The 136049-nt window shown below is 39.1% G+C and overlaps 4 protein-coding genes across 6 annotated transcripts; 3 read left to right on the plus strand and 1 right to left on the minus strand.

The window, feature by feature from the left end:
* The first annotated feature begins 237 nt into the window (after positions 1-237).
* On the plus strand, positions 238-49577 carry MAP3K2 (mitogen-activated protein kinase kinase kinase 2). Its single transcript, XM_071435210.1, has 17 exons — positions 238-608; positions 15829-15898; positions 18297-18415; positions 20035-20075; positions 22442-22541; positions 24298-24411; positions 25021-25120; positions 26010-26140; positions 28195-28274; positions 30218-30285; positions 33620-33716; positions 36249-36451; positions 37178-37326; positions 38358-38489; positions 39659-39788; positions 40869-41046; positions 42740-49577. The coding sequence occupies exons 2-17, from the start codon at positions 15895-15897 to the stop codon at positions 42963-42965; spliced, it is 1872 nt and encodes a 623-aa protein (XP_071291311.1). The 5' UTR covers positions 238-608; positions 15829-15894; the 3' UTR covers positions 42966-49577.
* A 246-nt stretch (positions 49578-49823) lies between these two features.
* Positions 49824-68454, plus strand: ERCC3 (ERCC excision repair 3, TFIIH core complex helicase subunit). Its single transcript, XM_071435203.1, has 15 exons — positions 49824-49938; positions 50028-50233; positions 51292-51528; positions 52153-52202; positions 53111-53246; positions 53460-53624; positions 54561-54765; positions 55760-56074; positions 57202-57386; positions 59884-60086; positions 63466-63562; positions 63749-63866; positions 65049-65167; positions 66994-67146; positions 67502-68454. Exons 1-15 carry the CDS (start codon positions 49845-49847, stop codon positions 67634-67636), a joined length of 2418 nt encoding a protein of 805 aa, XP_071291304.1. The 5' UTR covers positions 49824-49844; the 3' UTR covers positions 67637-68454.
* A 6432-nt stretch (positions 68455-74886) lies between these two features.
* Positions 74887-94537, plus strand: CYP27C1 (cytochrome P450 family 27 subfamily C member 1). 3 transcript variants are annotated; one of them, XM_071435205.1, is made up of 10 exons: positions 74887-75347; positions 79915-80105; positions 81743-81942; positions 83683-83892; positions 85181-85344; positions 87844-88010; positions 88786-88864; positions 89545-89748; positions 92173-92334; positions 93145-94537. In XM_071435205.1, exons 1-9 carry the CDS (start codon positions 75018-75020, stop codon positions 92287-92289), a joined length of 1662 nt encoding a protein of 553 aa, XP_071291306.1. In that variant the 5' UTR covers positions 74887-75017; the 3' UTR covers positions 92290-92334; positions 93145-94537. The 3 variants fall into 3 exon arrangements, with proteins under 3 accessions (XP_071291306.1, XP_071291305.1, XP_071291307.1); XM_071435204.1 differs by having other exon boundaries at positions 92173-94537; XM_071435206.1 differs by having other exon boundaries at positions 75210-75347; positions 79988-80105; positions 92173-94537.
* On the minus strand, positions 75345-76591 carry LOC139593821 (phostensin-like). Its single transcript, XM_071435209.1, has 2 exons — positions 76468-76591; positions 75345-76367 (listed from the first exon to the last, which is right to left on the minus strand). Exons 1-2 carry the CDS (start codon positions 76518-76520, stop codon positions 75920-75922), a joined length of 501 nt encoding a protein of 166 aa, XP_071291310.1. The 5' UTR covers positions 76521-76591; the 3' UTR covers positions 75345-75919.
* Positions 94538-136049: the final 41512 nt, after the last annotated feature.

A 136049-nucleotide genomic window follows, 5' to 3' on the forward strand; every position in this document is an offset into this window, starting at 1 on the left:
CCTGCCCTCGCACGGCGGAACGGCTCTAGGCCGGGCTTCTCTGGGGCTCGCCAGTCCGGCAGCGGCAGGAGCCGCGCGGCCCCGCTGCCCTCAGCCCGCGGAGGGTCCCGGGCGGGACTCGAACCCCGGGCACGTCCCGGCGCGCACGCGCCCCCGGAGCCCCCGGGCGCGCGCCGCCCCCTCGTCGTGACGCCGCCGCGCGGTGACGCCTCGCGCTCCCTCCCCGTCACGGGGCCCGGCGCGCGCGGGGCGGAGCTCGCGGGCGGCAGCAGCGGCAGCCGCGGCGCTTCACGCCCGACGGGACCCCCGGCCCGGCCCGGCCCGGCCGCGCCGCGGCCGCAGCGCCCCGAGGCACCTGCCCCGCTCCTCGCCGCCTGCCGAGTCGCATCGCTCCTTCCGCGCCGGCCTCGGCGCCGCCTGTCACCGTCCCCGCCGTGCTCCGGCGCGGGCAGGCCCCGGGCCCCTTCCCCCCCTCCCCCGGGGGGGTGGGCTCCGCTCCGGAATCCTGGCCGCTCCCTCCGCGCCGCCCGCCCAGCCGGGGCTGCTCCCGCCGCCGCCGGGAAGCGCGGGGGGTCCCCGGCGGCCGCCCGGCCTCCGCCGTGACATAGGTCGGTGCGCGGGGAGGGGGCGGGCGGGGGGCGGCCCCAGTGCGGGGGAACCCCGGGGCGGGTTTGCCCGGGCGCCTTGCGGGGCCCCGGGGCGGGCCCGGCGTCCCGGAGGTGCCCGGGCCGGGGGCAGCACGGAGCCGGCCCGGGGGCAGCACGGAGCCGGCCCGGTGCAGGTGGAGCTTCGCGGCGGTGTAGTTGTTTGCGGTGCCGGGAGACACACGCTAGTGTTGCTTGCTTACATTACCGCTGCAGTGTTTTAAGTGTTTTATGTGTCTGCCGAGTATTTCTGTGTCACCCTGAACCTTGCCGTGATTGCTCGCTGATGCTGCTGTGGTTTCTCGTCTTTGAATTGCTCTGCAGTGGTAGTGCTGTGAATTGGGTATGTAGGTCAAATTCTGCGAGATGTTTTTGTCAGGGGAAAAAGTGAATGTTGGATTATTTATTCCCGTGTTGCTTTTGAAGTGCATTGCAGCACCCACGAGGTTGGGAGGGGTTTTTTGCCTTTTTTTTTTCCCCCTTGGTTGCTCTTACTTCATAAATCTCCTTTTAGTTTTTGGCCGTGGCATTACTGAAGATCAAAGCGCTAAATTAGCTGAGAGCTTCTAAGCTGCATTGTATCATGCAGTGTTCTCTAAGAGGGTGGTAAAAGATAATAGAAGCCTGCCTTGAAATAAGGGGGATTTCTAGTCCGCGCAGAAAATGTCTCTCAACTACAACGTTTCTTTTCTTAAACAATGCAGCACGTTGCAGAGCGTTGGAGGCCTTCGGAATTGTACTGCTGTGTATATGGCAGAGATGTGTTAGCAGGGTGAATGGCTACAGGCCTGTCATGCACAGCATCTTGGGTTCTCTCGTGGCAGAGCACTCACTAACAAAATAGCCTAGAAAGTATTGTTTCCTGTGGAATTCCTTGTGGATATTTTTAAGGGAAGGGACATTGATGCGCTTTTTTTGATATTTTTTTCCTGCTTTCACCTGTACCTTTCCTTACAGTGACTCTGTAAATAAGTGATTTTCTCTGAAATCTATTTTAAAATCAGAACTTGCTATAATTCCTGTTTCCTTTACACTACGTGTTCTATCATGACTGCCACCAATACATATTGAACTCAGATTTGATTCAGGTAGAAAGCTGTATATAATTAATTTGATTTTTTTTCCCCCAAGGTTTTAGCGTATGTTGATAAAGCAGAACAGGAAGATAACATTTGTCGGATTGACTCATTGCTTGAGAAGAAAAATTTGTGTAGAGTTTGCCTTGATGAATTCTGTGTTGGTGTTTGAACAGGTGGTTTACCTGGCACTAATAGAAGAGTAAGGTGAAGAAAACAGAAGTTTTTGCATTGCTTGCCTTGGCTTGCTGAGATTTCTGAACTGTCAGAGAATCTTTTTTTTCCAAGATAGCTTGGTAATCTTAGGAGTTTTGTAGTAAATGTTATTAGGTAGAGAGCTGTGACAGAATTTAGTCATGTGGTGAAATGAGCATTATGTTTTTGTTTAATATCAGTAGGCAAGCTTTTTTGTGTTGTTTCTGCTTTATGTTGATAAAACTAATTTATGGTAAAAATGAATAAACGTTCAATTTTTTTTCAGTGGTTCTTTGCTATGAATGCTGGGAAAGCCAGTCAGTGCACAGGCTTGTGGAATTTAAAGCCTAGTGATTCTAAATGCTGGAGAGATTGTTTTATTATAGTTTGCTCTGGAGAAAGCAAGCAAGTTGGTCAAGCTGTAACTTTAGTCCACAGTTACAGTTTTTACGTCACATTTTTTCCTGATCATTTCCTAGAAGTTGTTCATATTTGGGTACAAATCAGAATGACGAGGTTTGTCATTAATAATAAGTATTTCCGAGGAACTATGGAGAAAAAAGCTTTGAAATCTCGGCAGTCTAAAGTTCTATATTTTTTTCTTTCATATTAAAGGTAGGCTGACTTTTTACCTCAGCAAACTTAAGTGAGAAGTAATGAGTAATCTGGTTTTGTGAGAAGTTGTTCAGTGGCTCTCTAACTGGGCATCCTCTGAACTTAAAAGTAATGTTTTCTTATAAAATGCAGCCTGAGAATGATAATAGATTGATTTCCTTCATTTGTTCCCCCTCTTCCACAACACACAGGCAATGGTGTTCTGATCTGTGGAGAGGCACCCATTTAGTTTGGAGTAATGAACATACTTTCTAGTAATATCTTCTTAGATGCTAACAATATCCTTTGTTTAGACTTTTTGGAGAAAAAGAAATGAGTGATGAAAATTTGACTGATTGATGTATTTAAGTAGATCTTAAATACATTTGCAGAAAATGTCATGTGTTTTCATATACATGACAAGCTAATGTAAATATGTATATTGCCTAGTGATTCTAGGTTTATCTAATTAGGCAAACTATTAGATTTGCTGTCCTGAAAGTTCAATTTCTAAATGCAAGCTTTTAGAATTCTCAAGTAGAATTGACACAGTATTAAACTAAAAAAAGAAAAAAATCCATAAATTCTGTTAAACACACTGATTTTTCTGTGAGAAGAAAGAAAAATCTCTTTAGGAAGAATGCTTCTTTTGCTATTTTAATATTTTGTGTTTTGTAGTGCTAAGGTCAAAATAGATCATGCGTGCTATAATTGCACACAGCTTGTAGAATAACATTGGAAACATGGGAACGTGTTCAGAATACAGCATGTTATGCGTGATTCACTTCTCACTTCTGGATCTTGGCATGACATCTTGATTTAATAATATGACAAATGAAGTTTATGGCTCTATGTAAACCCATTTTCTTAGACTAACCATACTTATTTGCAGGGTTTTCTGGGATGTTTTAATATATTCATCTTAAATGTAATCTTCTAGAAGCAGCAGGAATATTGGTGACAATGAGAAAAGGAAAGATGGAGTTCTGTGTTGTGATATTACAGGGATTCTCCTGGGAAATGGGAACCACTGCTATATATACTTGACCCACAAATGCACATGTGGCACAGTTTAGGGTCCATCTTGATGAGGTTATTTGAAGTTGGACTTACTTGAGCAGGACCAAAGCAGAAGTGTCTACATGTTCCTTTAAAAACTGGCAGTTGGGAATTGGTAATGCAGGGAGTCCTGTAGAGACGTGTCTTTGTCCCATCTGTTTGTGAAGTCTTACTTATGTGTACTTCTCTATCTCAAATTATTGCATCTTTTTTAAGATATACCAGCATACTTTCACTCAATTTTCATGTGAGAGGGAAATAATTTTCTTTAAGCTGAAGTATTTTTTCTTTGCTGTAACTTTGTTTTCAGCCATTTTTTTCTTTGAATCCTTCACAATATCTTTCTCACTTGCTTCTCTTCCTGTATTTTCAGTCATCATTTGTGGATTATCTGCAGCAGTAAAAGATGCTGCTTTTTTTTTTCCTGAGATGATTTGTGCCAAGCACATGAACAATCTGACAACAGCAATGCAATAAAATTCACATGCTTCTGATGTTTATATTGGAAAGACTGTACTTTTGAAGCTCAGGTTTGATAGCACTGATGAACATTTCTGATTTGGATGATGGATGTGTAAGAAAGGAAGGGATTTCATTTCTCAGCCCCCACCAGAGACAGAAGGAAATATGCTGAAATCATGTGTGACAGACATTTGTCTGATCTTCTCTTAAAAAACTCAGAAGAGGGGAATACCACACCTCTTCACTGGTCTATTTATAGCTGGTACATATGACTATCACTGTTGTTAGGAGGCTTTTCTTAACATTTAACTCTGTCTTGGTGCTAGTTAAGCCATTTAATTCTCATCCAAATATTAATACTCATGCAGGATAATGGTTTCTGTGCTCTTTTCACCAAGTCTTCATACCTGAAGACTCTTCTTCTGTCTCCTTTTATTTTAGACTTTTCTTTACTAAACTGTCCAAACAGGATTTTTGTTCTTCAGTCTCCCTGTGCACTGATTTGTCTGTATCTTTTTCAAAGTTCTACAGACAGTTTTTGAGCAACAGAATAATTAAGTTACTCTGCAAGTAGCAGAAGTAACCTAGTGGCCTTATTAAAATGTCATTCTAGGGTGTGTGCATGCAGGTTTGGCTGGGTTTTGTTTTTGTTTTGTTGTTGGGGCATTTTTCTTTTCTTGCCAACAGCATCAGGTTCCTGGCTCCTGCATTTGCTAACACAGGAGCTCATACTAGTGTTTGTTCTATCAGCTATCTCTTTCTTCAGTATAACTCCAATATATGAATTGGAGTTATCTTTTCAAGGAATAGAACTGTATTGAATTCAGTCTTTATTTTGGGTTCGTTTTCTTCTGTTTAGCATTTTTAGACTTAGCGGAGTATGCACTTGCTGCTCTTGCATCTCTCTTTCCCAGCACGTGCAATCCCTGTGGCTTTTGAACATAAGCCTGCTCTACAACAGGAAATTTGGATTGAGGACAAGTTCTCCTAGGGCTAGATGCAGTTTCTGTTGGCACAAGTGTGTCTTCACTGGTCTGTTTTGTACATGTGCTGTCTTTTGGAGTGAATTATATTGCTGAGGTAACGTCTCTTAATGCAACTGTACCTGAACAAGCCTTTTGCCATTCTTGAGATGTCATATGGTCCAGTGATGTAGCAGAAGAAATTTTAATCCTATAGGCATGCTTTATTGGAAGAATTGCAGAGTCAGCTATGGAACAGATGTGTTCAGCATGTTCCCTGGTTTTACTCCATTTTATCAGACTTATGTAAATGCTTTTATCCATAATTTTTGAGGCTAGATCACAGATGGGACAAATTTTGTAATTCTTTCAACAGTGTGTTCTTCACAAAAGTTTAAATGGACACCAATAACGATTACTAGTAAAGACCCTTTTTAGTTTCTTGCAGGAAGAAGTATTCAAGCAGTCAATGTTGAGTGCATCTCACCTGTCCTTAAAATTATTTTAAAATAATTTAGACAAGAAGTCTGTAAATGTTAACAGTTTAAATGCCATGTTACTGGAAGTAACTATAGTCTCATCTTTGAACAAACATTTGAAAACTGGAAAAATCTGGATCAAGCTGTTTGAATTTATAATAATTTTTTAAAAAGAGAATAGAGAGCTAAGACACTGACACAAGCAGAAGTTAAACTTCTAAAGAAAAACTAAAAGAAATATAACATTCTATTGAAGAGCGTGAGATTTGTCATCCTAAATATCTTATTAATGCAGCAGTTGAAAACTGGTAAAGTTCAACCTGTATTTAATTGTTGTTTTGTCACACTGACTATGTGTGTTTTTAGCAGTGCCACAATTTTTGTAACTCCAGCATAAGACTTTGTTGTAAAAATAAAATTCAATTTGAATAGCAAATCCCCATGGGAATTGTGGGGTTTTTTTTCCATAATGGCTTGATGATAACTGTCTTGATGTAAAGTTGGGTTTAAAAAAGCGTTTTTTGTCCTGCTGGTAGCAGTAAGCACAGTAACTTCAGGCAGGGATGACGTGGATAATGTAATGACTTCTTAATGGCTGGCCTAATGAATGCCTTGCTGCAGCAAGTTCCTTCATGGAATATCTGTTATGCTTCTGTGTTTGTGATACTGGCACTATTATGAATACTGAATGAGACTTTTAAAAACAAATTTATATGTTATTGGTGAACTGTCTGGCAAGTTTTAGGTAAAATCTTAATCTGTCATAGAATCAAACAAAAGAAAATCCAGTATTCATATCTCAATGATGAGTATGAATGAATGCTTATGGAAGAGTGTGAACAGTGTTATATTCTTAGTGTTACATTCAAGCATTCTTAGCTTGAATATTCTTTCAATCCCTAAGTATTTTTAGTAAAGGTTGATTCTAAATCTGGAATAGTTTTTGCGTAGTAGCTAGTAATGTTTGGATTTTTTTCTCAGCCTTTTTTTGCATGTAGCTAAATAAATGTCTGGCATCCAAATATCCTTTTGCAAGAAATTCTATAGGAATGTTCGTGGTTCTAGTAAAAACTACTCTTTTTTTAAACTTTCAAAACATTTTTACTGAATTCCTTTGGTGCCACCTTTCTTTTGGAGGAGAGTGGACATTGTCTGTGTGTTATCACAATACAGCTCTCTGTTCATTGTACAATATTGTAGCCCTTTATCACTTTCTCTCCGCACCTAAATGTTATTGAAACAGTTCTAATTTGCCTGTTTCTTTTCCCCTGTAGAACAAAAGCATTCTATGCTTTTGATTGTACCTTCTCCTACTTTGCTACATCCTCTTCTGGAGCTGAAGGTCCCAGGAATGCTAATGGTGTTCAAAATGTAAAGTCAGTGATATGTTTCACACTTTTTGTTCACAATTCCTTACACTAGCTTTTTTTCTGAGTGCTGGCAGTATTCAGTGCAAAGCCCATTGGTTTCTCATGTACAAAGTTGGAACCATTGCTCTCCTTCCTACCTTCCACTCAACTTGGACTTTCATTCGCCAGTGCTGGTAATTACCTGCTTTATTGCTCAGTCCTCTCTCTGATAAAGACCACCACCTCTACTGTTGTCAGTCCTCTCCTTGCTCTCCCAAATAATAGGAGTTTCAGAAAGCTCCTGTTTCTTGGGTAATCTAGAATATATTGAACACACACAGTTGTGGAGGCCCACTGGTATCCTCCTTCCTTGTGAAAACAACTGTCTGTCCTATGTCTTCTATATTGTAACCATTTATTCATGCAAGGGTAGATCTTCTTTCTTATGCTGTGACTGCAAGAAGGCCTTTGGCAAGACTTCTCCAGCACCATAAATCCAAGTAGACCATGATACTGAGTGAGATCAGTTCTTTATACACATACACAGAGAGCACCAAGATTTGAAAGTGAGGATCTCTTTTTGGAGAGCCATATCTGCTCCTCCCTGATCTATCACAATTATGCATATGTCCATTATTTGTAGTTTGTTATATGTCCCACTTAATATTGTGTAATTTCTTGAAATCCCTGCATTATGCATGTCATCTTTTTAAAAAGATCCAGATCTGTGCAGTGGCCAAGAGGGTTGATTCCAGCACGAGTTCTTGCTCTATTCTTTGTGCTGGCATTGATACTGTAGAAATGTGAAACCAGTTAGATAGGCCGATTATTAATTAAAATGTAAAATCTTTTCAGCTGGATCATCTGTTGGCTCCAGATCTCCTGCTTGTCATTAAGGTTCAGCTGGACAGCAGCAGTTAGTGCAGACAAGCAGCACTACTCTCTTGACACAAATGCAACCTTAGCAGTGGAACAGTTTTCTTAAAGTTGATAGATAGAAATGGGCACAGGCATAGTAATCCTTTCTCTAGAACTGTAGTTAGTTTTCCTTATTAGCTCTATTTATGAAGGTTTTTACATTTTTATCACTTGAGGGAAAAGTACAATAATGAAGCATCATAGCCCTCATCATTTGGTACCCACTGCTAAGGGCTGTGCTAGTGCAGGTGTGAGAAGGAAACCTGATGATAATATGTTGTCTTCGTGTCTTTGCATTTCATGCTGGGGTGTTTTGGCAAACCTAGGTTTCTATTTTTACATTTTGGTTTAAATGTTATTAGGAGGGTTTGGGTTGAATTATGATTTTTTTTTTTTTGATTCACAGGGAGCTAAAGATCAAAGTGTAAAGTGATGAAGAGTTTGTGCACTTGACTGCTTAGCACTCTTAGTGTTTTAGCCTCTGTGATTCATCCAGTTTAAATCACAGTGCCTACTGCATATGGGTAAAAACGTATAAATTTGTCCATTTCGACCTGCGCAGCAAGACCTGCTTGCTACAAAAATGCTGCACAGTCACGTAAAAGAATATTTGGATTTTGCATATGATGTGTTAGCTGTGCATGTGCACATGGTTTTTACTGTTTCCATTAGTGTATAATCATTACACACCTTTCTTCTTGGTGGTGTTACTGAGCTCTCTGTACAGTTCCAAGTGTGAGAGGTCTGAGTCTGTCTGTACCTGGGACACCCTGGTTCAATTCATTGCTATTTGTTATTGCATGTTTTATTCTTGAATTAGAGATGGATTCAGGGGTGTTTTTTCTATGCTGTGTTGGAAATCTGTATGGCTCATCAATGTCTCATCTACTTAAATATTCCATGCTAGCATATTATGAGGGGTTTTTTGCATTTTATACTTGTTTTGAGGATAGAAAAAAATGAAGGAACAGTCTGATTGAATGTAAAAAGCTAATTTGAATTACGATGAGAAGAGCACGTGGGGTACTTAATGAGGAAGAATTGAGTATGAGCCAGGAAATGCATTTTAGGCAGAAGCTTCAGGTGCTGGTGCGTCACTGGAGTGGGAAAACATTTCAGCAAGGCAGCAGAAGATGAGAAAAATCATAGTTGTACTACTGTACTCTGTATTTCCTCAATGTATCACTGCCTTGAGTAGTGAGCAGGAAGAACTGTGCTTTGAGGAACAACTGTGCTTTGAGGAATGAGTAAGATAGTGTATAACAAAGGCTGTTCACTGAAGACAATTTCTCCTTTATGTCTTGAAAAATTTGAAGATGGAGAGTAATTGAGACTGAGCTGTCTTCATGCTGGAGACGCAGAAATGTTCTTGGAGACTTAGATTCTGTTCTTCCTGGCGTCACAGCAAAATGCCAGGTGGATCATATTGATCAAAAAGGCTCATATGTATCCTTGTGTTAATTTTTTTTGGTACTTGATTTGAAATGGTGATGTGATTTGCAGCCATGATTTAAACTCTCAACTGCTGCAAATTTGAAATAGTTGAGTTTTGCTCTGAATGGAGGATTCTGTCCTCCATTCTGTCCTCCAAATATGACTGTTAGACTGAAGAAAAACAAAGCTTTGCAGTTTCAGTACCTGAAGGTAGGTATTAAAACTAGGTGTAGAAAAGGAGAGTGGGGTTATTTGTCTGGCTTATTTCCCAAAATGCTTGTATTTCAACCCATCACAGTCACAAAACTGGAAGGTTAAGTGAAAAGGATAGAACTAGTTACTGGAGTTTGAGTAGGTGCTTTCTTCTGTATGTCCTCAAAAGCCATATCTGACTGAAGATTTGTGTGTAATCACTCTTGTACATTAATTGAAATGCTGCAGTTGTTTGCAATACTCAGTAACTGCTGCAAGACTGCATTTTTTCTAATGTACTTTATTTTTGCTCATAGAATATTGCTGATACAAGTGGTTTGTGATAGGTTTACTCTTTTAGTGAGTGGTTACTCTTAAAATCCATTTATTTGTCACTGGTTGTAGCATGGTCTTCCATTCTTAGAGTAGTGAAGGTTGCAGGAATCATCAGTACTGGTAGTGCTGGTAGGATTGAGTTTGTACTGTGTACATTTAGTTCTTTGGCTGAACTGGTGATCTTGAGTGCTGTCACGAGGATGAGAGCTAAACTGTATTCTTTTAGGGTGTGTGCTGTTAATTCTCTGTTGGAAAAAAACCCCTCCAAACAGTTGTCTTCCTGTGGGACCTTGGATAGAGCACAAGCAGTTACATTTGTAGTGAGGGATGGTTTTCATTGTAACACCTTTAGCCCTTCTTCACAAGTATTTTGACGTGTTAGTCTAAAGTTTGGAGAAAAATAAATATTGGTGCCCTTCGTGACAGCTTCAGCCTAAGGGCTCCAAGTGGCAGTGCTAAGTGCTGAGCCAAGAGCACCACTTGAGATTTTTGGAAGGAGACACAAGCACCTAAGTCTACCTAATATTCACTCACTGTAGTGCATGTTTCATGGGATTCTAGAATCTAAAAATTTCATACTTATTTTGTTTGAGACACCTTCTATGCAGCTGCTACTCAGTTAATGTAAGATAGTAAATTAGGATAAAGTTACAAACATCAGAGAAGTGTTTTATTGTGTGTGTGTTTGTCAACACTCCAATGTTATCTTATTATATTGAGTTAGCCTTAATACAGTAATGCAACTATGATTTTATGATGTGAATAGCCCACTAATGGTAAGGAACGTTTGTGTTGTGGTGCTGGGGCTTTCCACCATGATGGTTGTGATAAATTTCCAAGATGTCAGAGTGCTCTGGAGGCAGTGATGCAGTTATGTGTAGCCCAGTGAGCTGTGTCTTTTTGACACATCTTTGTGAGAAAATCTGGTCCTGGATAAGAGAGGAGATTGAGCAGTCAATTTGCAGCCAGTATGTTCTGTTGTGAAATTGGTAGCACTAACATACTTTGCAAGGTGTCGCTGTGGTGCCTGTCTGTAAGTTTCAGCTGCTGTGACCCTTCCTCAATTTGACATTTTTAAGTTTAAAAATCATGAACAGATCTTAAGAAAGCATCATGACTTTCAAGGAAGATTTGCTTGATGTATCAGCAAAGTAATTGTTCAGTTAGGTTGAGGAATGAGCTGTCAAGTGCTTTGGCTGCTGCCGAGGCAATGACAGATACAGGAAATAGAGATGTTCTGTAAAACTCGAATTAGGTGAGGAAAGAGATCTTGTTGAGGAAAGTAGATGTTTTTCTGTTTGAGGCCAATTACAGTCTTATCTTTTTGGTGTACTTGAAATGGAGTAGGCCTACGAAGGGTAGCTAATAGAGGCTCTTGATACTACTTGGAAAGAAGAGGTTCATTCAAAGCAGGAAACTTGCATTTGAGTGTTTTGAAACTCTCTAAATATGCTTATCTCTCCCTGTCAACTGTAAAGGAAGTGTAGAGAGATTAGCTTTCGTAGACTCTGGTTATTCTTTGTGAATATTGCTGTAAGTGTTAAGATATTTATCTCAAATGCCTAATTTCGGTATAAACTCATCTTGAACTGCTGCTTTCCATTTTTTATGAGAACAGTTTTTAAAAACTCTGTCCTTACATTCTCAAACCTTCTAGCACATTGTAAGTTTTTCAAGTCAACATCATAGTTCATCAAGCTGATAAATGTTACATGACTCTGTCAAATTACAGTTTATTGAACAGCAGGAACTAAAGATTTAATCTGAATGAAATTGTGCTATTGTCACTGGGCACATTGGATCCTTCAGTTAATTCTGAAATCTGGCTCCCTAGGTAATTTGAGTGAGAGCTGCATTTAAGGTGCCTGAACTGACAGCACTGATTTTTGAGGTTTTATTCTTCCTGAAACTGGGAGGGCACCATCCATAGATCTTGATTTTTATGCAAGTCTTCTGGTCAGTTTTATTGGTTTGGAGATTTTTGTTACTTTTTTTGTTTGTCTGTGTATTAAATTGAACTTGAAAGGCGTACAGCTAGTAACCATTCTTTTCATAAAATAAATACCAAATCATGTCTGTATCTGTATAGATGAGGTAAGTCTGCATGCTCCTGTAGGCTCAGTGAGACATTAACTCACTTTTCTTTTGCTTGCCAGGAAGATTTTAAAAGTCTTCAGTGTAAGAAATCACAAGTCTGCTCATTGTAGAGACACCTGATACCTCTTGTGCCAGCCACAAAGATTCTGATGCTTCAGCCATCCCACACGTGCAGTCTGCACAGAGCACTGTGCCTGCAGGTTGTGTACAGAAGCAAGATGGCTTCTGCATTCACCGCATTTTTATACACACAAGGATTTCACTATGCCACTTTATTGTGTACTGCACCTATGTTAGATAATTACATTGTGATTTAATAATTCTTCTCAATTGTTTCTTGCTAAGACTGTCAAATCTTGTGGCTGCAACCTTTTTTCCAATTGCCTAAATGATTGTCTTTATGTCCAAATGCATTCAATGCAAAAACATTACTGAGTAAATGTAATAAACCACAGTATTTAGACCTGCATGAAACACAGCTTCTAATTGTGGGTGGTGCCCTCCTGGTTGCAGGGAGTATAGAAGTTCAGAAAGCAGTCCTGTGAATTTTAATATAATAAACACAGTTCATCTCAGTTTTAAAGTGTTTATTATTTTTAATTAATAATAAATGGGGAGTAACCACAGTAAATTATTATATGCATTTAAAACACTTAATGGTATTTAAATACATTTTGCTGGACTGCAACTGTTTTCAGACATGATTCAGATAATTTCCTTAAGCCTTAACTTGTCTATTTCATTGTGCCTGCCTGATCATTGTTGGTCTCCAGGGGCCTGCAGTGAGAATCATGTTCATTGGAGTTTTCTGCTAAGTAGGAATATAGATTTCTTTTATTTTAGTCCATCAGCTGGGTTTCCTGTTAATTAATTGAGGTTTTAAAGCAAATAAGTATGTGATATTTAGCCAGATATGTTGAAAAAACCTAAGTAGGGTGATTGCTGCAGTTAGTCCTGTTAACTAATCTGTAATTATTTCAAGAAGACATATTTTGCTTGGCAGTAAACCTTGAAATCAAGGCATTTGCTATGTTTTGCATCATTTATTACTATAGTTTTGTTTTCCAAATGTTACCTTAATTTAGCAATGTATCATTGGCTTTTGATTTGGATTATTTTAGTCTTTTTCTCCCTTATCTGCTTTCCCTGAAAATGTGTTTTTAATGTATTATTACAATATGTTAAAGATCCAAGTTTTTCTAAGGCTGATGTCACATCTGATGTGTTACTGTTCACCTTTTTCTCATTACTGTTCTTCAATTCTCTTTTTTTCTGTCATTTGCGATTTTGTGCTACTGCTGCTGCTTTCATATTCTTTGAAAAGGCTGGCTTTTTGTCCAGTGTTCATTTGTGTCTATGTCCATATGCAATCCTCTTCTTTATGTTCATTTCTATGGAGTTACCCTCTAATGTCTTGTAACAATACTGACTTCTATGCTCACCACACTATGTAGTGTCGTTACTGTTATTTATGCCAGCAGTTGCTTTGAGTTATGAAAAATGCTACAGAAGTACAGATTTAGGTATTACTCTTTGTCTTGTTCACAGACACTGTGCTTACTTTTTTAAAATATAAACCTTAACAAGCAGTGCTGTGCATTATTTTGATGAAAGGTTAAGTAGGTGTATTTGACTAGGTGATCACTTGAGGTTTTGTCAGCCTTGCTTGCTGTGATTTATAGGATGTTGGTTGTGTGAGACCAAGCATTTGATTGTTTAAGAATAACATTTTTAGAGTAAAACCATTTTATCTGGCTCATTCTTCTTGCTATGAAATAAAATTTTACAGTCTTTCGTGATATTCTGATTGTCCATTCTACAGTCTGAAAAATCACCTGTGAATGCTCACTCTTCATTTTTACTTGGCTCTTTTTGCTTCATGTGTTATAGACAGGTGTCTCTCTGAATAGCAGTGCAAGCAGATACTGGTCTTGTATTGCCTTGATTTAACTTGCTTGTGTCTAATACAGTGTAAGTCTGATTTAATCTTTACCTGTGATTGAAGTAATCACAGTGCATCTTTTGTATTTTGAGTTCACATTATGTCATTTTGCTTTGCTGTAAGGGTTGGAAAACATTTATCTTTGCACTCATTTATTTTAATGGAGGGAATTGATATCCTTGAGATTCTTGCCCCACTATTGCAACAGGTTTGGACTCTGAAAGTGTAAAGCACCTTTCTATGTAGGTAAAGTCTTCCTGTGTAAGTCTGAATTCCTTACTAAATCAGGCTAAACTTGATTGCTTGCTTCACTGGGTTTTTTTCTTCTTGATTTAGTAACTGAGAGGCACCGTGTCTGGTTATTATAGAAGTGTGTGAGAATGGGCAATTAGCTCCGGGTGTCTGAAACAGCTGCATCATCAGCACGGCTTACTTGTCCTCAGGCTTTGTTTCATTTGCATTGACAAAGCCACCGAAGAAAGAAAATAGCCATTTTCTTGGATATTTGCAAATTGTGATTCTTGGAAATTGTTTTTAGCTTTCTCAGATTTTGAAAGACTTCCAGACTCTGGAAGGTGGCTGGTGGGAAATGAATCATGAATATGAATCAGCATCTCTCCACCCTTATATACAAAATGCTGTTGCTAGGATATTCTCCTTTGATGATGTGATAAGAGTGTAGCAAACACCTTTTTGAAATTCACTCTGTCATCCCTTCTTTAATTACATTCAAATTCAGGCTGCTTGTGTCTCTCTGCAAGACCTTGACATAATTTTATTCTACCTTTGCATCTGCTCTTTGTGTTTGCAGCCTTTGCTTCTCCTGAGTCTTTCTCTGAGTTGCAATTTTTTGGTTTTCCTTCCTTTTTTTTTGTCTTGGATTGTAATCTACTCTTGTGTGTGTGCTATACTTATGCTGCTTTGCAGCTAGGGATTAGGGTATGCTTTTTCCATTTTACTGAATTTATATAGACTTGTTTGAAAAATGTTGATTTTTGTTATCTTATTTTTAGTCACTCTCCACAACCACCCTGTTGTTATAACCATTGTGAAAATGATTAGTTAAAAAAAGAAGTCTTTCCATTTCACAAGGCAAATTCATAAAGGTCTTAATAAAATTGGGTCTGAGTCATGTTTCTAATTGAAATTTTAATGTTGTTAGCTTATTTTTAAGGTAACATTAAATGCTAACACAAAGGTTGTTAAGGTGACTGATTATACTTCATATTTGAACTGATAATTTTGGTTAAAAGGTTGGTTAAAAGGGGCAATAAAATAAGAAACATAAGTTATTCAGAGAAATTTAATTTTCTTAAGTTGGGTTTTTTTTTTTTTAAGGAAGTGGAGGGGAAAATAAATGGATGCTTACTTATTAGCTTATGTTTTAGTGAGACATATCACAAATTAAGGCTAAAGAATGAGTTGCTGTAGCTGGGGGAACTTGGAGGAGCTGTTTTTTTCTTCAGCCCTATGTGAGCCCTTAAGCTCAAATATCTTCAGCTTTCAAGTTTGGTTTTTTTCAGCTAGGTTGAGGAAGAACATCTGGGATGTTTTTGTTTGGAGATATAAGTTGGTTTTGTTGTCTTCAGGTGTGGTAGAAGATTTAAAATTCCTCACAGAACTACTGTATTTCTTTGGAATGCTTACAAAGAAATATTACAGAAGTGCTTAATCTAAAATCATGAAATACATTGTTATGTTTAATGTATTGACAGCTAATTAAAACAGACATTTTATTGAAAATTACATTAGCTCTCATTTTAAGACAGTTGGATCAAATACAGAGTTAAAAAGATGTTTAATAAGCACTTTAAGTGAATAATTTTTTGGAAGATTCTCCAAGGCAACTGCTGATAAAAAAAAACACGGCATAGGAAATCATTATTAATATGTGTTCTGCTTTTTTGACTCTTGGGGATGCAAAAGCTGTTTTCTCCACATATATGTCTTATGCAAGCTTATTTGTAGTTTATATGTGAGTTTGCTATGTAGAATCTTAGAAAAACTACCTATAAACAATGAAAAGTTAACTGTTTTACATGGCTTTGACAACTTTAGTAATTGTGGGGTTTTTGGGTTTGCTTTTTAGGAAATAAAATAATGCTAATGAAGCAACCATTTCCCTGAAGTTTGACTTTTCAGACTCATTGCCATAATGGGTAAGTCTTCTGTGTAACTTACATAAAAATTTACAATTCCTGGGAAACATGCTTTGGCTGTTTAACATAATGTAACATCTATATATGAAAGGCAGTGTTCAGCAGCTTCACTAGTGTTGAAAATATTCCTTTTGTGGTTTTTTGGGTTTTTTTTGGTTGGTTGGTTGGTTTGTCCCCTTCCTTATAATATAGTACTTTTCCCTCTTTTTTTTTTTTTTTATTATAAAATCACAGTGCTGAGGGCAAACAAAACAGAAGATCATAAACACAACATCAGATTCAGCTCCATGTTCACAGTTCTGGTATGTGAAACAAAAGGTGTTTGTCTTCAGCTGTACTTACAGATTCAAGTTAAGGAAGTTGAGGTTCATGGTATTAAGGTACTGAGCAATACTTACTGTGCTCTAAGTGCTGATGGGTGCTAGAATCAAACTCAAAACACAAAATCTACATATAAGAGCTTTATCTTACTGCCTTGTGTCATGACAGTGCCAAGCCACTTCTGTGCAGATGGTTTGACTTGTTCTACTTACGTGGCACATTTGTATTACTTTAAATTGTATGTCAATTTTTCAAGCTGTATGTTTTTAGTGAGTTCACCATGTTGTTATTGTAATCATTTCTTGGGGCTCCCTCTCCAAAAAATCCCAACAAACCAACCAACCAACCACACCACACACATTTTTGTATTGGTTTTGTTTATTTTTTAATATTTTGCCAATTTTTCTAACCTTATGCTTAATAATAAAGTTGCTCAATCTAGGAATACAGCACTCTTCAGATTTCTGATATTCTCTGACATTTTGTGTGAGAGAAATGACTGTTGAGTCATACTGGATATTTAGTAACTTTAGATGCTTTGCCACAGTACTTTGGTTTCTTTTGTATAAAATATCCGATCCAGTAACCACTGGAAACTCCAACAAACTGCTAAAGCATTATTTTATTTTTTGCATTGCTGAGCACTGCAATAGGCCATAACACAATAAAATAGTTCAACTGTTTTAATTGTGGCAAATTTTGAAGTGTGTTTTAGTGTGAGAAATCAATAACTGAGCTGCAAGAACACCTTTAGTTCTGCTATTAAATATTGCTGGTAAAACTTGCTTTTATAGATTTGCATATCTTAGTAGAGTTATGAATTATGACAGCATGAGTGATGATCAGAGTTACTCATTTTCAGACCAGCTTTCTGTTCTATAAGGAATCTATTAAATTAGAACACTTAAATTTCCTTATATGATAAATATATTTTAGAATAGGAAGGAAGGAATTCTCGTTGCTGAATGCTTGAGATGCTTGCTTGCTGCTTTTAATGCTGAGCTTTTCTCAGGTCCATGTTGAGAAATCCAGTTCTTTGTAAATCACAGCATTTAGCAATGAATTCTTCAACAAGCATATCCCTTGTGAAGGAGCATGAAGGCACACAGTCAACACCTCTGGAGATAAATTTTATTGTCTGGTGTTCTAGATACATGCTGAGTGCACTACTATTGCTGTAGCAAGGAATTAATATGAAATATTTGAAATAAATTACTCTTAGTGATGGATGTACAGGCTTTTGAGTTCCTAAGTGCTTTCCTGTCTAAAGGAACATCCCAGTTCTGGGGCAGATTTTGTCTATCATGACATCAGGACATCACAGCTGCAGCAGATTGTCAGGATTTAGGATTTTTTGTCACCTTGAACCTAATTTATGTAGCATTCCTGCCCCTAAATTATCCCCTGGGTTCAAAGCTTCTGGTTCTCCATGTGAATTCGTCCTTTAAGCCCTAAAATCCTCTGTATTTTCAGTCCTGGAAAAGTTCTGCGGTGTTTTATTTTTGGTTTGTTTTTTTTGTTGTGGTGATGTTTTTGTTTTGGATTTTTATAATGCTCCATGGGATATCAGCAGAAGCTCAGGCAGTTGAGGTGTTCATGTGGGAGTTTGTGTATGCCTCTCATGGGCATGATCATACCTGTTCAAGACAGAGGAGAAATAGTTCAAAAGAACTTGCTTTTTATTCTTTATTTTATGTAAAGGAGTGGGAAGTAAATGTCTCATCTATGGATATTGTTTGAATCGAAATAGGCAAGGCTTTCTCCTGCATCCCCTTTCTCTTATTAATACAGCCTGGAGTTGTTTAAAGTTTAATCTATGTTATGACTTCAGTTTTTTTAAACCTGTTATTGAATTGGGGTTACTGATTAAGCTATTTCCTTAAGCACTGTTAATGATAAATTAAATAAAAATGTTTACAATGTGGCAACAATTTTTCTTTAAATTGGTAATTATGTATTGAAGTGTAATGCAGACTCTTAGATTTTAGACTAATGCCTGCCTAATTGTGAAATGAGACAGTAATGCCCTTCAAAAGTAACAGCCTTTTATACTTGTCTGGTCTTTTTCTCTGAGCAGATGAGCAGCAAGCTTTGAATTCAATCATGCAGGATTTGGCTGTGCTTCATAAGGCCAGTCGTCCTGTATTGCCCCAGCAAGAAACAGGAAAACCAAAGTCATCTTCCCCTAAAAAACAGGTAATCTTCAATATCCTCACTAATGTACTGAACATGGAGTGTCCTGCTGTGACTTCTGTAATTATTTTTCTTGCCAGACCAGTGAGCATACCAGAATAAGCTATTAGTCTCCCACGTGTGCTGCCATTTTCTTTGTTCATATTCTTATATTAACAGCAAAATGAAATGGCATTTCAGAACAGATCATAGTGTGTGGTTAAATAAATAAATTGAAGATTATAGAGGTATTTACACCATATGTAAAGTGATTTTATATTTGTTGTTATTATTATATTGGAACTATACTATTTTAAAATACCAAGGAATAATTTTATAGGTTTAGTAGATAATCCAAATGTCACCTATATCATACCACGAAGAAATGTCAGTACAGCAGCAGAAATATGCTTAAACTCTTTCACTGCATCTTTTGCCTCAATTTCTTGTTCATGCAGCTGGAAATAAGAGTTCTTTTCAGCTGCATTTTTTTCTGTAGATACAGAACACAAATAGAAAAGTAGTAAATACTTAATTGATAGGTTTGAACTACTATCAAAGATAGTATGGAGAGATTAGGAGAGGATGTAGACTTCTACCTTAATTGAGTTAACTGTATGTTTATTTGATTTGATCCTTAATTTACAGTTCAATAAACTTCAGTTTGTGTTAATTTAACCGTTTAAAAATGAAAATTTTAGGATATATTTGGCTCTTAAACTGTCAAAGCCACATGTCTACATAATTTTAATTCTGTGCTTTAAAAGTTGTTAGAGTTCAGTCTGTAACACAGTGGTGCTTTGCTACTGTCTTGAAACTCACATCTGAGCTGTGACTTTAGATGTTGTGGTAACATGCATATATGATCCAAAATAATTTGAGTATAATCTGTGTTTAGAAAGTTAGAAGAAATGTTTATCATGGTTTCAATTTGTGGATTTTGAAAGTAATCATTTGAAAATCAGTTCTTTTGGAAGATGAAACACCATTACTTAGATAAACTTTGTGGTTGAATGCATTATTGTTTTTCCTGCAGTAGTTGCTAATACAATTTGATTCCTAAAGTTATGATTTTGCAAAGCAGTGTTATTTTTTTGTTTACTGCAAGTATATACAGAGGTGGTTATTGGGAGATGTATTGCATGACTGCTGGCTTAATTGTAGGCCTGGGTTTCTATGGTTATGCTTATGAAACAAGATATGTTTCTTAGGCCTGGAACCCTCAGCTGCAAAGTGTACTCACAAACATATTATTGGTAGCTAAATCCATCTGCCTATTCAGGATACAGAATTCTTTGGTAACCACGTCCACATTAAATTTGAAGTCATAAATATGTTATAATATTAACATGTATTGATAGAAAATAATATGTTTATTTACAGAAGCATTCATTGCACTTCAGAATAAGTTTTTGTATTTTAACACTATAAGTTATTTTTAACATTTTTTGGTTTTGAACTCTTTAAGCCTCTATCGTGTACCTCAGCAAATGGAGCTTATTAAAATACTTGATATATTGGAAAGGACAGAAAATTAATATGGAATTTAGTTCTAGTGTAGGACTATTGAATAGGAGTTCATTGACTTCATCAAAAGAGGTAATAACAAACTCATAGTGGTTCCTTTATCTCTTTTCTTACAGAATGATGTTAGAGTCAAATTTGAACATCGAGGTGAAAAAAGGTAAAGAAACAGTCTTGTCTCTTTGTTTATGGTTTTGTTATGCTCCTGTCATAAAGTATCAGATTAACAGTTTGAAGTGTTTCAGATCTCTAAGTTTTTTTTTTTTTTGAGCTTAAATTTAGTTTTTTTAACACAATTTAGAGAGAATTAACTCTTTAAAATGTTTAAAATATGGGTTCTAAGTGTGCAAACACCTAAATATCATACTGTGACTATGTCCAATGTAGTATCCTTCATTTGGTTACACTTCAGATAGATGTTTGTAGCCTTGTATAATTACTTAAGTCTTTAAAATAGATCTCAAGTTTGAGTAGACCAGAAAATACATTTTTGTCCTTCATTGAGTGTGAAATAAATGTGTGATAATGTATTGTTACTGTAATACCCAGAGGAGGAGGTTGGATTTTACTTCAGGGGTGCCAGTCTGACAACTATAAGAGGAAAATTTATTAGACTCAGATTGTTTTAATTTAATCAGTTAAAATTTATTTACATGTTGTTTATGAGAGGTGGATGATGCACATGGTAAAGTATAAAAACATCTGTCTCTATATAATCTCTTCTCTGGTGTCTGCTCAAAAGCTTTTAGAGAATTGGATGTATAATTCCAATTTGTTGGTTTGTTGACAATTCATTTTGTCTGTCTCTGAAAGTACCAAATTTCATTCTACTTAGAGATAAATTATTATAGAATAAGATCTTTGACAATACTTACACAAAAAAGGAAGTAATGTCCTGGGCATGCTATTTCTCAAGAGAAATATTAAATTATTTTTAAAAAATTAGCTTCAATAAACCCTATACTAGTTCTGGGCAGCCCTTAGTGTGACTCTCTGAACATCACATGTAGAAGTGCATCAGTAATGGTTGAGTTCTCTATATAATTTGGAGGGAATATGTTTTTTTGAAAGTTTTGAGAATTGAAGTCTCATCTACCTAACAATTTCTAGTGAAGTAAGAGGAAGCATGAATTTAAAAACAGAGGAATGTTTGCATGCTGCCAGTCTGTACAGATGGTGCATTTTGCAGTTCATCATATTTCAGTTTCACAATGGACTGTTAACCAGTTCAATATTAATACAAGCATAAAGTAAGTGCATGGAAAGAGACCTTTCCCAGGTTTTTATGCTCATTAACCCAGGGCTGTGATGAACTGTCCCAAGTGACTTCAGCCTGCTTGCCCAGGGGTTCTAGGCAGCCTAGGATCATTGCTCAGCATGAGTTATAATATGTTGGTTTGCTCGAGCATGTAGCTCTAGTGATCAAGGGAAGAAATCATGCAGGGAAAAAAAATTATGCAATGGCTTTCTCACTAGTTTTTAAGAAGGGAAGTGAAAAAGAGAAGTGATTCCAGACTTGCTTTCAGTGGTGAATGTGGCACTTTGTTCCAAGGAGCATGTAGTGTGATGGGTAGAGTTGCAGGCTTGCTGCCCAAATTGTTAACTACAGTGAGAAACTGGTGTTTGTTGGGTTTTGGGGGGGTTGATTTGTTTGGTTTTTTAGGGTATTTTTTAAAAATAATTTTTAATTGAAATTGGCCTGGTTTCTAGCCTCATTTCAGTGAGAAAAAATGTCCCCCAAACCACCACACTACTAACTGAACTACTGATGAAAGGGACAGGTACCCTTTGCTAACTTTTCTAGTTCACAGAATTTGAGTGCTCTGTCTTTTTTGAATGTGAATTGAATGTACCTTGATAGCTTAGTCCCTATTAAAAGCACTTTTTTGTTTAATGGTGTCGTATCTCAAAAATGAAATGGTTTTCTGTAGTAAAAGGTTACTTATACACAGTTTGGGCTGATGAGTTTGATGGGACATTGAGTTTAAAGAAAATCTTAAGTTGTTGACCTACAACTGCACCATTCTTACAGGAGCACACTTGAAGCACAGTTAGTGATGGACTGGGCAGTTTGAGTGTGTAGTTCATTATGGTAAAGATGGTGACATTTAGTTACCTTCCTCAGGTAAGATAGTCTTTCGGATTTCCAAAAAATGGGGACTGCAGGAGTAATTCCTTTCTATGCTTATGCTTGTCAGTCTATGGCACTCCATTGTTGTAGTTTTCTAAAGTGGAAAAATGTAGAAGTTTCTAAGAATTTCCCTCAGAAATGGAGGCTTGCAAAACATTAAGCAAGTAAAATAGTTACAATGAAATCTAATTCTGTATCTGATTATTCCTTTTAGATTTTTCACTGCTTTTCTTTCTTTTTTAAAAGTCTCAAAATATGGAGGACAGGGAATAAAGTATAGTCTCTTACAGTCTTTTTAGTAGTAAATTTAGTTCTGAGATAGTTCTTAAGTAATGAGTTGCCAGATTTTCATAAGTAATGGATAGAAATTCTTTATAACTTAAATTGTGTTTCAGGATCCTGCAATTACCAAGGCCTGTTAAACTTGAAGATCTTGCAGCTAAAGCTAAAGTTGCTTTTGGACAGACTATGGATTTACATTACAGCAATAATGAGGTAATATGCTGTGTCCTCAAAATTCTTGCCTTGGCCATTGATCATTTTAAGGTTGAAATTTGCTCTTGTAAGAAGTGGGAACCACATCTTTTGTCCTGTGACAAGACCCCAGATTTCGAATGTGTGTTTTCTCAAACATGTAAGTCTTGTCTGAATTAGGATAGGCAGGAAATGCATGAAATGTTTCATGAGTAGTGTTATATCATAATGATGCCTCCGACTTGTTGAAGAGTGGAAAAATTATCTTCCTGATCTTCCACAGTCCTGTTGTGTGACCTTGGGAAATTCTTTACCTCTTTGAGCTTTGGCATGTTTGTAAATTCAAAATAGCTTTTATCCTTCCTTGTAGGTAATTTTCTTTAAGGATTAATCTTGTTAGGTAATTGCTAGAATGCTGCCTTTAGATAATGTGTAGACTGGAGAACTGGGCTTAACTGTTGCTCCTCTGAAGTGTCTGGTTGCCAAAGATTTCTTGGTAACAGGGCCAGCACTGTCCAGCCACTTTTGCCTGATCAATATTACTTCTGGCTTTCCTTTAGAAGTAGGGATAGAATTATTAATAGCAAATGTATTTACAGATGCAGGATCCATTCTTAGGGGTTACATCTGGCTTTTGCTTTGAGTCAGCAAAGTGCATGGAGGCTTATTCATCTGCTTGTTTAAGCACAATGTAACTGCTGTATCTACCCTGCATCTTTGCAGAAGAAAATGCCAGTGATTGCTCTTTGTTAGTTACTCATTACATTACCAGACATTTCTGTGAAACTGATCCTCAAAATGAAGAATTCCAGCAGAAGGTTTTTGGATGTTAGGAAGGTCAGGTGAAATGGCCCTTCGTAATGCTTTAGCCTCAGCTCCTTCCACTAGTAGATTTTTAGTCACTTGAGTAGGTTTTCTGCTTCTTACCCTCTGCACTAGTTGGCAAATCACCTTTCAGAAATGTGATGGTAATAATGTGTCACTAGTATTAAAAGTGTAATTTAACAAATAAGCATACTCTTAATTTTACCAAGATCTTCCTCCTCAATTCCATCTCTTTTTGTATAAAAGTACTGTATTTAAGCATCATTGCCTGAGGCTGTTTACGAGTGGAATAGATTTAAAAATCTGTATTCTGTTTTTCCTTTGTTACAAGCAGAAGCTGTAATTTACACTCCTGAAACATGAGCCAAATTGTCATTGTTATAGAATTCAGATCTCAACTGCACATTAATGGCATAATTTTCTGTTCTAAAGATAGATGTATGCCAAGTTAATTCTAGTTAATTAGATCCAAGTAGGATTCTAGTGAGGACTAGAGTTGTTGCACATGGATCACATCTTCCTTAACAAATGCTGGTTTTCATTGGAGAAATTCTTTTAGTGATGAAACTTTAAACAAGTGTATTAGTAACATTTGAGATACAAAAATCTGCTTTATACTCTTTGAAATAGGACTTATATTTATCTTAGACTTGTGTTAATTTAGGCATTGACCCAGTTGTACCCGTTTTGGTGAAACTTCTGAATATTTAAGTTCTGTATATGCAAAATGATTGCTTCTTGTGAAGACTTGTTCCACTTAGTAGAGGAATCTGAAGGAAGAGTTAAGGTTGAGTTTTTAATACTTAAGGGTTTATTTTAATACTTAATAAGGTTTATTTTCAAGTTGTTTGCTATGAAAGGAAACATTCTGTTTGTTTCTCTGCACTTGAATTCCTCATTTCTTTCTTGTGTCCTGTTTAAGACTCTTTTCTCCCTGCCCCTTGTTTTGTAGCTCGTAATTCCATTAACCACACAGGATGACCTGGACAAAGCTATTGAACTACTTGACCGTAGTGTACATATGAAAAGTCTCAAGATACTGCTTGTAATACATGGAAATACACAGGTATGAGCAGACAGGCTAAATACCTTCCTCAGTTTTCATAATGAAATATAATTTGTATCTTTTCTTAAATATAGCATTTTCCCAATTGAATATAATACTGATTGCTTCTTCATTTCACTTTAAGCATCCATTAGCATTTTGTACTGACTCAGTTTTAAGTCTTTCCTAGATCCTGTTCCTGTCTTTTTGTTTGCCAACCCTACAGGTGTAGAAAAGTAAACCTTGGTAGAATGATACAAAACAAACATAGAGAATTTAAGTAATGGTAGTTATTTGAAACTGTTCTTTAAGTCATATATGGGCAGTTCAATATTTGTTGAAGCAAAGACTAGTAGTCTATAGACTAAATGCTGAGATATTTTGGTATTATCTAACAAATCATAGCATTGATATTCATAGGACTTGCATACTGGCACATATTGAAAATGAGTTTTAAAGACTACGAGTGAGCTGCTAAAATAGATGAATTGTGAGTTAAATAGCCAAGCTGCTTTTTTGACTGCTTAAAAAATGGAATGTACTGCACAAAGGCTGTAAAGCTTACAAAGTATTTTCATTGTCAGGAATGTAAAGTAATAACTGCAGGTTGTAATACTTATGCATTTTCAGTCACCCAGTGTAAATAACGTGGAACCCTTGCCCTCACTGGAAGATTTAGATAATACAGTGTTTGGTGTGACAGAGAGAAAAAGGCGGCTGTCTGTAATAGGTAAGCTGCACATTTCAATAGCTTTAATTGTAAAAATGTCTTTTGTCTTTTCATGAAAATTTTGCTCTCAACACAGACTGTCTCTTCTACTCATCAATGACTACTATAAAATTTGCATTTGGGGGAGTGGATTTTGAATATTAAGACAAAAGGGTTTTAAATGTATATAATACAGAAAATTATCAAAAAACCCCACAAGTAAATAAGTGTATGTAGAGCTATTTCAGGGTAACTTAAAAAGCTGGTGTTTCTGATACAGGAATGAGCTACTGAAAAATCTGTTTATATGACAATAAAACAGATTAGGACCCCCATATTTTTTTACTGTGTGAAATTTTGTTTAACATACTGATTTTGAGATTGATGTACCCTCTTGACTTATTCATGTTTTAAAGTTGGGTGATACTAACTTCCGAATTTAATTATGAAACTGGAGAGCTTAATTAATAATTTTCCTGACAATTTAATTATATTATTATGCATTTGTTATGAATATATGTATTTATGTTCTTACAGACTTAATATTCAACAAAGAAAAACTGAAATTCTTAAGAGTTGGAAAGGATTAGTTGGCATGGGTATATGGGTTTGGATTTTGGTTTTGGTCAAAACAAGGAATTTACTCAGCTAGATGTGTGGGCAAATTACATTTCTGTTCCTGTATAATGAAAATTCTCTTTAATGTCATTGAGGCAACTCTGCCCCAAATTTTTCGTAATTTCTGGATTGTAGATTTTAAATGCTGTACTTAAGTCTTGTGTTGCATAAGCATTTGAGAGATTCCTAAAGCAAGAAGTGACCCAGGCAGGCTCAGTGCCTGTGAAGCATTTCAGTAAGGCCTTGACTTCTGGGTTAGTGGAGACTCTGACTGGCCCTTTTCTTTCAAAAGGTTCTAATACTCGTGACAGGAGTTCACCTCCCCCAGGATACATTCCAGATGAGCTGCATCAGGTGGCTCGAAATGGATCCTTCACCAGTATCAACAGTGAGGGTGAATTCATTCCAGAAAGTATGGATCAGGTATGTCTGTGAATATTGAAATTAAAATTTTTTGCTAAGTTTATTTATGTAATACTGCTGTTCAAGAAGGATATGGAATTATTAGAAGGAACAGCAAAAAAATTGATGATAACTCTGTAAAACTTGATTGGTTTCAACCTTGACATAAGGTTGAAATAATTGTGCTGTTTAGTCCTCCAGAACCTGCTTATTTTTTTTACTCTGTCTCTTCAATTTTTAAAATATGCTGTTACAAGGAGAAAGCTAATATTCTTAATTGCCATGATTGTTGAGTGAGATAGTGATAGATACAAGTAACGGCAGAGATGCCAGCGGAAAACATTAGAAAACACAAGCCCCTTTATTTTACTGAGAATGGTACGTAAGCAGGACCAGCTTTACAACTTTTCCAGGTAATTAAAAGGAGATTTTTAGAAAGAGTTTGGATCTCTCAGAATTATTTGGACTCAGTTGATACTTAAGAGTTGGACTCAATGATCCTTGTGGGTTCTTTCCAACTCAGAATATTCTGTGATTCTGTGTGGTAGGTACTGTGTTGGGGTAGAGGCAAGGGGTTGGCTGTAGGCCTGGCATAAATAAGCTCTGAAAGATTTCCCAAATTCACTTTTTTAGTGTGTAAAGATCACAAATGTATGTTGTTTTTTTTCTTCTTACTCACCTGCATTAATGTCTGGTGTCTGCACAGTTAGCAAAATAAAAATCCTGTTCTCTGAATCTAAAAAATTGCCCTTCAAAACAGCAGGAAAAGGAGCGTGAATGTAACTGCTCACAGAATTGGCAATGGAGAAAGAGATATTTCAAGGAGGAAAGAAAAATAATGCTGCATACACAAATCAGTTGTTCAAGTTGTTGTTGACATTGGCAGTGTATTTACAAAAGGCAAGAGGCAACAATTTTTATGAGCTGACTAAATGAGAGACAGATGATAAAATAAAGGCAAGGGGATAGTGCAATTTGTTGCACAATTTTAATGACCGAGCTGAGAATAGGGACAGAATCTCCTACTTTCCAGACCAGGGCTATTCATTATCATAGCCATGTCGTCAGATCCAGCCCAAGTCTGGGTTCATTCCAGAAAAATAGTTATTTTTGGTGTGGGTAAAGTAATTTCTGGTCACTGACTGGTCAGACAAGACAGATGGTCCCTGAAGCCTGGGATGTCCATTCACTCCTAAGTATTCCAGAAATATATAACCTGTCATATATGCATTGCTGTGTGAGCTGTCAGCAGGTTTAAATTAATGAATTTTACTTTCATAAGAAGCCAGGTTAGTTCAACCTAAGCAGCCTTAAGGACCAGTTTGGTGTGGTGGGCTCACAAATTCTGTTTGCTCCCCCCACCTACATTGCCACATCACCTTGGCAAGTGTTGGCCATGCTGCCTTTATCTGTCACAGCCTGCCCAACAAGGACAAGAAGGGAATTAGGGAATGGAGGGTTTTGCTCTGCTCTGCTGTTGACCTGCCTGAGCACAGCTATTGGCACTCTGACAGCAGACCTCACACTTTCTGTAAGAGATGAGGGGTTGGATAAAACCCATGGGCTGCCAGTTGGGCCATAATGCATTGGCTTAGAGAAGTATTCAGTATTGTTCAGCATGAGACAAGAGGAATAAAAATGCTGAACCTGTGGTAAGTGTTGTCCTTCGCAATACAGAGTTCATTCAAGAGTTTGCACTCTGCAAATTCACTTTCAGGACACTGTTTCTTTAATAAATCCTTGATTAGTGTACGGCCAAGTAGGTACCTAGGACCTTTAAGATGCAGCACAGACCATAAAAATTGGAGGGGTAAGTGCTTAATTTACAGCAAAAGACTGTTGTCTAATTCATGGAAAATAATAGATGTTATACAATATATCAAAACAAACTTCATTTTAGGAAGGAGCTCATTTTAAGTCAAGAGATGAGCTTTCCATTCTGTTTTTACCAGTTCATATGTGATTTGGATTTGTTTCTTATTAGCTGTTTTATAGCAAAGCCCTTAACTATTTAGAAAAAAAAAGTGGAAAAAAACCTTGAACCTGTTGATCTTCCTCTGTTTATTGTTTATTAGATGCTGGATCCATTGTCTTTGAGCAGTCCTGAAAACTCTGGCTCGGGAAGCTGTCCCTCGCTTGACAGCCCGTTAGATGGGTAAAAATTATTTACATTCATTATTTAATTATTTATCTTTATTAGATTGCATAATGTCTCAGTTGTAAAATACAACTCCGTTCAGGTTGTATTTTAAGCTGTATTTTAAGAATTTCCCAAGGTCACACTTTCAAGTGACAGTGCTTCTTCCAGAAATTCCCTTGTAAGTTATAGAAGGTTTATAAAAGCTTATTGAAACTTAATTGCTTACTAATACATGGAAAATACTGTGGTGCTTTTTTCTTTTTTTCAACAATTTGTATTTAAACCACAAAAATTTAGATTTGAGGTCCTACAAAAATGTACTGAAGGTTTTTACTAAATGTTGCTAGGTCTTTCTCATGGGTGGTGTATATATCCTGGCAGTGAGCCACTGCATTAAATTTACAGTTCTTAAGCACTGCCATATGAAGTAGGCTTTTCTTTGCTAAAGTGGGGGTACCCAATTCAAGAAGATGGTAGAATCATTTGCTGGCTGCAACAGACAGTCCCTTCCTTTCCTTTGCAATTACTGTCTGTTCCTCTCCCCTTGTTCCTCCTGCAAACTTTCAACTGATTTTTCTTTGTTAAAGCCCACCAGTCAGCTAGAGGCAGTGTGTGCTGTGGGGAGTCTTTTTGGATTGACCTCTGAGAAGATCCCTGCGTTTTGAGGGGTCACTGTCCACCAGCCAAGTCAAGTAAAACATATTCCTGTTTGGTTTATGGTGGTCAGGCAAATAACCTTGGATTTAATGTGCAGATTTGCTCTTTGTTTATTTCAAACTGCAAAACTAATAAAACTGCTAATAAAATATTTTATTTGACTGGTAGAAAGGTGAAGAGTTGGAGGTCACTGCCTCTGGCAATTAATCAGAGCTGTATTATTCAGTAGTACTATTTCAGTAGTATATTTGAGAATATGTGGTTTGAGGACACAAGTAGATTTGGTCTAACAAATACAATTTTGAGTCTAATAAGTCTGCATTTCACAAGGAATAAGACAGTAGACATGAAAGGTATTTTGTGGTTTTAGTGTGGTAGATTAGACGTACACAGTATTTAATGTAGTTCCATAGAAAAGAAATTTTATCTAATTGCCAAATTTAAGGGTTTTGTGGGGTAGGCGTGAGTGAAAGAAGGGGAAAACAAAGCAAACTTAATGCAACTCATATTTCTTCTTCAAAACTCTTTTTGGTTGTTTTTATTTACGTAATTTGACACCTCTACTTAGTTTGTTTTCCTTTTTTTTTTTTTTTTTTCATTTAAATATTTCCTACAAAGATGTAGGTTTTGTGTCTCCATTTAGCTTCTGTTACCCATTAGAGAAATTCTTACCAGAAAAAGGAGGACACTGTTTTGGTATGTTTATGGAAATAAACTGTTATCGATTGCTCTGACTGGCAATCCCATCCATTCCTTTTTGTGGCTGGGAGTTACATACCAACTGTAGGTAAGAAACAATGTGATCATGTAAGAACCAAAAAATTCTTCATCATTCTATAACTCAATAAAATCACTCTCTTAATCCTATGACTTTCATGGAGAGAAGAGGAAATGTTTTTTCTCATTAAAAGGTTCTACATTTCTTTGGTTAAATTTCCTCAAGAGTTTTTGTAGTCTGTATAACCCATTTTGCCAGTCTGTAAACCTTTGTGTTTAGCCATAAAGGTGTTAAACATAACAGTGCTCCTTTGTGGCTGTACTTGTGATAATTCATGTTTTTACTAATATCATTGCTCATTAACAGAGTCTGTTGCTTTCTTACCTACATTAAGCTCAATGAGCAAGCTTCTCCATTGTTGCTGATCCTTAATTGTTACAGTTGCCTACTAGAATTGAGTTTCCGAATTGAGTTCCATTCTGCAGCAATCTATATAGCAGTGGCTTTTCATCAGTAAGAGGACAGTAAGCTTAAGTCTGGATTAACAGCAGTTTTTAGATTCTGTGTATTTTTACACTTCCAGGGACAACTATCCCAAGTCTCGGATGCCAAGAGCACAGAGCTATCCAGATAATCATCAGGAATTCTCAGGTAGGCAAAAATCACTGGAGACACACTAGCTTTCCAGAACTGCTCCTCTTGCAAATAATAGGACTTAGAAGGGATGTTCACTCTGGAGAAGTATTGTATTACACAAACAATATGATAGAAGAAAGCAAAGCAACACCAAATGCACACATTGAAAGATACCATGGAAATACAAGAAATTTCATGTTTCTTCTAGATTATTGTGTGTGACATCACTCCTAGTGGGTGTGATATAACTATCTGCTTCTGTAAGAAGAGCAAATGTGCAGTGCATAGGGGCATGCACACTTAGTTAAATTGGACTGTATTATCTGTCTCTAAGTTGCTGTATAACTGTAGTCAATTTATTTGGAGGTAGTGTGGTTTAACCCCACTTGGCAGCTAAGCCTCACACAGCTGCTTGCTCACTTCCCCATGTGAGACCAGGGAGAGAGCCCTGAAAAGTAAGAAAAGTTTAATAGTACTGCAAAAGCTGCACACACAAGCAAAACAGAACAATGAATTCATTCACCAGTTCCCATCAGCAGGCAGGTGTTCAGCCATTTCCAGGAAAGCAGGGCTTCATCACTCCTAGTGGTTACCTGGGAAGACAAACGCTGTCACTATGAATGTCCTTCCTTCCTTCCTTCCTTCCTTCCTTCCTTCCTTCCTTCCTTCCTTCCTTCCTTCCTTCCTTCCTTCCTTCCTTCCTTCCTTCCTTCCTTCCTTCCTTCCTTCCTTCCTTCCTTCCTTCCTTCCTTCCTTCCTTCCTTCCTTCCTTCCTTCCTTCCTTCCTTCCTTCCTTCCTTCCTTCCTTCCTTCCTTCCTTCCTTCCTTCCTTCCTTCCTTCCTTCCTTCCTTCCTTCCTTCCTTCCTTCCTTCCTTCCTTCCTTCCTTCCTTCCTTCCTTCCTTCCTTCCTTCCTTCCTCCCTCCCTCCCTCCCTCCCTCCCTCCCTCCCTCCCTCCCTCCCTCCCTCCCTCCCTCCCTCCCTCCCTCCCTCCCTCCATCTTTCTCCCAGCCTTTGTTGCAGTGCAAAACCTCAGATAATATGGGATATCCCTTGAGTTAGCTGGGGCCAGCTGTCCCAGGTGTGTTCCTTCCCAACTTCTTCTGTCTCCCAGCCTGCTCTACCAGCTGGCAGGGCAGTATGTGAAGCAAAAAAGCTCCTTGATTCTGTGTAAATGTGCTTCAGCAATAACTAAAATATGTTACCAACAGTGATTTGGCCACAGATCCAAAATGTAGCACCGTAAGTGCCACTATAAAGAAAATTAACTCTATCCCAGCCAAAACAAGTACATGGAGCTTGTGTTTTCTTCTCTGTGAAATAAGTATCACTTTGAAGTGCTCACGACTTCTGTATTTGAAAGCGCTGCAAAGTGAAAGGATGGAGAGCTGTGTGCTGTGCCTATAAATTAATCATCACCACTTGTGGTTTTTTCATACAATACTCTGGCTCTAATCTAAGTAGTTGTGCAGGGCTCAGGATGCAAAGTGCAGTGGGTAACCTTGAAAGTGTTCTAAAGTGTCTTCTCACAGTCATGTCTCACTACAAAACTTAGCTGTTAAACAATAATTAGTTTCCAGTAAATCAAAAGGGTTTTGTATTCCTTCAGTCTATTACATATTTTAAGGCTTCTTTTTATTTTGATTTTGAAGCTTTATCCAGATAAATCTGTGATGGTGAGTTTTTTTCTTTTTAGAATTCTAGAGTGCTTAACAGATTGCACCACTTTTGAATAAAAATAAAACTAAAACTGTGTGTAAGTAGCATTTAGGTAACAGAGATAAGTACCAAAAGAGTCTGAAATGTCAGAAATTACTTTGCCTTTTGTATAATCCTAATCCTAATCTAGTTCATTTGTGTTCATTGTGGTTACTTTTCTAGTTAGATTATCTTGCAATATTTTTTATTGGGATTTGTTGTGTTCTTTCCCCATTCCATGTTCTAGTATGTTAACAATGGGATAGACAGCATTCATTAATTCCATATTCAATATTTATTCTCATGATTTGAAGTATAACAGAAGCAGACAAAATGTCAATCTGGCATAGTCTTTCTTCCTGCCACCACCAGTACTGGGCTTCTACAGAGGGGTGTGTAATATTTGTCTCTCGGAATATATTCCTAGTGATGTGTTGCTCAAGGGTTCTGTAAATGCAAGATGTTCTGTGATTTGATGGATTTTTTTCCTTCTACAAATTTTTCTTGTCCCTATTTCAAATTCTATAAACTTTCTCAGCATCAGCTGTAGGTTGCAACAGAAAGTTGTGCAATTTATTATGTTTTATGAAGAAGTATGTGCTTTGTAACTTTTTTTAAGGCTTGGGTTTTTTCATTTTGGGTTTTTTTTTTCTGTTACTGTTTTTCCAGTGGATTTTTTTTTGTTTGGTTTGGTTTTTATGGATCTCTTTGCTCCCTTCAAGCTGTTGCTTTTCTAGAATTTAGAGGCCTACATTCCTTATGGAGGAGCAATTCGTATCTTTGATCATCTCTGTACTTCTGAATATTTACCCGTTTATTGAAATCTTTGAAATTGAGTAGACCAAAACTTTGTTCAGTGTATCTTACAGCATTTAATTTTCTTCTCAGCTAATAAAAAGAGTTCAGCTCCTGCTTTTTTGGAAGTCTCTATCACAAACCTTTACAGAAGCCTACACTGAATTTCATCTGCAACTTTATTATCCAGTCACATAGCCTCTTAAGGGCCTTCTCTAATTATTCTCTTGGTTTTATTTCTCAAAGTGATTTTGTCACCTCCCTGTTCCTTGTTCTGTGCAGAGAATTCATGGATAATTAAACTGCATGAGTTTTAGCCCAGATTCCTGTGGACTATAGACTGTTTCCTCCCTTCTGATGTACTTACCATGTAACCAATTATTTATGCATTGAGGGACTTTTTCCCTTACCTTATACTTTTCCCCTTCAATAACTTTTAAAAGAGGATCTTAGGGTCTTTTGAATGTGTTTTCGTAATTCAAGCTGTGTTGACTCATTCACCAGTTTTTCATATTTATACAACTTTAAATTCTATTCTTTGGAATAGTTTCTCCTCTATAAAGTATTTTTAAAACTGGAGTAATCAGGCATACTGCAGTCCTCCAACATTCTTTTAAGCAAGAGGTTACAAACCACTTGAGCTGTTGAATTCTTGATCCTTTGGGACTTTTGACTGAAGTCCTTTTAGTACTTGTGAGTTGTGTAATTTTGTTCCATGAATCTTTTTCCTCTGATGCTTCTGCCCTTCATATCCTCTGATACTCTCGCCCATTTTAAGTTTGTATTATCAAAGTGATTAATTTAACATGCTTTGTCACATTTTAAATTTTGAAATGAATCATTTTATTTTCTAGTAGAGTATGATATCCCAATATTTGAGAAATTTGGAAAGGGGGGTACTTATCCCAGAAGATACCATATTTCATATCATCAACAAGACTACAATGATGGTAAGCACTGCAACAGTTTTATTAATCTGTGTTTCTCATTGGAAAATGTGATAAAATTTTAAGATCTTAATGAAATTAAATGACAACAGTGATGAAATTGAAAGCTTAAATTTCTTCCCCAAACTCACTTGCTAAGCTTCTAATGATTGATAGAACCTCTGAGCAGTTTTATCTCTGGTAAAGTTACGGATTACGGAATTCCTGAGTCATATGCACAACTGTGGAAATGTTTGCTATCTTTGGCCACACACAAGTCATACAGTATAAGTTTTTGACCTTTGTGACCCTTTTCTAGTTAAAGTAGGTATGTCTGTTTATAATGTCTGGTTTTGCTTTAAGAAATCCCAAGTCCAGTGGAGTTCCTTTTAACATTTTCTTAGATTAAAAGAGTAAATAAAATTTAAGAGCAGTGATGTAAACTGAGAATTAGTTGGTGAAATAAATTGTTGGAATGCAAGGCAGCACCTGCTGATGTGTCCATAAAACTGGTTTGGACAGTAATACCATTGATATAAATTTAACATGTGTTAAATTTCTAAAGGAAGTAGAGAGGAGCAGCTGAAGGATTTTCATACTTCAGGGTGTGTCGAGCACTAGTTGAGAAAAGTTACAAAGAAATGTGTCCCAAGACCAGATGGCTTCACTTGCAGTGTGGAATGTGCAGAGCAATAAATGGAATTATGTTACAGGAATCACAGAAATATCAAACTTAGGCACTGCAATGTCCAGTTCCTTGCTCTAGAGCAAGATTTAAGGAGGCAATGATCTGTCACACTGACTTTCAAGTAAACTCTAAATTGACTTTAACAGAAGACATACATTTCCTTTATGTTATCATCTTCCAAGATAGCTTATCTTATAACTTAACTTTCTCTGTCTCCCAAGACATTTTTCCTGCAAATGGAAATAGAACTAGTTAGTCTATTTTAGCACAGTGAAGAATTGGTCATTGCCCTTCTATATCCCTGCATCACACACACACACACCTGGTTTCTCGCCTTTGTTTTCTTCTTCTGCCCGAGCTGAGGTTTTTCTCATGGCCACTTTACATATAACACAAGATATAAGCAGAATTTGGTACGTAGCAGTCACATTAATATATTGCAGAATGACCCTACTTTCTGGTCACCACTCTGACTGCTCTTCAGTCTTTGGTTACATTTTCCTATATCATTTTCTTCATGATGTCCAATTGCTTTACATTTTGTAGTTTCTGCATTAGATTTCTCTTTAAGTATGTATATTGTACTTCCTTACTGAATTTCATCTTGATTTTTGAATCATCTCTAATGTCTAATTTCACTGTGAATTTTTATTTTTATCTCTAAATGGACTTTCAGCCACACTTAACATGATGTCATCTGCAATATTTCAGTGTGTTAAGTTCCATCATATGTACATGAGGGATTAAAATAGTGCATGGAAATGAACTGAAGATAATTTAAGTGGACATCCCCAGCAGTTTATCTTCCCCTTTGATGAGAAATCACGATAACTGCTCTGAATCTGTCTTGAGTATAATCTGCATAGTAAGATGGTCTGCAACACTTCACCAGTTAGCTTGTGGGAATGTCCCATTGAAATGGGAAAATAGGATTAGCTACATGAGACAAACCAATTATGACTGGTTTATCACATTTTTATCTTTTCAATGGTGAATAAAACTGCTTAATAACTTGTTTGCATATTTTTCTTGGAATTTAAATTGTCCAGACTAGTATATAAGGCTGAGTCTACTATTTCAGAGATATTTTATCTGCTTTCTTTAGTCCTCTGGGAGCTCCTCCTCTAATGTAGTACCTAATGAATCAGAGACTCATTCAGTTATTGCTGAGTTCTCTAGGATGAAACTTAATCAAGAGATGCTATTCTAAAAATAGTTGTGTTATCTAAATAGATTAGCATAAATTGTATTAGTCATCTGGTTGTAATTAACATGTTGAAGATCAGTGCTCTGGTTTTCCTTCTGATACCATAGCTATCTCCAAATTTTGCATTGCTTGTGTTTTGATTTTTAAAATACTTTTGTGGTCTTCCTGTTTGATTCCAGGTGTCAGTCTTTCTCTGAATTAAATTCTTTCTAGTTTACAGAAGGAAGAGGCTGGCTTGGGCACTACAGCATTGTAAACGTGTATTTTATTCTCCTAAATATCAGAATATTGGTATTTGCACATTTAATAGAGCAATAAAAGCGGAGGCGTGGCGTTTTCATTCCTCCTCTTATAGGTCTCCAGATCTTTCAAGCATGTTGATTATATTTTGAAAAAAATTCCAGGATTTGGTCCCAATTTTAATCTCTTAAACACAAGATTTTGATTCTGTCTAGTCCTTAGATACATCTGTGATGAATGCTTGTTTTCTTCTAGGTGGAAACTTCATGATGGTTGTAGTCCAGTAAACTTCATGATGATTGTGTCCTATCCTCTACTGTGACAGATTTGAATGAGATGATGTAGAACTCATAAAGTATTTGCATGCACACATTTCTTTGCAGTATCTTTTTGTACTGTAACTTTTGTGTTCTCTGTTTACAATTGAAAACTTTTCCAAGAGCCAGAAGGACTCAGGGCAACAGCTTCCGATCCCCGGTCAGTTTCAGTCCCACTGATCACTCACTGAGCACCAGCAGTGGGAGCAGCGTCTTCACCCCAGAGTACGAAGATAACCGCATGAGGAGGAGGGGCAGTGACATAGACAATCCTACGTTGTCAGTCATGGACATAAGCCCACCCAGCCGCTGTAAGTTCTGCCATTGGTGAACCCCGCTGTAAAACTCTTACTTTTCAAATATATCATGTCAAAACCTAGCATGCCATCCAAACATGCTATTACATAATATGTTTTTATCTCTCTAATAGGCGAAGGTCAGGAGTATGCTCATCAGTATTTTCATTGCTTATCTTACCAACCTCCATGTAGACTTTCAATTGGAATTTACATCTGTGATAACAAAACATTGTAAAAGTGATTTCTTAGACTCTTTAGGACCTGAGAAGGATTTTGTAGGTTGCAGTTACTATTCATTTTTGCAGATCTTGGTCATGTTTTCAGTTAAGCTGTAAATTTTTAGTGGTACTGCTTCATACTTGTGGTGGAATTTCAGGAGCAAATATACTTTGTGATGATTTCAGTAGCTCATACCTTGTAATTATGCCTCTCTTTTTTAAAAAAGAAAGCTGTTTCTTTAACATTCTTTTTCTGTTTTTCAAATTAGCTATTGCTAGTTGTTTTAAGTATGTCTAGTTCTACCACAACTTATTTTGTGAATAAATTTAGGTAGCTCATGTTTTCCATCTTACAGGGAGTTTTATTGATCTTGGTAATTTAGATGGTGAAGTTTAGGACGCACAGTCTCTGTTGTTGAAAGAGTAGTCTTTTAAAAAATTATTTTCTGTGTATTCCAGTTTTTCTCGATCAGCTGAATAACAAGCTCATTTGAAAACCAAAACATACTTATATTTTCAGCACCACGAGCTCCAACTAACTGGAGACTTGGTAAACTGCTGGGTCAAGGTGCCTTTGGCAGAGTGTATTTGTGTTATGATGCTGACACTGGAAGAGAACTGGCTGTTAAACAAGTTCAGTTTGATCCCGATAGCCCGGAAACCAGCAAGGTAAGTGATCCCAAAGAGAGACCTTGGAAAAGGCTCCTGCTGAAGTGGTGTGTTCTAGACCAGGCTCACATTCTTTTCTTTCAACAGGATGAACATGTTTTAAACCATGTTGTGTTAGGAAACCATGTCCTTGTTAGGAGTTCTGTATTTTTGTACCATAGATAATTAGTCTGCTTACCTGATTTTAATATTACATCACATTTTAATTTTCAGACAGATCCTTATGCTATGAAGATGCATAATTTGATTTGGTGCTGCCTCAGTCTCTAAAATCAAACAATCTATTATGAAGCATGCTCTGAAATAGATAATTAGTTATACTAACAGGAATTGGAAGAAGTTACATTTATAAGCAGAAGAAGCTGTACTAATATAAGTGTTCCTGAAAACAAATTGCCAAAAAGAAATTTAGTTTGGTATGAAGACAGTTTGAGATTCTTACTACTTCCTGTTTGCAAAATTTATAGTGTTTTGGATGGCTGCAGAGAAAGCACCAGCTGTTAGTGTTTTCCTTTGCTGCATTTCATTATTACAATATCAAGTGCTACTCAAAGGCGTTTTTAAAGTATAGTCTATTATCCTGGAAAAGTTAAGGATTAATGCTATGTGTTCCACCACAAAGATTAAAATGTGGGGTGGTTTTCTGTGTTTTGTTAGTTGTTTTTTTACCCAAGTGGAGGCGTATGACATGTTGCATAATGATCACTGACCTCATGAACATATTGATATCTGCTGTGCTCTGAAACAAGCATAACTTTAAGAAAAGAGAAACAATGAAAAACTAGCTAAACCATCCCAAAGACAATGTATAGAAAATATATAATTTTGCTTGTTTTTAATTACCTCAGTTTAACATTGATATTTTGTTGTCATAAAATGCAAAAACTTTACATTAGCTGTAGGAGTATTTTGCTACTTAGTTTGCATTACACTTTAATATGTACACACTGCTCTGCCTGAAAAAATTCAAATCCAAAATCTTAGTTTTACTACATCAAGCATGGTTAATCTGTCCTGTTTTGTCCTTTCAGGAAGTAAATGCACTTGAGTGTGAGATTCAGTTGCTGAAAAATCTGCTGCATGAAAGAATTGTTCAATATTATGGCTTCTTGAGAGATCCACCTGAAAGGACACTCTCAATATTCATGGAGTACATGCCTGGGGTAAGCAAGAGAGCTCATCCACTTCAGCCATCCATAGTGTGCAGTGTGATGAGCACCCAAGCATTCAGCTTTGCATAAGTGCACACAGATATTTCAAACTGTCCAAATTAAAACCACCAAAGATGGGTACTGACAAGTGCTTGCAACCTCCTGTCTTCTCCATTGGTTGCTTGGGTTCTCAGAATTACGGTGGTTTGTACAAAAGCTCTTTGTGTTTGGTTTTTGCATAAGTGGTGCCTGGCAATGTCTTTGGAAAGGCAATATTATCATTAGTAATCTCTTAAATCTCCCTGAATTTTATTGTTTTGTTTTGCCACACTTCAAGTATTTCTGGAAAACAAAGAGTAGCTGAGATGGGGGTGAGAATAAGTGCATACAGAAAATAATCTTGGTGCTTGCTTCTTGTGTGGCACCTAGTACATGCTGAACTGCTGTTCTTCTTCTTTGTTAGGAAATACTATAAGGTCAGAAAACTGTAGATTTTCATTTTCTCACCAAAGTGGGGTCAGCAGAGCTAAACAAAATGTGCTCCTATAAAAACAGAGGCTCTGTATTTCTCGAGTGTCTCTGTATTTCTGAATAGTTACAGCAGTCTACTTACTATGAGACTCCAGAGGGGAAAAGCAGTGTCTGGGCCTTGGTTTCTAAGTGGTGGTGGGGTTTTTTTTTGCTTCTTCATTTTTTTGAGTTCTGGGTCTTGTTTTGTGGCATGTCTTGAATTCTTCTGACATTTGGAGAAGTGACAGAAGTAATCTTAGCAGTTTGTAACTCCATGTGACAAAGAGAGGTTATACAAAAATAGTTGCAAAACTATTTTTGAAGAAGTTTTGATTTAATCTTATTTTAAGCTAAGATTTGCTTACCTGTTATTTTTTACCACCCTATAGGACATGGTGTTTTTTTTCTTGACAATGTTTTTTTCTGAGTATAAGCTAACCCAAAGGGCATGTGTTATGTTCATCCTGAGTGTCACCCATCAAAAACTTTAGGAAGCTGTTTAGGGGGCTGTTCTCTTTCTGTACATTGTACTGGAACTATTCAGCTGCTTGCAAGTTTTAAGGTTAAATCAAGAAGAATTGTAATTTTAAATGTCTACGTTTCAGGCATAAATGTGATTGAATTTCAGTTGAATTCTAGAAGTGTTAGTGCTTTATGCTTCTGTGCCATAGGGTTCCATCAAAGACCAGTTGAAATCATACGGAGCGCTCACAGAGAACGTGACTCGTAAATACACACGGCAGATTCTGGAAGGAGTTCACTATTTGCACAGTAATATGATTGTCCATCGAGATATTAAAGGTAATGAGAGTTCTGTGCACAGTTCAGTGCTCTTTATTACTGATCCTTGTCCAATCTTATGTGAAGCACTAAAATGCAATTAAGTTTGAAATACCAAAATACTAATACTGACTTAAAATCAGTGTGATTGCTTTCCATCTTTTAGTCTTGTCGCTGTTGTAACTTGGGAGGGAAAAATAAGCAACTTTGGGATGTTCTAGTGCAGTTCTGGCAATGTTTCTTTAGTCTTCAACTGTAAAACAAGCAGGATAAATTCCTTTGATTTTATTTTACTATTAATAGCTTTAAATATATTGGAGGATGATGTCATTAGAAATAGACTGTGCAGAGGAAAGTGTCATGACTTAAAAGTTTAAATTTACAGAGTTTTTTTTCATCAATTATATAGAAATTAACCAGCACTTCACTGGTACAAGAAGTGACCAGCAGAGGTGACTTGCCTGATAAGACTTCTTCCATTTTACTGCTAGGAAACCTGGTGTAACATCTACTTTTTGCAGACAGGTGCAGGTGACTTGCAAGTGTTGCATAAGCAAGGTGTGAGTATGTAGGAAGATGGTGATGTGCCGAATAGGTGTGTTGAACACAATGCTGTTGTATTCCCTAATATTTTTACCATTTTTCTGTTGTTCTTTGTATCAACAGTGTTTTGTTCCAAAGCAGGTTGAGATATCACAGTCAATTTGTACATCTTGTGCAGATAACTGTTTTGAATGAATCTGTAACACAGTTTGAGGTTTTGCTTTACAATAGTATGGGAGTCATTTTCAGTTGTGTGGAAATTGTTTCCCCGTTTCTTTTAATTTCCCATGTGTAGCACATTCCTTATTTTGTCAGGAGGGCTTTACAAAGGGACTGCCCCTTCCTGGAAAAGGCCTGGGATGCAAACCAGTGTGAGCAATTCATTATTTTCTGAACTCCAGAACAGACTAGTAAGAATGAGCAGAGAAAGTAAATTCTCTGGGTTGAAATCCTAGGTTGATGTTGAATTGTACCACTGTATCCAAACTTCTTTTACTGTTTCCCACACCAAAACCCTGAGTCTTTTATGAAGGTAATGCTGTGTTCCCTTCCCTCCAGGAGCAAATATTCTGCGGGACTCGGCAGGCAATGTGAAGCTTGGTGACTTTGGTGCCAGCAAACGGCTGCAGACCATCTGTCTGTCTGGTACGGGAATGAAGTCTGTCACAGGAACTCCCTACTGGATGAGTCCCGAAGTTATTAGTGGAGAAGGGTACGGCAGAAAAGCAGACATCTGGTATGTTAAACCCCCTTCTCCACTGAAAAGTGTCATTTCATTTTCAATAGAGAGTATAGGTGTTGGTTATCTGAAGCTGCTGCAGTGTTTCATCCTGGGATTTAAGCTGAAGAAGGTGGCAAATGTGAACACTGACAGTCATATTTGGAGAGTCTTAACCCTGAAATTTAATTTTTCACATGGCAATTTCTCAGCCCATCAGTTTAGACATCGTAAGACCTTGCATGAAGTTAAGATTACCAAACTGTTTGTTCGTTCTGGAGAGGTACTGACTGAAAGCAATATGTGAAGCTTTGAAACATCAGTTCAGTCAATGTGTTGTAATGAAACTTCAACACCAAAATACCTTTGATGCAAGGCAGAAAATAAAATGCTACTCCTCTAAAAATTGAACACTTAAGAGTGAATTTGCCAGATTTTAAAGGGAGTATAAAAAAAAAATTTGGTTTTTGTTATTAAATACATAAGAACTAAGAGGGAAAGGTAATTTGCAAAAGTGAAGGTTAGTGAAACATTGTATATGCACAGTCTAACATGGCTCCAGCCCAGTGGACAGATGACTTTGGCAATGAGACCCCTTGCACTGCAGGTGATCTGTGAATACACAGTAATGGGCTGGCAGCAGCAGACAGGCTGGAGTAGTAATGCTGTGTGTTTAAAAAGGAACTACGTTGTATCCAAGCAATGGCAATACTTTTAACCTCTGGGAAATGAATTTAGGCTACTTCAGATTATTTAGTGATTACTCTATAAGCGAAAAATAGGGCAACCTTATAATATCAAGCAGTTCACTTGTTCAAATTTCAAATATTGGTACGAAGGTTATTGTGTATTTTTTGGTGAAAACTTAAGAAAAAATACCAAAGTTAGACAGTTGTCAGTCAGTTAATCCTTATTGTGCAATGTACCTCTGTTTAAGCACAAAACTTCTTGCAAGCATCTTGAAAAACATTCAAACTTTCGAAGAATTGGAAAATTATTCCAGCCTATCCATTTTGCAGTATTGTTCACTTGTTATTGGAAGATGTTGATCTTTAAGGACTTCTGGAACAAAGTTTCTCTGGCCATATATATGCCCTTTTACCTTCCTAAATTCTTTAAACATTGTTCCTGAACAAAGATTGTTTAGGAACTTAAAATTTGGTTTGTCCATCTAAGTATATTTTTAGTATCTTTAACTAAAAGAGAAGGTACCTTGAAAGTAGGGCTTTTGTTCTTCAGCTGCCATATTATGTTTCACACGATTCACTGGTGATAACTTGTGTATTTCTAATGAGCTGGCACCACACATGGCACGCATGGAGCTTTCCTGATGCTTTGCATTTCTGTTCAGCCTCAAGGAGCAGGAAAGCTTCCAAGTGCAATGCTGAGTGCATGGCCTGCTGAGCACTGGGTGCTGGCAGTGCCCTATGACAGTTATATTGCCTGGATAAATATGTAATTATCCCTTCACTGAGGTAGTAGCTTTCAGCCCAGGGAAGTAATGAAGTGGAGACATTTGTGTAACTCTAAGGTAAAGGTATAGTAGTACATGCTGTTTTTTTCCAATGCCTATTTCATGCTGAAGTTACTCTGTAGTATTATGTGGACCCTGCTTATATGTGATATTTTAGTCCCTCTCTGCTATTTCCTGTTTTCCTGGGAGGCCATGACTCTGTTGTAACCTGCTGTTTCACTTCTGCCTCTGTTTCAGGAGTGTAGGTTGCACAGTGGTAGAAATGCTCACTGAGAAGCCCCCGTGGGCAGAGTTTGAAGCCATGGCTGCCATCTTTAAAATTGCCACTCAGCCAACCAACCCCCAGCTCCCTCCTCACGTCTCCGACCACGCTCGGGATTTCTTGAAACGGATTTTTATCGAGGCCAAGCTGCGACCGTTTGCAGATGAACTGCTAAGACACACGTTTGCACACTATCACTAACACCTGCCTCAACTCAGCCTGCATCTACTGCATTTATTTTCTATTTGACTGCACTTTTATTTTTTATTTTTTACAAAGAAAAAGGCGAAAAAAGACAAGAGAGAGAATATTCTCTTGAATCTTTGTTTCACTTAGATTGTAAACAATCTAAAATTTGTATCTAAAATGAGAATCTTCTCTTCCCCCCTCCCACCAGGACTAGAACTTTTTGTTTCTATAATGTACTGATGTGGTTGATGTAGATAAAGCACTTTAGTACATATTTGTTCCTTATTTAAAGAGGAAAAAAAAATTACAAATGCTTGGACAGTCAGGACCTGTGTGACTTTTTCTGACACCGCTGACTGACTCAGGGTGCAGGGAAAAATAGACATGCAGCTAAAGGACAAGAAGGTTACTTCTATGTGATTCTTATCTATATTGTAGGTACTTGAAGCAGAGAGTTCTAAGTTCTTACTGTATTTTAGCATTTAATCAGTTTCTGGAATGTACAGTTTAAGCAGGAACATGCGGTTCTGAGAGTTAATTGATGAAGCTGGAAGAACTTGGAACTCTTTGTGCAGCAGCATGTCTAGCTGGTACTTCTATGTGACCAAAAGAAAATAACAAAAACGAGCTCAAAACTGATGTACTAGTTAGAGGTTTTGGTGTAGAATTATTGTATTATCTTAATATGAAAATAATTACAGGTAAACAGATTATGGGCCCAGACTCCTAGAAACTACTATACTGCAAAGGGGAAATTTTCCATGCTAGACAAGGGTCAGCTATTGGATGTAAATAGTTAGGAGAATGCCTCCTGCTCTATCTGCCAAAGAGAACCTCTGTTGCATAAGCTTTGAGGGAGACAGTTATCTTAGCTGATAAAGAATACTGATATTGAGGGTCAGTTCTCCTCCACAGTCCCACAAATGGCTGCAGGGGAAAGGGAATGACTAATCCTTGTGCAGTATATGAGTTACTGGATTCAGAATGAGCTATAAGAAATGTTTGCAAAGCTGTTGAAAGGCGCTAGGATGGAATGTATGTCAACATCAAGTGCCTGAATAATATAAAATTCTTCCCATTCTGCACTAAAAAAAATTGGTTTAGTAATGCAGGTCAGTCATCTAGGATGCATTGAAAATTCCTGAAATAAAGTCAAACATCTCTTAACATCAGGAAAGAGTCACTGAGAAATCTGAGATTCCAGTTATATTTTTAATAAGGTTGCACTGATGAATCCTATGAAGAAGGAGGCACAGCACAGAAAATTGTACAAAGAACAGGCCAAAAGTGCAGAGAGAGCCAGCAGTTAAATAACATGAGGGTGAATATTCCAGCCTGATAATCCAGATTGGTGTTTGTCAGATTTCCAGCTGTCATAAAGTGTACGTTAATTACTTTTTCTATTTCTGAAAGAGCATAATAAAAGAATTAAAAATCTGAAATATTGCTTCTCAGCTGAGAAGCCCAGGTACTGATCAGGTGTAGTGAATAACTGTCTTTTCACAACAGAAAAATAAGACTCTCATATTTTTGTAGAAGAACAGAACATAGATAATTTAAAGGGGCATTTGGAAATAAACTATTGGACAACAGAACTGAAATTATGTTTACTGTTTTGGATGATTCATTACTTGCTTTTGTTGTTTTTTAAAGGCAGACCAGGCTGGTACTGTTACCCTTGTTCAGTCTGACAAGGCTCCACCTGTTCTGCCTCTTTGGAGGACTTTCAGGTTTACAAAATGCATGGAGACAGAACAATAAGCTTACCCATTCCCACAGTCACTTACATATGAGATTTCTGAATTTATTCTGCTGAATTCCATATGTTTTACCAGAGCATAAGCAGGAGTATGGATCTATCCTAATCACTTTACCTGTAGTGGAGTAAAAATGACCTTTTTGTGGCCATCTCTCCAGAGACTGAGAGTGGTGATTTCTTCAGCTTATGTGAGTATTTTACCCAATTTAAAATTTTCTTGGTCAGGGTACACAACTGTGCAAGGTTTCCTGAGCACAGGAGGAACTAGTCATACCAGGAAGAGTGTAAAAGGCTGAAAGGAAAGGCAGCTTGTACTGACTGTTTTTTTGTTTCTCTATCACTAGATAAAAGCTATGAAGCAGCCTTTAAGAAGAATTGGTATGTACTCTGCTGTAAGGGACGTTTGCTTTATAAGCAAATTTTAGTGACAGTAGGAATGGGAAGTTCAATGTAGAACCTAATAGTTTATGTAGGTAATTTTCAAGATCATGTAATTGAAATGATGAATTTCAGACTAATAAGGTACCAAAACCAAGGTGAAAATGTATATAAAAATCCATAGTGGTCAGTGATTCCTGAAAAGGTAAGGAAATTTTATATTACCAAAAAAGGACATTAAAGGGAAAATGTAACCAGGTTTATCTGTAGCATTCATAACATTTAAATATACTATTCTAAAGAGAAACTGCACTCTCTGAAGCTTGAAAATTTTCAGAATCTAGTTTTCTTATAATATGACCTTTCTGTGAGACAGTGCTGGATCATGTATATTGCAATATCACTTCCTTGTTGTGATTTTTAATTACTGAACAATCAAGTTTGCTGCTTTTGTGCCTTTTCTAAAAAAAAATGGCATTCAGTCATGACAACGGTCAGCATTTTGGAGCCAGGAAAAAAAGCAACTTTCAGAATGCATTTTTCATCATGTCTTGAGCATGTCAGAAAGCTGCCACTGTAAAGACTGTGCTTCTTAAATGAAGTTGACATTTTCCAGTTTGAGTGATTCTAGTAAAATTTTATAAATTTAACCAAGGTTAGGCTTGAGCTAGTTTTTTTCACCCTAAGGATAATTTCTCTATTGACTTAAATAACTTACAGTAAATCAGATGGTTATTAACACAAATATTTTGAGCTAGAACTAATTATGAAGCTAAATCAGACTTTTACCAAGAGGTTGGCTGTTACTTACCCCTAGTGGGGTAATGTAGTAAAACAACCTATATACAGGGTTTGTTAAACACTTACAGGGACTCCTGGGGTGATGGTGAATGACCCCCATTCTAGAATTTGTGAGGTTGCATGGAATTTCAAGCTTTAAACTCCATTGGAGGAGGATTGCAAAGCCAAGATCCCTACTCACAACTTCTTGTATCCCACTTAAAAAGCCACCAGCATTTTAGAATCATGAATTGGTCTTAATGATTGAGTCCAATTAAAAAAAATATCCAGTGAAAGCAATACTGCTGCAGGGATGGTTTGCTTTTCTATAAACGCCATGATGAAGCTGTACTCCCAAAAAATAAGGGTTGAAATTCATGGTGAGTATGTGTATTTTCAAAAGTCTTACTTATCTAATGATTTTTAGTAGTCTGTCTGTTGCACATATTAAGTGACAAAAGCTACTTCTGCATTATGGTTTTAATGGTGTAACTAACAGCCCTGTTAGAGCATGACTCAAGGTTTCAGTTGTGTTGTGTTAGAGAAAGTTGCTTATTTTTTATTTGGGGAATATCCGTGGAAGAACTCATAAACCTATGGATCTAATAATTGCATAGTTAACTCTACAGTCTTCTTTTCTTGACAGTTTAAATATAGTATTAAAACTTCTAACTTGATTTCCAATTAGATTTGTAGCTACGTAGTCCTTTCAGTAAAATAAAATGAACAGTTTGGGGTTTTTTTTAGCTAGTGCCTTTTTCTCTGTATGCCTTAATTTGGTTCATGTTAGAACACCATATTGAAATATGTCATACAATTCCATGTCACCAAAACAGTCTTAGAGAATGGGTTTTTTTAAGTGCCCAAAGCAGAGCTTGCCTAACTGCATTGAAAAGTGTGCTGGAGTTACAATCTGCAGCAGACATTCAAATTCAGAACTTGAAAGTGATTTTTGGCTTCCTGTGCTAATACACGTTTTGTATTTGCATTCTGGATATTGTACACCAGTGTACAGGCCAGAAAGAGAATTTGTCTGCATGCACAGAAGTAACTGGATTGTCAGGATTTGGCTTCCTGGCTCTGAGTACCAGACTCTGCAGCAGAGTTTCTTACTGGGCTTGAAAGCAAAGTTGGTTTGTAAGTGTGGTACTGTATTAAAAGCTGTTTTCTTTCAGTGCACGGGAATTTGATCTGTCCAAGCAAACAAACAGATTTCTTTCCTGTGCTTTTTGGATAATCCTAACCCTGCTGTTGTCGTGACTGAAAGCCTCGTAGCACCCGTAGGTACAGTGCAGTACAGCAAGCCATTCTTTTGGACAGCATAGAGCTATGTCTAACTGCAGCTTCAGAGACTTGAGAAAATTGGTCAGATCTACAGTTATTTATAACCAATTTCTTACTTTTTTAATCTTGAAAGACCGTGTCACGCATATAGAGAAGTATAATGTGTGTGCTTGAATGTAAGTTTCTATGGTGTTTCTGGAAAAGCGAAAGTATTGCCGCCAGTGTCATTTCTTCCTGCTGGTAACTTGCTGTCTTGTGGCAATGACAAGTCTGCAGTGTAGAATCACATACAATTACCAAAGCTTTTCTATCCCATATACATATAGCCAAAAGTGATGTTTCATGTCTCTTATAAATAGTGTGTATCCACCAGTAAGCTGTTGCTGACTGAGTAAAGCAGGTACTAGTAAAAAGTGATAGACACTGCCCATATTTCAGACATGTGGGTGTTTATAGTTGCTGTTTGATATGCAAAACTCATGCTTGTATTAAAATGAAGAGTTTTCCTTTTAAAAGCTCTTTCTAATTTAATCTTACTGTTGTCATTCTAAAATTACTGCATAAGCTTGGTGACTAAAACCTGGTGACTTCTGTAGCTGGGTTTGAGCCTTGGGACATGTCAGGAACACCGTGAAGATAAAATTGTGACCTGATCTGTTTTGTACACCATAGTGAGAATGTTCCAAAGCTGTGGGAAGCGGTCAGTCCTCTTTATGTGACAGCCAGATGTCACCCACAGGTACTTGGATGTGGGTGCTGCCTTCAGGAGGAGCCACTAATGTGCGCTGAGGGGTCAGACAGGTTTGCTATCAAGCCAGGGTTTCTGAATCAAAATCTGTGATCAGAAACAAAGGAGCTCCTTTCTCACTTGATATCCCCCACTTGGCCCACACCATTTATTTTTCTTTCTAGCTGGCAAAGCTTAAGTCCTGCATAGGTGGTAGCCTATGATAGCTCCTGAGTAATGTGTCCAGCTTTAGACCAGGGAGCCCATCACTTGAACCCAGGATGCTGCAGCTCCCAGTTTGCTGGTGCAATCCTTGGGTTTCCTCTAGCAATATATTTGTATACAGAGTGGAGAGATCAATGGGGTGGAGGAAATGATATTTCTCATGTTTCAGAGCAGTCACACCTTGGCTAGGGCTCAGTTTTCAGAAACTTATTTGAAAGGGAGAAGACCTGGATTAAACGGCATAAAAATTGTATCTCATGGTTCAGCCCTTATGTTGAGTCCACAGATATGGATTGGAGGTCAGGGTCTTCTTTTGAGAAATAAGGAAAAGGATACTCCAGCTCATGAGTGGATAGTCATAGGAAATACATCAGAGCTTTTTTGTGCTTTTTACCTGAAAACTAGATAATCCTTTTTCCACAGAGGTTTATAAAATGTGGATATAAAAACAAGGATTGCATTTTCTTTTCTGAACAGTCATTAGATTGTCAGTTCCCTGGTGTTTGTTTCTTGTTAATACCAGTAAAAGAAGGTGGTGTCACCCTAAAATTGGAATGGTTTATTAAAGCATAGTGTCTGTCATCTCAGACCTCACAGGGGTTGTATAATGGAGTATCACTGTAAATATGTGGAGGAGACTTAGATTAATTGGAACGTAGGCTTTTAGTTTTCATGAAGCTATGAATAAAAATTTGTAAATTTACTCTTGATCTAATGTACATTTTTATGTAGCCATTAAATTCTCTATTTAATCTATCGGTTTCTCACTGTAAATGTTTTTACTCTCAGTTGAATGCTGGGCACAGTTTGTAATGTATGTACACAAAGGTGTTTTTTTCTATCAACGTTGACTTTTTTGCACATTTTTGGAAATATTTAATTTGTACACTGATTTAATACTCTGACCAATTGTCGATGGGTGTATGAGAATCATGTGTGTGTGCAATGTACTACTGTCTGGATGTATGGGGTTTTTTATTACTTTTGAGATGTTGCTGCCAGTAACTGCACTGCTGTTGCTGCTTTACATGGAATATCTTGTGTATAAAAAAAAGATAAAAACAATTTAAAAATTAGGTTATGGTTTTCATGATTGAGGAACTCAGGAGTTGGGCATTGCTTGCTAGTTCCGTTGTCTAACAACCTTCCAAACTTAAAAACAACCAACCAACCCCGCCTTGTAATTCTGTGTATGCATTGAATGTGTGTGTGTATATATCCCAGTAATCTTATTCCACAATTTCATTTCTACATTTTTATGAACTTGTTTTTTAAGGGTACTATGTTTAGTTAGAATAATTAAATATATAAAAGCTTTGAGAGATGATTTACTAGATAAATATATTTTCAGCTGGCTGATGTTCAAAATATTTTTTTAATTTTTGTTTTTAACCATTCGAAATGTATTTGTATTTCCAAAATCAGACACGAATTGTACTTAGAAATATATTAAAACACTCTGTAGGGACAACAGTGTGATTTCTCTTTTAAGAATTCTGTACTTTAGAACACTGCGCAATGTCACTGTCGTATTTCAATTCCGCGTTGACTTTTTCATTGTTATTTACAGTGCGCTTTCCGCAAGTTCAATTTCTTTTATTAATTTTTAATTATTTTTCCTAATTTCCCGCTGTTCCGGGCGTGGCCCGGGGTGTGGCTGCCCCCCGTATCGGAGGCCCCGCCCCGCGCCCGCCCGCGCTTCTCCCCGCGGCGGGGCGGCCCTGGGAACAGAGAGACGATGGTGTCTCCTCCCCTCGCGGCGCTGCCCTGCGGAAGTGACGCGCGGGCGGGCGCAGCGCGGCGCGCGGCAGCCATGGGCAGGAAGGAGCGCGGTGAGCGGGGCCGGGGAGCGGCGCGGGCCGGATCGGGCGGGCAGGGGAGTCCTGGGGCGGCTCAGTCACGGCTCCCGCTCTGCTCCCAGATAAGAAGAAGTCCAAGAAGCGCCATTACGATGACGACGAGGACGATGAGGACGAAGGTGCCGGGAAGGAGCCGCAGGAGGCGGTGCCGTCGGCGGCGGGGAAGCAGGTGGAGGAGAGCGGCACCAAGGTGGACGAGTACGGCGCCAAGGACTACCGGCTGCAGATGCCGCTGAAGGCCGACCACAGCTCGCGGCCCCTCTGGGTGGTGCGTGCGCGGGGGCGGCGGGGCCGCTGTCGCCGAGTGCCCCAGGGTGCGACGCGCGGGGGCCGGGATCGCTGCGGGACACGGACAGGGCCGGGCAGGGGGAGAAGCCGGCTCTGCTGCGGGGTCAGGCGGGGAGCGCAGACCGGGCCGGAGGGTGCGGGTGGAAAGCCTCGGGCGCGCCTGGAGCGGGGTTTGATGCGGTTCGGGGCGGTGCGGGGACAGGAGCCCTGGCAGTGCCCAGGGGATTGATTGCTGCGGCCCCGGCAGTGCCCAGGGGATTGATTGCTGCGTCCCCGGCAGTGCCCAGGGGATTGATTGCTGCGGCCCCGGCAGTGCCCTGGGATTGATTGCTGCGGCCCCGGCAGCTCCAGGCGAGGTCCGCGCTGGTCCGGGTGTGCTGCAGGACCGGGCACAGCCGCAGCTCAGCCAGACGTCTTCGGGTGGGCTGTGGAGGAGCGTGTTGGCTGGTGACACGAGAGGGATCTGTCGCGGCAGTAATACAGTAGCAGGGTTTGTATGTTGCAGTGAAACGGCTTTAAGACAGGCCGGCCTCATCCTCTGTAACTGGTGCCCTTTTCTCTGCGTTTTGAAAGGGATGTCAGTAAACTTGCCCAAGGTCTGGCCTGTGGTTGACCATCTAGGGAAGAGGTGGTTTCCCAGGCAGCTTCTGCACGGTGCCTCTCATCAAGTGCTGTACAGGCACCTGGGGCTGTGACACCCGAGTGCTGCCTTTCATTCATTCATTTGTTCATTCATTCTGCATAAAATGAGCAAGCAGTTTTTTTTGTTCCAGGGGAATGGGGCTGGAAGCTTGCCTCTACTCAAGCAATTTCTTTAGCATTAAAAAAGAAGGAATACCCCAGCATGTCAGTCTGGAAAAACTTTATTGATCTGGGTGGGGTTTATTCATAGTGCCATGGAAGGAACATGGATAAATTAATTCCTGGACCATTTTCAGAAGACAAAAGTTACATGTTTATTCATTTTCTTGTAACTTGATTTATGAGATTCAGTTCAACTAACACTGTTGTGCCTTCAGCATTTGTTTTTTTCTGTAGGCTCCTGATGGCCATATATTTTTGGAAGCCTTTTCTCCAGTTTACAAATATGCACAAGACTTTCTGGTTGCCATTGCTGAGCCTGTGTGCAGACCCACCCATATTCACGAGTACAAGCTGACTGCTTACTCCCTGTATGCTGCTGTGAGTGTGGGCTTGCAGACAAGTGACATCACTGAGTATTTGCAGAAACTCAGCAAGACTGGTGTCCCAGATGGAATAATTCAGTTTATCAAGGTAAGGCTATTCTACTGGCATTGGAAATACATCTGTTTCTACTAAGGAATTCCTTTCCTGATGCCTCTGCCTAATTGATTTATTATTTTTTAATCATCCATTACTTTTAACTGTCTTATTCTTCTGTCATTGTTTCAAGAGAATTTTTTTCTGTCTTTTTGCATAGGATATTGCTGCACACATACTATTTTCATAATATAGCCTTTGTGGGGTGATAAAAAGTACATTTAAGCATCTCTGTAGATAATTTCAGCCAGTACAGCTTGTACATGGGGAAAGTTTCCTCAGATTTGCTCTGAAGGAAAACTGAGTATATAAGAAGCAGTCTGTAATAGTGTGTCACTATGAGACAGCCTGCCTTATCCTGCAAGTGTGTTCTCACAGTCTTGGAAACAGTTTGAGATTAGGTTTAAAAAGTGAATATCTGTGCCTGATCTCCTGTGTGAGATGATGTGAGCACCTTCTGAAAATACCTTTTCGGGTTTGTTCCGTGAGCATAATGGCAGCGCAAGTAAATGTTTTGTGGTAAGGTGCTTCCCCACAAAAACCTAAAGCCATTGCAGTGTTTGGTTCTAAACATGGAATCTCTCTTTTGCATGTTCCTAATGACTGCTCTCTTTGTAGCTGTGCACTGTCAGCTATGGGAAGGTGAAGCTGGTTCTGAAACATAACAGGTAAGTGGCTTCTTCCTTAGCTCTTGTGGCAGCAAACCCTCCAAATGCACAGCTGTGTGTGAGTGCTCTCAGGAGCTCTGCAGTCTCACAGCTGCCAGCTGAGTGTAGCAGCTCTCAGGCATCACTTTTACAGCTTTTGGAAGTATTTAATACGTTAGCTGACAAATTGTGTTTGGCTATCCTGAGCTAGCTCTGGTTGTCATCACATTTTTAAAAGTAGGTTGCAAATTTGATATTGTAGTTTGTTTGTTTATTGCTTGGACTTGCAATATGTCTTTTGAGGTTTTCAAATCATTTGGGAAAGATGAGTAAATCCAGTGGCAAGAGGTGGATACTTGTGTCTCTGTTGAATCTGATCTGTTTTAAAGTCAGAGGATAATGCTGGAAGGGGCCTGGAGAAGTCAGTGCATATTCTAACTGTGATCTCCAACCAGCATCATCATTGAGGAATCTCCAGGATGCATCAGTTTTAAATTTTTAGGTGGTTTGTGTTTTGGAAGTTCGGGGTTTTGTCTTTTGGGCTTTTCTGGTGCTGTGGACAGGACTTGAAAACAGCACATTTGGCGTTTCCACAAACTCACCTCAGTTCAGTCAAAATTTATTTCATTTGCATGCCACAAATAAGATGGGTGTGTGAGAGGTCTGTGTGGGCATTTCTGCTGGAGTTTGCCACTCAGGTTAGGCTAGAGAGCATTTGAAAAAGACGGAGGGATGACTGCACAGTACATGATACTTTTGGTATGAGGCATCTTTTAAAAGTTTCGGTTACCATAATGTCTTTATTTTTAAATTAGTACCCCAAGACTGGATGCTTTGAGTGCATCTGGTTATGCATCTATGCCACTCTTTCTGTGAGTTACTTAGTTGATGAATTCATAAAAATATTTTGCTTTATTCTTTCATTTTAGGTATTTTGTGGAAAGTACCCACCCAGATGTCATTCAGCAGCTTCTGCAAGACCATGTAATTAAAGAATGTCGCCTGAGAAATGCTGAAGGTGAAGAGACAGAGCTGATTACAGAGACATTCACAAGTAAATCAGCGGTATGTCCAGCCCTATTCTAAAATTACTGCGCTGACTGGAGGTAAACTCTTGGGTAGTTTGGAGTTGCTATTGTTTGTTTGTTGTATCAGCTTCATTCTGCCAGTAACAAACTCTGCCTCTTTAATGAGCCCGAATTTGGGGGGAAGAGGGGAGCCTCTTAGAATGTGTCTCTAATGAAACTTTTGGTGAAAATTCATGTTCCTGTATTTCAGATTTCCAAATCTAGTGAAGGTGGCCTTGGTCCATCAACTTCACAGGGAACAGATGTTCAGAATAAGCCAGATGTCCCAGCTGACTTGTTTGAGTTTTATGAACAGATGGACAAAGATGAGGAGGAGGAGGAGGAAACGCAGACGGTGTCTTTTGAAGTCAAGCAGGTATGAATATTGCACAGAAGCACATAAGCATGAGAACTTACTAGGAATTACTGTGGCTCTTTGTTTGGTAGAGCAGATCACTGGAAGTCATTAACATTTCTTTCCTTTTACCTTCCAAAGTTTAGAATCTTAGAGAGTGGCAGTGTGGGTGTTCTTTACCTGCCTGTGGAGCGCAGTGCTTACAGGCCAGAGAGGCTCCAGGGATTTAGGGAGGTCCCCATCACATGTGACTGAGTATTACTTAGTTCAAGATGAGAATTCAGTGGAGGCTGCTTTTAGAGAGCTTGTTTTCTTTTCTTTTCCCTCCTGCTTTTGGTTTGTAATTCATGGTTGCAGAAGGAGCTCTTTCTTGGTGGTTCCAGTTTCATCACTTGAGATGGGGAGCTGGAGGTTGGAGCGCAGTCCTTGCTTGACCTTCAGAGAAAGCTTCTACAGAACTTCTCAAGTTGGTTTTGGACTTGGTGATTCTAATGATGCCTTAGTAGGGGAAAAAGGATTACTTAGTAGCTGTTTTGTTTTTTGAAAAAAACCAACCCAAATCAAAGACCTCTTGGTGACTGATTCAGCCTGTCATTGTCTTGGAATAACTTCCATACAGGCTATGGAGGTTTTCAGGGCAACAGATGTGCAGCTTTGTGTAACATAGAGAACCTTTCCTGTCTGTTACTGAACTCTTTGTTGCAGGACTTCAGGATGTAGTTTAGTCATTGCAATCTGAACTGAATGTGTCATGTTCTTCCATCTGCCTAATATTAACTGTTGTTCAAAGTGTTTTGGGGGCTGGGGTAATCACACGTAAAGTTTCCAGAATAAGACTTTATAAGTATAAAAAATAAATGTAACTTCACTTGGTACTATGTAACCTAGTTGTTTTTAGGGAAAAGAAATTAACTCAGATGTGGAGATTTATCAACTGAAGCTTTGTTTCCTCTTCAGGAGATGATTGAAGAACTTCAGAAGCGTTGTATCCATTTGGAGTACCCCTTGCTAGCAGAGTATGATTTCAGAAATGATTCTGTGAATCCTGATATCAATATAGATCTGAAACCTACTGCAGTCCTCAGGCCCTATCAAGAGAAAAGCCTAAGGAAGATGTTTGGGAATGGACGAGCCAGGTCTGGTGTTATTGTCTTGCCATGTGGTAAGTTTCTGTGTTGGTACTTAGACAATTTGTTTTTTATTTGCCTGTAGTAAAGAAAATTCCAAAGATGACAGCTGCCTGGATTTCAGGCAGCAGCAGGGACTGTTTGGTCCCAGTGTGCAGAGTCCTGGTGGTTTTTATTGAGCTGGTGGTGAGGCTGTGCTGAGGGAGAGCCGGGTCACAGAGCTGTTGGTGTCCTGGCAGGGGCTGGGGAGCAGCTGTGGTACCCTCACAGTGCCAGTCATGCTTCTGCTGTGCCCACTGCCACCTCTGCTCATCTTCCTGTGAAATGTAAAGCAGTTGGCATTGGAATTTGTTCCTTGGTTGGGAATGGGGGAACTGGAGGGAGCTGGGAATACAAAGGTGGCATAAAGGGATGTCTAAGGAAGGAAAGAGCTTGGGTGTACAGGTGCTGGGCAGGAGAGTTTGAGGATGAAATGAGAAACATGCTGACTGGGACAGCCTACAGAAAACTGGGGGGAAAAGGAGCAAACAGGAGGCTGTGTGCCAGTGCCCTCAGTATTGGGAGAGGAGGGGGCACATGGGACCTGTGATGAGGGCCTGAGAGTGTGTAAGGGGTGCTGGGAGAAGTGTGAAAGATGGGAAGATTTAAGGAGTTGCTTTGTGGGGGAATGTATACCTGGCAGAGACAGAGGAATAGAGCAACCCTAGGGAAGCTTTCTGTAGCCACCTGTAATTTAACATTCTTTTGAAATTTAAAAGAATTAGAATGATTGCTTCTAATTGTCAAAGCCATTGTTTCCAATTATTTTCTTGAGGAAATATGGTAGTGTCCTGTAGATAATCCAGCTGCACTTTTAAGGAGCAAATACTTGATCTCTTTATGACTATTGTAGCAAAGAAACAACAAAGAAATTCCCTTTGCATGATTTCATATCCTCTCATGATTTTCCTTTGCTCTTTGGTTTTGTTTTCCTCCCACTCCAGTGGTGTCTGAGAGATGCCTAACGAGTGTCACTGCTCCTGCCCGCAGGTGCTGGCAAGTCTCTGGTGGGGGTGACGGCCGCGTGCACTGTGCGCAAGCGCTGCCTGGTGCTCGGCAATTCCGCCGTGTCTGTGGAGCAGTGGAAGGCCCAGTTCAAGATGTGGTCCACCATCGACGACAGCCAGATCTGCCGCTTCACCTCTGATGCCAAGGACAAGCCCATTGGCTGCTCTGTTGCCATCAGCACATACTCCATGTTGGGGCACACGACTAAAAGGTCTTGGGAAGCAGAAAGGGTAATGGAGTGGCTTAAAAGTCAAGAGTGGGGCCTTATGATACTGGATGAAGTCCATACCATTCCTGGTAAGGAAAAGGTGTGCAAACCTTCCATGTTGCACACATTGTTAATGTCCTTCTGTTCTTGTAGAAGTGGTGTTTTTTTGCTGTTCTTCTCATGATTAATGTAGTGAGTAAACCCATGGCTTAGGGGTTTGGAACAAGTAAACTGCCTAATTCTGCTTTTTTTTTTCTTTTTTTCCCTTCTGATACTACATAGTTTAACTGACCACTAGTTTTCTGAACCCTTCAAATTAGACGCTCTGTTTTCTGTAATAGCAGTGTAAAGTAAAAGTTCCTCCATGTAGGTTGATAAAGTGCTCTTAAAATACCTGAATTACCTTTGCAGAATTTTGCTGTAGACATATTTGGACAGGAGAGAAATTCATCTGCCTTCTTCTCATAGATGCAGTGTCACTGCAGGCCAGCTTTTAATATCTATGAGTAACCATAGTGATTAACATCCAGAAATAACTGCTGTCTTTGAAATTGCCATGTAATTGAGATCTGTACTACTGGAAAGCAATAATGTGCTATTAAAGTGTCTGTGGAATAATCCTGGCTAAAAAAACACCCAAGATTGTTAGCTGTTCTTCCTTATTCTTATTTGAATATATTTTGGTGTCTACAGAAGTAGGCCTTGGTGATTAATTGCCATTTTATCAAAGTAGCATACTGGCACTGTTCTGTTACTTTTGTTCTTGCTTGGTTTCATAGAAATGAAGGTACAGCAACTCCTCTGTGATTTCTAGCAATACTAAAGATGAGTAATTCTGCCATATCCTGCATGTCCTGAATGTGGCAGTCAGCCAAGAGTCCTTGTGTCATAGTTCTTGCTAGGAAATACTATAGACCCAAACCAAAGCATGTAACTTGTGAATATATTCATTTTCTCTTGGGGAATGGAAAATAATAAAAAAGGTTTACTGAGATTTTTCAGAGTGTACTTGACAATGCAAAGCAAAGCTGCAATCACTGTGAAGTTTTGCTCTAACACTGATTTTTTAGGAGTGTGTATGCAGTGGGGTACAATTTCCCAATGCTGTGCTTGCCTTATGCTCAGGAGTTGATGAAAATGTCTTTTAAAAGTTGCAGTATTTATCTTCTGAAACCATTCAGGAGAGTTAACAAAAAATTTGTCTTGGATTTTTTAGCAAAAATGTTCAGACGTGTGCTCACTATCGTCCAAGCTCACTGTAAACTGGGGCTGACTGCTACCCTGGTCAGAGAAGATGATAAAATTGTTGACCTGAACTTCCTGATTGGACCAAAGCTCTATGAAGCCAACTGGATGGAGCTGCAGAACAATGGCTACATTGCTAAAGTCCAGTGTGCTGAGGTGATGCTCTGCTTTTTGCTACTATTAGTGTTTATTTAGTATGCTTATAAAGTTGAGAAAAATTCTTGCAGCTCTTATAAAAAAGATCGATAGTAGAAATTTTAAAACACATTAGAAAGCACCTGCTTATTTCAAGCCTGAACATGTGAGGGTGAAACTTGAAAACGTAGGACTGGGTCTCACCATTCTTTCTAGTGTACAGATGTGACCTCTGTTCTTTCCAGCATATGGATGAGAAGTAAATCTGGTATCAAAAGAGGTGAAAATCTTTCATACAGGCACATTAGAATGTTAAAGTAATCTTTCTGGAAAGCCTAATTCCATGTATTGTCTCTGATAATTGACATGGAAGATACTTAGGGAAGAGTATAACTTTCTCCAGGCTGTTATTTACGATGTTTCCGTGTAAGCATTAGGGGATTTCTTTTCATGAACTTATTTGGTCTCCTGTTGAATGGAAGTAAAGTTTTAGCAGCTGCAATGCATTATGGTAGAGTTTGGGGTTTTTTGTCTTTGTGTTGTTGTTATTGTTGTGGTGGTTTATTTTAAGCCTGTCTTGCTAATTTCATGCAATTCTCCCTAGCTCTGGTACTGGAATAAAATATGCAAATGTAGGTCAGCTGTTCTCCTTTTGAGCACTGTGCAAACTGGTGGTTGTAGAAGGAAAAAAACCCACTGCTTTGAACTCACAGAATGCAAGTGGAAAGCACCTAGAAAATAACTGTTGAAGGGAGAGTAACCATTCCTCAAATTCAGGTTTGCATTTAGGCACGTTGGTTAGTTCTGCTAAGCAAAATTCTCAGTCCCTGAACTGCCCTTTAGTCATTAAAAAATGAAGCATGGGCTACCTTTTGTTGTGAATGATGGGAAAATTCTGCAAGTTTCTATTCCTTAGGCCAGTGTTTTGAATTAACATTTGATGACTCTACCAAAAGCAAAGAACAAAAAAGCCCAGTGTTGAGTCCAATATGTGCACAACTGCTTTGGATATTGGTTTGGATTTCCTTGAGGAGCAGCACCATTAATCAGCTTGGTTTATTCCCCTCAGCCAGGAAAGGTGTCTGGCTCACTCTTCACGTGCAATTCTTCCCAGGTGGCTGGAGAGGGCAGTGCTGATGTCTCATAGGGCAGGTCATGGTTATTGAAGATGTTGCTCTTTCACTGCTCGAAAAGAGAAAGAGCAGCACAGTTTAAAAGGTTACACAAAGTTCTAAAAAAGACAACAAACCTGTTCTTTACCTGTTTTTTCAGAGTTTTGTAATTTACAAATAATCCCTTTTTGAGCAGCCATACCAAGTCTTTGGATTGGAATGCCTGTCTTGCAAAATGTAAAATGAAAATACAAAATACATGTGTTTGCCATGCAGTCAGAGGCATTGAGCAATAGATGAAATTTTTTACCACAGTCAGTATATTCAGTATTTGTATGTCATTGTCACTTTGATGTAATTGTCTTCTGGTTCAAAAGAGTTTTAAGTATTTCATGTAGACAGCACACAATGACAACATAGCCTATTCAGTGCATGAATTTATTTTAATGTAGTCAAAGGATAATGAAAGCATCATTTGGCATTTAAGTCACTGGAAAAAATATTTTGAAACAAAAAATTAGGTCTTATCACTACAGAACAATTAATGTTGTTTAAATAAACTCTAAATTGTCATAAACTTTCCTAGCTGAATGGTGGTTATGAAAGAGGCTTTTCTCTGTGGTAGTTTGTTAATTTCTATTGCCCACTGGATATGAGAGAATAACTCATATACAGCAGAGTGAATGTTGCCCAAATTATATCCCCTATGGATAGTGTCAGATATTATCAATAGTGTCACTTCATTGCCTTAAACTAGATAATTTCTTCTTTTTTCATGCTAGAATAGAAAAAATAAACCTAGACTTGTTGAAGTACTATAGTTGTTGTTTACATAATAGAAGAATTGTTTAGGTATCCTGGGGTGATGTTATTGTCTGTTGAAAACCTCTAATCAGTCCCAGTGTTTTGGAAATTCTAGACTCAATAGCTGTGGATATATGGGGAAAGATGGGTGGATTTGTTCTGTAATGAAGACAAAATGTGTCTTAGCATTCAGAATATGGATGAAAATGAGTCTTTATGGGACAAAGCTTTGACTGCTGTGAGAGGTAGACTACACAGTTCATTACCTTAATTACTGCTTTGTAGGAAGTAGTAGTATTTAGTAAATTATTTAAGTGTGAACATGAAGTAACTATCTTTCAGTCTTGTTCCAGTCCCACTGCCTATTTCTGTCATGGATCTCAATGCCAAAGCATTTTGTAAAAACAGATTTTAGTGGTGCAGGAGACATCAGTGACTGATAGCTTTCCTTTTGGTACAGAAATGACTGTGTTAAAATGTGTAACCTGCCCTATACAGGAAGTCCTAATGCATTACCAGCCCCCAATATCTTTTCAACTCCCACTGGGATTAAATAAGTAAATAATGGAGTGTTACTTTGTGTGTGTGTTTTCTAATTGTAGGTATGGTGCCCAATGTCACCTGAATTTTACAGAGAATATGTAGCTATTAAAACAAAGAAAAGGATACTGCTCTACACCATGAACCCAAATAAATTCAGAGCCTGTCAGTTCCTGATTAAGTTTCACGAGCGACGGAATGATAAAATCATCGTCTTTGCTGACAATGTGTTTGCACTGAAGGAATATGCAGTCAGACTTGGGAAGTAAGTGTTCAACCAGTGATGGAACTGTTATTTTCCTCCTTCCATGACAATTTCCTTGCAATCTCACAGCTTTCAGTAGTCTTTGATATTTTTTGTAATGCTGTAACTCCAGTCCTCCTGCATAAAAAGCTCAGGAGGGTATTTTTGGATGGACCTTACTGGCACTGCATCATGATTTTGGTGTTTGAAAAGAGTCTCTGTTTGGCATTTGTTGCAGAAAAGTTTGCATCCAGAATTTTGTGAAAGATTTAGTATTTTTATTTTATTTTAATTGATAAAAGCCAATGGAAAAATGAGGGGCTTTTGGAAATATCACTAGAACTGTTTCTTTAATGGATGGTAGCTTTCCCTGTCTCTCTGAGAAAAAGGTTTTCAAATATATATTGTCTGGATCTTTCAGGATGTTCTGAGACCCAGGGCTGCCTTCTTCAGGTTCTCAAAAGGTCTTACTCTTGTCTAAAAAAACAAAGACAGGCTTTTTTGGTATCTGTGCTCTACTAGTGCACTGCCTAGAAGTGCAGTACTTGTTTAATAAACTGAAGGACATTTCTCCCTAGAGCTCCTTGATTACCTTAAATGACTGTAACATGAGTGCAGTTATGGGAGGTTGTGCAAAGAGGGTTTAATGAGGGGTCAGCATCAGTCTGTTGCTAAGATTTGGGGAGGGATGGTCAGGGAGAGTTTATCAGGATCAGGCATAGAGCGATTTTTGGGGAACATGACCTTATAAGCTGGCCTCATCCTTTCTTTGACAAGACCAAATAATGCCTTGCTTGCTGGAAGCTGTGGGGCATTTTGATGGTGTATGATTTCATGTCTAGGAATTTCAGCAGTATTCCTTAGCAAAACCACAAACAAGCCTTACACTTTCCAAAATTCATGATCAGTTCTGACTGCATTTTAAGGGGCCGTATGGTGCTGGTATGCTGTGACATCAAATAGCAAGCAGACCTAACGGTGTTGGATGAATTCCAACACCCGTGGTCTCTTTCATCATTTTTTTAATCTGTCTGGCCAGAGATTAGCTGTAATGATGCCTCTGGAATGTCTCTAGCAGTGTTCAGTGTACCACAGACAAAGCCTTTAGCACAGGCAATGCTGGGGGGGCAGGGGATGCTATGGGGCACAGCAGTTGTAAGCGGGGTAGATGCTGTGGAAGTGTGGCAGGAAAACCAGTTGAAGAAATAGTAGGTTGCCCCTTTTTATGTTCTAGAGGGAATTTTGTGTTTCCCACATCACTTATGGAGCTCCAGGTTATCCAGCTGCCACTGTTAGAAAGAAAGCACAGGCTTGCTGTGCTGGACAAAGGTGAGGTTTGTTTTAACTGGAGGTTTTTTGCTGTGAGCAGACTAAACCAAAGGGAACTGTTAGTTTGTGCAGGGCAGGAACTCTGTGTGTGGAGGAGAGAGCAGCCCCGTGGGTAGAGCAGGAGTGCTGTGATATGCTGTGTGCCCAGCAGGAGCACAGCTCCCACTGCCCTTCTCATGGCCTGACAGGAGCCTGTGGGCTGGGTGGGCCTCCTCCGTGGCGGGAGAGGTGTCCACAGTCTGGCTGCCTCTGTTAGCTCCTCCCTTAACCCCCTTGCCCTTGGTAGTGGGAAAGACCATGCACATGACAGGAATTACTTTGTCCGCAATTTTTGGGGCCAGAGAATCCAAATTTGCTCAGCCAGCTTTCCCTCTGTCATGATTCTGTCATCCAGCATAGCATAGCTCATGTGCTGCCTGGTTTCACTAGTGTTAGGAGTATGTTTAAATCACAGCTTCTGAAGGACTGTGCCTCTGTGGTTTTATCAGTTATGTCAGTTAATGGCAGAGGAATCTGTCTTTGCAAATCCCTCAAATGTCTTTTCACAGTGAGGAAAATGAGTCATTAAAAAAAGAATCCATTTAGCACTTAATGTTCTAGATTCAGAAAAGTATTCAGGAATGCCAGCAAATCACTGTCAAGTAGGATCTGGGCAAGTTAAAATGAAGGATTGATAGCCAGGAGTTCAGGATTATTCTGTTCTTAATACAAAATGTAGTTGAATGCCTTCTTTGGTCTTAAGGAAAGGAAGGCTCAAAAATTTAGTTTCAGTTTAAATCTGCAATTTAACTTCACAATTTAAATAATACATTAAACTTAAAATAAGACTTAAGATATTACTGAATATTACTAATTGAATAATGAAGATATTTTTTCAGAATTGATTCATTTGCTAATTTCATTTCTTAGCTGTTTTTTTTCTAAAAGTCTGCCTAAATACATTAAATAGAAGGATTAGATTAGAGATTACTAGGATTGTTTGGTAAAAAAACCCTAGAATAAAGTTTGTAGCAAAGAAAGCAAGAGGAGCCTGTGCAGGGGATTAGTTGATAATAGAAAACCTAAGACCATGCACTGCCATGTTTATGTTCAGCCATGATCTATGTGCAATACTAAATAGAAAATTTGAGTTTAGTTCCTTGTGTTAGAAATAATTTATTGAAATGTGAGCAAAACGGTAATTGGAAAATTTAACTCCTATTGTTTGGGGATGCTTTGGTAACCTTAATTTGGAAAAGTAGTACAACAGATGACAAAGCAGTGGCAGTGCTATCCTGCATGCAGCTCACTGTTTCTGTGTGGGCTCACCTCTTCTTAGCTTTTTGGTTTTTTAACTCTGCTTAGGCAGAAATAAAACAGTCAGACACTGGAAAATTCACAGCAGTCCAAGTTACTCATCAAGTCTGTGAGTGACTGAGTTTGTGTGAGCCTTTGGGATTGAAACGTTAAATGTTCCATTTAATTCATTGTCAGACATCAGAAACCGTAGGTGAAATGCCACTGTGAGCTGCTCATGAAATGTTTGAGGCCTTTGTGTCATTTCAGTAAGCCCAGAAGGTATTAGAAGGGCAAGAGGTTAGCTTGAAAAGCAAAAATAATTTTCCCAGAACAACACCCAGCAGCCCATTTGTGACGCCCAGCATATCCTTGATAGAGAAGCCTGTATTTTCAAGTGTTTAAACAGGAAGCAAAGGTTGCAGCTGTAAATGTGCTAACTCAGTACATTTGAGGAAAAAAATGTCTTCAACAGCTGCCTTCAGTCTTTCATGTAGGCTTAGCAAATGTATTCAGTCTGTTGATATACAGCTTCACTGGTGCACGTAATTGCAAAACATTTGTAACTGTCAGAATTTCTTTCTGGCTGACTGGGTTGCTGCAGAGGGTTCTACAAACCCCTGGGCAGCTGCCATAAAGAGTCAAACAAGATAAAAGTAAACTGATATCTGTACCAAAATCTGCTTTGTTTTCATATCTGCTCAGAGATGTCCTGCACTCCTTCCCATGGTACCTCATAAGAAATGAGTGAGAAATCTTGAATTTATTTCATTTGTATACGTTGTGTTCTTTTCAGACCCTATATCTATGGTCCTACTGCGCAAGGGGAAAGAATGCAAATTCTACAGAACTTCAAGCACAATCCAAAAATCAACACTATTTTCATTTCCAAGGTGAGGGAGTATATTCACTGTGTCCTTGTGCCTATCTTTGGAGTCAGCTTTAAGAGTCAGCTGCACATGCATGGTGTGCATTTGACATCTTCATATCACAGCTCACAAAGAAAGCTGTGCTTTGTATTTGGTGTTGGCTGGGGAGATGTGGAAATGAGAGTGCTCAGAGGTGCTGCTCTGTTGCAGGTAGGGGACACATCCTTTGATCTGCCAGAGGCCAATGTTCTCATCCAGATCTCATCCCACGGTGGCTCACGGAGGCAGGAGGCTCAAAGGCTGGGACGAGTGCTGAGAGCCAAAAAAGGTAAAGGAGGTGGTGCTTGGGCTCTAGGCCTTGGATCACAGCAACCTAGAGCAGGAGAAACTGGATGTTCATGAGGCTTCCTTATACTGTCCTTAGGCTTTAGTCAAAGAGAATATACCTATATACCAGTGAATGAAAATGAAGCATCTTCTGGGTCAGTAAACTTAGTGATGAGAAAACTTCTAAAGGACAAAAAAAGCTGAAAGAAAACTGACTTTCTATGGCAATTCTCTCACTCTTTAATTCCTTGATATTTTCTTCAAGATGAAATTGTTTGTGTAGGATCATAGTATTGTTCTAAGACGCAAGCCTCTAAAAATCACATTTTTGACACTGTAGATGACTTACTTTTAAAAATTGGATTTGGTTTTTGACTAGTGTGTTTTTGTAAAGCATGGCCAAAGGAATTTTTTTTGTTTAGAACAATTACCCTTAAAATACTTTCTACTCAGACTTAAGCTCTGCATATACTTATTTTAATACAAGCAGTTTGTATATTTTATATATTTTAATATTTTAAAACAAGCTGTTTGTGCTTGTTACAGGTAAGGCTTTGTTTGAAAATGCAAACAAACCCCATGTTAGTGAATTGACAAAGTCTTAATGAAATCCTGAGTTTTAAAAGAGGACCCTCTTACCAGGGTAATAGATCTTAAGGACTGTAAGTGTAAAAACAAGTTTATGCACAGCCTGGTATGTGCTGGTCTTTGGATGGAGCTGTGAATTCTTAGCTAAGTATCTTTGCTTCAATTTTTTAATTCAAAACCACTGTAAACTCTAGTTCACATGGATAAAAATTTTCCTTTGTCTTTTTCTGTTGGACTTTCCTTGCTCTTGACTTTTCACTTCTTCTTGACATGATAACCTTAAAAACAATTTTATCTTTCACCTTGCCTAGCAGAATAAAGCAGTGGATTCTTCTTAGAGCGCCTGTTTGATTGTGTTAGTCTACGTTTCCTTTTCTGTTTTTGTCTATTCACCTATCCTCAAGTTATTAAGAACAAAAGCAGGAGTTTCCATGCTGTGTCAATCAGTTTATGCAAGGTCTGGGTGCAGCTAGACAATGCAAATAGTTTTGTGGGGACAAGTTACTTAAGTACCTGTTTTCAGTATTTATTCCTTGGTTGTTCTTTGTTGCAGTGTTGCAAATGAAAGTATTCACTGAGTGCTTTTGTCTCTTAGGCATGGTTGCAGAGGAATACAATGCCTTTTTTTATTCCCTTGTATCCCAAGACACTCAGGAAATGGCATATTCAACAAAACGACAACGGTTTCTTGTAGATCAAGGTTATAGCTTCAAGGTAATTTGTTCCTTCTATCTATTATACTTGAGGCCTAAGAATGTAATTTTCATATTGTTTAGTGTTAGTATTTGGTCCAGTACTTGAGAATTCTGGTTGTGGAATGCGTTAATGAAGGTTTTTCTTTTAACTTTTTGTTTAGGACTTACTTTCTTCTTGCCATCTCTCAATAGGTTCATTCTTTGCCTTTTATCCAAAAGAGAACTGGAGGAATCCGTTTTTGCTAAATCCACATACCTTGTCTTTGCTTCTTAAATATCAGCCTTATTACAGTTTACTGCTTGGAGTGCACTGCTAGCTGGGCTTTTTTTTGTTAGCTAAACAGTTGCCTTTGGTACTGTATTTTTTTATTTATTTTAGAGACTAAATGTAGGATATACTAAATTTTAAACCAGTTGCAGAAGAACTCTGTATATTAAAGAATTAGGGGTAACTTTTAAACAGAGCATCAATTGGACAGCTTAAAAGATGATGCAGTGGGAATTCTTTCCATTTTTTGAATCATGCTAGCACAGTTTTGCAACCAGAGCTGGAAACAGGCAAATACAATTTAAAATGGATTTTTGGGACTCCTTTTTCTTTATTTTTGAAATGACCATAGCACATATACTCCTAAATAAACAAGGAGTACCATAGTGTTCCTTTAGCCATGTACGAGTGATTCCTTCCATTAATGGATTCTTCAAGCTTGGACATTTTCTCAGGAAATGTCATCCTTTTTCAGACTAGATATTCCCACAAATAACAGCCCACAGCACTGATTATTCATTCCAGTGTTTCCCTACCCTATTTTTGAAAAATGGTACTTGGCAGCTAATATGGATTTCCTTTTACCTTAAACTTTATTTACAGTGTTTTTGTGATCTGCTCCAGCCCAGACTGCTGAGGTAATTAGTCAATTGTATTGACTCAAGAGGTAAGCAGAAAAGATGAGGGAAAACACTACATAATCAGTGGTTGAATTAGAATGTCTTTCTCAAAACCATGTCAAATGTGACATTTTCAAAATAGCTCTGGTTAAGAAAGTAAGCTGCCTGTTGCAAATCTTTATAACAGAAGCTTGAGCTCTTTCAGTTCTTCAGAAGAGGAGCTTTGTCAGCTGATGGAGCCCATGGCAGTGCATTGCCAGTAGGTCACATGTGCCCTGCACCCACAGTTACCAGATGAGTTACTGAGAATTCCAAGGAGAACAAACTTAACTGAAGTTACCCAGTGTTTAAGTACTCAAAGGCTGGAAGAGTCCTTTTGCTCTGTGACTGATGCTCTGTTGCAGGTTGCTGCACTGTCTCTCAACAGCTGTACATCTCAATTTGTTAGGAGCTTTTCCCCATTGTCCTGAATGCTTCTTGCTAAAATTTTAAGTCTCTGCAAAGCTAGTGAATTATTTTTGCCAAATATAAAATACTGGTTCTTAAACTAGACAAATCTTGAGCCTACAGCATGACACCAACCTTGCAGTAAGTTGAATACATGTCTGAGTTATATGTGCTTTGGTCAGGTTCTTGGTCAAGCTGCTATAAACAATGTTTAGCTGACGTGCTCTGCCCAGAGCTTTTCTTTCTTCTTTCCCTTTTTTTTTTTCCCAAAGATTTGTCTTTTGCATTTCCAGCCAGAATATAACAAGAGCTGTGAGTGTATGTATATATACATCACTCAGCAAGATTTTGTATGTATCTGTGCTATCTGTAGTGTGAGGTTGTTCCAACCAGTGATCAAAGTTGAAGCCAGTTCCAACAGGATATGGAATCAGAAATACTTGTCTTGGTTTTGAATAGCTAACAGTGAGGAGGAAGAGCCCTCACCTTGTAGTGTGCTTTGTTTCTTAGGTAATCACAAAGCTGGCAGGCATGGAAGAAGAAGAACTTTCATTTTCAACCAAAGAAGAACAGCAGCAGCTTCTCCAGAAAGTCCTGCAAGCATCTGACCTGGATGCTGAGGAGGAAGTAGTTGCTGGAGAATATGGTTCAAAGTCAACTCAGGTAATGAAGAATTCTTTGAAAAGGATGACCACAGGTGGGACAGAACTGGGCCATTTTATTTCCATCCATTCTAAATGTGATATCATCGTGGATGGCCTGGTATCTTTGTGAAACATTAGAGAACAGATTTGTTTTTTTAATCTGTATTAGCCTTTAGCTATTGGAATAATTCACTTGTTGGGCACTCAGAAAAAATTCAACATGGAATTTGTGTCCTTCTCCATCATATTTGAAGGAGAAGGTAACAGATCTATTGTTACAGATTTTGAAGTAAATCTTTTAAGTCACGTGCAACGCAAATATTTTACGCCTCTGATGCCACCCTAAGCACGCGTGTGTGCTCCTTGTCCCGCAGGTGTCGCGCCGTGCAGGCACCATGAGCTCCATGTCCGGGGCAGATGACACGGTGTACATGGAGTACCACGCGTCCCGGAGCAAGGCGTCCTCCAACAAGCACATCCACCCCCTGTTCAAACGCTTCCGCAAGTGACCCTTCACACAGGCATCTCCTTGGAACGTCACCCGTGTTCCTGTTACTGCAGAGATGGAGGTTGTGACAGGTCCTTTAACAGACTCTTTTATGTGCATCTGTACAGCCACATATTTACTTAGCTATGTATGTGCTCTTGTAGGTGAATGGAAAAGTAAAAAGGAACTAAATCTTACCATGAAAATATTTTTAGGAACTTTAAGATACAAATATGTCACAGCACATACTTTTTTTGTGTGGCACTGTGCTCTTTGTCTTATGCCCTCATTTCCTCATGGCTGGAGGGCAGAAGCATATGGGCCACTTCATTCAAGAGAAGTACTTGTCTGGTTTTCAGGGTAATTAATAGATTTTATTTTTATCAGCTGAAGATCCTTTTTCAGAAGAGTCCTGAAAAGGTTTTGTAAATGAAGTTTGTACTGATGTTTGAGATATTATTTATCTGATTCTTGTGTCTGCTCAACAATATACTGTTTTTCAAAATGCTTAAATAAAATCATTCAGTGAGCTGAACAAATCCTGAGAGGAGCACTTTACATTATATTTTTAAACGGAGAGCTAATTTATACTTGTGACTTTACCTGTATTAAAATTCTAACAGATAGGTCAGAAATACTTTAGAGTTTGAAGACAAGAAGAAAAGAGACTGTCTCCAAAGTAAACTCAAGGACAGCATTAGTAGTAAATACAAAGGAATTCTGTGCTTGTTTTCCTAATTTTTCTTGCTATTCTTGAGAAGTTGCTCAAATAAAAGCTGTTTCTCTTGTTATTTATATTCTATTTATTAACCATGCAATAAAGCCTTCGTAACTGCTAAACAGTGCACTGTCACCACAGAGGTTATTACTGAATCAAAAAGAATTTTGACTTCTCACAAGGTGAGTCGGAAGAATATGTGAAAGAAAGATTCCCGAGTTTCTTTTTTTTAATGAAGACTGCATTATAATTCTAGAAAAAAATAGGGAAATATTGGTGGTTTGTGGCAGAAGAATGCTTTTTAATGCTTTAAGTAACACCTGCTTAATAATGTAACATGCTACTTGGTGTTGTATTAAGAGGTGTTATTTCTCTGGTTGTTTGTAGAGCTTTAGGAACGACCTCTGTTGGTTGAAAATAGGTTTGTATAAAGGTTTACCATACTGGAAGGAGCATACGTGGTATAGCTATTCTGGTTGTATGACAACTGTGCTTCAGAAGAATACTGAATTCTTCTTTCTTATTAGCATGAATTCACAAATTGAGAATGTAGAAATATTGGAAGCATTTAATAATTGAGAACAGATGGTGCTTGGTTTTGGTCTCTGTGTCAGAATCAGGTAATTTTTAAAAAGGGAACTGATCTGCCTCAGTTTAAACTTTGTTTAGGCTCTGAGCCTTACCCTGTAACACTTGATGCTTTCTCTCATGCTGAGTCTTCTGCCTCAACCTGGAACCAGCCGTGGCAGTGCTGGAGTGGCTTATACAGAAGAGATAATTGTGCAGTATTCTGGTGCTGATTTCCACTCCCAAGTTTAAAGCATTATTTACTTCTGATGGTAGTTTGGACCAGATCTAAGGGCAACAGTTAGTAGCAAAATGGTAGTTTAGTATAATGGGAAGGGCCTGTGACAGAGGTTTAGCTGAGCAAGTAAGGCAGTGGCCCTCTGCATAATTCTCTTTTAAAAAGCTTTATGAATTGCTTTGAAACAATTCTCCACCCTTCATAAACTTGAAAAAACTCACAACCTACTAAATGCAAATGGCTTAATACTGAGTCCTGTAATTGTGGAATCACTAGTAGTAGCTGGATTTAGGACTGCAGTAGTTCATGTGTAGTAAATCGTGACTAATGATCTCACTCCTTTAAGTAATGTGTGTGGGATGCAGTAGATTCAGCATCAAGTAAAGCATAATAATTTTACAAGGTATGAATGACTCCATGCATCAGTGATAGCATCTTGGTATTCACACTTTAGAATTCATGACCTTGATAAGATAAAGTGCAGTAATTACTGCCTGCTCTTACTCCAGGCTGTAGCAGCAAGTGGCAGACTGGTGCATTTACTCACCACAGCTGAGTTGCTGCACTCTGGCAGTGCCCCCAAGGGTCACAGCCAGCTCCAGATCTCTAATCCCAGCCCTCTAGGAAACTCAGTTGTCCACAGAAGAACAGATAGTGTGGCAGAAGTGTGATTCAGATTATGACTGATGCCAGAGGCAGGTGAACTCAGGGGTAAGCAAATTATTTCTTGGAAGTCTGTGGATAGAGGAGGTGTGATTTTCTTGGATGTCATTCAGGTTTCCTTGCTGGCCCCTGTTCCCTGGTCCCCTCCTTGGTCTGAATTCCATACTGAGGAGACTTAATGTTCTTCAGGAATTGTCTTTCTTTAATATTTGCTGTTTGTGTTTCCAATAGGCTACAATACTGAAGCTTGTGTTTCTGTGCCCTTCCTTCTTGTGGCAAACCAGGAAGTGTCCACATGAAGATGTTAATGCTTGAAGGGTGCTGCTGTTGCTCATTAAAATGGCATTATAGACAAAAAGTGCAGTGATGGTGGGGTGGCAATTTCACAGCGTTACAGCTCACCCAAGGACAAAACTACAGCCAGTTTCTGTTTCTGTGTCTCCTTACGCCCTCCTGATGGTCATTTTTTGTAATGACATACTTTCCTCTTTGTGTTTAAAAACTGGACTTCAAGGCAAGTGGTTCTCAGTATAACTTAGTGTCATGCCCTGGGAGGCACAGGGCAAGGATCTAAATCTATGAGAAGTCTGCACGTAGAACTGAATTCTTTACAGTTGATTCATGGGTTTTTATCAAGGGCTGAACAGTAAGTCACAGCAGAATTGGCTTGCTTGTTCTCATTTAAATACCTTCTTTTTGTACAATCTTTGATTAGTATTTAGCCTGTGAAGTTCAGATGTGTCCTGTTTTCAGGAAAAAACAGGAATTTAGAGAGCATTTAAAATTCCAAAGAAGTGGCTTCACAACCTGAAAGGATCTTTCAGAAGATGTGCTTGAGGACAGTCACAAAAGGCAAAAAATTATGACTAACTGTATCTCTTTTTCAGTGAAAATGTTTTAAACTACACTGAAATTTTTTGTTTATATTTCTGACAATGCAACCCTTTTTCAGCTTTTCTTTGCAAATGTTCTGAAGAGCATATCTGTGTAGTCCTAGCTGAAAATGTTGGGCAAAGTTAAATGCCTCCTGTAAAATCTTTTATGTCCATAAATTATACTTATAAATTATTTATACTTGTAGCTATTTCAACAGATATGTAAAACATACAGTACAATATTTATTATACTGGATGTAATAAAATGATGTTCAAAGAATTACAAACCAGATATAGCCAAGACTGTTAAAAGGTGAGAATAATTCTAAGAAAACAGAATTCCTGGTAAGATGATAATGTAACCATTGACTCTGAATACCAATGTTATTGACACAAAGATCTTTGACTGAACTTTGTCAGAGTTCCTGCAAAGAGGAGAGCAAGTTTAAATTGGATTTAGAAATAACTAAACGAAGGTAACAAAGTACAATTAATCAGACCATTGGGGTGTCTAGACTGAGAGAACAGCAGGAACTGTGGGTTTGAAGACAAATTATCCAAAAATAATACATAATCTAAATTATCAATAAGCCAAGTTTAGTTTATACTATGATCCCATTACATAGCAAAAGTTAACTAAAACTGAAGTGTGTCTGCTGTGAAGGGCATGTGCTCCAACTTGTTTGAAATAACAAAAGTCCCAATTGACTTGTTACATAAAACATATTTTTGGACTCCAAGGACCAACAGGCTAGGACAAACGTCATTGTTTAAAGTTAAAGGACTCTGTGTGTGTTTCTGAGTCAGTGTTAAGATGTCTGACATATACTGATAGGTTGTACAAGTAGGAGAAAATATTTAAGTCACATAAATGTGTTTTGGTTGGTTTGTGCTGATGGCATAACTCCTCCCTTCTTTATGGTTTGGTGGCATTATGTGGAATTGGAAGGAGGTTTTGTATAATGGCTGCTATATCACCCTTATTCCTGGGAATTCTGTGGCTCTACTGCTGGACTTCTGTTACCTGAAATATGTCTGTGTTCATATTTGGGAGGAAAATGGGACCAGACAATGCCAACCCCTCCACCATTTTAGGCTGCCCTCTAAACATTTCATCTTCTGCTGCTCTTTCAAATGTTTATTGGCTCCTTTCCTTTACTCTTCCTTTCTCTTTTTCAAGTCTATTCTAGGAAACTTATTTCAGTTTCATCTGTCTCTTGTCGCGTAAATTTTGGCGTTTACTCATAATGTTGACTACTCAATGTTCTGCAGTTTTGCAAGTTTGATCTTCAACTCGGATTCTGCAGTAGTAAGGATGTGAAGTGTGTCAATAAAGCAGGAACATTAGTGGCACATATGTACACTAAAACTCTTAATTTGAAAGTCAAACAGAACCACGCAATTACGATCTGGCACAGCAAAGAGAAGTGAATGGTTTAATTACACATTCCATGTTGTGGTAGCCCACATGTATTCACTCACATTCATAAACATTCCCTTCCTGTGTTCAGCTATTGAACCACCTTACAATTTGGCTTTTGTTGTCTGGAGTGTTCTTTTTGTACGGTTTACATAGAAAAAGAAACTTGTATCTGCACTGATGGGTTGCTATGGTATTACTGATGATTATTGTAGAGCAAGGTTTTAATAGTGTACCAGAGCTGCATCTGTCAGTGGCTCTGAATTTCTACTCCCTCTGGCAAACTGCCTAGAAATATCTATTACTTATAAATACTTTTGGCCCACCGGTCATCAGACCTACCTCTGGGTACCATCTGCACTACAAAAAAATAGTTTCTGTGGATGTCAATCTATTCATCTCCATTTGTGCAAGAAGGGTACTCTATATAGATTTGCATAATGGCACCTTTACACACCCCTTTAAATCCTTCTGTTATATCAAAGAAATTTGGCAATTGTTATCATTAGTGCATTGCCACTTTGGGCTTTCTTATTAATTTATTTCTTTGTTACACTCTGCCATTGCCTGTAATATACTCTGGAAATTCTTCAGGATGGTGTGGTTTTGGCTTTGCTTATAAAACACTGATGTCTCCTTGTAATAAAATTACAAGATGATAAGCAGTAATAGAAGTGTCTCACAGACACTCCTGGGTCGGGACTCTTCTCAAAAGGCACATTCCACTCTTTCTTTAAAATACTAAAAATTTGCTGAGGTTTGCCAGTAATGAGATCTGAAGGTTTGCATCTGTTTTATGGGCTGCACCAGGTGAGCTCACTGTTTCACTGAAATTGCAAATTCTCTGAGTGTTTACATGTTGGTTTTTTTAATGGGGTCTGTGTTTCAGACCATTTTATTGCAAACAAACAAATCTAACAATAAGTAAACTGAGAAGAAACTGAGTGCAGGTGGGGTTATACAACCCTTAGTTCCTATGCTGGGACTACTGCCACCTCCAGAAATTCCTCAGAAGGAAAGCAGGTACTGTTCTGGTGAAGTACTTAAAGGATAAAGCTTCTGAAACTTTTTCAAGTGGCTAGAAACAATATTTCCTACAATGATTTTCATGGGAAAAGGGTAACGGGAAAATAATGGAGAATTCCATATATGGAAACTGGAAAAACGTACACTCAGAGAAAGCTACTACCAGTTGCAAAACTGTAACCTTTACAGCACAATGTATCTAAGTTTATCTCACTAGCATATTAATAGCAGCAGATGCTTTACCTTAACCATGTATTACTTCAAAATAGAAAAAAAATCAACCATACTGATACTGAGCAGGAGTTTCTAGGAAAGGTGCACATATTCTCTCCAGCAATCTAGAAATTACAATGTTAATATAATTTTAAAAATCTGTGTAACTGTCTCTCTCCAAGCATCTTCAGATATATATCAAAGAAGTAATGTAGCTACACTTTGTAGAAATGTAGGAGAATTTCAGAGGTTCCCTGATGATGTTCTCAAACCTGTTCTTGCAAAGCTCAGTGATAGCAAGTATGTAACGTCCTGGCTGCCTGAAATGTGAGGTACCAAGGCTACCTGGAAAAGTAATCAAGAAATCTGTAGCTGCAAACTAAGCCCATCATCTTCATTCTTCTCTCTCTGACATGCACCATTTTTAACAAAAGATGTCCACATCTGTAGGCTGTTGTCATGGTTGTGGTAGTCATCTTTCCCAGTCTCTCAACCTTTCTTATTTAGTTTTTAAAAACCTTCTAATTTCTTTTTCCTGTTGCTCTTCTCTGGACCCTTTCAAGTATGATGCAGTCCATTTCAAAGACATGATTTTAGCTTAAACCAGCATGTACTTTAACAGATTTTATTCCTGTAAAATTTACTGCTCTATCCATAAAGACTGATGCGCCTAACTTCAGAGTTACTTGTTTCAGTGGAGTTATCAGTGCCCACAGTAATCATGTACACAGAGCTAAATCAGAATACAGCCTCAAAAATCTAAGTGAAGATAAATAAGGAAAACATAAGTGAATAATTTTGGTGCTTACTAGATTTACTTTTTCAGCAGGTTATTCATAATTCTGTTCTAGAAATGTGGATCTTCCTTGAGACTTTCCTCTGTCCTCAAATTTTATCTGAGTATCTGATTCACTTAAAAACCAAGATAGTCTCTTCCACATCATTTCAGAAACTAATCAACATTTTACAGATAATCACTAACATCTTTGGAATGATACAGAAATACATACGAAAATAACACAAATACTTTTTAAACTGTGCGGATTTCTACAAAAGTTGACACAAGCTACTTATGCAGTGATAAGATCCTGTCCAAAAGATAAATCATTCTGCAATACAAATAACACCTCTGAACATTGTCATTTACAGGAATCTTTTGTGTAAGGTTATTGCGTAAGACCAGTGCTACTTGTATGTGGATGCACAAATGTTTTTCAAATATGTTACAGGATAATGAACGGTTCTAAGAGAACATCTTGCAGAAAATACCCTATTTTCTAACACAGGGGAATGAATTAATGCCACAAAAAAAAAAAAAAAATTAAAAATAGGCCTAATCCTGTTTTTTTTAAAAAGTAGGAGAAAGATGGGGTGAGCTTTTCACCAAACTAATGGGTGAAAGAGGCAAAAGCTGGACTTTGGCTGCATGTATAATGGGTAAATTTATCTGATTTGAATTATACAAAATAATAGGTTCGTTCTATTCAAGTCTCATCCCAGACCCACCCCCCTTTTCCAGCCCTAGGGGAGGGAGCGTTAAATAATGGTCTGTGTAAACTGATGCTCATGCAGTAAGAGTTTGGAGAAGTGCTGCTTGTACAAGTTAAAGCAAGCACCGAAGAAAGAGCAACCAAATAAAAAGCAGCTGCAGGAGCAAAGTGGACCCTTCTGAAACTGCAAGTCATGTCTTTCTTCACCAGAGTTTTGACGATGAAATGCAAGCAGACACTTGAACGTGAGAGGACTTACTTTTACCAGGCGCTTTTTGCCAGCAGCAGCAGGTTTCCCGGGCAGCCGCGGCCGTGCAGCAGCAGCCAGCCGCTGGAGGTGCGGAGCGGCCGGCGGGCAGCGGCGGCGAACAAAGGCGAGGGGCGCGGAGCGGAGCTGCTGGAGCCCCCCCGGCGCCGCCTGGGCAGGGTGAAGAGCCTGCACGAAATGCCCGGACCCAACACCCTCTACAACCTCTACGAGTTCTTCTGGAAGGACGGCTTCGGCCGCATTCATGAAATCCAGGTACAGCTCCCTCGGGTACTTAACGCGTTAATCACGCCAGGGTTACTTAAACCTTTCCTTTCTTCCCCTGGTAAAGCGCCGGTGAATCGCCGGGCGAGCAGCACCGCAGCCGGGCATCGCCGCCGCCCTGCCTTCCCGCAGGGGAGAGCTGGGTTTAGGGGATCCCCCGCTCCAGTTCCCGCAGCCCCGGAGGCTCCGGCAGTTTTGTTTCGCGGGGGATCCCACGATCCCGGTGCCCCGGCGCCCGCGAGCGCTCCCCGCGCATCTTTGTGCGCGTTTTCAACCGCTGGGGAGGTGCCTCAAGCTCAAAGAAGGGAAAAAAAAAAACCAAAAAACTTTTTTTTTTTTTTTTTTTTAACTGGGCTGTTTCACAAGCTTGCAGAGGGCTTATTTTCCGCGGGCAGGGCTGGGAAACGTGGGCTTCCCCGGACTCTTGGACTGCAGCACCCACCCGTGCGGTGAGGCTGCGCCGGCACCCGGGGCCGCCCCAACCCCGCCGCGGCCGCTGCTCTTCCCTCAGCCCGGCCCCGCCGTGCTCGAGACCATTTTGTCTCTCCTGCCCCGGCCTCCCCTTACATAAATACACTCTGCCTATCGCGGTGCCTGAGGGAGGGGTAGATGCGCCTGGCCCCGCTGCCGTCAGTGCTGGCCGGCCCTGTGGCGGGAGGCGGGCGGTTCGAACTCGCCGGGGGGGCGAGGGACAGGCCCGGAGTGGTCGCGAATGGTGGCGGCTGGCGCCGCCGGCCCTGCCGCCCCCTGCCCGGCCGCCACATTGGCGCGGGGGAGGGGAGCGGTGGCGGGAAGCGCGGCCGGATGGCGGCGTGAGGGGAGGGGAGGGAAGGACGGAGGGAAGGACGGAGGGCGGGCCGAGAGCGGCTCCTGTCACCTGGCGTGTGGCGGTGCTGCAGCGGGGGGAGGCGGCCAAGCGAACCAGAGGCCAGGTGGGGCTTGGGCAGCGTCCTCCGATCTGGGCACCTCCGCTGCTGTGGAGCCGTGGCGGGTCCTCTCCTTCGTGCGCACCTGGTGAGGGTGGGCGAGGCGCGTTATCCCTGAGGGAGCTAGGGAACGAGGATCTCTGTGCAGCGCCAGTGTGGGATGCTGGCATGGGCAGCACTCTTACCGTAAGGCTGTCGCTATCCAGAGATGAATTCTTTTGGTTGCTTGGCCAAACATGTGGGTTTCATTCCTGAAAAGTCACAGTGCATCTCCTGGGGCCCTTTCCCCGTGCAGTCCAAGCGATTCTAAAGGAAGCGCTTTGTGTATAAGGGAGTAAAGCTGCGTGTTTCACTCTTCTGCAGCTGTGGATCCATGAGCTTTCCACCGGCAGTACATATCTTGTTGGGAATACTTCAAACTGGGCATTTATTATTTTGCTTTTCTTAGTGACCTTTCCCAAATCGCTAAGAAATTCACAGTCAGAAATTCACAAACCCCAAGAGGTTTGCTGTCTGAAAATTACTGACATTTCAAGAAAAAAGAAGAGAGAGAAAGGAAAATAAAAATAGAAAAGGGAAAGTAAAGAAAAACGAACTTTAAATGGTATGAGAATCAAAACTTGAAAGTTAAGATTTACAAAGGGCCTAAAAACACCAGGAAGAGGCAGGAGATAGAAAAATAAAGCATCACATAAGTTGCTTAGTTTTGTCCAGCTTTCTTATATTGACAATTTAGATTTTTAAGAAGAAATGTTAGGATGTATGCTGTCTTCCATGGCACCCAAACTAGATTGCTAATGATGAATTGCTCAGCTTGATTGCTTGCTAACTAAGACATGCACGTGGAAGTTGAAGACAGCTAAAGCTCTTTGTTTCATTCTGTTTCTTTTTTTCCTCTAACTCTGTGGTGGTGTACAGAATTTGAGAGGTACTCATCATAGTTTCATAACACTAAAAACCTACCATTAGTTTCAAGTTCTTTCACTGTCAAAACAGTGAAAATCATTCAAAATATTAAAAAGAATATAAGACATCCTAAATAGTTTATCCTTTTCACTACCACTAGCTGATATGGGTATTTTTTTCTTTAGTGAATTCTATTCCTAGAAAGAAAAGCGTGAGGAAGGATAAGGAGAAATTGCAATGTAATATTAGTTTTTTATTCTGCCTAGAGTCTCAAGAATCACAGGATGCCCTGTTTGCCTACACGTAGAATGCAAGTAGGCATTAAATTTAACAGTCTGTTAAATTTAACAATACAGTGAACATCAGGAATGAATTAATCCCAAACCCTTTGGTAACCAGCACAGCTACTTAAACGATGTCCTTTGGTGCACACAAATATTTGTGTGCTATATGCAGAAGGGGTGGGGAAGCCGAGAGCCTTTTCACAAAGGAGGTTCTGTTCTCAGTAACATGATTCCAGCTAGATCTGGCCAAAGTAGTAATGCCTACAGCAATTATGACAAAGGGAAAGTATTTTTAATTTGATGGGGTTGGATCTCTTTTGTCTCATCAGTGCTATGCAAGGATAAAGAAAAGAAAGGTGAGGAGGGAGGGATTTGGATGCTGGCAGTTTGAATTTATGGTGTGTGAAAGAATGACTGGTGTGAGAGTGGTATGTGAGGCACCAGAGAGGAACATTTTCAAGGTTTGGAACAAAGGAAAGAAAAAACCCATGTTGTGATAGAAAATATTGAAATGGAAATCCTGGGCATTTTTTAATACATGAAGTTGACAGAATGGTGTTCAATCTATTGAAAGAAAGCATGTCCAAATACTTTGTTCTTTCCAAATAATTTGTTCCTGTCCATTTCTGGTTTTAAACTAGTATTTAATTTATTTGATTGCATGGCTTGTCACTTGATTTATTTTCTGTTGAAGTTGTTGTCCCATGTAAACCTCACCATCACTGAAAAAATAAACTGCTCCCTAAGTACCAAAATTTTTTGAACCTGTTTTTCTGTGACTGGTGGCCTGTATTCCTCTCACTCCACTGATTTTTCCTTGCCACACCCCTTTCACAACTCATGCTTTTTTTTCAAGACACATACTCTCAAAGTTATTATCTCCAAGTTCAGTATCCCTAAAGTATTTCTAAGGCAAGAGATGCTTTTGATTTTGGGAGAGGTTGTTCATACTTGGTCTGTCTGTGGTGTTGGTTAGGAGCAGACCACACAGAAATGACAACTGAGTTCCTGCTGTAGCATTTCCCTCATCAGGATGACCAATACATGTGTCTCATATGAATCTAGATGCTGATTTTTGAAAATGGTAAGAATATTTAGACCTTTGACTGAAGTTGTCCATTGTGTTCCAAAAGTAGTTAAGAGGTGACTGGCAGAGACCACAATTGCACAACTCATGTTTTATTTGGAAACTAGACAAAAAGAATTACATTTTTTTAAGTGTACTTGGTATCATATTCTGAAGAGTGATTCATGTGTCTTTAACTTATTGTTGGCAATTAAACAGTTCATCTCTGTAACTAAGATTAAATAAAATATATTTCACATAAATTAATCTTGGGTCAATACTAGATTTTCACAAGTGCAGTTGGTGTCAACCATCTTTGGTTTATAATCAGCATAACTGTGTGCAGATGTCTTTGGATTAGAATATAGATAATGTGTCAAACTTAAACTTTGGTCAGTTTAACTTGTCTTAATACTTTAACCAGAAATAAAGGCTTTAAAATTGATTTTCACAGTCTTAAGAATATCTTTTCAATAACTGCTTTGCAGTTTTGGGGGAGTTTTTCCCCCCCTCTGAAATGAGGATGTACCTTGACTCCAAGTGAATTTGTAAGAGTTGAGAATTTCACTTCATGACCATGTCAGAATGAAATTTATTTGAAATAATCAGTAAGATTTCATGGGAGAGTGATAGTGCAATCTTACTGGAAAACTGGGTTGGTTTTGTATGTTTGTTTTAATATATATATATATACACAGCTTAATGTTTCCAATCCTCTTTATTAATTTCCAATCCTCTTATTTGCCTCAAGCCTGAATCACATGATTTGTGGATCAACCACTTAATAAACCCCATTTGAAGAATAAGATCCCACATTTTCCTTTCTTTTGCAGAATTAGCATATGTCTCTCTGAAATTTCTGTTCTAAAATGCAGTTTTTCACTAGGCTGTTGTGCTGTCATTATTCTTGGTTAGGTGTGAGAAACTTATGCATAGCTTCTTTATAAGCAATTAAATGGTAGAGTAAGTAGTTATTCACAAAAGATATCTTTGTATTGTACTGGTAATTTAACCCTATACGCTTTCATGTTTTTCATTTTTGCAGACATGCTTTCTGACCTGTTTGATCTGAAGGGATGTGTTTTGAAGTGCTTTCATCTTCTCAGTGTTTGGTTTCACTCATACTCTGTGCCTTAGAGCTTTGGGTCTTTCCAGTCAGGGTCCTGAACTGTGTGACCTCTCTGTTTTCCTTGTGAATATTTCACAGTAATGCTTACATGCTTCTCCTGACATTTCAAACTGTTCCTTGACTAGAAGGCTGGGGATCAAATTCTAGATGTGAGAGAGTTTGTGTATAACAAATTGTTAGTTTCCTTTTGTCATAGTTTTCCTTAGTAATACTTGACTTCTGTTTCTCTTTGTTGGTGATGCTGTAGCAAAAACACACTCAGGAATATGGAAAGATCTTCAAGTCTCACTTTGGTCCCCAGTTTGTTGTATCCATTGCAGATCGAGACATGGTTGCTCAAGTGCTCCGAGCAGAAGGCAGAGCACCACAAAGAGCCAACATGGAATCCTGGCAGGAGTACAGAGATTTACGGGGGAGAGCCACGGGGCTCATTTCTGCGTAAGTGCTCTCAGCCCTTCACTTTCCCTGTTTTCTTGTGCAAGTTTAGGGATTTTCTGAAGGACTGTACAGGTCATCTGGGAAATCACGCTTTCCTCTGTGGGGAAATTTGTGTGTCTAGTGGGGAGAAGTATTTGTGGTGAATGCTATGAATTTGTCCTGCTGTGAAGTTTCAAAGGCATGGCAATGATGTGTAGTTGAGTGTGCAGTGAGCTACTTTGCACAAAGACATTCTTTGGGAGTGTGTATCAACTGGAGTTTGAGCTGAGTCACTTACCTGCAAGCAGTTTTACAGAATAGAGCTTACTAGCTTTGGCACTGCACTGCATGAATGTGGGTTCATTGCATCAGTTCTAGACTGTTCTATCTAGCAGGCAGTGTGCTGTGTGGAATTGTTGGCTCAGATTGGTTTTAGCTTTATTGTTCTTTGAAGTGCCCCCTCAGTAGACAAATGTAAAGAATGGTCAATTCACACTGTAGTGCATCCCCAGACAGATATTTTTGAATCTGGCTGGATCCAGAAGAGCTATCTGTCTGTGCAGCTTGCATAACCTGGCAGCGCATGTGGGTGTGGTTAATTGCCACTGGGAACTACTCAGAGTCCCCACTGACATAGGATGTTTATTTAGAGGGAAATTAATTTCCTGAGTCATGGACAGTCTGTTTTTCATGGTAGCAAAAGTGTTATGTATTGCACTGCAGACCCAAATCTTAAGCTGCAGTTGAGACTCAAACTAACAGTTCCTTGATACTTAGTGAAAAGAGATCTTAAATCAGGAGACTCAGGAGATATATGTTAAAGAGATCAAATTCTTCTGCTGGATGATAAGTTTCTGTGCCTTGCAATGGCATTGCTCCTGGTAAAAAAAGTAATGGGAAATATAACAATTTTAAATAAACACATAAAAGATAATTGCCCATTTTCATAAGGAATTGAAAAGTATGCTTGGAGCCACTGTTCCCAAATACGCTGCTCATACAGAGCATGTAGATACTACAATTCAGATTTTTAGTCTTCAGCATCAAGGTTTCCATACATAGCTCAGCTAAAGCAGAATGTGTAGCTGTAAGTTGTTTCTCTGCAGGTAGCTCTGCTCTCTTATTACTTTGTGGGTTTAGAGCTGGGACAGCTGAAAGTGATGTATCAGTAACAGAATTTATGGTACCAGCTCAAGTTGTTGATTTGTCAGATGTGAATGTGAGACCTTTATTTGGTAATTAAGTACTGGTTCTCTGTAAAAGCAGTTTTGCAGACCACCCATTCGAGGTAATTTTAATAGAATATCTTACAAATTTCTTGCATTAGCTACTACTAACAGACTAACATAGGGACACTCATCAAATTCGGATCATTGAGTGGGCAAGTTCTGTCACTCAACCCAGAGATTGACTTACACCTTAAGATACAGGTTGCATCACTGAAATTTAATGAGGACATGCAATAATACAGAATATAATTGTAGGAGCAGAATAAAATTGTAGGAGCACAATACAAAATATACATTATCATAATTTTCATTTTACCATTTGCTCTCATTTGACATGAAAAATTACAAACAGTTTGGTTGCAGAGCTCTTACCCAGCTGATGATTGTTAAGGAAAATCATGTATTGACATTATTAATAATTTCTTCTAGAGAGGGGGAGCAGTGGCTAAAAATGAGAAGTGTACTGAGGCAAAAAATTCTGAAACCCAAAGATGTGGCTGTTTACTCTGAAGGAGTCAATGAAGTTATCACAGACTTAATTAAAAGAATCCACACCCTCAGAAGCCAAGAGGAGGATGGGGAAACAGTGACCAATGTTAACAACCTTTTCTTCAAGTATTCAATGGAAGGTAAGCCCAGGGTGAATCTGTAAAGAAAATGGATGTAAAGCAGTGTGGTTGTGGTTAGGAATTTCTGTCAAATGACTGTGCTGATTAATCTGAAAAAGGAAGTTTGATATTCTGCATTTGTGTGTCTTCCTAGTTAGTGCATTGGGTATCAGTAGGATTCCTTTTTAGAGTCCTTGTATTAAGGAGCAATTCCCATGGAAGTGCTGGTGTATAGGTAAAATGTTCAGTCAAGGTCTTGAACAGTCTCAGTACTCTGTATTTCTGTATTAGTTTCTCAAGAATAAGGGTGCTGACTTTCTAACAGGTGACTTCTAAGGCATGTTAATTTCACAATATACCAGCCAAATTCCAATGAGGAATCCCCATGTGATGTATCTAAATTCAGTTCACAGCTTAATGTGGGAAAAAATACTGCTTTTCCCTGCCTACAGATGCCAACTATGGGATTGTTATGCTTACCTTAAGATCATCTGCCACTGGCTACCATTAATGAGGGAATGCTGAATGAAACCCTGGCCTGAGCCTGTATGGCATTTCCTGTGTTCTTATAGAAATCTCATGGTGACACATATTTTATATATTTCTTTAACTGACTGCATACAACCCCATCTTGTTACATGTAATGCCTTTTAAAAACATTGGTACTCTTTGCTGACAGGCAACTGAGTAATTTGGGTTTTGAAGAATATCCAGATTGCTCACTTTGTGTCAAATTACTGGCTGCCTGCTTGGTCTGTTTCACATTAATAGTGTCTAAAAATGGCATTTAACTACCAGTTTATGGAATTTCAAACTGTGAGCTTACAGATTCACTGTAACTGATGGGTTGGTTTAAATTCTTCACATTCTTTTAGTTTTTCACTTGTAACTTGTGCCTGGCACACATTTATTTTCTATATGACTTGCTGTTTATTTAACTTAGCCTGTAACTGTTCAGAGAACCAATACATAAGATTTCTTTGAAGGGACCATGTAAGCAGTGAGAGGATGTATAAGAACTAGCAGTTTCTGAAAGAGGCAAAAAGGAAAGAAAAGATGCAGAAAAATATCTTCCCAGGGAGGAAAATTAGGAAAGGAAGAGTGAGTTAAAAATAACCAAATTTCAAAATTAATTTTGTTAGTAAAGATAAGGTCTAGTGGAGGTGCCTGCAGAACTGCAGAAAAAGATCCGTGAAAATTACAGCAAGTCAGAACAAGAGACAGTCAATATTGTCACTTGCAACAGTGTCACACTGCTGTTTTTTAGGGTCGGGTGGAGAATGGTGTGTGCAGTGGAAGCACTATCTGGAGTGCAAGATTTTTATCCATTTACACAAACTCAGCATTCATTTGCTACCAGCTGATGACAGACACAGCCAGTAGTAGAAACTCCTCTGTTGTCAGCAGTTATCAGAAATGTCTTTGGACTCGTGTGTCCCTGAGTGTTCAGAGGCCAGCAGGGCAGGCTTAGGATTCACAGTGCAGTGCAAAACACAGCAAACGGGCTGGAGGCTGCTCTGCTTCTGGTGGAATTCCTGGCTGCCTTCTCATGCTGAGCATTATTGACATAGCAACTACTGTCTTGCTGCAGTGTTTAGCTGGGCTCTTTTACTGTGCTCTGGATTTCTGTTTTATCTGTTCCCCAACTGAAGTAGTAATAAATTTCTTGTAAAGTAGTTCCATTTAATGCTAATTAATTCCTTAAATTATTAATATAATCATGTATGTATATAGACAATTCTTTCATTTTTTTATGTGCAGGTGTGGCCACTATTCTGTATGAATGCCGGTTGGGCTGCCTGGAAAACAACATCCCACAGCAGACTGTTGAATATATTGAGGCTCTGGAATTGATGTTTAGCATGTTTAAGACCACTATGTATGCAGGTGCTATTCCTAAATGGCTTCGTCCACTTATTCCAAAACCCTGGAGAGAGTTCTGCAGATCCTGGGATGGACTCTTCAAATTTAGTAAGATTTAGTAGTAGAAAAGTTCAGCTGTATTTCTGCAGGTTCTGTGTGTGTTTGAACGGGACAAGCTGCATTTCTCTTCTAAAATTATAAGAAGACATTGTGGCAGAAGTAAGTTTCATATTAAATGCAGACTGGCCAGGGGAACTGTTTTAAAAAATATTCTACTGAAAACAAAATTTATCAGTACATTTCAAAACTCCCCTATTTTATACTGCTCTTTCTTTATTTATCTTCATCTGTTTCAGCACCCGCTTGTCATTCCAGGTCCAAGAGCTTTGCCAAGGTTTTATCTTAAGCCCCTTCAGTTTTAATGAGGGTAGTTTTGTTGACTTCAGCAAAATTTTAATTAGGCACCCTAACATAATCACCACTAAAACTGACTAGAAAGTTAATAAACTAGACACTAGCAATTCATTAAACACTTTGTAAAGTTTATTTATATATATACAAGTGTATAAGTTGACATTGAAGTACACTGATGTACTACAATATGGGCTTTTTGGTAAATAAAACATTCCAGGCTACTTTATGAATCAGTTTTCGTGTGAGTAGGAAGAAGGAGTTGTCTTTGCAATTTTATTTTTTTTTTAATGTACTTGAGTGTTAAAAAAACTTGAACCCTTTTTCTCTGTCAAGTATTAGAAAGCTGCATGCATTTTCATTTTTTGTAAGCTCATTCTGTGAGCTCATTCTGTGAACCATTAACTTTCAGAGGAGTTTTTCTTTTCTTAAATTCCTTGCTTGACCAAAGATGCTGTTTGCAGTCACTAGAATGTACATGGAGCTATGGGTGAAATTGCTCAGTGTGTCATTCATTGAAGTTTTTGTATTTTTGTTATCACTTGATGGTCCTCATCTTCCTCTTCAAAATAATTAAGTTCTGTGGCTTTGACCTTCTGGTTGCTGCTAGTATCTTGCAGCAGCCTCTGTGCTGAGCTGCAGCGTGCTCTGCAGAGTCCACCACTTCTTGCAGAGTCACCAGGAGACAAGCCAGGTGGGCATAAAACTTGGCCTTGAGTTTCCCTCAAGGAAGGTCACTGAAGTCTCTTGTGTCCTTTCTTTGTGCTCAGCATTCTCATGCTGTGAGCTGCCAAGGTTACTGTCAGCTCAATCTTTCCTTGCCATGAGTACCTAAAGACCTCCACCATCACTCTAGGATTTTTCCTTAAGAAAAAAGATTTTTTTTTTCCCCTAGATGTGCAGTGTAGTGTGAGAAAAGTGATTGCTGAATGGAAGCAGCACAAAAATAAAAATGGAGGCTTAACAATTTTTTTGAATCCCAAAGGTCAAATCCATGTTGACAACAAATTGAAGGCTATTCAGTCTCAGCTGGACCAAGGAGAAGTAGTGAATGGTGGGCTACTTACACACCTCCTAGTGAGTAAGGAACTTACTTTGGAAGAGATCTATGCCAACATGACTGAAATGCTTCTGGCAGGAGTGGACACAGTAAGCTTGTTACCATTTTTCTTGTGCATAGTTGTTTTTGTACACCAGGATCACTGGCAGCTCTCTTCAGGGGGGTTAAATTACTGGTAAGGATGTAATTTTAACAGATTTAAGCCATGAGGCCTTTAAAGTGATACAAAATACTTCCTGTAGTGTGTAATCTCTCCACTGGAATGAAATCAGCGTTCTGATCTAGCTGTGGTTTACAGGAACCCATCACTTGGGAGTCTGTTCCTCAGTTTATTAAACAGATAAAATAGCAATTGTCTTTACATTCAGCTTGTATTTCATACATTTTCTTTTACTAGTTTGCTTATCAGGTTGGTGTTTGTGCTACTTTAGGTGGAGCATGATAGGAAAGTTAGGGTGAAAAACATTGATCAATAAATTCATATTGGTAAAGGATTTCCATGTATGGCTAATTAAATCAACTGGGACACACACTATGGATCAGATACCTGGTTTCTGCTGGAATCCATTTCTGGGGGAATGGTAGGCCAGCAATGATGTGGATAAGGCACAAGTTCACTCTGCCCCTGCTTGTGCTGGCAACATAGAGTCAGGCAGAGGCAGAGACCTGTGATAGAGGCTCAGGGTTAGTGGGGCTGGTGTATCCAATATGTGAACACCTAGGAATGTGTTTCAGGTGTCTCTCGTTCTTTATTCTTCTAATTTGCCATACATTTGAAGAAAAATTAATGTCGTGTGTACTTCCCCCCTCATTCCTAGCATATGAAATCAGTGTAGCTCAGTACTGACTGCAGCATGACCATTGGAAGAATAAGGAAAGAGAAAGATGAGTTATTGTATGTAAAATGTATACAGAGCTATTTAGAATATTGGTGAACACTTCTACTATAAATGATTGTTACTGAACAAATTTTTTAAGGAAATTGTATTAATTAGATAGAGAAGTGTTATGTAGGACTTAAATAGTCTTATAGTAAAAAGGTTTAAAATAAGTAAAAAAGTAAAATGGTCTTAAAGAAAAGAAAAACTCTCTGGTTAATTGAATTCAGATTTTTTTGGCTTAAGAAACTTTGTAAGGTTTCTAAAGAAAACCAAAAAACCCCAGCATCAATCACTTTTGAATTCCAAAATAAGGAGAATATGTAAAACTTCTTCATGTGCTGAATATTACTCCATTGGTTAAATGTCCCAAGGGTTTAATAATTTGCAGAGGTTTTTGATGTTGGTTCTTAAGTAAAACAGTTATTAATCCCATTAATTTTCTAATCTTTCACACCATTAATTTTCCATTTTTAGTGTGTGACATTTTTCATTAAACTAAAAGGACAATGTTCATGCCAGGAAGAATTACCCTTTCCATTTGACTCAGCTTTCTCAGCTGGCAACAGTCTTTTTCTGAGAGGACTATACTTCTGATTTCCTAATTTTCAAGTACAAAACAAAAATGGAAGGAACCTTTTTTTTTTTTCTTCTGCTGTCAATTCAGATCTCATTTTATCATAGAAGCTGAAAGAGATTTTGAGGATAATAAAAGCTTTCAGCAGAATTGTGAGGCAGTTGTTGGCTACAAAGCATTTTGTCTGTTCCTGGAGCAGTCCTAATTTTTAAGAAGTTATGAAGGAACTGGGAATCTGGGAAGGAACACTGTTTAATCAGAGAAGTTCTGTACAATTTTCAGCTGCTCTGGGTTGCACTGTAGAAGGCACAGCCATTCCATATTGCAAGAAAATCAAGAAAAGCTTATGAGAGTTGTTCTTCAAGCATTATACCCCTGTTTGAAGACAAGACATAAAAGGTCACCATCATGATGAATTTGCATTCTAAATTGATCTTAAACTTAAGACCAAAATAAGACATTTCCACAAACTGATTTTTTATCCAGCTGTGGTGAAAAAAGATTAGATGATGGGGTTCTTTCAATCCTCTTGTGCTCAAAGTTGAACCGTGTCCTGCCTCGTGTTCTGTTTCTTCTTCACACAAAATATTTTTAAATGATAGTGGTGGAGCATTGCTTACCAAAAGGATAAAGTATAATCTTAGGCAGTGGTGATATCAATTCTGTTGTGTGGATGCTATGGGGGGACCCCCATATGCTTAAAAGGGGTTGGAAATGTTGTGAGAAGAATTTTCTTATCTTGTTTCCTGTGAAGTGTTTTTGTTGGAAGGAAAGGTGAAATGCATATTGAAAACTAAGAGCTGACTTAATCCATTGCTGTTTGGAGTGTTTATGTTTCAATATTGCTCACATAGTTGGGTTTGCATTTGGTTTGTCTGTTGCTTTTTATATTTCACTGGGAAAATATCAGCAGGGATTGTTTTGATATGTGGTGGACTTTTAGATGGAAAAGGGATGAAGGAGGGGATGGCAACGTCTGGCAACCTCCCATTGAATCCAGATGTGACTCATTGCCAGCCTCTTTCATAACTCTAAACATTTAAAACACATAGTTGAAAGCTGATTGTTTTTCTTGGCTTGAAATTAGTATTAATGTAATCTTGTTGGGCTTGATGATTGTGGTTTTTCCTTAGACTTCTTTCACTTTGTCCTGGGCCATATACTTGTTGGCAAAGCACCCAGAGGTGCAGCAACGTGTTTATGAGGAAATAGTCAATAAACTGAGAAAAGATCAAGTTCCAGTGGCTCATGATGTCCCAAAATTGCCTTTGATTAGAGCTGTCCTGAAAGAAACCTTGAGGTAAGTAGCAGACAACTAAAAGATTTAATTCCATGTTATTCTAATGAATTTTGAGTCCATTTTAGCATTTGTAGTTTATTGTTTCTAGTGCAATTTGCTGCTTCTACTTTTATTTATTTCAGCAGTATTGTGTCCAAGGATGCTCAAGCAATGAATAAGATAGATTATATAATGTTTAGTGTTTCTCAGTATGGTAGAAGTGGTATCACAAACATAGGACATGTCTATTAAGGTAGGGAATAGAAAGCTTTATTTTTCCCTTTAGTCTGTATGATAAAATGTAACAAACTTCTCCCCCACACTGGTACTTCACAGTCCCACTTCAACAATTTTAAGCTTTTTGATTTAAATGAAAGTCATGTGACATACTTTTTTTAAAAATATGTTTATACTAAATGTTCATAATGAGGGGAGGGGAGTAAGAGGATTTTAGAGAAGGCATCAATAAGGCTTTTTCAGCTTTAGCAGTAGTGCTAAAATGTCTCCAGCTTGACCACCTACCTTCATGCTTGTACATGTATAAAGCAAATAAATGCATAGACCAAATAGCTCAATCTTCAGTTACTAATAAATAACTTTTCTTAGATGATGGTCATATTCTCACAGATGATTCAAGGTCTTTGAAGCTTCAAGGTGTTCTGTACTCTATAAACATTTTTGGTGTGAATGATTATGGCATTCATCCTGCATATTTGTGAATGCAAATTGGAATCTTAACATTTTAAAATTTGTGTTAGTTATTACTTTTGAACTTCAGATAAATATTTCTCACTAGGTTATATCCAGTATTGCCAGGAAATGGAAGAGTGACCCAAAAAGACTTGATCATTGGAGGATACTTGATACCTAAAGGGGTAGGTTCTGTTGAAGTCCTCTGCAGAGAACAGTTTAATTTTTGCAAATGAAATATGATCTGCTCCAACATATATACACTTCATTGATTTTAAAAGTTTTCACCATGCTAGAACATTAGGAGGAAAGTATTTCAGTAATACCCATTTATATGCCACAAATAGATTTTATGATTGACTTGTTGCTGTTGTTTTGATATTTTTTATTTGGGTCCTCACCTGCAAATGAAATTTATCATCATGACTTCTTCTTAATATCTTTGATAGTGGAGTCTATTTATAACATATCTGTGTAATGATACAATTCAATTTAAAAAGCATAGATTTCATTATTCTTGCAGTTTTCCAATTCTTTGTCTGTTAATTCCCTTTGTGGAAAGTTTCTCCCTTTTTCTCAAAGCAACTTCATGAAACAATTCCCAATACTTGTAACTTGTTCCCATCTCCTTCCCCACTGCATGTTCTCTAATATATCCAGCAACATTGAAAACAATTTGAAGATTATTTCCTTTGACCAACTGAGTGAGGGATTTGATTTTTGAGGTATCCTTTTGTCTTCAGAATTACTGAGTTGCTTAATTTTTATCACCTCTTATTGCAGAAATTACAGTAATTGTAAATGCTTTTAAATTTTGTTATGTGTGTTGGAGCTAGCTAAATATAAATATCATTTGTTTCCTCAGACCCAGCTGGCACTTTGTCATTATGCCACTTCATACAGTGAAGAAAATTTCTCAGTGGCAAATGAGTTCCGACCTGAGCGCTGGCTGAGGAAAGATAACTTGGACAGAGTAGACAACTTTGGCTCCATCCCCTTTGGTTATGGCATTAGAAGTTGTATAGGAAAAAGAATTGCAGAGCTGGAAATCCATCTTGCACTGATTCAGGTTAGAGCTATGTGACAGCACTACAAGAAGAAAGTGAATTGGTATTGTTTTTTTTAATGTATGCCATTTCTGGGTATCCTACAGTGCTCAAAATCTTTGTTTTGGAGTGTTGTCTAACGTACTCAAGCTGCAAAGACTTAAAAATTGAAAATAATCATGCTTGAAATACAGCATAGTACCTAAACTACATTGCAGATGGTATAGTACACATGATGTAAAACTAAAGGTAAGTTTGTTAAGGAAATATATAGATTTGGTACAGAAGGCTTTTGTAAGCAAATCAGAAATCTTTCTTAATGTATATTACAATGGTTACCTGCTGAATTTCTGTGTTTATTTTAGAAGAATTCAGAACTTACAAAGATGGAAAATAGATTTTATATCCTTGTACTGATCACAGTGTGATGACAAACAGTAGAATTTTTCTATGTTCTGGGCTTTTCTGTCTCTTCTGGTTCTTTCTTTTAACTCATTCTCATTTTAGATATACATAATTTATAGTTATATAAATAGTACATATTTAGATATATTGTTTTTGATTGGTTCATATCATAAAGAAAACGTTCCCAACAGCTGCTACATTTTTTGTCATTTACAAGACAGCCTACAGCTCAAATAATGAGTACAGACTGTGCAATCAAATAGTGAAGATTTGACAATTATTTATAGTTACTTAACTATAAAAATATTTAGATCCATTTCACGTATTCAAAGGAAAGCTTGATTGAATTTGTCTTTGAATTTCCTTCAATAAACTTTGAGAGCAATCTCTGAACAATTAGTGCCTGTCTTTTGGAGCTGAGAGTGAGAGAGCTCCCAGGGGCTTGGTAAAACAAACACATTTCCATCTTTTTTAAAAGGATGCTCAAGGAAGCAATGGAGAACCTGCTTTGTTTTCTGGAAAGAAACTAGAGCAAATCAGCACACAACCTATTTACAAACACAGAAATGATACTTCAGTGAGTTAAAATTAGAAACACATGGAGCTCATCAACGAGAAATTGTTTCAGACCAATCTAATTTCTTTCTTTGACTTGATCACTTACCTCATGTGGGGGTATAAAGTAAGTCATGTACTCTGACTTCAGGGAGTATTTTCACACGTCCAATATGTTTTTGCTCTCAATTAAATTAATAAAATTTGTTCCAGATGGAAGTGCCCACAAAATGCATGCACAGCTGGTTGGAAAAAGGAAATAGCTGGAGGCAGTAGCTATAGAATAATTGCTGTTGAACTGGGAAAGCATTTAATTAAAATTCAGTAAAAGTCTGTCCTGCATTTGATTTAGGCTGTTATTTTCATTAACAGTGTAAGTGATGGATTAGAGGATAATTTTACAGTTTGCATGGGATAGCAAGCTGCTGTGAATTAATTTAAAATCAGGGGATGTGAATATAGAATTTTGAAGAAAAATAAGAAAAGTTCTAGAAGCAACACAAAATTATTCATTAATGACAGTTGCAAGTTAGTGCCCTTGAGAAGAAATAAATGCATAAATACAGATTTATGAACAACTGTCTGAGTAATATTAGTACCATAAGAATAGACTGGAGTGATACAGTAAAAAATCATTCAATTCTGACAAGGCAATGTGTTTCTAGATAATATTAACAGCATTAGCAAGCATTTTGTATGTCAGAAGGAGGAGCTAAATTACTCAGTCTTGCCAAACACTGATGAGTCCTCACTTAGCAACAATAAACAGCCATCCCCATGCAATGCATTTTAAGAACAATATAGCCAAATTCAAGGAAATTTGGAAGACAAAGATAATAACAAGAGGGATTTTAAAAAGAAAAATTGAATAAAAGCTTCATCAGGCATCTGACACTGAAAAATGTAGTTATGTTTCGGAAAATAATGCATTGGTTATCAGTCATACTAGAGAAAGAATAAGAGAAAATTACTTAATTTACAGAAAAAAGTGTTTGGGACTTATTATTAGGAAAAGTTGAGAATGTTGCAGTATTTCCCTCTCGAAAGTGTAAAAGTAGAGAGCTGAAGTATTCTTCGTTTAGAAGAATGATTCTGATGGGATTGGGATTCCAACAGCTTTCTTAATAATTTCACATATTGATTTATATTAAAGGAAGTGAAATCAAAAAGACATAGAGGGGAACCTCACAAAGTTTGGGAGACCTTAGTTTCTTTGATAGTTCAGACTATTTAATCTGGTTCTGTGGGATTTCTTCCGAAAGGATTTGCTTAGTCCTCCCTCCATCAGAGGAGGAAGATTTTGGATTATAATCTTTACCTTGTAACACCTTCTTTTTCTTTTCCTGGATGGGAATCATAGCACTTAAACTCTGCCAAACTGGCAACACAAATTTTGCTTGTGACAGTGTTATGTTCTCTTGTTTAAAGGCTACTCCTCATTGGTAATTTTGCAGTTTTTCTAATACTTGTCCTGTTTATGTTCACAGCTACTTCAGAATTTTGAAATCAAAATTTCTCCCAAAACGGAACCAGTTCATGCCAAAACTCATGGACTTCTGACTCCTGGAAACTCCATCAATGTCAGATTTTCTGACAGGAAGTGAAACTCAAACATTTTGGAAGTGCTTGTACTATTTTCATGGAAACAGGTTTGCATTTTGTGGAAGTTTAAAACATGCTTGTTCTCTGGTTTGTAGCTATTTGACAATATCATGAAGTTTTATGTTCTGCCTTAGTTCTAGCAGTACATAATAGCAATTACCTCTCCTGTAACAGTTAATTACACATATGAAAATACATAGCAAAAAGATTCCTTCTTGCACTGGGAATCTCCTTTTATCTGGGAGAATTCCTTGTAATAACAGCACATGCATTGAAAAAAGCCAACCAGAAGTAAATTCAGACATGTCAGTATCATTCAGTGGTTTTGTCATGCTGCTACTCAGTGAGTGCATTTGAGAGCAAGGGGATTATTATGTAATATGTGGAAATTAGCTGCATGTATAACTTTATATTTTCCTGTTTCTTGTCCTCCAGTGTTTTTTAAAAGTTTCCATGTAACAATGAAATTTTGAGATCATTTTTTAATATGTAAAAACATTTACTCTACATGTATTAAAAAAAAAATTCCAGTAATATGAAAAGTAAGGATAGAAAAAATACAACATACATCAAGTTGTTTAGACTTGAAATACAGAACATATACAAATTTATCTAAACATAATCCCCATAAAATGTTTTTATAGAGTTTAAAAAAAATAAAAGTCTTAAAAATGAAAGTTTAAATGTCACATTGGAGAGTTTGAAGCCAGGCATTGTTCTCATCACCAAAGCACAAGCCACTTTCATTGTTCTAGCTAATATGCCAAACCTAAATGTAAATATTAAAAGAAAGTAGTTGTTACATTCTTATCATTTAATTAAAATGCTACTTTTGATTTTATTCTGTTCTTCAACAGTAAGAACTGGAAACAGTAAATTTTACTGTTCTTCAGCAGTAAGAACTGGAATTTTCCTATTTTAACTTGCGGAACCCATAGGCAAATACAGAATTCTGTTGGATGGAAATGTGACTACTGAAGTATTCAGAGAAGTTTGTTTACTGTCTGGTGCCTAACAGAAAGAGTGGACACCTGGAAGTTTGGGTTTGGTCTTTTGGGAGTTGTTTTGTTTGGTTCGGTTTTTTTATTATGATTATTTTTCCTATGACAGCCAACAGAAAACTCTCCCTTTCATGATACTTTGGATAACTTTAGTATCACTGCACTAACCTTACATTCCCATTTTTGAGAGAAACCTTGTACCCTGTGTCCACATTATGCCTTGGACAATGTTCAAACCTGCATATCCTACTATGGTACATATGTAATTATATATAGTTAACTGTTTACATGTCAGGCTCTGACTTTTTTGGGAGGTAGTTTACATGCAATCATAAATATTTCAGCTAAATAAACTTAGCAAAAGTTTTGAAACTTGTTTTTTAAAATGACAAAATTTTTCTTTGGTTGTCTAGCCTTTGGAAGTCAAAGACAGGTTAGAAATTTAAAAACACTGTAGTTTTAATGGTGGACATGAAATTTCACATTGCCACCTAGCTACTACAGTTGCACTGTTAAAATATTTTGATTTCTTTTTGTGATGCCTTTTCAAGGTTTAGACAAAAGAGAACCAAAATCTCCTTTGTATGGATCTCCTATGCAAAATAATAACACTAAACAAAACTGGTCTGATCTACTAGAGGAATAAATGCCTACATAAGGACTTTAAAATATTATTATTGTGTTGAGCATATATGTGTACTGTAAGAAAACCAGGTATTCTGTAGGGAGTATTTTCCTTGAACAAGCCTGCCTTCTGATTTTTCCAAGCCTCCCAATTATTCCATCTTTCCTTTTTTTTTCCCTTTTCCATTGTTATTTTCAATTGTCTCCATCTTAAATCAAATGAAGAAATTTGTATTTGCCAGAGCCAGCTGACATCCCGAAGGAGATGCTTTGCAAAATCTGTTTAAAAGTCTATGGACTGAGTATTTGACTCCATAACTCTGCCTGGTTTTGTTGACTTGGAGACAAGGAGCTCCTGCCTTGAATCCAAATTTGGATGCCATATGGTGCCTTCCTTTTGCTTTGTCATAGCATCATTAGAAACACCAGCCACTGCTATGTTGCAGTACATTTGCTGCTTGGTATGAGTCCCTAAGTAAAATGTCAGTGCAGAAGATGGAAGAGACATTCTGAAATGCTTTTTGTAGCATTTGAACCTTTTAATGAAAACAGCCAGTATTTTGTTCTAATGGAGCACCTATCCATGTAAGTTGTCTTTTATACATAATAAAATATTTATACAGAATTTACAAGGCTTTGTTCTTATTTTAATTACTATTTATATTGGCATTTTTCTTTAGCAGCCTCAAGTCTTTAACTTGTTGCATTGAACTGAAAGATTCACTACTCCATGGAAAAGTAATAGTTCAGCTAGAAAAGAGGGGGATTCTTACAAGAATTTAAGGTGTGTAATGAGTTGGCAAAAGGGGAGATAACATGTTAAGAGTACTGTCATTGTGGAGGAAAGGTACTGGCAAAGTTATCCAAGAAATACCCAAGGACTGACTCTAATGTTAATGTTTTGATTAATTGCTTAATACACAGAAGAGTACTAAAGATATAAAGAAAAAAAGGCATAAAGTGTGAAAATCAAACCAAAACAACAACAAAACCAATCCAGAATGTAATAGAAATGGTCTCTAATTTAATAGCAAAATATATGTGTGTAGGAAATTAAAATAATTTATTTGAGGAGCTCGCCACTTGAAACTGTAATATGTGGAGGAAGGCTTAGATAATCACAGGTGACTAGAAAGTGCAAGTATGTGAGAATAATGAGAAATACAGCCTACAATGTATGGGATGCAATCTGACCTATTCTTCCCCAACTTCTGTCAGAGATACTTCTAAGTGCTATAATACAATGTGCCTCACTGTTCAAGAAGGGTAGAGTTTGATTTGGACAGATGAGGATACACTAAGATTATCAGATTAATAGTTTCTGTGAGTGGAGAAAGGGTTATACTATAATGGTTTTTGCTCTGCCTCCCTGTGGTTTGCTGGCAGATCAAGCCCTGGCACATCTGGAAGCTATGTAACCATGGGGTTTGGAGAACTTGTTTTGTTGGACACAAAACTGCTGAGTTGATTTTGCTCTTTCCAGTTGGATTAGATAACAGGTAGTGGAAACATGGATATCTGCAAGAGATTAAATTTATCCTCAAAAAGTTTATGTAATTAGTCTAGAAAAGTGAATATTGAATGAGGACATAAATCTTCTCTTCAAATACCTTCAGGTTAAGCTCTTTACTTCTTAAGGCAAAGGACAATGCCTGTTCAAAACAATTATCACCAGTAACAATGAAAAATTAACTGGTGTGGAAGGTTTCAAACTATCAGGAGAACTAGAGTTTAGAATGAAGTCATTCTGAGACGTGGGGAAGACTTAAAAGAAGTTATCCCCAACCATGAAATGATAAAGAATTCCATAAAAGATTTAACTCCATTCAGTCAGTTTGTTCTCTGTTTTTCCATACTCTCTTGTAGGCAAGGAAGGAATATACGAGGTCAGTGGTGAAATAGTCCCAGCATCAGCAACATTGTGTGCCAGTGGTGAATGAAACTTAGGAGCTTCTGAAATACCCCAGCTGTGACATGGCTGTGAAGATGCAGAGTAGGATGCCTGGCAGCTGTGACAGAAGCAGGCACTGGGGGTGAGTTTGGAGCTAGGGACAGAAGAGCTGGGCTGGTGCTGGGGACTGGGAAGGGAGGAGTGGGAAAGCCACAGGAGTGGAGGCTTTGTGGCTGTACCAAATACCACAGGGGGTGCCAGCTCAGGAATGGTGAGGTGAGATGTGAACTGCAAGGAGGATGGGGCAGGCTGAGAGAAAAGGGATGAGGCAGGAATAGTTTGGAGTGTCTGTTGTGTACTATTTGCACTGCATTGAAAAAACAAGGCCACTGCTGGTTTTGATCACTGAGGTTTTTCCTTCCTATGCTATGTTGTCACATAATGTTTCTAACTTTAAAACATGCTATCATATAATTTCATAGAATTATTACAGATTTATATCTTTGATAATGCCAAACATTACCAGTGCATGCCCAGAGGAAGACTCAGAAGGGCTGTAACAAACCACTGATTCTCACTGCTCAGAACAATGGTAGTTTGCACTGGCAGGCTCCCACGGATGCAGATGAATCCAAGGGTTTTTCACCTCCTGAAGTGTCACAGAAGTGTCAATAGAGGATTTACAGGGGCAAGTGAAAAGCAGATGGTAGGATGATCTAAACTGCTACCAAGTGATACTCCCAGCACTGTACAGCTACTGAGCACAGATGTAAATCCATGTGCCAATACCATCTCTGGGGAGGAAAACTGGGCCCCGACACATTGGACCCTTCTGATTTTTGAGAGGTGAGCACCTCTGTCATGGACTATATTTACTGAAGCAAGATACACTACAATTCCCTGGAATGTGCTCTGGAAAATATTTGGGAAGCGGTCCAAAGTTGCCAGGTATTTCTTATTCCTGTGTAGGTTTGGTTTTCATCTAAACCTTACACATGCAGTAGTAAATACTAACGCTGGATAGAAAGGTATGAGGAGTAATTATTCTGGTACCTGATATTTAAAAAAAAATAAATATATATATATATGTACAATAAAAAGAAAAATATTTTATCTGCTGTGATTAATGCACCTGTTCACTTCCCTTTTTCCTTTCCAAAGCGTACTTACAACAGAAAACAAGTATATGTATTTATATATATATGTATGCTAAGAGCTTGCAAATATTTATTCATGTTCTTGCTGAAAAAAACAAAAGACCAAAACATGTGAAATGTCATGTGAGTATTTAAAAAATAATTTCAGCTGAGTTTCCCCTGTGTTTCCAAAAGGATTTTCAGGAAACCACTGAAAATACTACACTGTGGTTTTGGTACCACTAGGTGGTGCTGCCTTTATATTATTCCTTAGTGAAAGTCTGGGATTATGTGTCTGGAAAAAAAAAAAAATATATATATATATATAGCTAAGAGCAATGTACTTATGGCTTCTTAAAGATAGAGGAGTTTGGTTACACTTGTTTCATAAAGTCTCTTTGCCCCTGTACATGCAAACAGTCTCAATTTCTGTTCATCTTTTGCATGTCCTTGCTCAAAATGGGAATTTGCATGTGGAAAAAAGTAGAGCATGTCCAAAGTTTCATATGGGAAACGTTTTGTTAGAGAAAATCCAGCCTTTGCAGTCCTGTATGGCTCCTGCAGAGATTTGTCTTTAACAGTTTGTTAATCATTGAGCTTTGACACTCTACCTGTTATCATGCAAAATTCAAAATAAAGCCAGTTCCTACTCTGAAGAGATCATAGTCTAGGTGAGATAAGAGTAAAGGAGACAGGAAGTAATTGAGGGGGATATTTGTGTGTTTCAGACTCTACTGCAGTAAACATTGCAGCAAACAGGAGATCATCTGACAGCATTTAGAGGGTGTTGTAGCAATCTTGGCAATGTTTAAAACTCAGTGTTTGCTCTCAAATGTTTATCTAGTTGAGAAACAATTTCATTGAAGTGTAAACTCACTGAAGTGTAAACTCACTGCAGCAGCCCACTTGACTCAGACAAAAGGAAGGCTGGAGTCAGGGATTTTGGAAAGAAGTGTCTAAGGGATGAACGACTGCAAGAGAATGTTTGCCACCACAGCTAAGAATGGGATAAGAAATATTTGGACAAGCCTTTCTCACTTTCAGCAGCTCAAAGAGCTCATGAAGCTCTTTGTCTCCTTTATGCAGACAGGGGTGAACACTTGAATTTGCGTGAAGATTCCCAAATAATGCAGAGACAGTCTCATCCCAGATGCAAAAAGAAGAATTAAGTCTAGTGGATTAGAGAATCAGAAAGGTATGCAGAGAGTCAGTTACACATATCTGGAGGGACTTGACTAAACATCTTCATCTAAGAAGATACCACTGAAAAGGCAATCAGTATTTCTAATTTTCCTAATGACTATCACATTTATAGATGCTTCTCTTATGGTCACAAATTCATAAATAATAAATGCATAGTAATCATGATAACTTTACCAAACACCTGTTATTTTCAGATGAAGTTGTATGAAATAACATGCATTTCTTTCCACAAAGAATGAAGGCACCACATTCATCCAAGAAGTAATCATTCACTGGTTGCTTGTCAGGCTTAGTTTTGCAATATAAATAGATATCAGCTCCAGGAAGTGTGGGCAGCCATTTGTCTCACCTCTGTCCTACATTCTATTTTTAAAATGGTTACAAAACATCCCAACTTTGCAGATTTCTGAGACATAAATCTCGGCTGGCAAAGCTTTCTAACTCCTCTTGTGATGCAGAGATCAATCATCACCTCTGCAGGGAATGGCTACACTTCTCCATCCACTGGTCATGTCAGATTAGATTGAGGCAGGAAAGATCTGCCATGCTGCTCCAGCAGAGCAGATGTCTATTGTTTCTATGTTTTCAAGGCTGTAAATTTTAGGCCCACACTGAACAGTTTCATTGTGTTGAATTTCTCTTTCTGCATCTTCTGGGACTGGGTCATCTCAGCTGACAAAGCTTCATTAGCAAATGCATAGGTAGAGATTAATGTTTTAATCTGTCTCGATTCTGGGTCACATTGGAATGCAAGAGTACTGATTGTAATTACTGCAGTTGTGTTGATGTATAATTTGGTATTATGTACTTGCATTATTATTTTTGATGTTGGCATTCCACCACACAATACTAGAGGCAAAACCAAATGAAATTTATGCTGTTATTTGGCTAGAAAATAATTACAATTAGCACATTGTCTTTTTTTCTACTGGAACACAAAATAGTGGGCTACTAATGATTTTCTGCCATGAGAAGTGATTAAATATCAATTGTGATATTCATGTAAAATTAAAATGAGTTAAATTACAGAAAAACATACAGTGGATGGGGAATAACCTTACATTCCCAGATGCTGGGTTAGGTCAGGGTCCTCAGGCGTTTTCACTGAATTGGCTACTTCTCAGAGGAGAAAATCTTGCTAAGCCTTTGCTTTACTTCAATGACTATGATGTAACTGCACACTGATATGAAAATAGAGAGGACAAAACAACTCATTATTTTTAGATGTCTTTAGGAAACAAATGGAAGCATTCTCTTCATTGGTTATCAAAACGCACTTGACATCTAAAGTTTGGAAGTAGAATGTTGAACAATTTGACTGGAAAGAGAGATATTTAGTGCCAGCACCAGGGAGCAATGAGAATCTATTATTTATTTCTCCAGGATCTGTAAAGAAGGACTAAAACAAGGAAGGCTTGTCATGCTTTAATGTTTGTTCAACTATTTTTTAAGGGGCTGGTCACTCATAAAAGGGTAAGACCTGCTAGCTAGAAGATACTTTCTTTAGTTGGTTTTGGTAAATCACGCTGGAAAGGAGATACCATCAAAGCAATTGAGGGAGGAAAAAAAGAAAATTACGAAATGTAGGCAATTTAGAGACTGTGAGAAGATGGACCGGGATTCTCTCAGAGCAGTGCAAAACACCAAACCATGCCAAAACTAAGCTCACAGACATTGCAAAAGCATGGGAAAAAGCAGAGGAGGAAGAAAAAACGTGGATGGGAAGCTATGAGGGACATGGGATGGACACTTAAAAAAAACTGAAAAAAAAAGGAAAAAATTTTTCCCAAAGTCCAAGCCATCAAAAGGCATGGCATGTCATCAAGTGCCGGGACAAGCACCAAAGATTCCTCTCTTGGTGCCCATTGAAATCGCAAGATTCCGTTTCCCTTCCCGAAAGGAAATTTCATTTCCTTTCGGGAAGGGAAACGGAATCTTGCGAATCCAAAAAGAAAGGCTAGAAAACACTCTGGAAAGGAGATAGGATCAAATGAAATGCAATTGAAAAAAAGCCCAAAAAACCCAGAAAATGGGGAGTTTTAGTGTCTTCAAGAAATGGTCTGTGAGGAAAGGAGCTGCATTGCAAAGGACCAAACCATGCCAAAACTAAGCTCACAGACGTTGCAAAAGCAGGGGAAAAAGTAGAGGAGCAAGACAAATCTTGGAGGGGAAGCTATGAGGGACATGGGATGGACACTTCAAAAAAATTAAAAAAAAAAAAATTTTTTTTCCCATATGCTATCAAGTGCAGGAAGATGCAGCAAAGCTTGCAAAAATGGATCCCCGCTGAAGGCCAAAAGGGAAAAGAAGGACTTAGAAACACGCTGGAAAGGAGATAGCATCAAAGGAATTGCAATTGGAGGAGAAAAAAAAAAAATTTGGGAAATTTGGGCAATTTAGAGACTATAAGAAAATGGACCGGGATTCTCTCAGAGCAGTGCAAAACACCAAACCATGCCAAAACTAAGCTCACAGACGTTGCAAAAGCATGGGAAAAAGCAGAGGAGGAAGAAAAAACGTGGATGGGAAGCTATGAGGGACATGGGATGGACACTTAAAAAAAACTGAAAAAAAAAGGAAAAAATTTTTCCCAAAGTCCAAGCCATCAAAAGGCATGGCATGTCATCAAGTGCCGGGACAAGCACCAAAGATTCCTCTCTTGGTGCCCATTGAAATCGCAAGATTCCGTTTCCCTTCCCGAAAGGAAATTTCATTTCCTTTCGGGAAGGGAAACGGAATCTTGCGAATCCAAAAAGAAAGGCTAGAAAACACTCTGGAAAGGAGATAGGATCAAATGAAATGCAATTGAAAAAAAGCCCAAAAAACCCAGAAAATGGGGAGTTTTAGTGTCTTCAAGAAATGGTCTGTGAGGAAAGGAGCTGCATTGCAAAGGACCAAACCATGCCAAAACTAAGCTCACAGACGTTGCAAAAGCAGGGGAAAAAGTAGAGGAGCAAGACAAATCTTGGAGGGGAAGCTATGAGGGACATGGGATGGACACTTCAAAAAAATTAAAAAAAAAAAAAATTTTTTTTCCCATATGCTATCAAGTGCAGGAAGATGCAGCAAAGCTTGCAAAAATGGATCCCCGCTGAAGGCCAAAAGGGAAAAGAAGGACTTAGAAACACGCTGGAAAGGAGATAGCATCAAAGGAATTGCAATTGGAGGAGAAAAAAAAAAAATTTGGGAAATTTGGGCAATTTAGAGACTATAAGAAAATGGACCGGGATTCTCTCAGAGCAGTGCAAAACACCAAACCATGCCAAAACTAAGCTCACAGACGTTGCAAAAGCATGGGAAAAAGCAGAGGAGGAAGAAAAAACGTGGATGGGAAGCTATGAGGGACATGGGATGGACACTTAAAAAAAACTGAAAAAAAAAGGAAAAAATTTTTCCCAAAGTCCAAGCCATCAAAAGGCATGGCATGTCATCAAGTGCCGGGACAAGCACCAAAGATTCCTCTCTTGGTGCCCATTGAAATCGCAAGATTCCGTTTCCCTTCCCGAAAGGAAATTTCATTTCCTTTCGGGAAGGGAAACGGAATCTTGCGAATCCAAAAAGAAAGGCTAGAAAACACTCTGGAAAGGAGATAGGATCAAATGAAATGCAATTGAAAAAAAGCCCAAAAAACCCAGAAAATGGGGAGTTTTAGTGTCTTCAAGAAATGGTCTGTGAGGAAAGGAGCTGCATTGCAAAGGACCAAACCATGCCAAAACTAAGCTCACAGACGTTGCAAAAGCAGGGGAAAAAGTAGAGGAGCAAGACAAATCTTGGAGGGGAAGCTATGAGGGACATGGGATGGACACTTCAAAAAAATTAAAAAAAAAAATAATTTTTTTCCCATATGCTATCAAGTGCAGGAAGATGCAGCAAAGCTTGCAAAAATGGATCCCCGCTGAAGGCCAAAAGGGAAAAGAAGGACTTAGAAACACGCTGGAAAGGAGATAGCATCAAAGGAATTGCAATTGGAGGAGAAAAAAAAAAAATTTGGGAAATTTGGGCAATTTAGAGACTATAAGAAAATGGACCGGGATTCTCTCAGAGCAGTGCAAAACACCAAACCATGCCAAAACTAAGCTCACAGACGTTGCAAAAGCATGGGAAAAAGCAGAGGAGGAAGAAAAAACGTGGATGGGAAGCTATGAGGGACATGGGATGGACACTTAAAAAAAACTGAAAAAAAAAGGAAAAAATTTTTCCCAAAGTCCAAGCCATCAAAAGGCATGGCATGTCATCAAGTGCCGGGACAAGCACCAAAGATTCCTCTCTTGGTGCCCATTGAAATCGCAAGATTCCGTTTCCCTTCCCGAAAGGAAATTTCATTTCCTTTCGGGAAGGGAAACGGAATCTTGCGAATCCAAAAAGAAAGGCTAGAAAACACTCTGGAAAGGAGATAGGATCAAATGAAATGCAATTGAAAAAAAGCCCAAAAAACCCAGAAAATGGGGAGTTTTAGTGTCTTCAAGAAATGGTCTGTGAGGAAAGGAGCTGCATTGCAAAGGACCAAACCATGCCAAAACTAAGCTCACAGACGTTGCAAAAGCAGGGGAAAAAGTAGAGGAGCAAGACAAATCTTGGAGGGGAAGCTATGAGGGACATGGGATGGACACTTCAAAAAAATTAAAAAAAAAAAAAATTTTTTTTCCCATATGCTATCAAGTGCAGGAAGATGCAGCAAAGCTTGCAAAAATGGATCCCCGCTGAAGGCCAAAAGAGAAAAGAAGGACTTAGAAACACGCTGGAAAGGAGATAGCATCAAAGGAATTGCAATTGGAGGAGAAAAAAAAAAAATTTGGGAAATTTGGGCAATTTAGAGACTATAAGAAAATGGACCGGGATTCTCTCAGAGCAGTGCAAAACACCAAACCATGCCAAAACTAAGCTCACAGACGTTGCAAAAGCAGGGGAAAAAGCAGAGGAGGAAGAAAAAACGTGGATGGGAAGCTATGAGGGACATGGGATGGACACTTAAAAAAAACTGAAAAAAAAAGGAAAAAATTTTTCCCAAAGTCCAAGCCATCAAAAGGCATGGCATGTCATCAAGTGCCGGGACAAGCACCAAAGATTCCTCTCTTGGTGCCCATTGAAATCGCAAGATTCCGTTTCCCTTCCCGAAAGGAAATTTCATTTCCTTTCGGGAAGGGAAACGGAATCTTGCGAATCCAAAAAGAAAGGCTAGAAAACACTCTGGAAAGGAGATAGGATCAAATGAAATGCAATTGAAAAAAAGCCCAAAAAACCCAGAAAATGGGGAGTTTTAGTGTCTTCAAGAAATGGTCTGTGAGGAAAGGAGCTGCATTGCAAAGGACCAAACCATGCCAAAACTAAGCTCACAGACGTTGCAAAAGCAGGGGAAAAAGTAGAGGAGCGAGACAAATCTTGGAGGGGAAGCTATGAGGGACATGGGATGGACACTTCAAAAAAATTAAAAAAAAAAAAAATTTTTTTCCCATATGCTATCAAGTGCAGGAAGATGCAGCAAAGCTTGCAAAAATGGATCCCCGCTGAAGGCCAAAAGGGAAAAGAAGGACTTAGAAACACGCTGGAAAGGAGATAGCATCAAAGGAATTGCAATTGGAGGAGAAAAAAAAAAAATTTGGGAAATTTGGGCAATTTAGAGACTATAAGAAAATGGACCGGGATTCTCTCAGAGCAGTGCAAAACACCAAACCATGCCAAAACTAAGCTCACAGACGTTGCAAAAGCATGGGAAAAAGCAGAGGAGGAAGAAAAAACGTGGATGGGAAGCTATGAGGGACATGGGATGGACACTTAAAAAAAACGGAAAAAAAAAGGAAAAAATTTTTCCCAAAGTCCAAGCCATCAAAAGGCATGGCATGTCATCAAGTGCCGGGACAAGCACCAAAGATTCCTCTCTTGGTGCCCATTGAAATCGCAAGATTCCGTTTCCCTTCCCGAAAGGAAATTTCATTTCCTTTCGGGAAGGGAAACGGAATCTTGCGAATCCAAAAAGAAAGGCTAGAAAACACTCTGGAAAGGAGATAGGATCAAATGAAATGCAATTGAAAAAAAGCCCAAAAAACCCAGAAAATGGGGAGTTTTAGTGTCTTCAAGAAATGGTCTGTGAGGAAAGGAGCTGCATTGCAAAGGACCAAACCATGCCAAAACTAAGCTCACAGACGTTGCAAAAGCAGGGGAAAAAGTAGAGGAGCAAGACAAATCTTGGAGAGGAAGCTATGAGGGACATGGGATGGACACTTCAAAAAAATTAAAAAAAAAAAAATTTTTTTTTCCCATATGCTATCAAGTGCAGGAAGATGCAGCAAAGCTTGCAAAAATGGATCCCCGCTGAAGGCCAAAAGAGAAAAGAAGGACTTAGAAACACGCTGGAAAGGAGATAGCATCAAAGGAATTGCAATTGGAGGAGAAAAAAAAAAAATTTGGGAAATTTGGGCAATTTAGAGACTATAAGAAAATGGACCGGGATTCTCTCAGAGCAGTGCAAAACACCAAACCATGCCAAAACTAAGCTCACAGACGTTGCAAAAGCAGGGGAAAAAGCAGAGGAGGAAGAAAAAACGTGGATGGGAAGCTATGAGGGACATGGGATGGACACTTAAAAAAAACTGAAAAAAAAAGGAAAAAATTTTTCCCAAAGTCCAAGCCATCAAAAGGCATGGCATGTCATCAAGTGCCGGGACAAGCACCAAAGATTCCTCTCTTGGTGCCCATTGAAATCGCAAGATTCCGTTTCCCTTCCCGAAAGGAAATTTCATTTCCTTTCGGGAAGGGAAACGGAATCTTGCGAATCCAAAAAGAAAGGCTAGAAAACACTCTGGAAAGGAGATAGGATCAAATGAAATGCAATTGAAAAAAACCCCAAAAAACCCAGAAAATGGGGAGTTTTAGTGTCTTCAAGAAATGGTCTGTGAGGAAAGGAGCTGCATTGCAAAGGACCAAACCATGCCAAAACTAAGCTCACAGACGTTGCAAAAGCAGGGGAAAAAGTAGAGGAGCAAGACAAATCTTGGAGGGGAAGCTATGAGGGACATGGGATGGACACTTCAAAAAAATTAAAAAAAAAAAAAATTTTTTTTCCCATATGCTATCAAGTGCAGGAAGATGCAGCAAAGCTTGCAAAAATGGATCCCCGCTGAAGGCCAAAAGGGAAAAGAAGGACTTAGAAACACGCTGGAAAGGAGATAGCATCAAAGGAATTGCAATTGGAGGAGAAAAAAAAAAAATTTGGGAAATTTGGGCAATTTAGAGACTATAAGAAAATGGACCGGGATTCTCTCAGAGCAGTGCAAAACACCAAACCATGCCAAAACTAAGCTCACAGACGTTGCAAAAGCATGGGAAAAAGCAGAGGAGGAAGAAAAAACGTGGATGGGAAGCTATGAGGGACATGGGATGGACACTTAAAAAAAACTGAAAAAAAAAGGAAAAAATTTTTCCCAAAGTCCAAGCCATCAAAAGGCATGGCATGTCATCAAGTGCCGGGACAAGCACCAAAGATTCCTCTCTTGGTGCCCATTGAAATCGCAAGATTCCGTTTCCCTTCCCGAAAGGAAATTTCATTTCCTTTCGGGAAGGGAAACGGAATCTTGCGAATCCAAAAAGAAAGGCTAGAAAACACTCTGGAAAGGAGATAGGATCAAATGAAATGCAATTGAAAAAAACCCCAAAAAACCCAGAAAATGGGGAGTTTTAGTGTCTTCAAGAAATGGTCTGTGAGGAAAGGAGCTGCATTGCAAAGGACCAAACCATGCCAAAACTAAGCTCACAGACGTTGCAAAAGCAGGGGAAAAAGTAGAGGAGCAAGACAAATCTTGGAGGGGAAGATATGAGGGATATGGGATGGACACTTCAAAAAAATTAAAAAAAAAAAAAATTTTTTCCCATATGCTATCAAGTGCAGGAAGATGCAGCAAAGCTTGCAAAAATGGATCCCCGCTGAAGGCCAAAAGGGAAAAGAAGGACTTAGAAACACGCTGGAAAGGAGATAGCATCAAAGGAATTGCAATTGGAGGAGAAAAAAAAAAAAATTTGGGAAATTTGGGCAATTTAGAGACTATAAGAAAATGGACCGGGATTCTCTCAGAGCAGTGCAAAACACCAAACCATGCCAAAACTAAGCTCACAGACGTTGCAAAAGCAGGGGAAAAAGCAGAGGAGGAAGAAAAAACGTGGATGGGAAGCTATGAGGGACATGGGATGGACACTTAAAAAAAACTGAAAAAAAAAGGAAAAAATTTTTCCCAAAGTCCAAGCCATCAAAAGGCATGGCATGTCATCAAGTGCCGGGACAAGCACCAAAGATTCCTCTCTTGGTGCCCATTGAAATCGCAAGATTCCGTTTCCCTTCCCGAAAGGAAATTTCATTTCCTTTCGGGAAGGGAAACGGAATCTTGCGAATCCAAAAAGAAAGGCTAGAAAACACTCTGGAAAGGAGATAGGATCAAATGAAATGCAATTGAAAAAAAGCCCAAAAAACCCAGAAAATGGGGAGTTTTAGTGTCTTCAAGAAATGGTCTGTGAGGAAAGGAGCTGCATTGCAAAGGACCAAACCATGCCAAAACTAAGCTCACAGACGTTGCAAAAGCAGGGGAAAAAGTAGAGGAGCAAGACAAATCTTGGAGGGGAAGCTATGAGGGACATGGGATGGACACTTCAAAAAAATTAAAAAAAAAAATTATTTTTTTTCCCATATGCTATCAAGTGCAGGAAGATGCAGCAAAGCTTGCAAAAATGGATCCCCGCTGAAGGCCAAAAGAGAAAAGAAGGACTTAGAAACACGCTGGAAAGGAGATAGCATCAAAGGAATTGCAATTGGAGGAGAAAAAAAAAAAATTTGGGAAATTTGGGCAATTTAGAGACTATAAGAAAATGGACCGGGATTCTCTCAGAGCAGTGCAAAACACCAAACCATGCCAAAACTAAGCTCACAGACGTTGCAAAAGCATGGGAAAAAGCAGAGGAGGAAGAAAAAACGTGGATGGGAAGCTATGAGGGACATGGGATGGACACTTAAAAAAAACTGAAAAAAAAAGGAAAAAATTTTTCCCAAAGTCCAAGCCATCAAAAGGCATGGCATGTCATCAAGTGCCGGGACAAGCACCAAAGATTCCTCTCTTGGTGCCCATTGAAATCGCAAGATTCCGTTTCCCTTCCCGAAAGGAAATTTCATTTCCTTTCGGGAAGGGAAACGGAATCTTGCGAATCCAAAAAGAAAGGCTAGAAAACACTCTGGAAAGGAGATAGGATCAAATGAAATGCAATTGAAAAAAAGCCCAAAAAACCCAGAAAATGGGGAGTTTTAGTGTCTTCAAGAAATGGTCTGTGAGGAAAGGAGCTGCATTGCAAAGGACCAAACCATGCCAAAACTAAGCTCACAGACGTTGCAAAAGCAGGGGAAAAAGTAGAGGAGCGAGACAAATCTTGGAGGGGAAGGTATGAGGGACATGGGATGGACACTTCAAAAAAATTAAAAAAAAAAAAAATTTTTTTCCCATATGCTATCAAGTGCAGGAAGATGCAGCAAAGCTTGCAAAAATGGGTCCCCGCTGAAGGCCAAAAGGGAAAAGAAGGACTTAGAAACACGCTGGAAAGGAGATAGCATCAAAGGAATTGCAATTGGAGGAGAAAAAAAAAAAATTTGGGAAATTTGGGCAATTTAGAGACTATAAGAAAATGGACCGGGATTCTCTCAGAGCAGTGCAAAACACCAAACCATGCCAAAACTAAGCTCACAGACGTTGCAAAAGCATGGGAAAAAGCAGAGGAGGAAGAAAAAACGTGGATGGGAAGCTATGAGGGACATGGGATGGACACTTAAAAAAAACTGAAAAAAAAAGGAAAAAATTTTTCCCAAAGTCCAAGCCATCAAAAGGCATGGCATGTCATCAAGTGCCGGGACAAGCACCAAAGATTCCTCTCTTGGTGCCCATTGAAATCGCAAGATTCCGTTTCCCTTCCCGAAAGGAAATTTCATTTCCTTTCGGGAAGGGAAACGGAATCTTGCGAATCCAAAAAGAAAGGCTAGAAAACACTCTGGAAAGGAGATAGGATCAAATGAAATGCAATTGAAAAAAAGCCCAAAAAACCCAGAAAATGGGGAGTTTTAGTGTCTTCAAGAAATGGTCTGTGAGGAAAGGAGCTGCATTGCAAAGGACCAAACCATGCCAAAACTAAGCTCACAGACGTTGCAAAAGCAGGGGAAAAAGTAGAGGAGCAAGACAAATCTTGGAGGGGAAGCTATGAGGGATATGGGATGGACACTTCAAAAAAATTAAAAAAAAAAAAAAATTTTTTCCCATATGCTATCAAGTGCAGGAAGATGCAGCAAAGCTTGCAAAAATGGATCCCCGCTGAAGGCCAAAAGGGAAAAGAAGGACTTAGAAACACGCTGGAAAGGAGATAGCATCAAAGGAATTGCAATTGGAGGAGAAAAAAAAAAAAATTTGGGAAATTTGGGCAATTTAGAGACTATAAGAAAATGGACCGGGATTCTCTCAGAGCAGTGCAAAACACCAAACCATGCCAAAACTAAGCTCACAGACGTTGCAAAAGCAGGGGAAAAAGCAGAGGAGGAAGAAAAAACGTGGATGGGAAGCTATGAGGGACATGGGATGGACACTTAAAAAAAACTGAAAAAAAAAGGAAAAAATTTTTCCCAAAGTCCAAGCCATCAAAAGGCATGGCATGTCATCAAGTGCCGGGACAAGCACCAAAGATTCCTCTCTTGGTGCCCATTGAAATCGCAAGATTCCGTTTCCCTTCCCGAAAGGAAATTTCATTTCCTTTCGGGAAGGGAAACGGAATCTTGCGAATCCAAAAAGAAAGGCTAGAAAACACTCTGGAAAGGAGATAGGATCAAATGAAATGCAATTGAAAAAAAGCCCAAAAAACCCAGAAAATGGGGAGTTTTAGTGTCTTCAAGAAATGGTCTGTGAGGAAAGGAGCTGCATTGCAAAGGACCAAACCATGCCAAAACTAAGCTCACAGACGTTGCAAAAGCAGGGGAAAAAGTAGAGGAGCAAGACAAATCTTGGAGGGGAAGCTATGAGGGACATGGGATGGACACTTCAAAAAAATTAAAAAAAAAAATTATTTTTTTTCCCATATGCTATCAAGTGCAGGAAGATGCAGCAAAGCTTGCAAAAATGGATCCCCGCTGAAGGCCAAAAGAGAAAAGAAGGACTTAGAAACACGCTGGAAAGGAGATAGCATCAAAGGAATTGCAATTGGAGGAGAAAAAAAAAAAATTGGGGAAATTTGGGCAATTTAGAGACTATAAGAAAATGGACCGGGATTCTCTCAGAGCAGTGCAAAACACCAAACCATGCCAAAACTAAGCTCACAGACGTTGCAAAAGCATGGGAAAAAGCAGAGGAGGAAGAAAAAACGTGGATGGGAAGCTATGAGGGACATGGGATGGACACTTAAAAAAAACTGAAAAAAAAAGGAAAAAATTTTTCCCAAAGTCCAAGCCATCAAAAGGCATGGCATGTCATCAAGTGCCGGGACAAGCACCAAAGATTCCTCTCTTGGTGCCCATTGAAATCGCAAGATTCCGTTTCCCTTCCCGAAAGGAAATTTCATTTCCTTTCGGGAAGGGAAACGGAATCTTGCGAATCCAAAAAGAAAGGCTAGAAAACACTCTGGAAAGGAGATAGGATCAAATGAAATGCAATTGAAAAAAAGCCCAAAAAACCCAGAAAATGGGGAGTTTTAGTGTCTTCAAGAAATGGTCTGTGAGGAAAGGAGCTGCATTGCAAAGGACCAAACCATGCCAAAACTAAGCTCACAGACGTTGCAAAAGCAGGGGAAAAAGTAGAGGAGCAAGACAAATCTTGGAGGGGAAGCTATGAGGGACATGGGATGGACACTTCAAAAAAATTAAAAAAAAAAAAATTTTTTTTTCCCATATGCTATCAAGTGCAGGAAGATGCAGCAAAGCTTGCAAAAATGGATCCCCGCTGAAGGCCAAAAGAGAAAAGAAGGACTTAGAAACACGCTGGAAAGGAGATAGCATCAAAGGAATTGCAATTGGAGGAGAAAAAAAAAAAATTTGGGAAATTTGGGCAATTTAGAGACTATAAGAAAATGGACCGGGATTCTCTCAGAGCAGTGCAAAACACCAAACCATGCCAAAACTAAGCTCACAGACGTTGCAAAAGCATGGGAAAAAGCAGAGGAGGAAGAAAAAACGTGGATGGGAAGCTATGAGGGACATGGGATGGACACTTAAAAAAAACTGAAAAAAAAAGGAAAAAATTTTTCCCAAAGTCCAAGCCATCAAAAGGCATGGCATGTCATCAAGTGCCGGGACAAGCACCAAAGATTCCTCTCTTGGTGCCCATTGAAATCGCAAGATTCCGTTTCCCTTCCCGAAAGGAAATTTCATTTCCTTTCGGGAAGGGAAACGGAATCTTGCGAATCCAAAAAGAAAGGCTAGAAAACACTCTGGAAAGGAGATAGGATCAAATGAAATGCAATTGAAAAAAAGCCCAAAAAACCCAGAAAATGGGGAGTTTTAGTGTCTTCAAGAAATGGTCTGTGAGGAAAGGAGCTGCATTGCAAAGGACCAAACCATGCCAAAACTAAGCTCACAGACGTTGCAAAAGCAGGGGAAAAAGTAGAGGAGCAAGACAAATCTTGGAGGGGAAGCTATGAGGGACATGGGATGGACACTTCAAAAAAATTAAAAAAAAAAATTATTTTTTTTCCCATATGCTATCAAGTGCAGGAAGATGCAGCAAAGCTTGCAAAAATGGATCCCCGCTGAAGGCCAAAAGAGAAAAGAAGGACTTAGAAACACGCTGGAAAGGAGATAGCATCAAAGGAATTGCAATTGGAGGAGAAAAAAAAAAAATTTGGGAAATTTGGGCAATTTAGAGACTATAAGAAAATGGACCGGGATTCTCTCAGAGCAGTGCAAAACACCAAACCATGCCAAAACTAAGCTCACAGACGTTGCAAAAGCATGGGAAAAAGCAGAGGAGGAAGAAAAAACGTGGATGGGAAGCTATGAGGGACATGGGATGGACACTTAAAAAAAACTGAAAAAAAAAGGAAAAAATTTTTCCCAAAGTCCAAGCCATCAAAAGGCATGGCATGTCATCAAGTGCCGGGACAAGCACCAAAGATTCCTCTCTTGGTGCCCATTGAAATCGCAAGATTCCGTTTCCCTTCCCGAAAGGAAATTTCATTTCCTTTCGGGAAGGGAAACGGAATCTTGCGAATCCAAAAAGAAAGGCTAGAAAACACTCTGGAAAGGAGATAGGATCAAATGAAATGCAATTGAAAAAAAGCCCAAAAAACCCAGAAAATGGGGAGTTTTAGTGTCTTCAAGAAATGGTCTGTGAGGAAAGGAGCTGCATTGCAAAGGACCAAACCATGCCAAAACTAAGCTCACAGACGTTGCAAAAGCAGGGGAAAAAGTAGAGGAGCGAGACAAATCTTGGAGGGGAAGGTATGAGGGACATGGGATGGACACTTCAAAAAAATTAAAAAAAAAAAAAATTTTTTTCCCATATGCTATCAAGTGCAGGAAGATGCAGCAAAGCTTGCAAAAATGGGTCCCCGCTGAAGGCCAAAAGGGAAAAGAAGGACTTAGAAACACGCTGGAAAGGAGATAGCATCAAAGGAATTGCAATTGGAGGAGAAAAAAAAAAAATTTGGGAAATTTGGGCAATTTAGAGACTATAAGAAAATGGACCGGGATTCTCTCAGAGCAGTGCAAAACACCAAACCATGCCAAAACTAAGCTCACAGACGTTGCAAAAGCATGGGAAAAAGCAGAGGAGGAAGAAAAAACGTGGATGGGAAGCTATGAGGGACATGGGATGGACACTTAAAAAAAACTGAAAAAAAAAGGAAAAAATTTTTCCCAAAGTCCAAGCCATCAAAAGGCATGGCATGTCATCAAGTGCCGGGACAAGCACCAAAGATTCCTCTCTTGGTGCCCATTGAAATCGCAAGATTCCGTTTCCCTTCCCGAAAGGAAATTTCATTTCCTTTCGGGAAGGGAAACGGAATCTTGCGAATCCAAAAAGAAAGGCTAGAAAACACTCTGGAAAGGAGATAGGATCAAATGAAATGCAATTGAAAAAAAGCCCAAAAAACCCAGAAAATGGGGAGTTTTAGTGTCTTCAAGAAATGGTCTGTGAGGAAAGGAGCTGCATTGCAAAGGACCAAACCATGCCAAAACTAAGCTCACAGACGTTGCAAAAGCAGGGGAAAAAGTAGAGGAGCAAGACAAATCTTGGAGGGGAAGCTATGAGGGATATGGGATGGACACTTCAAAAAAATTAAAAAAAAAAAAAAATTTTTTCCCATATGCTATCAAGTGCAGGAAGATGCAGCAAAGCTTGCAAAAATGGATCCCCGCTGAAGGCCAAAAGGGAAAAGAAGGACTTAGAAACACGCTGGAAAGGAGATAGCATCAAAGGAATTGCAATTGGAGGAGAAAAAAAAAAAAATTTGGGAAATTTGGGCAATTTAGAGACTATAAGAAAATGGACCGGGATTCTCTCAGAGCAGTGCAAAACACCAAACCATGCCAAAACTAAGCTCACAGACGTTGCAAAAGCAGGGGAAAAAGCAGAGGAGGAAGAAAAAACGTGGATGGGAAGCTATGAGGGACATGGGATGGACACTTAAAAAAAACTGAAAAAAAAAGGAAAAAATTTTTCCCAAAGTCCAAGCCATCAAAAGGCATGGCATGTCATCAAGTGCCGGGACAAGCACCAAAGATTCCTCTCTTGGTGCCCATTGAAATCGCAAGATTCCGTTTCCCTTCCCGAAAGGAAATTTCATTTCCTTTCGGGAAGGGAAACGGAATCTTGCGAATCCAAAAAGAAAGGCTAGAAAACACTCTGGAAAGGAGATAGGATCAAATGAAATGCAATTGAAAAAAAGCCCAAAAAACCCAGAAAATGGGGAGTTTTAGTGTCTTCAAGAAATGGTCTGTGAGGAAAGGAGCTGCATTGCAAAGGACCAAACCATGCCAAAACTAAGCTCACAGACGTTGCAAAAGCAGGGGAAAAAGTAGAGGAGCAAGACAAATCTTGGAGGGGAAGCTATGAGGGACATGGGATGGACACTTCAAAAAAATTAAAAAAAAAAATTATTTTTTTTCCCATATGCTATCAAGTGCAGGAAGATGCAGCAAAGCTTGCAAAAATGGATCCCCGCTGAAGGCCAAAAGAGAAAAGAAGGACTTAGAAACACGCTGGAAAGGAGATAGCATCAAAGGAATTGCAATTGGAGGAGAAAAAAAAAAAATTGGGGAAATTTGGGCAATTTAGAGACTATAAGAAAATGGACCGGGATTCTCTCAGAGCAGTGCAAAACACCAAACCATGCCAAAACTAAGCTCACAGACGTTGCAAAAGCATGGGAAAAAGCAGAGGAGGAAGAAAAAACGTGGATGGGAAGCTATGAGGGACATGGGATGGACACTTAAAAAAAACTGAAAAAAAAAGGAAAAAATTTTTCCCAAAGTCCAAGCCATCAAAAGGCATGGCATGTCATCAAGTGCCGGGACAAGCACCAAAGATTCCTCTCTTGGTGCCCATTGAAATCGCAAGATTCCGTTTCCCTTCCCGAAAGGAAATTTCATTTCCTTTCGGGAAGGGAAACGGAATCTTGCGAATCCAAAAAGAAAGGCTAGAAAACACTCTGGAAAGGAGATAGGATCAAATGAAATGCAATTGAAAAAAAGCCCAAAAAACCCAGAAAATGGGGAGTTTTAGTGTCTTCAAGAAATGGTCTGTGAGGAAAGGAGCTGCATTGCAAAGGACCAAACCATGCCAAAACTAAGCTCACAGACGTTGCAAAAGCAGGGGAAAAAGTAGAGGAGCAAGACAAATCTTGGAGGGGAAGCTATGAGGGACATGGGATGGACACTTCAAAAAAATTAAAAAAAAAAAAATTTTTTTTTCCCATATGCTATCAAGTGCAGGAAGATGCAGCAAAGCTTGCAAAAATGGATCCCCGCTGAAGGCCAAAAGAGAAAAGAAGGACTTAGAAACACGCTGGAAAGGAGATAGCATCAAAGGAATTGCAATTGGAGGAGAAAAAAAAAAAATTTGGGAAATTTGGGCAATTTAGAGACTATAAGAAAATGGACCGGGATTCTCTCAGAGCAGTGCAAAACACCAAACCATGCCAAAACTAAGCTCACAGACGTTGCAAAAGCATGGGAAAAAGCAGAGGAGGAAGAAAAAACGTGGATGGGAAGCTATGAGGGACATGGGATGGACACTTAAAAAAAACTGAAAAAAAAAGGAAAAAATTTTTCCCAAAGTCCAAGCCATCAAAAGGCATGGCATGTCATCAAGTGCCGGGACAAGCACCAAAGATTCCTCTCTTGGTGCCCATTGAAATCGCAAGATTCCGTTTCCCTTCCCGAAAGGAAATTTCATTTCCTTTCGGGAAGGGAAACGGAATCTTGCGAATCCAAAAAGAAAGGCTAGAAAACACTCTGGAAAGGAGATAGGATCAAATGAAATGCAATTGAAAAAAACCCCAAAAAACCCAGAAAATGGGGAGTTTTAGTGTCTTCAAGAAATGGTCTGTGAGGAAAGGAGCTGCATTGCAAAGGACCAAACCATGCCAAAACTAAGCTCACAGACGTTGCAAAAGCAGGGGAAAAAGTAGAGGAGCAAGACAAATCTTGGAGGGGAAGATATGAGGGATATGGGATGGACACTTCAAAAAAATTAAAAAAAAAAAAAAATTTTTTCCCATATGCTATCAAGTGCAGGAAGATGCAGCAAAGCTTGCAAAAATGGATCCCCGCTGAAGGCCAAAAGGGAAAAGAAGGACTTAGAAACACGCTGGAAAGGAGATAGCATCAAAGGAATTGCAATTGGAGGAGAAAAAAAAAAAAATTTGGGAAATTTGGGCAATTTAGAGACTATAAGAAAATGGACCGGGATTCTCTCAGAGCAGTGCAAAACACCAAACCATGCCAAAACTAAGCTCACAGACGTTGCAAAAGCATGGGAAAAAGCAGAGGAGGAAGAAAAAACGTGGATGGGAAGCTATGAGGGACATGGGATGGACACTTAAAAAAAACTGAAAAAAAAAGGAAAAAATTTTTCCCAAAGTCCAAGCCATCAAAAGGCATGGCATGTCATCAAGTGCCGGGACAAGCACCAAAGATTCCTCTCTTGGTGCCCATTGAAATCGCAAGATTCCGTTTCCCTTCCCGAAAGGAAATTTCATTTCCTTTCGGGAAGGGAAACGGAATCTTGCGAATCCAAAAAGAAAGGCTAGAAAACACTCTGGAAAGGAGATAGGATCAAATGAAATGCAATTGAAAAAAAGCCCAAAAAACCCAGAAAATGGGGAGTTTTAGTGTCTTCAAGAAATGGTCTGTGAGGAAAGGAGCTGCATTGCAAAGGACCAAACCATGCCAAAACTAAGCTCACAGACGTTGCAAAAGCAGGGGAAAAAGTAGAGGAGCGAGACAAATCTTGGAGGGGAAGCTATGAGGGACATGGGATGGACACTTCAAAAAAATTAAAAAAAAAAAAAATTTTTTCCCATATGCTATCAAGTGCAGGAAGATGCAGCAAAGCTTGCAAAAATGGGTCCCCGCTGAAGGCCAAAAGGGAAAAGAAGGACTTAGAAACACGCTGGAAAGGAGATAGCATCAAAGGAATTGCAATTGGAGGAGAAAAAAAAAAAATTTGGGAAATTTGGGCAATTTAGAGACTATAAGAAAATGGACCGGGATTCTCTCAGAGCAGTGCAAAACACCAAACCATGCCAAAACTAAGCTCACAGACGTTGCAAAAGCATGGGAAAAAGCAGAGGAGGAAGAAAAAACGTGGATGGGAAGCTATGAGGGACATGGGATGGACACTTAAAAAAAACTGAAAAAAAAAGGAAAAAATTTTTCCCAAAGTCCAAGCCATCAAAAGGCATGGCATGTCATCAAGTGCCGGGACAAGCACCAAAGATTCCTCTCTTGGTGCCCATTGAAATCGCAAGATTCCGTTTCCCTTCCCGAAAGGAAATTTCATTTCCTTTCGGGAAGGGAAACGGAATCTTGCGAATCCAAAAAGAAAGGCTAGAAAACACTCTGGAAAGGAGATAGGATCAAATGAAATGCAATTGAAAAAAACCCCAAAAAACCCAGAAAATGGGGAGTTTTAGTGTCTTCAAGAAATGGTCTGTGAGGAAAGGAGCTGCATTGCAAAGGACCAAACCATGCCAAAACTAAGCTCACAGACGTTGCAAAAGCAGGGGAAAAAGTAGAGGAGCAAGACAAATCTTGGAGGGGAAGCTATGAGGGACATGGGATGGACACTTCAAAAAAATTAAAAAAAAAAAAAATTTTTTTTTCCCATATGCTATCAAGTGCAGGAAGATGCAGCAAAGCTTGCAAAAATGGATCCCCGCTGAAGGCCAAAAGGGAAAAGAAGGACTTAGAAACACGCTGGAAAGGAGATAGCATCAAAGGAATTGCAATTGGAGGAGAAAAAAAAAAAAATTTGGGAAATTTGGGCAATTTAGAGACTATAAGAAAATGGACCGGGATTCTCTCAGAGCAGTGCAAAACACCAAACCATGCCAAAACTAAGCTCACAGACGTTGCAAAAGCATGGGAAAAAGCAGAGGAGGAAGAAAAAACGTGGATGGGAAGCTATGAGGGACATGGGATGGACACTTAAAAAAAACTGAAAAAATAAGGAAAAAATTTTTCCCAAAGTCCAAGCCATCAAAAGGCATGGCATGTCATCAAGTGCCGGGACAAGCACCAAAGATTCCTCTCTTGGTGCCCATTGAAATCGCAAGATTCCGTTTCCCTTCCCGAAAGGAAATTTCATTTCCTTTCGGGAAGGGAAACGGAATCTTGCGAATCCAAAAAGAAAGGCTAGAAAACACTCTGGAAAGGAGATAGGATCAAATGAAATGCAATTGAAAAAAAGCCCAAAAAACCCAGAAAATGGGGAGTTTTAGTGTCTTCAAGAAATGGTCTGTGAGGAAAGGAGCTGCATTGCAAAGGACCAAACCATGCCAAAACTAAGCTCACAGACGTTGCAAAAGCAGGGGAAAAAGTAGAGGAGTAAGTAGGGAAGCTATGAGGGACATGGGATGGACACTTAAAAAAAACTGAAAAAAAAAGGAAAAAATTTTTCCCAAAGTCCAAGCCATCAAAAGGCATGGCATGTCATCAAGTGCCGGGACAAGCACCAAAGATTCCTCTCTTGGTGCCCATTGAAATCGCACCTTTCGGGAAGGGAAACGGAATCTTGCAAAAATGGATCCCCGCTGAAGGCCAAAAGAGAAAAGAAGGACTTAGAAACACGCTGGAAAGGAGATAGCATCAAAGGAATTGCAATTGGAGGAGAAAAAAAAAAAATTTGGGAAATTTGGGCAATTTAGAGACTATAAGAAAATGGACCGGGATTCTCTCAGAGCAGTGCAAAACACCAAACCATGGCAAAACTAAGCTCACAGACGTTGCAAAAGCATGGGAAAAAGCAGAGGAGGAAGAAAAAACGTGGATGGGAAGCTATGAGGGACATGGGATGGACACTTAAAAAAAACGGAAAAAAAAAGGAAAAAATTTTTCCCAAAGTCCAAGCCATCAAAAGGCATGGCATGTCATCAAGTGCCGGGACAAGCACCAAAGATTCCTCTCTTGGTGCCCATTGAAATCGCAAGATTCCGTTTCCCTTCCCGAAAGGAAATTTCATTTCCTTTCGGGAAGGGAAACGGAATCTTGCGAATCCAAAAAGAAAGGCTAGAAAACACTCTGGAAAGGAGATAGGATCAAATGAAATGCAATTGAAAAAAAGCCCAAAAAACCCAGAAAATGGGGAGTTTTAGTGTCTTCAAGAAATGGTCTGTGAGGAAAGGAGCTGCATTGCAAAGGACCAAACCATGCCAAAACTAAGCTCACAGACGTTGCAAAAGCAGGGGAAAAAGTAGAGGAGTAAGTAGGGAAGCTATGAGGGACATGGGATGGACACTTAAAAAAAACTGAAAAAAAAAGGAAAAAATTTTTCCCAAAGTCCAAGCCATCAAAAGGCATGGCATGTCATCAAGTGCCGGGACAAGCACCAAAGATTCCTCTCTTGGTGCCCATTGAAATCGCACCTTTCGGGAAGGGAAACGGAATCTTGCAAAAATGGATCCCCGCTGAAGGCCAAAAGAGAAAAGAAGGACTTAGAAACACGCTGGAAAGGAGATAGCATCAAAGGAATTGCAATTGGAGGAGAAAAAAAAAAAATTTGGGAAATTTGGGCAATTTAGAGACTATAAGAAAATGGACCGGGATTCTCTCAGAGCAGTGCAAAACACCAAACCATGCCAAAACTAAGCTCACAGACGTTGCAAAAGCATGGGAAAAAGCAGAGGAGGAAGAAAAAACGTGGATGGGAAGCTATGAGGGACATGGGATGGACACTTAAAAAAAACTGAAAAAAAAAGGAAAAAATTTTTCCCAAAGTCCAAGCCATCAAAAGGCATGGCATGTCATCAAGTGCCGGGACAAGCACCAAAGATTCCTCTCTTGGTGCCCATTGAAATCGCAAGATTCCGTTTCCCTTCCCGAAAGGAAATTTCATTTCCTTTCGGGAAGGGAAACGGAATCTTGCGAATCCAAAAAGAAAGGCTAGAAAACACTCTGGAAAGGAGATAGGATCAAATGAAATGCAATTGAAAAAAAGCCCAAAAAACCCAGAAAATGGGGAGTTTTAGTGTCTTCAAGAAATGGTCTGTGAGGAAAGGAGCTGCATTGCAAAGGACCAAACCATGCCAAAACTAAGCTCACAGACGTTGCAAAAGCAGGGGAAAAAGTAGAGGAGCGAGACAAATCTTGGAGGGGAAGCTATGAGGGACATGGGATGGACACTTCAAAAAAATTAAAAAAAAAAAAAATTTTTTCCCATATGCTATCAAGTGCAGGAAGATGCAGCAAAGCTTGCAAAAATGGGTCCCCGCTGAAGGCCAAAAGAGAAAAGAAGGACTTAGAAACACGCTGGAAAGGAGATAGCATCAAAGGAATTGCAATTGGAGGAGAAAAAAAAAAAAATTTGGGAAATTTGGGCAATTTAGAGACTATAAGAAAATGGACCGGGATTCTCTCAGAGCAGTGCAAAACACCAAACCATGCCAAAACTAAGCTCACAGACGTTGCAAAAGCATGGGAAAAAGCAGAGGAGGAAGAAAAAACGTGGATGGGAAGCTATGAGGGACATGGGATGGACACTTAAAAAAAACTGAAAAAAAAAGGAAAAAATTTTTCCCAAAGTCCAAGCCATCAAAAGGCATGGCATGTCATCAAGTGCCGGGACAAGCACCAAAGATTCCTCTCTTGGTGCCCATTGAAATCGCAAGATTCCGTTTCCCTTCCCGAAAGGAAATTTCATTTCCTTTCGGGAAGGGAAACGGAATCTTGCGAATCCAAAAAGAAAGGCTAGAAAACACTCTGGAAAGGAGATAGGATCAAATGAAATGCAATTGAAAAAAACCCCAAAAAACCCAGAAAATGGGGAGTTTTAGTGTCTTCAAGAAATGGTCTGTGAGGAAAGGAGCTGCATTGCAAAGGACCAAACCATGCCAAAACTAAGCTCACAGACGTTGCAAAAGCAGGGGAAAAAGTAGAGGAGCAAGACAAATCTTGGAGGGGAAGCTATGAGGGACATGGGATGGACACTTCAAAAAAATTAAAAAAAAAAAAAATTTTTTTTTCCCATATGCTATCAAGTGCAGGAAGATGCAGCAAAGCTTGCAAAAATGGGTCCCCGCTGAAGGCCAAAAGAGAAAAGAAGGACTTAGAAACACGCTGGAAAGGAGATAGCATCAAAGGAATTGCAATTGGAGGAGAAAAAAAAAAAAATTTGGGAAATTTGGGCAATTTAGAGACTATAAGAAAATGGACCGGGATTCTCTCAGAGCAGTGCAAAACACCAAACCATGCCAAAACTAAGCTCACAGACGTTGCAAAAGCATGGGAAAAAGCAGAGGAGGAAGAAAAAACGTGGATGGGAAGCTATGAGGGACATGGGATGGACACTTAAAAAAAACGGAAAAAAAAAGGAAAAAATTTTTCCCAAAGTCCAAGCCATCAAAAGGCATGGCATGTCATCAAGTGCCGGGACAAGCACCAAAGATTCCTCTCTTGGTGCCCATTGAAATCGCAAGATTCCGTTTCCCTTCCCGAAAGGAAATTTCATTTCCTTTCGGGAAGGGAAACGGAATCTTGCGAATCCAAAAAGAAAGGCTAGAAAACACTCTGGAAAGGAGATAGGATCAAATGAAATGCAATTGAAAAAAAGCCCAAAAAACCCAGAAAATGGGGAGTTTTAGTGTCTTCAAGAAATGGTCTGTGAGGAAAGGAGCTGCATTGCAAAGGACCAAACCATGCCAAAACTAAGCTCACAGACGTTGCAAAAGCAGGGGAAAAAGTAGAGGAGCAAGACAAATCTTGGAGGGGAAGATATGAGGGATATGGGATGGACACTTCAAAAAAATTAAAAAAAAAAAAAATTTTTTTCCCATATGCTATCAAGTGCAGGAAGATGCAGCAAAGCTTGCAAAAATGGATCCCCGCTGAAGGCCAAAAGGGAAAAGAAGGACTTAGAAACACGCTGGAAAGGAGATAGCATCAAAGGAATTGCAATTGGAGGAGAAAAAAAAAAAAATTTGGGAAATTTGGGCAATTTAGAGACTATAAGAAAATGGACCGGGATTCTCTCAGAGCAGTGCAAAACACCAAACCATGCCAAAACTAAGCTCACAGACGTTGCAAAAGCATGGGAAAAAGCAGAGGAGGAAGAAAAAACGTGGATGGGAAGCTATGAGGGACATGGGATGGACACTTAAAAAAAACTGAAAAAATAAGGAAAAAATTTTTCCCAAAGTCCAAGCCATCAAAAGGCATGGCATGTCATCAAGTGCCGGGACAAGCACCAAAGATTCCTCTCTTGGTGCCCATTGAAATCGCAAGATTCCGTTTCCCTTCCCGAAAGGAAATTTCATTTCCTTTCGGGAAGGGAAACGGAATCTTGCGAATCCAAAAAGAAAGGCTAGAAAACACTCTGGAAAGGAGATAGGATCAAATGAAATGCAATTGAAAAAAAGCCCAAAAAACCCAGAAAATGGGGAGTTTTAGTGTCTTCAAGAAATGGTCTGTGAGGAAAGGAGCTGCATTGCAAAGGACCAAACCATGCCAAAACTAAGCTCACAGACGTTGCAAAAGCAGGGGAAAAAGTAGAGGAGTAAGTAGGGAAGCTATGAGGGACATGGGATGGACACTTAAAAAAAACTGAAAAAAAAAGGAAAAAATTTTTCCCAAAGTCCAAGCCATCAAAAGGCATGGCATGTCATCAAGTGCCGGGACAAGCACCAAAGATTCCTCTCTTGGTGCCCATTGAAATCGCACCTTTCGGGAAGGGAAACGGAATCTTGCAAAAATGGATCCCCGCTGAAGGCCAAAAGAGAAAAGAAGGACTTAGAAACACGCTGGAAAGGAGATAGCATCAAAGGAATTGCAATTGGAGGAGAAAAAAAAAAAATTTGGGAAATTTGGGCAATTTAGAGACTATAAGAAAATGGACCGGGATTCTCTCAGAGCAGTGCAAAACACCAAACCATGCCAAAACTAAGCTCACAGACGTTGCAAAAGCATGGGAAAAAGCAGAGGAGGAAGAAAAAACGTGGATGGGAAGCTATGAGGGACATGGGATGGACACTTAAAAAAAACTGAAAAAAAAAGGAAAAAATTTTTCCCAAAGTCCAAGCCATCAAAAGGCATGGCATGTCATCAAGTGCCGGGACAAGCACCAAAGATTCCTCTCTTGGTGCCCATTGAAATCGCAAGATTCCGTTTCCCTTCCCGAAAGGAAATTTCATTTCCTTTCGGGAAGGGAAACGGAATCTTGCGAATCCAAAAAGAAAGGCTAGAAAACACTCTGGAAAGGAGATAGGATCAAATGAAATGCAATTGAAAAAAAGCCCAAAAAACCCAGAAAATGGGGAGTTTTAGTGTCTTCAAGAAATGGTCTGTGAGGAAAGGAGCTGCATTGCAAAGGACCAAACCATGCCAAAACTAAGCTCACAGACGTTGCAAAAGCAGGGGAAAAAGTAGAGGAGCAAGACAAATCTTGGAGGGGAAGCTATGAGGGACATGGGATGGACACTTCAAAAAAATTTAAAAAAAAAAAAAATTTTTTTCCCATATGCTATCAAGTGCAGGAAGATGCAGCAAAGCTTGCAAAAATGGATCCCCGCTGAAGGCCAAAAGAGAAAAGAAGGACTTAGAAACACGCTGGAAAGGAGATAGCATCAAAGGAATTGCAATTGGAGGAGAAAAAAAAAAAATTTGGGAAATTTGGGCAATTTAGAGACTATAAGAAAATGGACCGGGATTCTCTCAGAGCAGTGCAAAACACCAAACCATGCCAAAACTAAGCTCACAGACGTTGCAAAAGCATGGGAAAAAGCAGAGGAGGAAGAAAAAACGTGGATGGGAAGCTATGAGGGACATGGGATGGACACTTAAAAAAAACTGAAAAAAAAAGGAAAAAATTTTTCCCAAAGTCCAAGCCATCAAAAGGCATGGCATGTCATCAAGTGCCGGGACAAGCACCAAAGATTCCTCTCTTGGTGCCCATTGAAATCGCAAGATTCCGTTTCCCTTCCCGAAAGGAAATTTCATTTCCTTTCGGGAAGGGAAACGGAATCTTGCGAATCCAAAAAGAAAGGCTAGAAAACACTCTGGAAAGGAGATAGGATCAAATGAAATGCAATTGAAAAAAAGCCCAAAAAACCCAGAAAATGGGGAGTTTTAGTGTCTTCAAGAAATGGTCTGTGAGGAAAGGAGCTGCATTGCAAAGGACCAAACCATGCCAAAACTAAGCTCACAGACGTTGCAAAAGCAGGGGAAAAAGTAGAGGAGCAAGACAAATCTTGGAGGGGAAGCTATGAGGGACATGGGATGGACACTTCAAAAAAATTAAAAAAAAAAAAATTTTTTTTTCCCATATGCTATCAAGTGCAGGAAGATGCAGCAAAGCTTGCAAAAATGGATCCCCGCTGAAGGCCAAAAGAGAAAAGAAGGACTTAGAAACACGCTGGAAAGGAGATAGCATCAAAGGAATTGCAATTGGAGGAGAAAAAAAAAAAAATTTGGGAAATTTGGGCAATTTAGAGACTATAAGAAAATGGACCGGGATTCTCTCAGAGCAGTGCAAAACACCAAACCATGCCAAAACTAAGCTCACAGACGTTGCAAAAGCATGGGAAAAAGCAGAGGAGGAAGAAAAAACGTGGATGGGAAGCTATGAGGGACATGGGATGGACACTTAAAAAAAACTGAAAAAAAAAGGAAAAAATTTTTCCCAAAGTCCAAGCCATCAAAAGGCATGGCATGTCATCAAGTGCCGGGACAAGCACCAAAGATTCCTCTCTTGGTGCCCATTGAAATCGCAAGATTCCGTTTCCCTTCCCGAAAGGAAATTTCATTTCCTTTCGGGAAGGGAAACGGAATCTTGCGAATCCAAAAAGAAAGGCTAGAAAACACTCTGGAAAGGAGATAGGATCAAATGAAATGCAATTGAAAAAAAGCCCAAAAAACCCAGAAAATGGGGAGTTTTAGTGTCTTCAAGAAATGGTCTGTGAGGAAAGGAGCTGCATTGCAAAGGACCAAACCATGCCAAAACTAAGCTCACAGACGTTGCAAAAGCAGGGGAAAAAGTAGAGGAGCAAGACAAATCTTGGAGGGGAAGCTATGAGGGACATGGGATGGACACTTCAAAAAAATTAAAAAAAAAAAAAATTTTTTTCCCATATGCTATCAAGTGCAGGAAGATGCAGCAAAGCTTGCAAAAATGGATCCCCGCTGAAGGCCAAAAGGGAAAAGAAGGACTTAGAAACACGCTGGAAAGGAGATAGCATCAAAGGAATTGCAATTGGAGGAGAAAAAAAAAAAATTTGGGAAATTTGGGCAATTTAGAGACTATAAGAAAATGGACCGGGATTCTCTCAGAGCAGTGCAAAACACCAAACCATGCCAAAACTAAGCTCACAGACGTTGCAAAAGCATGGGAAAAAGCAGAGGAGGAAGAAAAAACGTGGATGGGAAGCTATGAGGGACATGGGATGGACACTTAAAAAAAACTGAAAAAAAAAGGAAAAAATTTTTCCCAAAGTCCAAGCCATCAAAAGGCATGGCATGTCATCAAGTGCCGGGACAAGCACCAAAGATTCCTCTCTTGGTGCCCATTGAAATCGCAAGATTCCGTTTCCCTTCCCGAAAGGAAATTTCATTTCCTTTCGGGAAGGGAAACGGAATCTTGCGAATCCAAAAAGAAAGGCTAGAAAACACTCTGGAAAGGAGATAGGATCAAATGAAATGCAATTGAAAAAAACCCCAAAAAACCCAGAAAATGGGGAGTTTTAGTGTCTTCAAGAAATGGTCTGTGAGGAAAGGAGCTGCATTGCAAAGGACCAAACCATGCCAAAACTAAGCTCACAGACGTTGCAAAAGCAGGGGAAAAAGTAGAGGAGCGAGACAAATCTTGGAGGGGAAGCTATGAGGGACATGGGATGGACACTTCAAAAAAATTAAAAAAAAAAAAATTTTTTTTCCCATATGCTATCAAGTGCAGGAAGATGCAGCAAAGCTTGCAAAAATGGATCCCCGCTGAAGGCCAAAAGGGAAAAGAAGGACTTAGAAACACGCTGGAAAGGAGATAGCATCAAAGGAATTGCAATTGGAGGAGAAAAAAAAAAAATTTGGGAAATTTGGGCAATTTAGAGACTATAAGAAAATGGACCGGGATTCTCTCAGAGCAGTGCAAAACACCAAACCATGCCAAAACTAAGCTCACAGACGTTGCAGAAGCATGGGAAAAAGCAGAGGAGGAAGAAAAAACGTGGATGGGAAGCTATGAGGGACATGGGATGGACACTTAAAAAAAACTGAAAAAAAAAGGAAAAAATTTTTCCCAAAGTCCAAGCCATCAAAAGGCATGGCATGTCATCAAGTGCCGGGACAAGCACCAAAGATTCCTCTCTTGGTGCCCATTGAAATCGCAAGATTCCGTTTCCCTTCCCGAAAGGAAATTTCATTTCCTTTCGGGAAGGGAAACGGAATCTTGCGAATCCAAAAAGAAAGGCTAGAAAACACTCTGGAAAGGAGATAGGATCAAATGAAATGCAATTGAAAAAAAGCCCAAAAAACCCAGAAAATGGGGAGTTTTAGTGTCTTCAAGAAATGGTCTGTGAGGAAAGGAGCTGCATTGCAAAGGACCAAACCATGCCAAAACTAAGCTCACAGACGTTGCAAAAGCAGGGGAAAAAGTAGAGGAGCGAGACAAATCTTGGAGGGGAAGCTATGAGGGACATGGGATGGACACTTCAAAAAAATTAAAAAAAAAAAAAATTTTTTTTCCCATATGCTATCAAGTGCAGGAAGATGCAGCAAAGCTTGCAAAAATGGATCCCCGCTGAAGGCCAAAAGGGAAAAGAAGGACTTAGAAACACGCTGGAAAGGAGATAGCATCAAAGGAATTGCAATTGGAGGAGAAAAAAAAAAAATTTGGGAAATTTGGGCAATTTAGAGACTATAAGAAAATGGACCGGGATTCTCTCAGAGCAGTGCAAAACACCAAACCATGCCAAAACTAAGCTCACAGACGTTGCAAAAGCATGGGAAAAAGCAGAGGAGGAAGAAAAAACGTGGATGGGAAGCTATGAGGGACATGGGATGGACACTTAAAAAAAAACTGAAAAAAAAAGGAAAAAATTTTTCCCAAAGTCCAAGCCATCAAAAGGCATGGCATGTCATCAAGTGCCGGGACAAGCACCAAAGATTCCTCTCTTGGTGCCCATTGAAATCGCAAGATTCCGTTTCCCTTCCCGAAAGGAAATTTCATTTCCTTTCGGGAAGGGAAACGGAATCTTGCGAATCCAAAAAGAAAGGCTAGAAAACACTCTGGAAAGGAGATAGGATCAAATGAAATGCAATTGAAAAAAAGCCCAAAAAACCCAGAAAATGGGGAGTTTTAGTGTCTTCAAGAAATGGTCTGTGAGGAAAGGAGCTGCATTGCAAAGGACCAAACCATGCCAAAACTAAGCTCACAGACGTTGCAAAAGCAGGGGAAAAAGTAGAGGAGCAAGACAAATCTTGGAGGGGAAGCTATGAGGGACATGGGATGGACACTTCAAAAAAATTAAAAAAAAAAATAATTTTTTTCCCATATGCTATCAAGTGCAGGAAGATGCAGCAAAGCTTGCAAAAATGGATCCCCGCTGAAGGCCAAAAGGGAAAAGAAGGACTTAGAAACACGCTGGAAAGGAGATAGCATCAAAGGAATTGCAATTGGAGGAGAAAAAAAAAAAATTTGGGAAATTTGGGCAATTTAGAGACTATAAGAAAATGGACCGGGATTCTCTCAGAGCAGTGCAAAACACCAAACCATGCCAAAACTAAGCTCACAGACGTTGCAAAAGCATGGGAAAAAGCAGAGGAGGAAGAAAAAACGTGGATGGGAAGCTATGAGGGACATGGGATGGACACTTAAAAAAAACTGAAAAAAAAAGGAAAAAATTTTTCCCAAAGTCCAAGCCATCAAAAGGCATGGCATGTCATCAAGTGCCGGGACAAGCACCAAAGATTCCTCTCTTGGTGCCCATTGAAATCGCAAGATTCCGTTTCCCTTCCCGAAAGGAAATTTCATTTCCTTTCGGGAAGGGAAACGGAATCTTGCGAATCCAAAAAGAAAGGCTAGAAAACACTCTGGAAAGGAGATAGGATCAAATGAAATGCAATTGAAAAAAAGCCCAAAAAACCCAGAAAATGGGGAGTTTTAGTGTCTTCAAGAAATGGTCTGTGAGGAAAGGAGCTGCATTGCAAAGGACCAAACCATGCCAAAACTAAGCTCACAGACGTTGCAAAAGCAGGGGAAAAAGTAGAGGAGCGAGACAAATCTTGGAGGGGAAGCTATGAGGGACATGGGATGGACACTTCAAAAAAATTAAAAAAAAAAAAATTTTTTTTCCCATATGCTATCAAGTGCAGGAAGATGCAGCAAAGCTTGCAAAAATGGATCCCCGCTGAAGGCCAAAAGGGAAAAGAAGGACTTAGAAACACGCTGGAAAGGAGATAGCATCAAAGGAATTGCAATTGGAGGAGAAAAAAAAAAAATTTGGGAAATTTGGGCAATTTAGAGACTATAAGAAAATGGACCGGGATTCTCTCAGAGCAGTGCAAAACACCAAACCATGCCAAAACTAAGCTCACAGACGTTGCAGAAGCATGGGAAAAAGCAGAGGAGGAAGAAAAAACGTGGATGGGAAGCTATGAGGGACATGGGATGGACACTTAAAAAAAACTGAAAAAAAAAGGAAAAAATTTTTCCCAAAGTCCAAGCCATCAAAAGGCATGGCATGTCATCAAGTGCCGGGACAAGCACCAAAGATTCCTCTCTTGGTGCCCATTGAAATCGCAAGATTCCGTTTCCCTTCCCGAAAGGAAATTTCATTTCCTTTCGGGAAGGGAAACGGAATCTTGCGAATCCAAAAAGAAAGGCTAGAAAACACTCTGGAAAGGAGATAGGATCAAATGAAATGCAATTGAAAAAAACCCCAAAAAACCCAGAAAATGGGGAGTTTTAGTGTCTTCAAGAAATGGTCTGTGAGGAAAGGAGCTGCATTGCAAAGGACCAAACCATGCCAAAACTAAGCTCACAGACGTTGCAAAAGCAGGGGAAAAAGTAGAGGAGCAAGACAAATCTTGGAGGGGAAGCTATGAGGGACATGGGATGGACACTTCAAAAAAATTAAAAAAAAAAAAAATTTTTTTTCCCATATGCTATCAAGTGCAGGAAGATGCAGCAAAGCTTGCAAAAATGGATCCCCGCTGAAGGCCAAAAGGGAAAAGAAGGACTTAGAAACACGCTGGAAAGGAGATAGCATCAAAGGAATTGCAATTGGAGGAGAAAAAAAAAAAATTTGGGAAATTTGGGCAATTTAGAGACTATAAGAAAATGGACCGGGATTCTCTCAGAGCAGTGCAAAACACCAAACCATGCCAAAACTAAGCTCACAGACGTTGCAAAAGCATGGGAAAAAGCAGAGGAGGAAGAAAAAACGTGGATGGGAAGCTATGAGGGACATGGGATGGACACTTAAAAAAAACTGAAAAAAAAAGGAAAAAATTTTTCCCAAAGTCCAAGCCATCAAAAGGCATGGCATGTCATCAAGTGCCGGGACAAGCACCAAAGATTCCTCTCTTGGTGCCCATTGAAATCGCAAGATTCCGTTTCCCTTCCCGAAAGGAAATTTCATTTCCTTTCGGGAAGGGAAACGGAATCTTGCGAATCCAAAAAGAAAGGCTAGAAAACACTCTGGAAAGGAGATAGGATCAAATGAAATGCAATTGAAAAAAAGCCCAAAAAACCCAGAAAATGGGGAGTTTTAGTGTCTTCAAGAAATGGTCTGTGAGGAAAGGAGCTGCATTGCAAAGGACCAAACCATGCCAAAACTAAGCTCACAGACGTTGCAAAAGCAGGGGAAAAAGTAGAGGAGCAAGACAAATCTTGGAGGGGAAGCTATGAGGGACATGGGATGGACACTTCAAAAAAATTAAAAAAAAAAAAAATTTTTTTTCCCATATGCTATCAAGTGCAGGAAGATGCAGCAAAGCTTGCAAAAATGGATCCCCGCTGAAGGCCAAAAGGGAAAAGAAGGACTTAGAAACACGCTGGAAAGGAGATAGCATCAAAGGAATTGCAATTGGAGGAGAAAAAAAAAAAATTTGGGAAATTTGGGCAATTTAGAGACTATAAGAAAATGGACCGGGATTCTCTCAGAGCAGTGCAAAACACCAAACCATGCCAAAACTAAGCTCACAGACGTTGCAAAAGCATGGGAAAAAGCAGAGGAGGAAGAAAAAATGTGGATGGGAAGCTATGAGGGACATGGGATGGACACTTAAAAAAAACGGAAAAAAAAAGGAAAAAATTTTTCCCAAAGTCCAAGCCATCAAAAGGCATGGCATGTCATCAAGTGCCGGGACAAGCACCAAAGATTCCTCTCTTGGTGCCCATTGAAATCGCAAGATTCCGTTTCCCTTCCCGAAAGGAAATTTCATTTCCTTTCGGGAAGGGAAACGGAATCTTGCGAATCCAAAAAGAAAGGCTAGAAAACACTCTGGAAAGGAGATAGGATCAAATGAAATGCAATTGAAAAAAAGCCCAAAAAACCCAGAAAATGGGGAGTTTTAGTGTCTTCAAGAAATGGTCTGTGAGGAAAGGAGCTGCATTGCAAAGGACCAAACCATGCCAAAACTAAGCTCACAGACGTTGCAAAAGCAGGGGAAAAAGTAGAGGAGCAAGACAAATCTTGGAGGGGAAGCTATGAGGGACATGGGATGGACACTTCAAAAAAATTAAAAAAAAAAAAAAATTTTTTTCCCATATGCTATCAAGTGCAGGAAGATGCAGCAAAGCTTGCAAAAATGGATCCCCGCTGAAGGCCAAAAGGGAAAAGAAGGACTTAGAAACACGCTGGAAAGGAGATAGCATCAAAGGAATTGCAATTGGAGGAGAAAAAAAAAAAATTTGGGAAATTTGGGCAATTTAGAGACTATAAGAAAATGGACCGGGATTCTCTCAGAGCAGTGCAAAACACCAAACCATGCCAAAACTAAGCTCACAGACGTTGCAAAAGCATGGGAAAAAGCAGAGGAGGAAGAAAAAACGTGGATGGGAAGCTATGAGGGACATGGGATGGACACTTAAAAAAAACTGAAAAAAAAAGGAAAAAATTTTTCCCAAAGTCCAAGCCATCAAAAGGCATGGCATGTCATCAAGTGCCGGGACAAGCACCAAAGATTCCTCTCTTGGTGCCCATTGAAATCGCAAGATTCCGTTTCCCTTCCCGAAAGGAAATTTCATTTCCTTTCGGGAAGGGAAACGGAATCTTGCGAATCCAAAAAGAAAGGCTAGAAAACACTCTGGAAAGGAGATAGGATCAAATGAAATGCAATTGAAAAAAAGCCCAAAAAACCCAGAAAATGGGGAGTTTTAGTGTCTTCAAGAAATGGTCTGTGAGGAAAGGAGCTGCATTGCAAAGGACCAAACCATGCCAAAACTAAGCTCACAGACGTTGCAAAAGCAGGGGAAAAAGTAGAGGAGCAAGACAAATCTTGGAGGGGAAGCTATGAGGGACATGGGATGGACACTTCAAAAAAATTAAAAAAAAAAAAAATTTTTTTTCCCATATGCTATCAAGTGCAGGAAGATGCAGCAAAGCTTGCAAAAATGGATCCCCGCTGAAGGCCAAAAGGGAAAAGAAGGACTTAGAAACACGCTGGAAAGGAGATAGCATCAAAGGAATTGCAATTGGAGGAGAAAAAAAAAAAATTTGGGAAATTTGGGCAATTTAGAGACTATAAGAAAATGGACCGGGATTCTCTCAGAGCAGTGCAAAACACCAAACCATGCCAAAACTAAGCTCACAGACGTTGCAAAAGCATGGGAAAAAGCAGAGGAGGAAGAAAAAACGTGGATGGGAAGCTATGAGGGACATGGGATGGACACTTAAAAAAAACTGAAAAAAAAAGGAAAAAATTTTTCCCAAAGTCCAAGCCATCAAAAGGCATGGCATGTCATCAAGTGCCGGGACAAGCACCAAAGATTCCTCTCTTGGTGCCCATTGAAATCGCAAGATTCCGTTTCCCTTCCCGAAAGGAAATTTCATTTCCTTTCGGGAAGGGAAACGGAATCTTGCGAATCCAAAAAGAAAGGCTAGAAAACACTCTGGAAAGGAGATAGGATCAAATGAAATGCAATTGAAAAAAACCCCAAAAAACCCAGAAAATGGGGAGTTTTAGTGTCTTCAAGAAATGGTCTGTGAGGAAAGGAGCTGCATTGCAAAGGACCAAACCATGCCAAAACTAAGCTCACAGACGTTGCAAAAGCAGGGGAAAAAGTAGAGGAGCGAGACAAATCTTGGAGGGGAAGCTATGAGGGACATGGGATGGACACTTCAAAAAAATTAAAAAAAAAAAAATTTTTTTTCCCATATGCTATCAAGTGCAGGAAGATGCAGCAAAGCTTGCAAAAATGGATCCCCGCTGAAGGCCAAAAGGGAAAAGAAGGACTTAGAAACACGCTGGAAAGGAGATAGCATCAAAGGAATTGCAATTGGAGGAGAAAAAAAAAAAATTTGGGAAATTTGGGCAATTTAGAGACTATAAGAAAATGGACCGGGATTCTCTCAGAGCAGTGCAAAACACCAAACCATGCCAAAACTAAGCTCACAGACGTTGCAAAAGCATGGGAAAAAGCAGAGGAGGAAGAAAAAACGTGGATGGGAAGCTATGAGGGACATGGGATGGACACTTAAAAAAAACTGAAAAAAAAAGGAAAAAATTTTTCCCAAAGTCCAAGCCATCAAAAGGCATGGCATGTCATCAAGTGCCGGGACAAGCACCAAAGATTCCTCTCTTGGTGCCCATTGAAATCGCACCTTTCGGGAAGGGAAACGGAATCTTGCGAATCCAAAAAGAAAGGCTAGAAAACACTCTGGAAAGGAGATAGGATCAAATGAAATGCAATTGAAAAAAAGCCCAAAAAACCCAGAAAATGGGGAGTTTTAGTGTCTTCAAGAAATGGTCTGTGAGGAAAGGAGCTGCATTGCAAAGGACCAAACCATGCCAAAACTAAGCTCACAGACGTTGCAAAAGCAGGGGAAAAAGTAGAGGAGCAAGACAAATCTTGGAGGGGAAGATATGAGGGATATGGGATGGACACTTCAAAAAAATTAAAAAAAAAAAAAATTTTTTTCCCATATGCTATCAAGTGCAGGAAGATGCAGCAAAGCTTGCAAAAATGGATCCCCGCTGAAGGCCAAAAGGGAAAAGAAGGACTTAGAAACACGCTGGAAAGGAGATAGCATCAAAGGAATTGCAATTGGAGGAGAAAAAAAAAAAAATTTGGGAAATTTGGGCAATTTAGAGACTATAAGAAAATGGACCGGGATTCTCTCAGAGCAGTGCAAAACACCAAACCATGCCAAAACTAAGCTCACAGACGTTGCAAAAGCATGGGAAAAAGCAGAGGAGGAAGAAAAAACGTGGATGGGAAGCTATGAGGGACATGGGATGGACACTTAAAAAAAACTGAAAAAATAAGGAAAAAATTTTTCCCAAAGTCCAAGCCATCAAAAGGCATGGCATGTCATCAAGTGCCGGGACAAGCACCAAAGATTCCTCTCTTGGTGCCCATTGAAATCGCACCTTTCGGGAAGGGAAACGGAATCTTGCGAATCCAAAAAGAAAGGCTAGAAAACACTCTGGAAAGGAGATAGGATCAAATGAAATGCAATTGAAAAAAAGCCCAAAAAACCCAGAAAATGGGGAGTTTTAGTGTCTTCAAGAAATGGTCTGTGAGGAAAGGAGCTGCATTGCAAAGGACCAAACCATGCCAAAACTAAGCTCACAGACGTTGCAAAAGCAGGGGAAAAAGTAGAGGAGTAAGTAGGGAAGCTATGAGGGACATGGGATGGACACTTAAAAAAAACTGAAAAAAAAAGGAAAAAATTTTTCCCAAAGTCCAAGCCATCAAAAGGCATGGCATGTCATCAAGTGCCGGGACAAGCACCAAAGATTCCTCTCTTGGTGCCCATTGAAATCGCACCTTTCGGGAAGGGAAACGGAATCTTGCAAAAATGGATCCCCGCTGAAGGCCAAAAGAGAAAAGAAGGACTTAGAAACACGCTGGAAAGGAGATAGCATCAAAGGAATTGCAATTGGAGGAGAAAAAAAAAAAATTTGGGAAATTTGGGCAATTTAGAGACTATAAGAAAATGGACCGGGATTCTCTCAGAGCAGTGCAAAACACCAAACCATGCCAAAACTAAGCTCACAGACGTTGCAAAAGCATGGGAAAAAGCAGAGGAGGAAGAAAAAACGTGGATGGGAAGCTATGAGGGACATGGGATGGACACTTAAAAAAAACTGAAAAAAAAAGGAAAAAATTTTTCCCAAAGTCCAAGCCATCAAAAGGCATGGCATGTCATCAAGTGCCGGGACAAGCACCAAAGATTCCTCTCTTGGTGCCCATTGAAATCGCAAGATTCCGTTTCCCTTCCCGAAAGGAAATTTCATTTCCTTTCGGGAAGGGAAACGGAATCTTGCGAATCCAAAAAGAAAGGCTAGAAAACACTCTGGAAAGGAGATAGGATCAAATGAAATGCAATTGAAAAAAACCCCAAAAAACCCAGAAAATGGGGAGTTTTAGTGTCTTCAAGAAATGGTCTGTGAGGAAAGGAGCTGCATTGCAAAGGACCAAACCATGCCAAAACTAAGCTCACAGACGTTGCAAAAGCAGGGGAAAAAGTAGAGGAGCAAGACAAATCTTGGAGGGGAAGCTATGAGGGACATGGGATGGACACTTCAAAAAAATTAAAAAAAAAAAAAATTTTTTTTCCCATATGCTATCAAGTGCAGGAAGATGCAGCAAAGCTTGCAAAAATGGATCCCCGCTGAAGGCCAAAAGGGAAAAGAAGGACTTAGAAACACGCTGGAAAGGAGATAGCATCAAAGGAATTGCAATTGGAGGAGAAAAAAAAAAAATTTGGGAAATTTGGGCAATTTAGAGACTATAAGAAAATGGACCGGGATTCTCTCAGAGCAGTGCAAAACACCAAACCATGCCAAAACTAAGCTCACAGACGTTGCAAAAGCATGGGAAAAAGCAGAGGAGGAAGAAAAAACGTGGATGGGAAGCTATGAGGGACATGGGATGGACACTTAAAAAAAACTGAAAAAAAAAGGAAAAAATTTTTCCCAAAGTCCAAGCCATCAAAAGGCATGGCATGTCATCAAGTGCCGGGACAAGCACCAAAGATTCCTCTCTTGGTGCCCATTGAAATCGCAAGATTCCGTTTCCCTTCCCGAAAGGAAATTTCATTTCCTTTCGGGAAGGGAAACGGAATCTTGCGAATCCAAAAAGAAAGGCTAGAAAACACTCTGGAAAGGAGATAGGATCAAATGAAATGCAATTGAAAAAAACCCCAAAAAACCCAGAAAATGGGGAGTTTTAGTGTCTTCAAGAAATGGTCTGTGAGGAAAGGAGCTGCATTGCAAAGGACCAAACCATGCCAAAACTAAGCTCACAGACGTTGCAAAAGCAGGGGAAAAAGTAGAGGAGCAAGACAAATCTTGGAGGGGAAGCTATGAGGGACATGGGATGGACACTTCAAAAAAATTAAAAAAAAAAAAAATTTTTTTTCCCATATGCTATCAAGTGCAGGAAGATGCAGCAAAGCTTGCAAAAATGGATCCCCGCTGAAGGCCAAAAGGGAAAAGAAGGACTTAGAAACACGCTGGAAAGGAGATAGCATCAAAGGAATTGCAATTGGAGGAGAAAAAAAAAAAATTTGGGAAATTTGGGCAATTTAGAGACTATAAGAAAATGGACCGGGATTCTCTCAGAGCAGTGCAAAACACCAAACCATGCCAAAACTAAGCTCACAGACGTTGCAAAAGCATGGGAAAAAGCAGAGGAGGAAGAAAAAACGTGGATGGGAAGCTATGAGGGACATGGGATGGACACTTAAAAAAAACTGAAAAAAAAAGGAAAAAATTTTTCCCAAAGTCCAAGCCATCAAAAGGCATGGCATGTCATCAAGTGCCGGGACAAGCACCAAAGATTCCTCTCTTGGTGCCCATTGAAATCGCAAGATTCCGTTTCCCTTCCCGAAAGGAAATTTCATTTCCTTTCGGGAAGGGAAACGGAATCTTGCGAATCCAAAAAGAAAGGCTAGAAAACACTCTGGAAAGGAGATAGGATCAAATGAAATGCAATTGAAAAAAAGCCCAAAAAACCCAGAAAATGGGGAGTTTTAGTGTCTTCAAGAAATGGTCTGTGAGGAAAGGAGCTGCATTGCAAAGGACCAAACCATGCCAAAACTAAGCTCACAGACGTTGCAAAAGCAGGGGAAAAAGTAGAGGAGCAAGACAAATCTTGGAGGGGAAGATATGAGGGATATGGGATGGACACTTCAAAAAAATTAAAAAAAAAAAAAAATTTTTTCCCATATGCTATCAAGTGCAGGAAGATGCAGCAAAGCTTGCAAAAATGGATCCCCGCTGAAGGCCAAAAGGGAAAAGAAGGACTTAGAAACACGCTGGAAAGGAGATAGCATCAAAGGAATTGCAATTGGAGGAGAAAAAAAAAAAAATTTGGGAAATTTGGGCAATTTAGAGACTATAAGAAAATGGACCGGGATTCTCTCAGAGCAGTGCAAAACACCAAACCATGCCAAAACTAAGCTCACAGACGTTGCAAAAGCATGGGAAAAAGCAGAGGAGGAAGAAAAAACGTGGATGGGAAGCTATGAGGGACATGGGATGGACACTTAAAAAAAACTGAAAAAAAAAGGAAAAAATTTTTCCCAAAGTCCAAGCCATCAAAAGGCATGGCATGTCATCAAGTGCCGGGACAAGCACCAAAGATTCCTCTCTTGGTGCCCATTGAAATCGCAAGATTCCGTTTCCCTTCCCGAAAGGAAATTTCATTTCCTTTCGGGAAGGGAAACGGAATCTTGCGAATCCAAAAAGAAAGGCTAGAAAACACTCTGGAAAGGAGATAGGATCAAATGAAATGCAATTGAAAAAAAGCCCAAAAAACCCAGAAAATGGGGAGTTTTAGTGTCTTCAAGAAATGGTCTGTGAGGAAAGGAGCTGCATTGCAAAGGACCAAACCATGCCAAAACTAAGCTCACAGACGTTGCAAAAGCAGGGGAAAAAGTAGAGGAGCAAGACAAATCTTGGAGGGGAAGCTATGAGGGACATGGGATGGACACTTCAAAAAAATTAAAAAAAAAAAAATTTTTTTTTCCCATATGCTATCAAGTGCAGGAAGATGCAGCAAAGCTTGCAAAAATGGATCCCCGCTGAAGGC

This window comes from Agelaius tricolor, unplaced genomic scaffold (genome assembly GCF_023055355.1).
Source record: "Agelaius tricolor isolate 1412-34295 unplaced genomic scaffold, bAgeTri1.0.p SCAF_10, whole genome shotgun sequence".
NCBI classification, from domain to species: Eukaryota; Metazoa; Chordata; class Aves; order Passeriformes; family Icteridae; genus Agelaius; species Agelaius tricolor.

What these genes read in the sequence shown, in the direction of transcription:
- ERCC3 (XM_071435203.1), top strand. Translation starts at nt 49,845, where the DNA reads ATGGTGTCTCCTCCCCTCGCGGCGCTGCCCTGCGGAAGTGACGCGCGG. An exon ending in AGTGCTGAGAGCCAAAAAAG is followed by an intron (nt 63,867 to 65,048) that starts GTAAAGGAGGTG and finishes TTTGTCTCTTAG; the next exon opens with GCATGGTTGCAGAGGAATAC. An exon ending in ATGGTTCAAAGTCAACTCAG is followed by an intron (nt 67,147 to 67,501) that starts GTAATGAAGAAT and finishes CTTGTCCCGCAG; the next exon opens with GTGTCGCGCCGTGCAGGCAC.
- MAP3K2 (XM_071435210.1), top strand. An exon ending in CATCTTCCCCTAAAAAACAG is followed by an intron (nt 18,416 to 20,034) that starts GTAATCTTCAAT and finishes CTTTTCTTACAG; the next exon opens with AATGATGTTAGAGTCAAATT. An exon ending in TAATCATCAGGAATTCTCAG is followed by an intron (nt 30,286 to 33,619) that starts GTAGGCAAAAAT and finishes ATTTTCTAGTAG; the next exon opens with AGTATGATATCCCAATATTT.
- CYP27C1 (XM_071435204.1), top strand. Translation starts at nt 75,018, where the DNA reads ATGTCTTTCTTCACCAGAGTTTTGACGATGAAATGCAAGCAGACACTT. An exon ending in CTTCAAGTATTCAATGGAAG is followed by an intron (nt 81,943 to 83,682) that starts GTAAGCCCAGGG and finishes TTTTATGTGCAG; the next exon opens with GTGTGGCCACTATTCTGTAT. An exon ending in TTCTGGCAGGAGTGGACACA is followed by an intron (nt 85,345 to 87,843) that starts GTAAGCTTGTTA and finishes GTTTTTCCTTAG; the next exon opens with ACTTCTTTCACTTTGTCCTG.
- LOC139593821 (XM_071435209.1), bottom strand. Translation starts at nt 76,520, where the DNA reads ATGTTTGGCCAAGCAACCAAAAGAATTCATCTCTGGATAGCGACAGCC. An exon ending in TGGATAGCGACAGCCTTACG is followed by an intron (nt 76,368 to 76,467) that starts GTAAGAGTGCTG and finishes CACCCTCACCAG; the next exon opens with GTGCGCACGAAGGAGAGGAC.